Below are 117,663 nucleotides of genomic sequence, written 5' to 3'. Positions count from 1 at the left end.
GAAGGACATTATATGATTATAAAGGGGGCAGGGGGAGCACTTGGGTGGCTCAGTTGGTTAAGTGTCCAAGTCTTGATTTTGGCTCAGGTCATGACCTCACAGTTCATGAGATAGAGCCCCATGTTGGGCTCTGTGCTGACACCATGGAGCCTGCTTGGGATTCTCTTTCCTTCTCTCTCTATCCTTCCCCCACTCACTCTCTCTCTCAAAATAATGAAATATTTTATTTTTTAAACATTTTTAAAAATTAAAAAATAAAAGGGTGGGTAAATCTTGCAAGAGGACACACAATTCTAAATATTTATACATCTAATAACAGCTTCAAAACATATGAAACAGAAACTGATAGAATAGATATGAAAGGTGGCATCTGGGTGGCTCAGTCAGTTAAGTGTCCGACTTTGGCTCAGGTCATGAACTCGCGGTTGGTGAGTTGTGGGGCTCTGTGTTGACAGCTCAGAGCCTGGAGCCTGCTTCGGATTCTTTGCCTCCCTCTCTCTTTGTTCCTTCTCTGCGCTCTCTCTCTCTCTCTTTCTCTCTCTCTCTCTCTCTCTCAAAAATAAAGATTTAAAAATTTTTTAAAAAAGAAATGAAAAATAAACAAATACACTCTTAGAGATTTCAACATATCTTTCAATAATTGATAGTAAAAGTAGACAGAAAATCAGTAAGGATATAGAAAACTTAACACTGTCTACCAACTTGACCTAATTGAAATTTATAAAACACTCCAATGAACAACAGAATATACATTCTTTTCACATGGCTAGGGAACGTTTACCAAAATAGACCATATTCTGGGCCACAAAACAATTCACAACACATTTAAAAGTATTAGAATTATAAAACTGTGTGTTCTCTGAACCCAATGAAATTAAATTAGATTTTACTAGATTAGATTAAATTATATCAATAAAACAAAGATTTCTAGAAAATGCCTAAATATTTGGAACCTGAGAAACAAACTTTTAAATAACACAGGGGTCAAGGAAGAAATCAAAAGAAATTATAAAGCATCTGAAACTGAATGAATATGAAAACAGCAAAAATTGTGGGATGGAGATAAAGCCATGGTTAGAAGAAATTTTATGGCAGTAAATACTTATATTAGAAAACATTAAGGATCTTGAAACAGTGACCTCAAATTTCACCTTGAGAAGCTAGAAGACAAAGGACAAATTAAACCTAAAGTAAGCAAACTTAAACCTAAAGTAAAGACAGAAATCAAACACTGAAAATTAAAAACAACAACAACAACGAAAAGCCGGTTCTTTGAGAATGTCAGTAAAATAGATAAACCTCTAGAAAGATTGACCAGGACCCAACTAACCAATATTAGGATTGAGAGAAAGAACAGAAGTTATAGATCCTATAGATACCACAATTAAAGACGTTATAAGAAAACAAAGACCAATACCGCTCATAAACTTAGATGCAAAAATTCTTGGGGTGCCGGGGTGGCTCAGTTGGTTAAGCGTCCAACTCTTGATTTTGGCTCAGGTCATGATCCCATAGTTCATTAGTTCAAGCCCCAAGTTGGGCTCTGCACTGACAGTACAGAACCTGCTTGGGGTTCTCTCTCTCCCTCTCTCTGCCCCTCCCCTGCTCACTTTCTCTCTCTGTCTCAGAAAACAAACTTAAAAAATTCAAAAATTCTCAGCAAAATTTTAGCTAATTGAATCTATATGTATAAGAGCTACTTCATCATGACCAAATGAGGTTTATCTGAGGAATGCAAAGTAGGTTGAACAATCAACATCACTATAATTCACCATATTAACAAAAGAATAAAGGAAGAACACACCATCATCTCATTAGACATAGAGAAAGCAGTTGAAAAAATGCAACATCTTAGCATAAAATCTCTTAGCAAAGTAGGAATAAAAGGAATCTTCCTTAATCAGAAGAAAGGTAACTACAAAAGACCTACAGCTAAATCACATTTAATGATGACAGAGTGAATTGAATGCTTTCCCCCTAATATCGGGAACAAGGCAAGGCTATCCACTTTTACCATTTCCATTCAATATTATACTGAAGATTCTAGCCAAGCCAGTAAGTCAAGAAAAAAAAAATGCATCTAAACTGGAAAACCTTAAGGAGAGGAAAACATTAACCTCTCATTAGTCATGGATGATAAGTTGTCAAAACATAAAATCTTCCAGAATGCATAAACAAGCAACGACTAATAAGTGAGTTCCACAAGGTTGCAGGAAGTCAATATACAGGAATCAACTGTATTTTTACACATTAGCCACGAACAACTGGAAATTAAATTTTTTAAAGCATCAAAAACATGAAATACTTCAGGATAATTGGGTTAAAAATGTCCAAGTCTTATACATTGAAAACTACAAAAACATTACTAAGAGAAATTAAAGAAGAATTAAATAGAAAGATATACTCTACTCATGGATTGGAAGACTCAATATTAGTAAGATGCCATTCCTCCACAAATTGATAAATAGATTCAACAAATACCAACCAAAATCCTAGGAGACTTTCTTGTAAAAATTGACAAGCTGATTCTAAAATTCATAACTGGTATGGAAAGAACCTAGAATAATAAGCAAAACAACTTTGAAAAATAATGACAAAGTTAAAAGACATACTACCTGGTTTTAAGATTTATTATAAAGGTACAGTAATCAAGACAGTAGTATTGCCAGGATAGAGACACGACCAATAGAACAGAATAGAGGGTCCAGAATAGAAGGTACAGGTTGCATATATGGTCACCTGATTTTTGACCAAAGTGACAAGGATATTTTCAACAAATGATGCTGTCAAAATTGGATAACCTTATGCAAAAAAAAATAAAGTTTGACTCATTTTATGTCATATATAAAAATAAACTAACAATCAACCTTAGACCTAAAGGTGTTAAAATATTTCTTGAAACTCTTATGTAGCAGTTAAACTTAATCTGATATAGAGGGATTCCATCATGTAAAAAAGATGTGAAGAATTATATTCCTTTCCTAAAGATTTGGAATTTAAAATAACCAATTAAAAACTGATAAATTCAACAATAAACAAATCTCTTTAATTTTGTTTAATCCAGTAACACACAAATGTATTTGATCATGGAACTCTTTATTTGCACATTAGTAATATTCTATGAAACACACTTTGGAAATCATGATTTTGTTCAACACTTTTGCTTTACTTGTGAGGAATCTGCTACCCAGAGACAGCAACTCACTTGACCAAGACCACTTGTCTCCAGGCATAAATTATCTGCTCTTTGCATTATGCAACAGATTATCATTTTCACTAGGTATGGGATATGTCTTGAAGGTTTCAAAAACAAGTACTGCTTCTGTTTCTGTGCTTGCACTACTCCAAGGGCTGTTCCTATTATATAGCACTTGTCATCATATAGTACAGTAATCTGTCTTCCCCATTAGACTGAGCACTCCCTCTGCCCAGAGAATGTGGACTGATCATTTTTGTTTTGCCCAGGTGGTTCCAGTGAGTAGAATATAGTGGAATCTCAGTAAATGTTCCATGAATGAAAGGACTTGGGATGGTTAAAGGACTTCCATGTGAATAGCCCAAAAACAAGAGTACAGACATCCAAGAGAAGAGTAGAGGACTCCAAGTTGGACAAAAAGATACTGAGGAAAAGTGACATATGGGAGAGAGGCAGGACTGGAGAAGTATTAGGAACAGTATTCGAACAACAAGGAATCAAGAAAGTGGACCCAATGAGAAGTAGTGGTATCACCAATGGAGAGAAGGTATTTGGCTCAGGACAATTAGTAGATTATTGCATCATCTCTAAATACTTATCTATTCTATCTAGATGCCAAGAAAATGCTCTGCTCCATGCAAAAAAAAAGAAAAGAAAAGAAAAGAAAAATAGCACATTATGACATAACCACATTAAAATACTTATTTCAGGGGCTCTTGCCTGACTCAGTCAGTAGAGCATGCAACTCTTAATCTCAGGGTTGTGAATTCAAGCCCCACTTTGGGGTGGAGCCTACTTTAAAAAAAAATAGTTATTTCAGGGCGCCTGGGTGGCTCAGTCAGTTAAGTGCCCACCTTCGGCTCAGGTCACGATCTCACGGTTTATGAGTTTGAGCCCCGTGTCAGGCTCTGTGCTGCCAGCTCAGAGCCTGGAGCCTGCTTCAGATTCTGTGTCTCCCTCTCTATCTGCTCCTCCCCTGTTCCCACTCTGTTTCTCTATCTCTGTCAAAAATAAACACTAAAAAATTATTTCAGTTGGATAGCACTGAACATCTATCATAAGTATCAGTTCAATGTGTAGAGCGAAATCATTTCAAGCTGGTTATTCTCAAAATAAAAATAGTAGAATATATGAAAACACAATTACATCGCAAAAAGAACTAACATTGATCATGACAAGCTCTTGGTATACATAAACTCATTTAGGTCTCTCAACTACGTTGTGAGGTAAACATCTCCCCAATGGTTTCAAAAAGATTTGAGGAACTAAAGCATCTTCTAAGAACCTGCATTCTGTCATCAAAATCTGGGTTGCCCAAATTTTTCCAATAATTTCCAAAACCAAAGTTGTTTTAATGTGGTGAACTTCTCCAATGCCCCAATTTTTTTTAATGTTTATTTATTTTTGAGAGATAAAGTGCAAGCAGGGGAGGAGCAGAGAGAGAGGGAGGCAGAGGATCTGAAGCGGGCTCTGTGCTGACAGCAGAGAGCCCGATGCAGGGCTTGAACTCATGAACCTTGAGATCATGACCTGAGCTAAAATCGGACACTTAACTGAGCCACCCAGACGCCCCTCCAGTGACCCCAATTTTATAAAAAGAGTTTGATTTCCCTGACTTACATAATTTCTTGTTGAACAGCTAAAAACGATAACACGTGCATCATCTTATTCAGGGCAAACTGTAGGATTTCAAAACAGCTGCCTCTCTAAGGAGCATCCAAGACTTCTTAAGAGTTACTAATATGGGTTCTGTATCAAAATCAATTTGTAACTTTTCATTGGAAGAGAAGAAAAAGAGGAATGAATGTTTATAGAGTGCTTAAGAAATTCCAGATATTGTGCTAAACACTTTAAAAAGTTTCCTGTATATAATTCTCATACCCTCCTTATGAGATCAAATGGACCTTGCTTCCGGAATGCTTATAAAAAACTGTGAGTTTTAAAAGTTAGAAAAACAAAGGACAGGGGCATCTGGGTGGCTCAGTCCGTTAAGCCTCCAACTCTTGGTTTCAGCTCAAGTCACGATCATATATGGCTTTGATGGTTCGAGCCCCACATTGGGAGATGCTCTAGCAGTGCGGAGCCTGCTTGAGATTCTCTCTCTCTCCCTCTCTCTCTGCCCTCCCCCCACTCATGATGTCTCTGTCTCTCTCAAAATAAATAAACTTTAAAACAAGAAAAACAAAGTACACAAATAGGATAAAAATTTAATAATGGAAATTAGTCGTAAATATGCAGAAAGTAAACTTAAAGACAGCACTACTACAAAAATAAAATCTAACTTTACTTTTTATTTATTTTTATTTTTTTAATGTTTATTTTACTCTTGAGTGAGAGAGAGACAGAACACGAACAGGGGAGGGGCAGAGAGAGAGGGAGACACAGAATCTGAAGCAGGCTCCAGGCTCTGAGATGTCAGCACAAACTCATAAACCGTGAGATTGTGACCTGAGGCGAAGTCAGACGCTTAACCAACTGAGCCACCAGGAACCCCATAAAATCTAATTTTAAATCTAAATTTCTACTTATTTGTCTCACTTATTTCCTTAACATTTTAAATAACAGTCCACAAATATAAGGCAAATATATTAAGTGATACTATTACCTAACAACACTTGGAAATATTAGTTATGTTCTATTCTAGAAAACCACTTACATGAGAGATTCTAAGATTAAGTTTGAATTGTAAAGTTTTGCTTATGATCTCCACTTTGGAAAAAAAGTAAATCTCATTACATTTACATTTACATGGATGCAGTCAAAATCGTGTCCAATAACTCTGCCGCAGGAAAGATTCATTATAACACAGTTCTATAGAGCAGGTATTGGTCCTGCCTCCTACCCAGCAGTCAACAACAAAATCCAACCCATTAAAAGTAAGGGCAGGCCCTCTGGTTTCAGCTGATATATTTTTTGTTATTAGTTATTACCTCCCTCCCCCATAAAATTCCAAAGCAGTCTTAAAATAAAAGTGCCCCGCTCAAATGGCTGGAAATTCTACCTCTGTACTGGCTTTCCTATAACTGACACCTTTCAGGTTATCATCAACTATATTAATATGATCTTGGGAGGGGAATGGAAAGGGATGTTGAAAAAAATATTTTTTTCATAGAAGACCCCTTCCCTAAATTCCTAATAAATATCAGGATCAGAGGGTGACATATGATTATACTGTTATCCTTTTAAGTGGTTAAATCGAATGACCCCTCTGGCATTCACATTTTAAATCTGCAAGGGTAGACATTACATCATTTAGATGTCAAACTTGGGGAAGCTGGACTCCAGGCCCCCGAACTACTACTACCCAAAGTAGATGGAGTTCACGCTACCTAGTCTCCACATCGCCTTTTTTGTTTCTTTGTTTTTCTCCTTTTGTAAACTCCAAGATGCCGCGGAAAATTCTCCTGCGGCACTGAAGTCGAGCCGATCCCTATTAGCGGCCGTGCGAGGCTGCTGGGATTCATCTTTGGCCACTTCTGGGAGGTCCTAAAGCTGAGAAGAGGGGCTCCGTGGGAGACACACCAAAGCCCAAAGTGGAGAGTGGGGAGATGGGGCAGGGCATCAGGAAGAGTTTGAAAGTTTGGGGCGCTGGGCTGGTTTCCAATGTCCCCCATTTGTTACCAAAACAGTGTGAGCAGGAGGGGGAAGAGCCCGGGACTGGGCGGCGAGGAAGGACGAGAAGGGACCGGCTTGCCAGGCAAGGACAGAATTGACAAGTTGCAGGGAACACGCCTTCAGCAGCGCTGAATTCGAGCTGCGGCCGTTAAGTCCCCAACCCAGTCTGGGGTCGGAAAGCTCCCCACCGCAGGTCCAAGGAGCGTTGTTAAAAAGGAAACGGAGACACTGACCCCTAATGTCACTCTCGCCGGGCTTCCTCCCGGTTTTGACGCCCGGTCCGCGAGTGACCAGCCCTGGACCTGCTGAGCCCACGAAGCTCGCTACGCGCCAAAGCCACGTGCTCTCCCACTTGCCCCAGAACCCCGGCACCCGCCCCAGCCGAGCGCGCCGCCCGCGGGCTCGTGACCGTGAGTCGCCGCCCCACTCAGCTGGTCCTCGTGGAGCGGACAGCGAGTTTGGCACCCTGCAGAGGAGCGCGGGCCAGGGGCGCCCCTCTCCCAGCCTGAAATTGCCTGCCGCCTTGTGGCCGCATCCAGTCATCAGGACTAAAATTCGCTTTGGCTAGGAGAGCGCCCAGGCTTACTTTGCCCCAGGGGGCTCTGGGTCCCAGCGGGGATGGGGACCCCCTCGCGGGACGAAATGGCCGCCCCCCGCCCGGGAATTGAACTGGTGGGTCTCCTCGGGCGGGCAATTGTTCCCTGGGGTGGTCTCAGCCCTGGGGCTTGGCCTCAGCTCCAGCTCTGGCGCCCGCTGCGCCTGGAAAAGCCGCTAGTTAACCCCTTAGTCACCTGCGGAGGAAGTAGGTGTGGGTGAGCGAACGCGGAAGAGCTGGCGGGAATCAGGAGCGACCGCGGACCGGCTGGAGGACAAAGCCCTCAATGGGGGGAGGCGGGGTGGGCGGGAGAGGCGCACAGGCCCCCCTGGGGAGCGCAGCGCGGCGGGCGCCCGCACGTCCTGCTTCCCGCTCTTCTCACTCCTTCCTCCGCCCTGAAGCGGAGCCACAAGGAGAAGCAGCTGCGGACGCATCTGGATCCATTGCGGATCCATCCACGGCTGGCTGCCGTCCCCCAGCGAGCCGCGCTGCATGCTGGCGACTGACGCCGGGCGAGGCTGCGCTGCTCTCGGCGCTGAAGATGCGCGCGTGGGGGAAGGGAGGCCAGGCCCCGTCGGCCCTCTCTTCGGAGTAACGTTTTGGTTGTTCAGATTCGGTGCGGAGCCCAATGCAGAATATAGGGCAAAACCTCCCTCGAATTCTACAAAGCAGTGTGGGCTTCATGTTTCCAAACACTATAGTCACTCAACCCCTCCCCCTTCATGTTCACAATCATTTCCTCCCACCCGAATCCTGTTCGGGGCCACGGAATTGGGCAGTGGAGCCAGTCCTTGGAAATGGATCAGGACAATGCTTTTCGTTTTACAGAGGAGAACCAGACAGGTTTTGTCACATAGCCACTATCTGGCACAAGTTTTGAACTTGGCTTGAGGAAGAAGCCTCAAAGGTGTAGAAAGAAAATATTACTAAATCTCTATTACGTTCAATTCAGGGCTTCCTGAATTCCATCAGGGTTGGAGCTGTCAGGCCTCTTTCTACAACATATACCTAATGCAATACACACTTCAAAAATTGGGGCTGGAATCATATCTATCACTCACTTGACATTGTAACAGAAATAATTTTTATGCTGCAATACAGTCTTTTCATGTGTCATTTTTAATGATTTTTAATGACACATTTTTTATTCCCACCAGTGGATTTCCTATAATAGCTCTGTCCACTTGGGAAAAAGGGAACAATGTGATATAAAAATTAATAACAAAATGGGGCACCTGGGTGGCTCAGTCGGTTAAGCATCTGCCTCTTGATTTCAGCTCAGGTCGTGATCTCGTGGTTCATGAGTTCGAGACCTGCATCAGGCTCTGTGCTGACAGCCCAGAGTCTGGAGCCTGCTTTAGATTCTGGGTCTCCCTCGCCCTCTGCTCCTCCCCCACTGCACTGTGTTTCTCTCTCTCTCTCTCTCTCTCTCTCTCTCTCTCTCTCTCAAAAATAATTAAACATTAAAATAAATTTTAATCATATAATATGTGAGTTTTTGTGTCTGGCTTCTCTCAATTAGCATTATGTTTTAGTTTTTTTTTTTTTTAAGTTTATTTACGTAAGTAATCTCTACAGCCAACGTGGGGCTCTATCTCATGACTGAGAGAGCAAGAGTCACATGCTCCTCAGACTGGGCCAGCTAGGTGCCCCAGTTAGCATTATGTTTAAAAGGCCCATCAATGGGGGCGCCTGGGTGGCTCAGTCGGTTGAACATCCCGCTCTTGATTTTGGCTCAGGTCACGATCTCACTGTTCATGAGATAGAGCCCTGCACTGGGCCTACAGTGTGGAGCCGGCTTGAGATCCACTCTCTCCCTTTCTCTCTCTGTCCCTACCCCACCCCACCTTTCCCTCAAAATAAATAAATAAACATTTAAATTTTTTTAAAAAAATAAAGGTCCATCAATGTTGTAGCATGCATCATTCCTTTTTAGGGCTGAATAATGTTCCATTTATGATTATGCCATATTTTGTTTATCCTTTCACCCACTGACGGACTTTTGGTTTGTTTCCACCTTTTGGCTAATATGAATATTGCTGCTGTAAACATTCCTGTACAAATTTTTGTGTGAACATGTTTTCATTTCTCTTGGGAATATACCTAGAACTACTAGATCACATAGTAATTCTATGTTTAACTATTTGAGGAACTGCCAAACTGTTTTCCACAGCAGCTGCAACATTTTACGTTCCCACCAGGAATGTATGAGAATCTCTACCTCCGTATATCCTCACCAAGATGTTTATTATCCACTTTTTTTTTACGCACCCTAGTGTGTACTAAGTGGTATCACAGTGTGGTTTTGAATTACATTTCCTTACAGACATCTCTTCATGTGTTTGTTGGCCTTTTGTAACATATCTTTGGAGAAAATTTTATTCAAGTCCTTTGCCAATTTTTCACTGGGTTGCTTGTCTTTCTGTTGTTGAATTGTGAAATTCACTTACATATTATGGATGTTAAAACTTTATCAGAAATATGATTCGCAAATATTTTCTACAATTTTCCAAGTCACCTTTTCACATTCTTTTTTTTATGTTTATTTATTTATTTTGACAAAGAGAGAGAGACAGAGTGTGTGCATGCACGTGCAAGCAGGGGATGAGCAAAAAGAGAGGGAGAGAGAGAATCCCAAGCAGGCTCTGTGCTGATAGGGCTCAATCCCACGAACCTGGAGATCATGACTTGAGCCAAAATCCAGAGTCAGACGTTTAACCAACTGAGCCACCCAGACCCCTGTCTTTTCACATTCTTGATAATGTACTTAGAGGCACAACAGTTTTTGATTTTCATGAAATCCAACTTATTTATTCTTTGGTTGCTTGTGCTTTTGGTGTCAATCGAAGAAACCATTACCAAACCCTTATATAATGCTTGTAAGAATGTAAAATGGTGCAGCCACTGTGGAAGACATTTTGGCCATACCTTACAAAGTTAAACATAGACTTAATATATGATCTAGCAATTCCATTCCTAGGTATATACCCAAGAGAATTAAAAATATGTGTTCATAAAAAAACTTATACACCAAAGGTCCTAACAGTATTATATATAATAGTAAAAAATGGAAACACCAAAATATTCATCAATTGACAAATACATAAACAAAATACTTTATATCCATACTGTGGCATACCATACTGTGGCATACTATACAGCCATAAGAGAGAATAAAGTACTGATATGTGCTGAACCACGGATGAACCTTAAAACATATGTTAAGTGAAGAAGCCAGGCACAAAAGCCACATTTCGTATGGTTAAATTTTATGAAATGTCAAACATAAGCAAATATAGAGAGCTAGCAAGTAGATTGAGGGTTTATTAGTGTTAAGGGGTGTTAGTGTTAATATGGCAATACTCCCCCAGGGTGCCTGGGTGACTCAGTCGGTTGAGCATCAGATTCTTGATTTTGGCTCAGGTCATGATCCTAGGGTTGTGGAATCGAGCCCTGTGTCAGGGTTCAAGCTAAGTGTGGAGCCTGCTTAAGATTTTCTCTCTCGGGGCGCCTGGGTGGCTCAGTCGGTTAAGTGTCCGACTTCAGCTCAGGTCATGATCTCATAGTCCGTGAGTTCAAGCCCCGCGTCGGGCTCTGTGCTGACAGCTCAGAGCCTGGAGCCTGCTTCGGACTCTGTGTCTCCCCCTCTCTCTGACCCTCCCCCGTTCATGCTCTGTCTCTCTCTGTCTCAAAAATAAAAAACATTAAAAAAAAAAAGATTTTCTCTCTCTCTCTCTCACTCTCTCTCTCCCTCCCTCTATCTTCCCCTCTCCCCCACTCATGCTGTCTCTCTAAAAAAATTGGCAATACTCCCCAAAATTGTACCTCCAGATTGAATGTAAGACTAGTCAAAACATCACCTCCTTTCTTTTTTATTTTTGCAGAAATGGATGAGCTGGTCATAAAATTCATATGAAATTGAAAAGGATCCCAAATATCCAAAACAAATTTGAAAAAGAAGAACAATGTAGGATTAGTCCCATTTCTCCATTTCAAAACATACTACAAAGCTACAGTAATCAAAAGAGTGTGGTTCTAACGTAAGGATAGAAGTATAGAGGGGCACCTGGGTGGCTCAGTCGGTTAAGCATCTGACTTCGGCTCAGGTCATGATCTCGCGGTTTGAGTTTGAGCCCCGCATCAGGCTCTGTGCTGACAGCTCTGAGCCTGGAGCTTGCTTTGGATTCTGTGTCTCCCTTTCTCTCTGCCCTTCCCCCACTTGTGCTCTGTCTCTCAAAAATAAATAAACATTTTTTTAATTAAAAAAAAAGAAATGTAGACAAGTGGAGGAGAATGAGAGCCCTGAAGTAAGCCCATACAACTATGGCCAATTGATTTTGACAAGGATGCCACAACCATTTAATGAGGAAAATTAGTCTTTTCAATGAATGCTTCTGGGACAAGTGATATCCACATACAAAAGAATGATTTTGTACCATGTTTCATACCCTATTACAAAAATTAAAATGGGTCAAAGACCTAAAACTATGATATTCTTAGAGTGAACTATATGTATAAATCTTGACTTTGGATTATCCAACTTTCTTAAATATGACACCAAAAACACAATTAAAAAAGGAAAAAAATAGATAAAGTGCACTTCATCAGAATTAAAAATGTTTGTGCCTCAAAGGAAACTAAGTGAGAAGGCAACCCACAGAATTGGAGAAAATATTTGCAAATCATATATCTCATACAGGTCTAGTTCAGAGTACAGAAATAACTTTCCAAACTCAACAACAAAAAGATAAACAATCAAGTTAAAAATTGGGCAAAGGACTTGAACAGACATTTCTCCCAAATGGCTAACAAACACATGAAAAGATGTTCAACATCATTCCAACGCAAATAAAAATTACAATGAGGGACGCTTGGGTGGCTCAGTCAGTTAAGCATCTGACTTCAGCTCAGTTCATGATCTCATGGTTCGTGGGTTTGAGCCCTACATTGGGCTCTTGGAGCCTGGAGCCTGGAGCCTGCTTTGAAGTCTGTGTCTCCCTCTCTCTCTGCCCCTCCCCCACTCACTCACACACGCTCTCTCTCTCAAAAAAAGAAAAACTACAGTGAGATACCATTTCAGACACACCATTATAAGTATTAAAAAAAAGAGAAAGTAACAAATGTTGGTGAGAATATAGAGGAATTGGAACCCTTGTGTATTGCTGGTGGGAAAGTAAAATGGTGCATCCCATAGAAAACAATTTGGCAGTTCCTCAAAAGTTAGACATATAATTATTGTCTCAGTCTGTGTGGGTGGCTTAAACAACAGATAATTATTTTTCATAGTTCTTGAGTCTGGGAAGCCCAAGATCAAGGTGCTGGCCAATTCTATTCCTAGTAAGAGCCCTCTTCCTGGCTTACACATGGCTGCCTTCCTGCTGTATCTTCGCATAGCTCTATTTCTCTCCTGTCTCTTCTTTTTTTTTTATAATAATACCCACTTTTTTTTAAGTTTATTTATCTTGCAGGAGGAGGAGCAGAGAATGAGAGACAGAGAGAGAGAGAGAGAGAGAGAGAGAGAGAATCCCAAGCAGGCTCCACACTCTTAGCACAGAAATTGACACAGGGGCTCGATCTCACAAACCATGAGATCATGACATGAGCTGAAATCAATAGTAGGATGCTTAACCAACTGAGACACACAGGCGCCTCTCTCTCCTGTCTCGTCTTATAAGGATACCAATCACATCATGAGGATATACACTTATCACCTCATCTAAACATAATTACCTCTCAAAGGCCCCAACTTCTAATACCATCACATTGGGGGTTAGGACTTCCACATATGAATTTAAGGGGGACACACAAACATTTAGTCCATAACAATACCATATGACCTATCAATTCCACTTCTGGATATACACACAAAAGAATTGATAGCAGGGACTCAAACAGGTATTTGTACACCCATGTTCATAACAGCATTATTCACAATAGCTAAAAGGTGGAAGTAACCCTAGTGTCCATTGACAGATAAATAGATAAACAAAATGTGGTATATGTGTATAATGAAATATTATTTAGCTTTAAAAAGGAATGATTTGTGACACATGCCACAACATGGATGAAACTTGATAACATTATGCCAAGTGAAAGAAGCCAGACACAAAGGAGACATTATATTATTCCATTTATATTAAATGTTCAGAATAGGCAAATCTAAAGAGAGAGCAAGTAGATTAGTTGTTTATTATGGTAAAGGTTTTGCAGGCTAGGGAAACGATTGCTAAAGACTATGAGATTTTTGTTGAGGTGACAAAAATATGTTAATAATAATTGGCTGTGGTGATGTTGCACATATCTATGACTATACTATACTAAAAATTATTGAATTGTACAGTTTAAATGGGTGAATTGTATATTCACAAATTATATGTCAATAAAGCTGTTTTTTAATATTTTATTTTTTATCCTAAATATTCTCCCTTTCTTTTTTCTTTTTTCTTTTTATGAATATAATTTATTGTCAAATTGGCTTACATACAACACCCAGTGCTCATCCCAACAAGTGCCCTCCTCAATGCCCATCACCCATTTTTCCCTCTCCCCCACCCCCCATCCACCCTCAGTTTGTTCTTTGTATTTAAGAGTCTCTTATGGTTTGCCTCCCTCCCTCTCTGTTTGTAACTACTTTTTCCTCTTCCCTTCCCCCATGGCCTTCTGTTAAATTTCTCGAGGTCCACATATGAGTGAAAACATATGATATCTGTCCTTCTCTGACTGACTTATTTCACTCAGCATAATACCTTCCAGTTCTATCCACGTACCTGCAAATGGCAGATTTCATTCTTTCTCATTTCCAAGTAGATGTGGTTTATATATACAATGGAATAAAGATTTTATTTTGAAATAATCTCTACACCCAATGTGGAGCTTGAACTCACAACCCTGAGGTCAAACGTCACACACTCCACCAACTGAGCAATCCAGGTGCCCCTGGGTTTTTTTAAATTGTATTACTATATACTTACATGGAACAATTGAAAGCAAATAAGAAAATAATTGCATTTAAAATAGAGTCAATACTGATTTAAAAAATACTTAGGAATATTATTAACTAAAGAAGTAAAAGACTTATAAACTGAAAACTACAAAATATTGTCAAAATAAACTAAAGAAGACATAGAGAATGGGAAAGTCATTCCAGTTTCATGGACTAAAGTACATAATATCGTTAAGATAGCAAATTCCCCAAATTGATTTAAAGATTGAATGAAAAGCCTATCAAAACCTGCATTTTTGGGGCCCCTGGGTGGTTCAGTCAGTTAAGCATCTGACTTTGGCTCACGTCATGATCTCACAGTACGTGAGTTTAAGCCCCGCATCAGGCTCTGCGCTGACAGCTCGGAGCCTGGAGCCTGCTTCAGATTCTGTGTCTCCCTCTCTCTCTCTACCCCGCCCCCGCTCGCACTCTGTCCGTGTCTCTCAAAAAACGAATAAAATGTTTAAAAAAAATTTTTTTAAACCTGCCTCTTTTTTGCAGTTATGGACAAATAAATCCTAGAATTCATATGGAATTGAAAAGTACCCTGAAGAACAAACATCATATTGAAAACATAGAGGAGTGAAATAAAATGAAAGTACAGAAGTAACCTCACACATCTATAATCAATTGATTTTCAATGAGGATGCCACAACCTTTCAATGAGAAAACAATAATCTTTTCAACCAATTGAAAAGATTAGATTGGAGAATTGGATATCCACATGCAAAAGGATTTTGTCCCCTACCTCATACCATAATCCAAAATTATCTCAAAAGAGATCAAGACCTAAATGTAGGAGTTGAAAATCTAAAATTCTTGCAAGGAAACATAGGTGCAGATCCTTGCGTTCCTGGATTAGGCCATTTGTTCCCACTCCTAATTCTATACCTAATGAACTGAAAACATATGTTCATACAATAACTTGTCCATGAATGTTCATAGCAGCCTTACATTTTTAAACTTTTAATTTATACTCTGCTTTTTAGGGTGATGAAAATGTTCTGACATTAGATTGGTGATAATTGCACAATATTTTGAATATACTAAAAACACTGAATCGCACACTTTAAAATGTACATTTTAATTTTAATTTTTATAATTCAATTTTAATTTTATGGTATGTGAACTACAACTCAATTAAAACTATGCTTTCTATAAATGAACAATATAGAAACAAATTAAAAAATTATATTTCACTTCTAATCCCGCCAAACAGCTAATAAGAACTTTTTGGTATGTTTCTTTCTCTTCTAGTCTGTGTGTGTGTGTGTGTGTGTGTGTGTGTGTACATATATAACATATATTTCAAAATTAAAAGTGAGATCATATTCAAATATAATTTTACAATCTAATTATATTTTATAAAAAATTCATACCCTTGGGGCGCCTGTCTGGCTCAGTCGGTGGAGCACGGGACTCTTGATCTCAGGGTCGTGAGTTGGAGCCCCACATTGGGTGTAGAGATTACTTATATAAATAAAACTTAAACTTTAAAAAAAATTACGTTTTATTTTTACTTAAAACTTTTAAATAAAAAAAACTAAGCTTATTTATTTATTTTGAGAGAGAGAGAGAGAGATCGCACGCATAAGCAGGGGAGGTCCAGAGAGAAGGAGAGACAGAATCCCAAGCAGGCTCCGCACCATCAGCACAGAGCCCAATGCGGGCTCGAACTCACGAATCGTGAGATCATGACTTGAGCCAAGATCAAGAGTCAGATGTTTAACTGACTGCACCACCCGGGCACCCCAATAAATAAAACTTAAAAAAATTCATTTCCTTACAATATGAATAGAACAGTATAATTAACCCCCATGAATCTACTACCTGGATCAACAAATATTAAACTCATGGCCAATTTTCCTTCATCCTCACTTCCTGAGTAATTCAAAGCAAATCCCAGACAGCAATTCATATTATCCATAAATATTTCAGCATACATATATAAAAGGTAAGGATACTTCTTTTTTTTTTAATTCTTTTAAAGTTTATTCATTTTTTTTTAAATAGTGTTGTTGAAGTTTTTTTTTTATTTTTTTTAACGTTTTATTTATTTTTGAGACAGAGACAGAGCATGAACGGGGGAGGGGCAGAGAGAGAGAGAGGGAGACACAGAATCCGAAGCAGGCTCCAGGCTCTGAGCCATCAGCCCAGAGCCCGACGCGGGGCTCGAACTCACAGACCGCGAGATCGTGACCTGAGCCGAAGTCGGACGCCCAACCGACTGAGCCACCCAGGCGCCCCAAAAGTTTATTCATTTTTGAGAGAGAGAGAGAGAGAGAGAGAGAGAGAGAGAGAGAATGTGAGCAGGGGAGGGGAAGAGAGAGAGAGAGAGGGAGACACAGAATCTGAAGGAGGCTCCAGATTCTGAGCTGTCAGCCCAGAGCCTGACGTGGGGCTTGAATTCACAAACCCGTGAGATCATGACCTGAGCTGAAGTCGGACACTTAACCTACTGAGCTACCCAGGCACCCCAAAGGTAAGGATACTTCTTAAAACGGTAACAAGAATGTCAATATTATAATTTTATAATTATTTTATTTTATTTATTTGAGAGAGAGAGAGACAATGAGGCGGGGGGAAGCGGCAGAGAGAGAGGAAGACAGAGGATCTGAAGGAGGTTTCATGACCTGAGATGAAATCAAGAGTCAGACACTTAGCCACCCAAGGACCCCTGGATTGTCTGTTCTGTACAGTTTTCCATAGTCTGGGTTTTTGCACTGTGTCATTTGGTGTGGTTTTTATCCTCCATATTTTCTGTGAACTATTATTTAGATTTAGAGGCTTAATAGACTTTAGTGTGATTTTTCTTTTTAAAAAAATTTTTTAACATTCATTCATTTTTGAGAGACAAAGTGCAAACAGAGGAGGAGCAGAGAAAGAGGGAGACACGGAATCTGAAGCAGGCTCCAGGCTCTGAGCTGTCAGCACAGAGCACGACACGGGGCTTGAATTCAGAAAGGCAAGATCATGACCTGAGCCAAAGTCGGACACTTAACCGACTGAGCCACCAAGGTGCCTAGTGTGATTTTTCACAAGAATACTTCATATGTGGTGCTGTATACATGCCATCAGGAGGCAAATAATGTCTGCTTGTCTGTTCTGGGGGAAGTTAACAGCCACTCAAGATCCTGTCCTAGCTGTAATTTTTCATTAAAGATAATAAAATTATGACATTCTATCATTTCTTCTCCATTTATTAACTGTAATACTTCTGTTAAAAAATATCCCCTTATTAACTCCATGGATACCCTTAGGTACCATACGGAAATGAAAGGCGAGATAAAATACTTCATTCTTTTTTATTTTCCAGTTTTTAAAATTATGAGTTGGTTCCCTAGCATTGTTTTTAGAGTATCAGTCAGATCTAATGCATTGAAATAGATTTGATATGTTTCAATCCATTAGAGTTATTCTTCTCATTGCTACTCTAATTGTCCCCTCTTTGAGCAGCAGGAGGATCTTCAAGGTGGTTCCTGAGTCCTTTTTAGCATGAGCCAGCATGAGCCAGCCATACTTCTGATATGACAACATGTTCCAGGATCATCTTGTAATTTTCTGCTCCAATCCTAAAGTCAGCTATATCTCCAAGAATGCCTGGACAAGATTGCTTTTAATGCCTGCAAGTTATGGATGTGCTATTATTTATTTAACCAATCCACTATTTGCAGGGAAAGAGCTTTAGATAGTTTCTAACTGTTCTGCATTATGAATTAAACACTGAGCTATTTTATAGAAATAGTATACATAAGATGACTGACGGCATGCTTATATTTTTCTTTATTATTTAATATTTAATGAAAGCCTAGTCAGTTGACTCATTTATGGCCTGACTCATAAACTAGTGTGCATCATTAACCTATTAAAAACACCTGCCTCTAGAGCAGGGCTTGCAAACAATGAATTAAAATGTGGCAGCAAAAAAAAATTAATTAAAAAAATAAAAAGTGGTACCAAACATGAAATAAAATCTCTGGAGGGAAAACTATATATATTTAGTCCCTAATACTCATTAGCCCTTAACGATACTCTGCTTCCTGGAACTATAATCCCTCTGACAGTTCCTAGACATTTCATCACCAGCCAGGAAGATAAGACTTGGTGGGAATAAGTTAACTGAAAGGTTTTTATTGTTAAGCTTCATTGGAGGTGGCTCACTTCTTGTGCACCTCTCCAAGAAGTTTTTATCTAGAAAACTACTCACTTACTCCTAAGAATTATACATGGAAAGTCACTGGCTCCCAACCACCCAAAATTCCCTATTTGTTTGCTTGGCAATTTTTGTATTGGCTGAAATGTTAGAGTGAATTAAGCCATCTCATACTTTATACACACACACACACACACACGCACACACACACACACACACCAAGGCAATTGGTATATATTTTGGAGTACTAAAAGTTTTCTTCAATTTTTGAACATGATGCCTCTAATTCCTATTGATACATTATAGAATTTCTCTTTTTCTCAGACAGAATGTTTGAAACCTATTTTTCTAAGACTCCCAGACATGGGCAACAATCTTTAGGAAGAAAACAAAAGCATTCTCCAGAGATGCCAGTACATACTTTCACATTTTTTAATTTATTGCGTATTTTCTTTTCTTTAAATTTTTTTAAATGTTTATTTATTTTTGAGAGTGAGAGAGAGTGCAAGCAGAGGAAGGGGCAGAGAGAGAGGGAGACACAGAATCCGAAGCAGGCTCCAGGCTTTGAGCTGTCAGCATAGAGCCCACCGCAGGGCTTGAACCCACAAACCATGAGGATTAACTGACTGAGCAACTCAGCTTCCCCTACTGTGTATTTTCTTTACTTACTTTAAGACTCATTTCATCTGTATTTTGAAAGAAATGTAAGTCAGGTTCTATGAGATAAAGGTGCTTTCGGTCAAATTTCATTAAGTAAAAGCAGTTGCAACTCATAGTGTACTTTGGCGTGGGGAAGACTTCATTCTATGGGATAGTTAATAGGAGAAGCCACTCTTCCTTCAAATTATAGAGACCCCAGATATGGAATGCTTACAACAGAACCCACTGTTCTTGAGACTGGGTGGAGTGTACATGTCCTGCTGTCATGCCGTCTATAACCTTGCCAAAACAAACAAACAAAAAAACTGGTTTGCATGCATTCGTATAGGCTATGTCAATTTTTATGTTTGTTCATTTTGTTAATTGTGGGGAAAGGGGTATATGGTTAAGTAGAGTCGTCAGATAAAATACAGGCCATACTTACACTAACAATTATTTCTTGTTTATCTTGAAATTCAAATTTAACTGGGAATCTTGTATTTTTATTAGCTAAATCTGACAAACCTACTTATGAGTAGACAGTAATAGTGATTGATCTTTGGAAATTAAAAAGGACTACATATTGTATAATGCAGAGGGGCACTTCTAAAGTTTAATGTACATACATAATTATCTGGCGTGCTTGTTAAAAACCAGATTCTGATTCTGCAGATCTGGAGGCGGGCCAGAGGTTCTGCATTTCTTTTGTTTCTTAATGTTCATTTATTTATCTTTGAGAGAGACAGAGAGCAAGCAGGGGAGGGGCAGAGGGACAGAGATCATTACAGATCCTGCAGACACCAAAATGATAAAAAAGGAATATTACAAACAATTCTACACACATGTATTTTAGAATTTAGATGAAGTAGACCAATTGCTTGAAAATCACAAACTAATAAAGCTCACTAAAGACAAAAGAGATACTTTGAATGCTCCTTCTTATAACTATTAAATGATAATTAATTCATAATTTAAAACCTTCTTAAAAAGAAATCTCCAGGCTCATAGTTTTACTGAATAATTATACCAAATATTTAAATAGAAATAACACAATTCTACCCAACCTCTTACGAAAATAGAATAAGAGGTAATACAGTGCAAAAAAAAAAAAAAAAAAAAAACCAAAACAACAACTTCAGATCAATATCTGCCATGAACTTACACACGAAAGTCCTCAGCAAAATACCAGTTAACAGGATCTAGCAGTTTATTAAAAGAATTATACACCATGACCATGCAGGATTGATTGCAGGTACGAAAAGCTGGTTCAACATTTAAAAATCACTCAAAGCGGAGCAGATTCTAGCTGAGTGGCGGCGGGAGCGCAGCTCACTGCACCCCCCCCCCCACCCCCCCATCCCGGTCTCGGCCAGGCCCCAAAGGCAAGGAAAAAGAGGCTGTCACAGAGGCTCCGCCCGAGCCAGGCTTACCTGCGGTTTCGGGAACCGCCGGCTCCAAGATGGTGTGAGGGGGGCTTCTCGTGTTCCAAGAACTGCCTGTGCGGCGCTCAAGCTGCTGTACACAGGTCAGCTTTTAGAAAAGTTGGTCGGAACAATACAGCAAGTGCTCGAAATGAAATCCAGAGAAATTTAGACTGATGTGGGTTTCGAACCTTTAACCCAAATGACACCTGTCTGGCTAGCTGTGTGAAAAGCAGTCACCCATGCTCACCATATGCTCCAATAATAGGAAAATATGAAAAAAAAAATAAAAGGAAAATATGCCGGGGAGGTTTTGAGATTTGTTGGTGGCATTGACCTCTTCTTCAGCTTTACAGAGATTCTGGGTGTTTGGCTGACCTACAGATACAGGAACCAGAAAGATCCTTGTGCTAATCCTAGTTCATTCCTTTGATGAAAAAACAAGGCACATCTTTCATATTCTGATCTTTTTCACTTTCTCTAACTTAAATTTCTGCTAATTTGTCTGTTTAAGAAAGCAGTGTCTGAAAAGTCACATTATTGACAGTGGAATTATATATTTTTACTCTTATGTTTCTCTAAATGTTTTCTTTTTTCCATTGCTTAAAAAAAAAATCAGAAACTTGTGGTCTCCTCTGAATCTCAGTGGTACCTGTAATCTGTATTCTCGGTGTCTGTCACTGTCCACTGTGGCCTTTCTTAGCATTTTTACCTGCAGAAAAACTTTTTATGGCACTATTGTGCTGATCATATTGTAAATATAAATATACGTCTCACTGGAATAATTGTTTGTAGTACTGTCCTGTGTAGATAGTTCCTACTGGAAAAAAGAGTTGAAGTTTATTAAAGCCAGAAAGTATCAGATTTTATTATGTTAAATTCAGTAAGGGAAATCCAAATTCTCAATTTTTTTGTCTTTTTAGGAAAGCTGTATTGTGAAAATTGTTAACATAAAAGTGATAATTTAGTTCCAGTAGTCTTTTCTGATTAAACTAATGTAGCCTAGAAATAGCTATGTCTTTAGGAAAGTGTGGTTTCGTTTTTGATTTTTATAGTTAAGTACAAAGGAGAAATGAATGGTCTCATGAATGTTCTGATGTGTAACATTTGCCTTCAGCCTTCGAGATGGAATGAACTTGAGAAATTTAGAAAGTATCACTATATAATATTCATATTTTTTTATAATAATTTGAAGTCCAAAAAACTGCATTTTTAAAAAACTTACTATTAATGCATTGGCCCACATAGCAAAGAGATACTTGATTATCTTACAAACTGTTAAATACCTTTTTCATGAATTTTCCCAGTATTGTAATCCAAGCATATCTGAATGTGAGCTCCCATAATTTGAAATTGAAATAGTATTGTGGTTCTGTATATTATGTTAAAAAATTAAAGAATGGAAACCTTAAAAAAAGAAAAAAAAAGAAAAATCATTCAACACAACAAACCATATCAACAGCTTAAAGAAGAAAAATCCTCTGATTGTATCAATTGATACTGAAAAGTATTTGTCAAAATCCAAACTCCATTCAGAATAAAATCTCCCAGTAAACTAGAAATAGAGGGGAACATCCTTAACTTGATAATGTACATATATAAAACCCTACAGCTAACATTACACTCAACAATGATTGAGCATCAGACTTAACTATAGAAACTGAATGTTTTGCCCAGGGAAGTACAATTCATCCATGTGGCCCCAGGAGTGGAGCTGCGGTCCAGTCCACTCACCTCCCTCTGGCCCAGCCTCTGGTCAGTGGAGCAGCCAGAGAGAGAAATTTGTCCTTCTGCAGCAGGGGTCCAAGGCTCTGAGGCCTCAGTGCCCTTGTCTGCTCTTCTGGCCAGTTGAGTGGCAGGAGATTAGCCTAGGGCTAATGCAGAATCTCTTCACTCTGGATAGAGCAGCCTCCACCCACAGCCTTGCTCCCCTTCGTCCTGGGCATTCTTTCTTCCACACCCACACCATTTCTCCTTTGAGCCTTCTCCAGGTCGGGACCCTGTCTTCTAAACACCTTGATATTTCTCTCTACAGTGAAAATGAATGATGAGTGAGCAAAGAATGTGTTCGTGAGAATAGTAATTAGCATTTCTGTCAATGTTTATACCAAACGTTCCACTGCCATCCAGGCTTTCTTAACAGACTACATGTAAAGTGATGCAATGGAGACTTCTCAGTGAGGAGGAGTAAAGAATGCATCCCTTCTGATTCTTCAGTGACTCAGTGATGAACCCTTTCAACATTCTTGAGTGTTCTCTATTAAGAGAATCTTGAACTGGTGAATTTCTCACTTGGTGTTCAGCTGTGGTCCAATCAGAGCATTTGATATATCTTTTACTCATTACATCTGAGGGGGGAAAACAGCACCACTCCCTCCTGCACACATTTTCAGACTTATGGGCATTTTCAGACAATTGATACGTTTGAAAGAGGAAAATACTATATTGTACCTTGTTTTCTCACTTGCATTACATCCTCCTGAGACTGTGGCTTGACCTGTAGCCTGTGGTGTTCCTGAATACGAATGGCATGGGTAATTAGCAAGCGACTAAGAAAGAACAAAGAAAGTGATATCAAACAAGTATATGCAGGGACATCGGAACAATGGCTTCAGAGCCTGAGGACTTAGTGGATCACTCTAGCTCTGCACACAACTCCATGTACCTTCACTTCTTCTTGGTAAATTAAATTAAATTAAATTAAATTAAACTGTTCTTACCTTCCCTATATCATAAGTATGTTACAAAAATAAACTTAGATAATTGAGGTGAAAATACTGAAGGTTTTGTTTGAGGAGGGAAGTAGTGGGTGAAAGGAGCTCTCTGAATGGAACATTCAGTAGAAGAAAGCCATTTGACCTTCAGTTTAGAAACCATTCATTTAATTAAATTCAATGCACATCTTTTGAGCACTAACTCTGTATATGTGGCATTCTGGGTCGTGTGCTATGTGGTCTTCATAGAAGTTATGACCCAGGGGAGCAATGCTAACTCCTATGTACTCTGACCTTCTCTTATACCTGTGCCAGTTCCCAGCCCTGAGTCCGGTCCATTTTCACCTCTTTCTGTTTGTGCTCAAAGGCAGCACAGCATTCTAGATACAGGCCAAAACAATGATGTTGAAGTTGGGGCCCCCCACTTGAGCCTAAGTTGTGGGTTGAGATTTAGACATGTCTGATTACCCCAGTGACTGAGGAGCCTCCTGGGAGAGAACGTGTCCTCAAGGAAGAAGAAACCAGACACAATAAGCTTCAGCCAAAAACAAATACTAGGTCATCAGAAGGGAGAGATTCTCTGAGCCCAGTTCTGTGTCTCCTGGCCCTTGTCCAAGTCCAAAGGGCGGTGGGGTGGGATAGAGTGAAGGGAAGAAGAGGGAGTGGGGCTATAGATAAAAGCTGAAATATCTGTTTCAAACTTTTCAAATCCCAAATTTTGTATGTATCACACATGCTCTTATTTCTTATTTTACTCTGAAAGGATGAAGGCATCAATACAAGTGCAAGCAATAGAGTACCTGATTGGAGGTGACTTTTTAAAAATAAGAAATGTGTTACCTCATAAAATAAGTTTGGAGGAAGATGATTCCAAGGTTGATTAATTGAATAGCTCAAGTACATCATCAAAGGCCCAAGTGGATTTCTTTCTGCTCTGCCATCTCCAGCATGACTGTAATATTTCCAGTCATCTGTCAGGGCTATACCATGGCTTCAGCATTCTTTGGCATCAGATGCAAATAGAGGCACCCAGCAAAGAGGGATGATGCCTCCCAGACCTGTGATTCATTCCCTACACCCTCCCTCTAAACAAAGGAAGGAAAAATCTTTCAGGAGGCCTCTAGCCGAATTTCCCTTGGGTCTCATTAGGCAAAACTGTGTCATGTACCCATCTTAAACTGACTCCTTATAAAGACAATGAGACTAATCATAATCCACTCCTCATACTGAGAAGAGAAATCACCTTTCCAGAACATGCAACAGAGTAGGCTCCAACAACAATCATATTTTTCCAGAAATAAGGATAGGTGGCTATGGCTTAGGCCTCAATGAGTTCCTTCACCTTCCTTCTCCACCATTTCAAAGGTTTGTACATAGTCCTATCTACTGTAAAATGTTTCTATATCTATCCCTCTTCATCACCTCTAAATTGTCCTGTCTTTACCTAGATTCTGTACTATCTCCATCTGAGAAGTAATACCCCTCCACTTAAAGACCTGGCCCTCTGTGTAGTTGGTGTATCCTCGACATTGCTCTTGTCCTAGACCCTCACTCTATTCCTGAACCACACCTATAGGCTGCTCCACCTGGCACTCCATAACTGAGAATCAGAAGAGATCTGAAGCCCTTTTCTTTGTCCCAGGAGAATGCAGATTTAAAGATTAGAGAACACTTTTAAACCCTATGAGATGGGGCAGGAGTGGTGGTGGAGAGGCAAAGACCAAGAACATGCTTTATTGTGTCCTACCAGAATTCTATACCCAAAGATTCTCTGTCCCACTCTGGTATGTAGGACTGCCATGTGGCATCCACAGCCACTTGACTGGGGTCTTTTGGGGGCCACTTCCATTCCCCACCAGCCACAATCCCTTGGAAATTGAGTTTCACTCTAATTTTCTAATTTATCCTGGAGGAAATCCGAGAATGACTGAGAATGACTTGGTTTGAACTCAAAACTTGTTCCCTTTTCTTACACGCCATTGAGGCATTTATTCATTCAACAAATATTAAACTCTGTTCCAAGAACAATATGCTAGGGAGACATTGGTGAATGAATCAGGGTTCCCAACCTTCATGGATCTTACATTCTGGTGAGAAAAACTATTTTTCCCACAAGACTTGGCTTGAAATTCATGTCTCTCTGACAGGGACCAGAATGGAAACAGAAGCTGGCAGCAATGTTGAGTTATTAACTCTATACAGTACAACCCATGTTCTAATCCTTCACACACAACTACTATTATTAGTATAAAGTATTTTGATCTTTATACAACTCTTATCACATTTTCCACTGAGGGCATTATTTCAGTCAGTCACTGTTTCCAATGAGATAAACACTGTAGGATATACTTGTGGTACAATATGCCTTATTAACAGTACGTTTGTCATCTGAGTGGAATAGGCCAAGGATACAGATTACAGCAAACATGGAGCCAGTATCTGATCCAAATTTATGTTCCATCATCGTTGTTACCCTTTCTCTGCTCATAGTCAGGAATTGATCTGACTATTCAACAGAATAGCTTATAGATGTATTTTCAGGAGATAAAATATTTACTGTTACCTACCCTCCTTTGGTTCTACTTACTGGGGAATATATAGTAAAATAGAATTTTATTTTCTATTTTAATGTTTCAAAATTCACCCCAGTTAATCATTCCCATATTTTCTCAGAAAAAAACAATTTTTTCACAAAAAGTGCTACATTGTATGGACATACAATACTGCTTTTTTATATGCCTTATAAATGCCCTCTATTCATTTGAGGAAGTCTTTAATTGTTTCTAATTTTCTAAAAATTTTTACCAGGAATAAATATTGGATTTTGTCATATGCGCTCTGAATCTATTGGAATGATTGTATGGGTATTCTCCTTTATCCTGCTATTATAGTGAGTTACATTGATTGATTTTTGGATGTTAAATTAACATTTAATTATCCCAGAGGACAAATCCTCCTTAGTCTGGAAGCATAATTCTTTTTATATGCTGTTTATTTTATTTGGTAATGTTTTGATAAGGAAATTTGCCTCTATATTTATGAAGGATATTGATCTGCAATTTTTTAAAATGTTTGTTTATTTTTGAGGGAAAGAGAGAGACAGAGCGTGCAAGCGGGGAAGGTCCCCTACTATTATTATATCGCTACTATTATTGTATTATTAGCAATGAGATTCTTTATGTTCGTTATTAATTGATTTATATATTTGGGTGTCTCAAGTTGGGAGCATAAATATTGACAATTGTTAGATATTCTTGATGGATAAATCCCTCTACCAAACATTTAAAGAAAAATTGATACCAATGTTTCACAAATGCTTCCAGAAAATAGGGTGAGATGCTTCGCAATGCATTCTATGAGGTCAGTGTTACCCTAATACCATGACTAGAGAGAGACATTACAAAAAAAGAAGAAAAAGAAATGAAAATTGTAGACCATTATCCCTATGGATATAGACTCAAAAAAATCCCCCAAATTTCCCACTTTCCAAAAGTGGGAACAACCCAAATATCCATCACCTGAATAATGGATAAACAAAAATATGGTATAATCTATATAATGGAATATTATACAGCCATAAAAAGGAATGAACTACTGATACATGCTACCACATAGATGAACCTACCTCAAAAACATCATGATAGGTGAAAGAAGACAGACAAAAAAGCTATATATTGTGTGATTTTATTTATATGCAATGTCCAGAATAGGCAAATCTGTACAGACACAAAGGTGATTAAAGGTTTCCAGCGTATGTGGGTAGAAGGGAATTGGGAGTGGCTATTAACAAGTATGAGGTTTCTTTTTTGGGAAGAAGTAAATGTTCTGAAATAAGATAGTGATGGTTACACAGTATTGTGAATGTATTAGAAGCCACTTTATTTTTATTTTTTTAATTTTTTTTTATATTTATTTACTTTTGAGACAGAGAGAGACAGAGCATGAAGCGGGGAGGGTCAGAGAGAGGGGGGACACAGAATCTGAGACAGGCTCCAGGCTCCGAGCTGTCAGCACAGAGCCCAACGCGGGGCTCGAACTCACGGACTGCGAGATCATGACCTGAGCCGAAGTCAGACGCCCAACCGACTGAGCCACCCAGGTGCCCCTGGAAGCCACTTTAAAACAGTGAGTTTTTTTATGCAAGTACCTCAATTTTAAAAATTGCCCCCCCCAAAGGCTATATAGGAGTAAATCCTCATTTAATGGCAGTCCTGGGGGAAAAAAAAAAAAAACACCAGTGGCCAGTTCATCAAAAGTACTAACAGAATGGTTTTCTAGAAGCTCGGGGAGGGGTTTTAAGCAGAGTCAATCATTCACATAATTTCCCATGTGTTAAGTACATTCTCACCAGGCATCCTTTGTATTATAGTTGGGCTTCTTGAGTACATTTCCTTTTGAGAGAAAATTTGCCAGCCAGGTTTCTGGTCTTCTTGGTTGTTATATTTTTCACGAAAACAGAATAACTTGCATTGGAATTTTGATTTGGTTTATAAATGTTTTCTGATCATCCCATTGAGGAGAAATTGACCCTCCCCTCTACTAATTTTAGTTTGGATGTGGAGGCTCATGACACTTTATACACTAGGAGAATTAGAAAGAAATTTTATTACTCAAGGAAACTCCTGGAGAGCAGGAGGGCCAAACAGGCCTGGGGTGGCTTGAGAGAGGCAGAGAGAGTGCACTGGACCTTTATAGTGTCTAAGGGATGGAACTGGGGAAAAGCTTCCCCTCATGGGCTGTAGACTTATAAGTTTTAAATTTCACACCTGTGCCAAAGGATATGGCAGGCAAGCTGCAGTTAGTTGCCAGGTTTTTTTTTTTTTTTAATGTTTATTTATTTATTTTGAGAGAGAAGGGGAGGAAGGGAGAAGGGAAGAGAGAGAGAGAGAGGGAGGGAGAGATTCCCAAGCAGGCTCCACACTGTCAGAGCCTGATGCGGGGCTCAATCCCACTAACCATGAGATCGTGACCTGAGCTGAAACCAAGAGTCAGACACTTAACTGACTGAACCACCCAGGCGCCCCTAGTTGCCAGTTTTAAATGTTCCATCAACACCAAAGGAAGAGGCTGGCTGGAGAGTTGCAAGTTTTAAATTCCCCACCAGCACCAAGGGCAGGGGTGCCAGGGCTGTAAATTTGCTAGTTTAAATTTCCCACTAACAACAAATGAGAAGGCACTGGGCTTTTCTATCAGCCTCTCTAGAAGTGGGGAGCAATCTCTGAATGCCTCAAGATTTTGGAACTTAACTTTCCATATTTGTTACTTTATTCTGTCCTTTTCTGTAAAGCTTATTTTCAGTACTAATAGCAAAGGACAGTATAGATGAGAAAGAAGAAACTAACTTAAATAGAAGAATTGGTAGGATTCAGTGACTGACTGAACTTATGTATGTGTTAAGGAACTAGTGAAACAAGATTCTAAGTCTGGGTAACTCTTGAGAACAGTACCACTAGTGCCACAGACTTTCTGAAATTCTATTGGGAGAGGAAACTTTCTTAACTGTTCAGAACACACATATTTAGAAAATGTTCAAGCAGTATCTTGGAAAATGTTTTTCTTGTAAATGTATATTTTTCTTAACATTTTAATAACTATTATAGATATCTATATGACAGGAATAACAAAGAGTTGAAAGCAAAGTTATATGGTTTAAAACAAACTTACTGGCAAAATTAACCAATAATTTAAATAATCTAACTTTTATTCCTTTTATGCATCTGGTTTATGTCTTTGCCTCTAAGGCACAGTATTTTTTTTTTTTATTGGTGTTCCTAACTCTTATACACAAGGAACACATTTTCAGGGTGTGCAGTCCAAATTTCAAGAATGCAACTCAGGATGAAGAGTAGATTCCCTGAGGACGCTGGCATCAGCCTAGGACCCTCACCCCGTCCCTCTGCCTTCGAGAATGTGTAAGTCCGTGCACATGTCCGTGCCGCCCTCCCCGATCGGTTAGAAAAGAAACCCGGATGTGCATGGGCGGGGAGGAGCTGGCGTCTACCCATGAGGCAGTGCGCGTAGTTATACATTTCTGCCTTGGTCTGAGGCGCTCATTCCGCGCTGGGAGTCGTCGCGGCTGCCGCTGTTTCGGCGGCGGCCGCCTAGTGTTTTCGCGCTCCTCCCTTTCCTCCTCCTCTTTCTCCTCCTCCTTCCAGTCCCAGTCAGGGCGACCTGCACTGCTCGCGGTAAGTGTCCCCCGCCCCCGCCTGCTTAGGCAGCGGCTCTGCCACACGGCTGTGGCCGCATTTCTCCGAGGGTGGCCGCATTGCTCTGAGGGTGGCGGCAGCGGCCCGGCTCTGAGGAGAACAGGTTGAGGGTCCGGTTGCCGGCGTGTGTTGCTGGGATCGCCCAGGGAGCGGGGGAGGGGACGAATTTGGCGGCGCGGTGGCGGGTGGGCCACCATCTTGCCGCCAGCCCTGGCGGGGGAGGGATCGCGGAAAGGTAGCTGCTCGGCGGCCAGCCGGGTTCGGAGGCCCGCTCACGCCATGGCCGGCTGGCCGGGCCGCCGCCGCTGCTGCCTCCTCACCGCCCAGGGCCTGTGCGTCTGTCAGCGCTCAGCCTGGTTTTCGCTTTTCTTTCTGGTGGCAACTCCCTTTGGTCTTTTGTATATTTGATACAAATGTTTGGCGAAACCACAGAAGGTTCCGAACTTTCTGGCTTCAGGGCCCCTCGGGCTCCTCCTTTCAGCCCTTATTCCCCCCATCCAGGTTACCGTTCATTCAGTGCTGATACCCTTGTTCTTGCCAAAGGAACTGTGCTCCTCGTCATAGAAATCGTGCTCCATTCAGTTATTGTCTAGAAGAGCCCTAAGGAGAAACGTGGAGTTAGGTACCTAGTTTTTAACAGTACAGTTTGTACCTTTTGCTGAGATGAAAACAAATGTTTCATTTTGCGGTCTTATCCTTCTCTAGACACAGAGGGAATACCTCTTAACTTCTCTCAAGTTTTAATGCTTTTTAAAAGGAGAAATCAGAGAAGAAAATGTCAAGTGAACCAGCTTCTGCAAGAACGGGGGATGTTCATCCAGGGGATTCTCTTTGTTTGCAAAGATTTTTTAGTTTTTTAAAAAAAATCTGTGAACTTAAAATTTGCTTTTATTGTCTTCAGATTTGAACTGTGAACTTAAATATCTTTTAGTGTCATTAGACATAAAATGTAAACCAAGAAATAGAGTTTCAAACTAGCATAGTCTTCTAGCATTTGTGAGATGCCCTGTTTGGGGGGTTACTGTAAAAACTCAAGCTGTCTCCTTAAGCAGAAACTTTACTGAGCTTATGAGGGAACTGGCTTGCTTATAAAATTAAGTTAGGGCTGTGTGCCCTTGGTGCTTTAACATCTGTACAAGTTCTGCTATCATTGCATCTTGCATTTGTATATTTCATTGACAGTCCTTTTAAGATGAGCTGTGGAGTGTTGGTAGAACTGTTTAGAAAGTGAGAAAATAGCCTCGAGGAGAGGACTTTCCCTGAGGTCACTTTGGATAGGAGGTGATAGAACCTAGGTCTTCTGACTCCTCCAATGCTCAATTCACTATAACATGCCCCACTTTTCATGGGAATGAGGTGGTCAAGGAGAATAAGCAAGGACATTCACTTAAAAAAATATAGGAGACATTTTTCAATTCCCCTTTCCTTTATATTTTCATTTTAAGACTTCGTATCGTTTCAACTTTGTAGTATTTAAATAATAAATAATATCATTGTTTCCAAGCATATTGAAAAGTTGAAAAACAGCTCATTCTTCCAATAACCCATTTTTCCATCAGAAAAAGTTCTGATGTTGAAGGGCTCCAAATTTCAGCTTCCCTGTTCAACCCATTTTCCTCACTTAAGTTTTCTGGTCCAATGTGATTTCTTCAGCCCAGTGTTTTACTACCCAGCACCAGCATTTTAAATAGAAAAGCAGAGTAAGCAGAAAGAGTATATAATTCTGTACCCCTGCTTCTCTCCAATTTGTTTTCTTTATTCAAGAGGACATTTAGAACCATACCAAAGAATTTTTTGTTATATTAATTGGACAGGAAAATTACTTAAATGAAAAACAATTGTTATAAATAGAAAGTAATCCATAGTTTTAGTGACCAGATATAGGAACTTATATTGAGAAAACCTGTTTTGTTATTCCAAAAGTAACTTTTCAAAGAACAGAAATATTTCTGATACATTCAGTAATTAATATAGCCCTGAATATTTTTTTCTGTACTCCTGCTTCAGAGAGGGACTTAAAAATGTTTGGTTTTCAGTCAGGTTTTAAATAATGACTCAGGGAGATGTGGTTTACTCATTTGTATCAAAAATGTGTTTTTGATTCATTCTCTGCAAAGCAGTTTTCTTTTAAGGAGTGGTTTTATTAACCCTCAGTATGTCAAGAAAAATAGTCATCACTGTGTATCATCTGGATAAAATGGACCATTTTAATTTTATTTTTTATAAGTTTTCTTTTTAGTGCTTATATGCATCAACTTGTAGTATGACTTTCAGTACAGAAGGAAAAGTTTAGTAAAATAATGTGAAGTACTCTACAATAATTTTTCACGTGCTTTATTTAGTCTTCCCAATAGTGCTGCAAGGAAGGTATTACTGTTTTTTATTTTACAGGTAGAATAACTAAGCTCAGAGAGGTTGATTAAAAATCCTATAGGTTTGGGGTGCCTGGGTGGCTCAGTTGGTTAAGTGTCCAACTTCAGCTCAGGTCATGATCTCGTGGTTTGTGGGTTCGAGCCCTGCGTGGGGCTCTGTGCTGACAGCTCAGAGCCTGGGGCCTGCTTTGGATTCTGTGTCTCCCTCTCTCTCTGTCCCTCCCATGCTCATGCTCTGTCTCTGTCTGTCTCTCAATAATAAATAAACATTAAAAAAATCCTATAGGTTTGGTGATCATAAAGTGGTAGATTCAAAATTCCCAGTTATTCAACCCCTATTTCAAGTTTTTTCATCATTGTACTCTACTTTTTTTCTTGATATTTTCCCTAGTAGATAAGTTTTACTTCTATAAAATGTGCATTAATTAATAAGCATACTTCCTGAGGTTACTTTAGTAATTAGTGATTATAGAATATTTTATGAAGCTTATATAAAATATTTATTATATAATTTGGCTTTGAAAAGCCAATTATTAGTCTTTTTCTAGGTTATGCCTTTTACATATGCACTACAATAAAAACACATTCTTATAGGTAAAATATTTACCCTGAGTATGATATACAAATTACTTTGCAGAAAGTAAATTTTATTATTGTGTCCCATCCCAAAAACTAACATAAAAGAAAATGTTTTAAAATATAAGCAATCTTTGCAAAGTATTATGTGAATGAACTTTAATCTTAGTGTCAACTAGGTGTTTTCTACAAATAGCTGAAATATGAAAATCAACAGAAAAATTGAAAACCTAAATAAAATTAGGGAGAAAATAGTAAAGTTATTAAAGAAATGTCTTCTCAAAATGTGCCTGGACTAAATGGGTTCAGACTTTCAAAAAATAATTCCCATAATATGAAAATTTCTTAAATAAAAAAAAAGGTGAGCCTGTGTTTTTCTTCTAAATAATATGTGATTTGTTCCCCAAACCTGGTTTGAGAGTTTGAATTGTTTAGATGCCAATGAAATTGTCTAAGGAACTAAGGTATAATCCAGTGTTTCTTGCATGTGAGTACTGGACCAATTAATTTCTATTATAAGAAAAGGTTTTCACAGACCTCTTCCTACTAAAAATGTTTAAAATATCTCTGGAGCTCTTACACGATCATAAAATAGTCCTATAAAACTATAAAATCAATACTATTTGAGTCAACTTTAATACATTGAATGGATAATACATTTTGATGAAACAGAGTCACTGCCTGCTTATTATTGAGTTTTTCATACCTATCTTAAACAATAGCAAGATTTTTCTATTTGAATCTTTTCAATACCATCATTTCTGTAGCTAACTATACTGTCACTTGCCCTTCATTTGGTGCAAATTCGTCACTTAGATATTTTCTTCCTATGTTCTTGAGTTTGTTACTAGCCAGCAGCATTAAAAGTGGTAGTACTTGATGAACATGCTGTAGTAAAGACAGACAAAAACATGAGTATTAATATGCTCCAACAATTCCACTTCTGGGTGTTTATCTGAAGGAAATGAAAACGATAACTCAAAATGATATTTACATCCCCATGTTCACTGCAGCTTTATTTACAATAGCCAAGACATAGAAACAACCTAAGTGTCAATCCATTGGGTGAATGGATAAAGAAAATATGGTATATAAATATAAAATGGACTATTAAAAAGGAAAGAAATCCTACCATTTGTGACGGGGATGGACCTTGAGGGTTTTAATCTAAGTGAAAAATCAGAGGAAGACAAATACTATATGATCTCACTTATATGTGGAATTTTAAAACAAAGGAACTTATAGAGAGCAGATTGGTGGTTGGGGGTGTGGGATGGGCAAATTGGATGAAGATGGCCAAAAAATCTTGGGGATGTAACGTATAGTATTGTGACTACAGTAATAAGACTGTATTGTATATTTGAAAGTTTTTAGATAGACAGCAGAACAAAAATTTATTTTATTTTATTTTTTTAATGTTCATTTATTTTTGAGAGAGAGAGAGACAAGCACTAGCGGGGGATGGGCAGAGAGAGAGGGAGACACAGAATCCATAGCAGGCTCCAGGCTCTGAGCTGTCAGCACAGAGCTGGACATGGGGCTTGAACTCATGAACCACAAGATCATGACCTGAGCTGAAGTCGAATGCCTAACCAACGGAACGACCCAGGTGCCCCAGAACAATATATTGTTTTAGGGCTCTCTTGCACCATTTTCTATATATCTATTTTCCCCAGAGGTCTATTAGTTTGAAAAATATTGGGGTATAAGCCATTGGTAAATGTATTATTACTGTTGAATGCAAGTACCAGAAACCTGGCTCAAAGTAGATTAAACCATAAGTGAACAATTATTCCCTTTTTTAACTGAAAAGGCTTAATAATTTACTTCAAGCATGGCTAGCTTCAGGTGTTTAAATGGTGTCATCAGAACTTGAATATCTCCCTACCCTACCCTCTTTCTCTACCGCCATAATCTTAAGGCTTTGCTATTTTTTTTCTTGGTTTCTTTCTTAGACATTCTTTCTCCACACAGTGACTCCATTCCTCCCAGGCTTATATCCTTCCAGCTTATTATTTTCTTAACAGCTTTATTGAGATAAAATTAATATAACATACACTTCACCCATCTGAAGTGTATAATTCCGTGGTTTTAGTATATTTACAGTGTCATGTAACCATCACTACAATCAAGTTAGAACATTTTCATCACCCCTGAAAGAAAACCCATGTCCATTGGGAGTCACTCCCCATTTCCCTCCAATCCTTCCAGCCCTAAGCTGTACTTTCTCTCCTTATGAATTTGCCATTTCTGGACATTTCATATAATGAAGTCATACAATACGTGGTCTTTTTGCTGTCTTCTTTCACTTCATATGTTCCCAAGGTTCATCCATATCATAGTATGTGTCAGTGTTTAATTTCTTTTATGACTGAATATTATTCCATTGTATAGGTATATCACATTTTATTTATTGATTGGGCATATGGGTTGTTTCTACTTTTGGGCTATTATAAATAATGCCGCTACACACGTTCCCATGTATAAGTTTTTGCATGGGCATATGCTTTAAATTCTCTCTCACTTGGAGTGGAATTGCTGTGTCATATGGTAACTATTTTTAACTTTGTGAGTGACTGCCAAGTATTTTCCATAGTGTCTGCACCATTTCATATTCCCACCAGCAGTGTATGAGGGTTCCAATTTCTCCATATCCTTGCCAACACTTGTTATTATCTGTCTTTTTGATTACAGCCATCCTACTAGGCGTGAAGTGCACATAACATACAGTTTACCATTTTAACTATTTAATCTATTAATTTTTTTTTGAAAATATCATAGACTTGAACTCTTAAAAGTGAGTCTTAAATATGTAGAAGCTGAAACCATAAAATATCTAAATAGTAAGTAGTGATACAGGCAGTCTCCAAAAACGATCGTATTCCAAGAGGTCTTTCATTAGTTACTTGGAATTCGCTTTTGCCCCATAGGAACAGTGTATTATGGGCATAGTAACTCTGAGTCAATAGCTGAAGTGGAGACTTCTGTTCTGCCTGTTTTGGTGCCAGTTCTGAGTTGCAGAACGTAGAGACCCTCTGGAGTTGCTATTATGGGAGCTCTAAGATCCTCATTGCATGTTTTGCTGGGTATTTCATTTCTCTAACAGATTATTTAATCTCCCACAGAATTCCCCACCAAAACTCTGATGAGAATTTTTTGTGGTGATAGTTTTGGAAGGCTTGATTACCTTACTGTATAGCACAACTTTAGATGAAGTTATGATTCTAATGGCATCTGGGGATTTTTGACTTTTTTGAGTGTTTATGAATGTACCAATTGAAGCTCCTTGGTGACGGTTATGGGCCTCAAAATTCATCTTTGTAGATATAGGCGGTGTATATGACTTGTTTATATAAACTACTTGTACATTTAGTACTAATTTTAGGGTATTTGTGCCAATAGACATTTTATTTGAGCATTTAATAAAAGTGTTATACATGAGTCTCCATAGGCTATGTGGTTATGACTCTTAAAAAAAAAATCCGTATTCCTGGTAGCCGTAGGTCTTTAATGCTGAGCAAGAATTGACATGGATTTATCTATGGGATATATGCATTACCTTAATTCTAGTTTAGGGAGAAATGGTAACTATTCAAGTAATTGAGTTAAAGAGATTTCGGTAGTCAAACTTCAACAAGGGAAATTTACTTAAGTTCAGAATTCACTTGAGATCTTTGTGATAGTAATTCAAACATTTATACCAATAACAACTTCTGGAGTGAAAGTGGGTTTTTTTTCCCTTTGGTCTAATGCAGTGTAAATAATTTGGAATTGGAAAAAGCAGGAAAGTTTGCTTTTGCCAGTCTGAAAATAAAGACGCATGTGAAGATTCAGCTCTGTTCATCCTAATACTTTAGGTATCTGATGACTATTTTTTAACTTTTTTTGTTTTATAACTGAAATAGTTTTTTACAGCATTTATTTTGTCTGCAAAAAAAAAGTGTGTGTGTGTGAATTCAGAACACAAATACCTGCTTTAAAGAAAACAATTCAAAAAATTTTTGATAATGTTTACTATAACAGCTTTTTTTAAAAGCTCAAAGAACTGTAGATATATTAAATTGTAATCTTCTGAAGGCAAGGACTATGCCTTATTCATCTTAACTTTTTCCCGAGAATTGAGCACATCATTTTGAACACAGAAGGCAATGAGTAATTAATTATTTTTAATGAGTTAATCTATGATGAAGTATATACAACTAATTCTTTGTTTCTTGTAATTAGTGTGAATAAGAAATAAAAATATATAAACTAAACATTTTTTAATGTGTTTTGTAATAATTACATTTATTTCTGAAATATGAAGAATAAGTAATGGTTAAGGATTGTCACTTAGCATTTCAAAATTCGGATTTACTAAAGCATGTATATTACATGTATTAACTAAAATATGTATTTACTAAAACGTGTTAGTCATATTTACAAAAAGGTATCTTTCAAAATTTATTTGCAACTTAACAATCGTCAGATTTCTTCAAGTAATAAATGCTTAATACATTCAGCATTTTATTTACTAAATTTGCATTCATTCAGGAATGAGCGAATCATGGAAAGTGAGTAGCATATGTATATCAAACATAATAAACTCAAAAGGTAAATTTTTCGTAGAACAAGATTAAATGTGTGTACATTTAACAAATCCACCCTAATAGTAGTTATCCTTATTTTTTTATAGGGCAGAATACTAAGACCTAACTTGCTATCTTGTCTGGAGTCATATGGTGAGTTTGCTGGAGATCAAGATTAGACCCAAAAATTTCTGAATCCCAAGTCTCATGTTTCAATATTTGGTGTTAAAGTAACTCATAAAATTGATTGATGTCATGTGTTGGTGTCTTAGGTGACTCTGCAACTTGATGGATGACGACAACCCTTTTCCATCAAAAAGTAAGTATTGCTGTTGCAAGTGATACCAATGTGCATGGCTTTTATACTGATAACTTTGTTTTATAATAAAAGATGAGAGAAGCAGTGATAGGCACGTTTTTAAAAAAAAATACCAAAACACTTAAATTGATTAAAGTAATACATGTGCATAGTAAAAAAGAACAATATACAATAAGAATGTCAGTAAAGTAGAAATGAAGTGTGTCTTCTTCATCTCCAGAAATAATTACTATTACTGGTTTGGTATACATTATCACAAACTTTTTTCTATGCATAGACAAAAAAATAAATTATTTCTAAATAAGATCATACTATTTATGCTATTATGTGGCTTTAAATTTTTTTTACTTGGGGCGCCTGGGTAGCTCTGTTGGTTGAGTGTCTGACTCTTGATTTCAGCTCAGGTCATGATCCCAGGGTCGTGGGATCAAGCCCCATGTCAGGGTCCGTGCTGAGCATTGATCCTGCTTAAGATTCTCTCTCCTTCTGCCCCTCTTCCCCACTCGCACTCACACTCTCTCTCTCTTTTTCTCTAAAATTAAAAATAATAATTTTTTTTTACTTTTTTACTCTACAATCTATCTTGAATATATTGACAATGGTAGTACCCAGTTAAAAAGAATGAGGAAGATCTATGTGTTAGACATAGTATCAAGACCATGGTATCAACATAGATATAAATGATTTTTTAATTATCTGCATACATGAGTGTCCCTCATTTTTTTTTAATTTGGCATTGCCTGACTGCCTAGTTTCTTAGCTTGTTGATTATCATGTTAAGTGTCAGTGCTTATTCAGTAGACTTCTGTGTATAGGAGGAAATACAAAGGAAGAAGAAAATATGTTTTTCATTCTCACTTTGGATCTTACTTTGGAGTTAGATGCATACAGTTAAGAAATCCACATTAAGGGGGCACCTGGGTGGCTCAGTTGGTTAAGTGTCCAACTCTTGGTTTTGGCTCAGGTCATGATCTCACAGTTCGTGGGTTTGAGCCCCACATCAGGCTCTGTGCTGACAGTGCAGGGCCTACTTGGGATTCTCTCTCTCCTTATCTCTGCCCCTCCCCTGCTCACTCTTTCCCTTTCTCTCAAAATAAATACACATTATTTTTTTTATTTTTTTAGATAAAGAAATATTAAGAAATAGTGAGCAGTTTGAGATCATATATAGTAAGTCTGGAACTGCATGGCATAGAATGTCAATGTAGTAAAAGGTGGAAGAAAAACAGGTCTACTGGTTTACTAAGGAGGTTGTAACTGAACCAGGAGTTGGGAATTAAGGTACTGTTGAGTATCTGCTTGAGGTTAGGTTAGGTACTTTATATGGCATTTTCCTCAATCTACATTACCATTTCCATTAGGTAGATATTGTACACATATTAGAGGTAAGAAAACAGATTGAAGTAATTTCTCCAGAGTCACATCATTAGAAATGGTGCAGTGAAGATTTGAACTATTAAATTTTATGTGAGGTCTATGCTCCTACTATACTCAACGTGGACAGTATAAGGTAAGGAGGGAGGATATTTTAGGTAGAAGAAAATACAAATGAGAGGTCCAGGAGACACAATGAAGATGGTGTTTTCAAGTATTCAGGATATGTAAATGATAAACTATGAATTACTCTTTATTTGACTTAGAGCATTCTGTATATATGTTTTTAAAGTAAAGTTAGAAAAGACAGTTTGTAAAATTGGTTACATTTGGAAGGGTGGGAAGGTTTTTGTTTTGTTTTGTTTTATAGTAAGTAACTCACCAAACATTAAACATTATGCAAGAAATAATTTTGGCATACCTATATAGATGAGCAAAATAAGTTTAAATAATTTTAAAAGAATAGTGCCAATTGATTTTTTAAGGTGTTTCTTTTGTATGCCATCCCCACATCATTGTTTTCACACACTAATTTTGAGTCAAAATTAGAAATGACATTTAATCTAGCAAAATTATGTTTAGAAATTATTGCATTTAAAAGATAAAGATATCATTGTCTTAAAAAAACCAGATGATCATTGTCTAAGCCAGATCCTGGAGTTATTGTTTTGTTACTTTTTAGTTGTCCCCCCATCGGCAGGCATCTCACTCCACGTATCTAGTACCACTTGTATCCATCCTCCTTGCTATTATATTAAATTAGGTGCTTCCTCAATACTTTTTTAAAACCATAACAATACATGCATAGTTTTAAGAAACAAATAATCTGAAAGTTATAAATTGCATAACCACAGTTTTTGAAGGGTAAGAATGAGAGGTGTGTGTGTGATCTGGATGTATGTATTCCCTATTTTTTCAGGCATTCCCTTTCAATAGGTTAGCTTTTTTCTCATAATTATTTCCATATTTCTAAATTTTTAACACATATGTGTACTGCTGTCTCTTCAATCAATTTTTTTGCCATTATCTAATAATTTTTTTTATCTAACATGAGGATTTTAGTTTTCTTACACTTAGCCCTCCCTCCAAGCATCTTTCACTGCAGTTATAGCTCAAATTTTGGTTAAATCATTAAATGTTTTTATTACGATGACCATAATATTGTTCACTGATGAACATAGTACTATGGTATTAATATGCTATGCATACATTGCCTTTTTCTCTTTTTTATATACTCAGAAATTCAAATATTTCATTTTTAAAAATTTGCTAAAAGTTATATTGTTTATTATAGTTGACTAAATTTGCTAAATTTCATTAAAGTCTATAGCCAAGTCTTCTCACACCCTTCTGTAGCTTCTTAATTCAATTTTCTATATGGTAAAACTCATCAGGTAATCTAACACTTTGTGTGTGTGTGTGTGTGTGTGTGTGTGTATGTGTGTGTGTGTGTGTGTGTGTGTGGTCTCCTGGAGACATTCCTCCTGGGAGTAATGTTCTCTTGTTTTACTCTGGCTGGTTGTTATCTAGACCCATTGAACAGCTATTATCCTGGGACTTTCCTTTGTCTTGGTATTGTGCTGAATGCTACAATTTCTGCATTCTGTATCTTCCTCCTTCCTAAGTCCCATATTTTGGTGGATTCTTCCTAAGAAAGGAAGAGTGAATAGGGGGTAATTTTCTGTGATCTTGGTGATCTTTATTTTTGATGAAAGAATATGTACCTCATGCTTGATGAAAATCTTGGCAGGGCACAGAATTCTAAATTGAAAATTATTTTTACTAATACTCCTGAGAACATTATTCTAACTTTCTTTCTGATTATAGGATAGTTTCTATGTCTAGCATTCACAAATCACGTGATATATTCCTATAGTGTAGATTTTTTTCTTTTCAATCTGGACATTTATGTCCTTTAGAACTAAGAATTTCTTTTGTATTTTTCCTTTGATTATATCCCCTCTCCTTTTTTTCTATTAATTTTTTTGAAACTTCTATTAGGTGACATTGATTAGTATATATATATTTTTTATCTTTTAAGTCCACTTATGGGACATTTATTCAACTTTGGCATTTGGGTTTGGGGGCTTTTCTTTTACTGAATTTTGTCTGTCTTTTTAATATTTTTGTTTTCTGCATGTTATTTTTTATAATCTTATTTCTCTGAAAATGCTAATTACATTCTAATAACACTTTTTTGAATTCTGTACTACCTCTTTTTTTTTTTTAAGATCTTTTAACCTGCAGGGCGCCTGGGTGGCTCAGTAGATTAAGTGTCCGATTTCAGCTAAGATCATGATCTCACGGTTCATTAGTTCGAGGCCCACATGAGGCTCTCTGCTGTCAGCGTGAAGCCTGTTTCAGACCCTCTGTCCCGCTCTCTCTCTCTCTCAAAAAGATTTTAAAACATCTTTTAATCTGTTTCATTGTTTTGGTTTTTCACGTTGGAGGTTTAGTCCTATTTCTGGTGTTCATTGGCGTGTCCATATTTAACAATGAGGCACTAAAATGTTTCCTTGGAACTCTGAGTGCTTGGTCAGCACTTGTAGGCTGGTGGTACTAACAGTATGTTCTTTGGTTAGTTTCTCCAGGTGAGAAATGTCTAATCTTTCCTGGGATGGAATAAACCTCACCTTAAGTCCCCTGTTTTCATTCTAGCACCTCATTGCTGCTTTGCTGTGTGCCTAGTGTTTCTGAAGCTGGTTCGGTTTTTCTGGTAAAAATCTAACCTATTGCCTCTTGTTTTTAGTTTATCTCCGTTTTGTTAATGTAAAAGTTTATGGGTTTTTTTTTTCAGATATAGTTAGGTAGTTAATAGGTATAATCATATTTTATTAATAAAACTGAAACTCATTTTCATTGGATTTGACTATTTAAGTTTTTATTTAAATTCTAGTTAGTTAACATACAGTGTAATATTAGTTTCTGGTATACAACTTAGTGATTCAATACTTGAATACAACATCTAGTGCTCATCACAAGTGCCTTCCTTAATTCCCATTACTTATTTCACCCATGTCCCCACCCACTTTCCCTCTGGTAGCTGTTTGTTTTCTATAGTTGAGAATCTGTTTCTTGGTTTGCGTCTCTCTCATTTTTCCCCTATGTTCATTGGTTTTGTTTCTGAAATTCCACATCTAATTGAATCATATGGCATTTGTGTTTCTCTGACTTATTTTGTTTAGCATAATACTCTCTAGCTCCATCCATGCCATTGAAAATGGCAAGATTTCATTCATTTAATAGCTGAGTAATATTCCATTGTATCTATATATACCACCTCTTTTTTATCCATTCATCAGTCGATGGACATTTGGGCTGTTTCCCATAATTTGGTTATTGTAGAAAATGCTGCTATAAGTATAGGGGTGTATGTATCCCTTTGAATTAGTATTTTTGTATTCTTTGAATAAATACCTAGTAATGCAATTGCTGGCTCATCGGGTAGTTCTGTTTCCAACTTTCCGAGGAACCTCCATACTGTTTTCCAGAGTGGCTGCACCAGTTTGCATTCCCACCAGCAGTGCAAGAAGGTTCCCGTTTCTCCACATCCTCATCAACACCTATTGTTTCTTGTTGATTTTAGCCATTCTGACAAGTGTGATATCCCTTTGTAGTTTTCATTTGTATTTCCCTGATGATGAGGGATGTTGAGCATTTTTTCATGTGTCTGTTAGCCATCTGTAGATCTTCTTTGGAAAAATGTGTATTCATGTCTTCTGCCCATTTTTTAATTGGATTGTTTTTTGGGTGTCGAGTCTGATAAGTTCTTTATAGATTTCTGATACTAACCCTTTATCAGTTATGTCGTTTGCAAATATCTTCTCTCATTCCATAGGTTGCCTCTTAGTTTTGTTGTTTCCTTCACACTACAGAAGCTTTTATTTTGGTGAAGTCCCAATAGTTTATTTTTGCTTTTGTGTCCCTTGCCTCAGGAGACATACCTAGTAAGAAGTCGCGACAGCTGATGTCAGAGAGGTTACTGCCTGTGTTCTCCTCTAGGATATTGATGGTTTCCTGTCTTACATTTAGGTCTTTAATCCATTTTGAATTTGTTTCTGTGTATGGTGTAAGAAAGTGGTCCAATTTCATTCCTTTGCATATTGCTGTCCAGTTTTCTCAACACCACTTGTTGAAGAGACTCTCTTTCATTGGATATTCTTCCCTGGATTTGATTACTGAAACTTTGATGTTTCAAGTTTTTCTTGGATTTGATTATTCTTTTTTAAAATATTTATTTATTTTTGAGAGAGAGAGAGAGAGAGAGAGAGAGAGACAGAGGATCCAAACTAGGCTCTGTGCTGTCAGCACAGTGCCTGATGCGGGGCTTGAACTCACAAACCTGAGCCAAAGTCTGACACTTAACCCACTGAGCCATCCAGGCACCCCTTGTATTTGATTATTCTTAACATTTATTGGCCACTACTGATGACTAATGTTACCTGTTACTTAGCCAGCTAGCTTAATTTTATTACTATAAATCTTAGAGATTGAACTGAGTTTCTTTTGCTATCGTGTACTGACTGCAAATATCAATTCAGTAACTAATATTAGGATTACTAAAGTAGATCCTAAATATCATGCTATGCATTGCAAAAAAGTTACTCAAAAATATGTTTCTCTCCTTTTGACATTTAGATAATTCAAAAATGGCAGAACTCTTTATGGAATGTGAAGAAGAAGAGCTAGAACCATGGCAGAAGAAAGTAGAAGAAATTCTGGATGAAGACGATGATGAGCTGATCTTTGTTGGAGAGATATCAAGTTCAAAACCAGCCATTTCAAGTAAGCATTTATTTCAGTGAAGTAAAGTTTTATAGAAGATGCTATTTCTATTAGAAAAACCTGTGGGCTGTCTTATCTGTCCTTGTTATTCTGTAAGGAGTTGGAGCACACAGGTCAGTAAGAATTGGTAAGAATCAGAGGGAGGATGTGGCTGAGGACTTGAGTAAGGAGGAGAGAGGTTAAAATATCATTTGAAAAAAATGAAATGTTAACTAAGTTAACTAAAGGTTAAGATTACCTAACAGCATTGTAAGCCTTCTGAAGTTGGAAATCGTAAGTTTTAGTGGAGCTGAGTAGCCTATTCACCGGTTTTCTTTTTCTCCCTTAAGCCCAAATACACCTAGAAAAGAAAGCGTTTGGAATGTTTTGCTTGAAATATCAGAATACTGGGTGGCTGGGTGGCTCAGTCGGTTAAGCATCCAACTTCAGCTCAGGTCATGACTCATGGTTCATGAGTTTGAGCCTCGCATCGAGCTTTCTGCTGTCAGCACAGAGCCCTCTTTGGCCTCTGTCCCCTCTCTGCCCCTTTTCTACTCGTGCACTTTGTCTCTCAAAAATAAGTAAAACATTAAAAAATAAGGGAGCATGAGTGGCTCAGCTGGTTAAGCATCTGACTTTGGTTCAGGTCATGATCTCCTGGCTTGTGAGTTCAAGCTCCGCGATGGACTCTGTGCTGACAGCTCAGAGCCTGGAGCCTGCCATGGATTCTGTGTTTTTTGTCTCTCTCTGCCCCTCCCTGGCTCATGCTGTCTGTCTGTCTCTGTCTGTCTGTCTGTCTCTCTCTTTCAAAATAAATAAATAAATAACATTTAATAAAATATCAGAATGTTAAATACGTTTGTGTTAGTCTCTGGGATGCTCACATACAGGCAACTGCCTTATCACAGTGTCATCTTGATTCACAGCTACAAAATGAACAGGCACTGCATGATTCTCCAGTCTCTTGTTTGTGTACCAACATGGGCTATAGTTTTTGGCCACACATATCTTCCAGCAACTCTTGATTATATTCATGAAGGAAGGAGGGTCTGGTCTTTAGCCACTGTGCTTGGACAATGCAGGCAGTTAGCTTACTTAATTATCATGGCTTTCTAGTAGAACATGTCCAGTAATTTTGTGGATTGTTAGGTTTCAGTTAGAGTAATTAGTCTTGACGCTGTGATAATGTTATAGTGAAGTTTTTGATCACACTTGTTAAAATGTCCAATCAACAATGTGTAAAGTGCAGAGGAGCAACATAGAGAATTTCAAGGGAGAAAGAGGAAATAGATTCTTTTCCTTTATATTTACTTTTTTCAAGCCAGGAGAATTTTGCAAAGAATATAGCCAGCATACCAGTGTTCTCTTATTTACCATGGCAGTACATTATATTGTGGTTAAGACATGAGTTTTTAAGTTTTTTGAAAGCCCAGTTCTTGCTTTTCTTGACTCCAAACTTGGTATAGCACTTCTATTCAGTTTTATCAGAGATAGAATAATTTAATTTAATTCTCAATATAATTTCCTGTAGCAAATTGAGAAGTGCCAAGTGGAAAGCCACTTCAGTTATAAACTGAAGTAAGTATGTTGGCATGTTGGTTGCTGACAGTGGAACAGAATATTATAATTATTTCCTAGTTGCTGTGATTATTTTTATCCTGAACTATTACGATATTTCAAATTATTCAAATAATTCTATTGAAATCATGGTAGTTCAAGTCGGATTTATATCAATTGTAGATAACTTAACAGTACTCAACTAAAATAGTATGTATTAGTTTTAAGTAATTCTATCTAGAATAATGTGTATTAGTTTTAAGTAATTCTATCAAAAAGAAAGTTGACCTCAGTGAAATTTCTCTTCTAAATGAACTCAGAATTTAAATGAATTTATTGATGTTTAATTTTTGAGCCAAAAAATATTTTTGGCATATGGACCATGAGCTAAATATTGATATAGAACCATCATAAAGTTAGGGGTGGTGGTAAAAAGTTGTGTTTGATAGATTACAGTCACCAGAAAGTACTGTAGGATTGACTCTTTAATGGTTTGAGTAAATACCTACCTTAATTTATGAATGAAAACAGTATCAAGTTGTTTGAGCAGATTTTTCTTCCAGAAGACTTCTGTGGTGCCTAGTCTTAGAGAACTGAATTTCCATTTTCTTAAAAAAACCCTACTTTTGTGTGACCCCTTACTTTACAGAATTATTCTATGAAATCTAGCTCTTTTCCCCTAGGAGAGGGAAAAGGAAATATTTTGAAGTTTTATGTGATTTTTAAAATGTTTTGTACCTTTTCCTGATTAGCAATTTTAAGCAAATGTCTGTTCTTCCAAAATTGTATTTGATTCCTCAATAACCTAGAAGTTATGGGTTTGCATGGGTATAGGAGTGAACAATCTTTAAAAAAATTTTTTTTACCTTTTATTTATTTTTGAGAGAGAGAGAGAGAGAGCAAGTAGGGAAGAGGTAGAGAGAGAGGGAGACACAGAATCCGAAGCAGGCTCCAGGCTCTGTGCTGTCAGCACAGAGCCCAATGCAGGGCTCGAACCCACAAACCGTGAGATCATGACCTGAGCCGAAGTCAGACACTTAACCCACTGAGCCACCCGGGTGCCCCAGGAGTGAACAATCTTAAACTGATTGAGAGGGTCATGTCAGGCTCAGATTGACTTTTGGTATAATAGTAGGTTTAAGACACTCTGGTAAATTCTAGGTTAAGTTTAGTCCGTGGTCTTCAGTAGTGTCCCCTTCAGAACTCTAGAGCAGTGGCACAGATAATCTAATCAGCTTGCCCATAATGAAACTTTCAGGCTTTGGGGTATATACTTAAATTATTAGTTGTATATGGCTATATTGGGAAATTTTTTTCTATTACCTTAATATATATTTAATTCTACTTGTAGATATTTTGAACAGAGGTAACCCCGGCTCATCTTCAAAGGGAATAAAGAATGAGACACTCACTCAAGGTATGGTATTATTGTACTGATTTTAATTCTAAAATGAAATATTTTGATAAAATTGGTTGTGTGGAACAATATTCAATATACTGTGTAATTTTAAAATGCAGGTGTTACTGATACATTCAAGCCTACGAGTCAACACTACAAAGATCCAACATCAAATCCAGTGGCTGCCTTGCCTAGATTTCATCCTGAATCTAAATCTTCACAAAGCTCTGTTATTGTTCAGAACGTGTCTAAACCTGTAAGTGTTTCTGAAACTACACAATTAGCTCAGGGACACATTGGATAGTATAATATCCAGTTAGAATTGTGGACTATCACAGCTAGTCACCATTCCATTAGAAGCATAATTGCAATCAGAGAATGTCAATATCTTTATGATAGCTCAATCAGTACCCAAAGTAATAACTGTAGGAACTAGCCAACTTGTCAATATCAGGTAATATGCTTAAATAGGTAGAATATTGAAAACTATGCTATCTAAAGGTGAGTAAAAAAGATCAGTAATGATTGTTGCATACTGGCAAAATTCTTAAGACAGTAAATTGAACCAAGTATTCTTATTTGGGAAGATTGTTCTGAGGTCATTGTTCCTGTTTATTCTGAAAACATACTTTCATGGCTTAGCTTTTATTTTTTTAAAGTTTATTTATGTTGAGAGAGAGCGCATGTGTAAGCAGGGAAGGGAGAGGGAGAATCCCAAGCAGGCTCCACACTCAGCGGAGAGCCTGACATGGGGCTCAATCTCAAGACCACGAGCTGATATCAAGAGTTGGATGCTTAACGGACTGAACCACCCAGGTGCCCCTTTGTGGCTTAGCTTTTAAAACTTCTAACAGATATAATAGTTAATGGTAATATTTAATATTTGTTATTATGGGTCCTTATTCTAAATGCTGTATGTAAATTAATTTCATTTAATTCTTATGATTTCTCTATGAAGTAGGCATGATTATTATCCCATGTTATACTTGAGGAAACTGAGACTCAGGCTAAATAATTCACTCAAGGCCATATAGATGGTAAATAGATTATGGATATGGGATTTCAATCCAGGTTAACCCAGAGGTGTTTTGGTTTTGTTTCTTGTATTTTGGGTTTTTTTTAAAGCTTAAAAAATTTTTTTCATGTTTATTTATTTTGAGAGAGTGTGAGAGAGAGAGAGAGAGAGAGAGAGAGAGAGAATCCCAAGCAGGTTCTGTGCCATCAGCACAGGGCCTAATGCGGTGCTCAATCCCATGAACCATGAGATCATGACCTGAGCTGACATCGAGAGTCGGATGCTTAGCCTACTCAGCCACCCGGGATCCCCTAGCCCAGAGGTTTTAAAATATGCACGTACACACATCCATCCATACATTTAGCATTGCTATACATAGAAACATTGCTTTAGAGCGGTGTTATAGTCCGCATACCATTGGCATTCCCCGAGACCCTTTCAGGGGTTTGTGAAGTTAAAACTGTTGTGATAATTACACTGAGACCTTTCCTCTTTTCACTGTCAGCATTTGTACTGATGATGCAAAAGCAATGGGGGATAAAACTGTTGGTGCCTTACTATGAGTCAAGGCAGTGGCACCAATTGGGTGCTAGTAGTTTTTGTATTAGTGACCACCAAACACTCACAGAAAAATTTCACTTTCACTTAAGAATAACCTTGAAGATGTAATAAATTACTAATTTTATTTTTTTAATTAAAAAAATTTTTTTAACGTTTATTTATTTTTTTGAGACAGAGAGAGACAGAGCATGAATGGGGGAGGGTCAGAGAGAGAGGGAGACACAGAATCTGAAGCAGGCTCCAGGCCCTGAGCTGTCAGCACAGAGCCCAACGCGGGGCTCGAACTCACAGACTGTGAGATCACGACCTGAGCCAGAGTTGGACGCTCAACCGACTGAGCCACCCAGGTGCCCCTTAAATTACTAATTTTATTAACTCTCAGTCCTTGAATACAGTTCTTTTGAAATACTGTGTGTGATGAAATAGGTAGTATGCATAAATGATTTCTGTATCTACAGTATAAAGGTTTTCTTGAGGAAAACCACTTGAATTGTAAGTTGAACTAGCTGCTTTTTTTTTTTAATCCAAAGACATTTTTGTTTGAAAGGATGATCGGCAAAGCACCATGTATTAATTATTGCTGCATAACAATAGGATCACAAACTTAGCAGTTTAAAGCAATATGCAGTTATTATCTCATGGTTTCTGTTAGGAGTCAAGGCATGGCTTTACTGGGTCCTCTGCTTCAAGGTCTCACAAGGCTGCAGTTAAGGTGTCAGCCAGAGCTACCATACCATTTAATATTGCTTCCAAACTCACATGGTCATTGGCAGTATCTAGTTCTTTGTGGGTCATCAGACTGAAGGCATCTGTTTCTTGCTGCTGTTGGCCAGAGACTGCACTCAGTTCCTTGTTATGTAAGCCTTCCTAACATGATTGGTTGCTACCTCAAAGACAGCAAGGGAAAGTGAGTCCTTAGCAAGACGAGCTATATACCATAGTCATGTACATTCTATCACATTTGCCATACTCTGTTGGTTAGAAACAATCACAGGCCCAACCCACACTCAAGGGGAGATAACACAGGGTGTAAATATTAGGAGGGAGTCATGGGGCCACCTTTAGAATCGCCCACACAGTTTTTCAGTCCTCAAAAATGTACAAAGTGTGCCTGTCACAGAAAAACAAAAACAAAAACAAAAAAAAACCTGATAGTACTCTTGCCAATGATAAGATTTGAGCTTTCAAGCAAAAATTAGATTTTTGTGGGGGCATCTGGCTGACTCAGTGGAGCATCTGACTCTTGATTTCAGAGTTGTGAGTTCAAGACCCATGTTGGGGACTTTAAATAAAACTTCTTTAAAAAATAGATTTTGGGGGCACCTGAGTGGCTCGGTTGGTTAAGGGTCCGACTCTTGATTTCGGCTCAGGTCATGATCTCACAGTTAGTGAGATTGAGCCCCGTGTTGGGCTTCGTGCTGACAGCGCAGGGTCTGCTTGGGATTTTCTCTCTCCCTCTTTCTCTCTCTCCCTCTTTCTCTGCCCCTCCCCTGCTTGTGTGCACACATACACACTCTCTCTCTTAAAAAATTAAATTTTAAAAGATAGATTTTTGGAAAACTTGTATCTGCATTCTGAAACAATTATCAATAATAATATGAGTTCTGGAGTAGTAGTTCAAAAAACCTGAATTGAAAATGAGAGAGACATGGGGCGCCTGGCTGGCTTAGTCAGAGTAGTTAATTTTAGCCCCACAGGGGTATAGAGCTTACTTAAATCAAGCTGTATAAGAAAAACAAAGAAAAGAAAATGAGGGGCTTGAGTGCTAATTCTAGCTAGAGCATTGTCACAACCTCAGTGGCCCTCATTTTCTTCATTTCTAAAATAAGAATATTTACCCAAACTACTGGCTCTCAAACTTGGATCCTCTAAGCATCCACAGGATGTTTTTCTTTTTAATTAAAACAAATTTTTAAATTTACAGCCAAATTAGGTAGCATATAGTGCAACAATGATTTCAGGAGTAGATTTCTTAATGCCCCTTACCCATTTAGCCCATACCCCCTCCCACCAACCCCTCTAGTAACCCTCTGTTTGTTCTCCATATTTAAGAGTCTCTTATGTTTTGTCCCCCTCCCTGTTTTAATATTATTTTTGCTTCCCTTCCCTTATGTTCATCTGTTCTGTGTCTTAAAGTCCTCATATGAGTGAAGTCATGGTATTTGTCTTTCTCTGACTAATTTCACTTAGCATAATACCGTCTAGTTCCATCCACATAGTTGCAAATGGTAAGATTTCATTCTTTTTGATTGCCGAGTAACACTCCATTGTATATATATACCACATCTTTTTTATCACAGGCTGTTTTTAATAAAAAGTTAGTAGGTGTTCTTGATAATGGTAGGCTGCCAAAAATGTAAAAATTATTTTAGCTGGAATCAGACTAATTCAGTGGTTTCTCATGCTATCATAAGCTGTTTGGCATTTAGGGGGAAAAAAGCAAAAAGGAATATAATCATTTACATGGAGATAGATGAAAATCATTCCTACCTTTGACCTAGGGAAAAAGAATAATGGAGTGGGTGGTATCTTTCATATTAAAAAAATTAGAAACTAGAGTTTACTCAGACTCAGAATTTTTTGTTTTTGTGGGTATGGTTGTTTAATCAAAGTTCCTCAGTTTCCCAATCCTAGGGAGCTTTTAGAAAACAGTTTTTTTTTTTTTGTCATTTGATCTGGGGTGAGGCCTGGGCATGATAGATTTTTTTTTTTAACTCTCCAGATGATTCTAATGTGAGCCAGGATGGAGAATGACAGATATATATTTTCAAATCAATTGAGAATCCTATGTAAGGGAATTTTCTCTGAAAACGTTAAGCTTCATTCTTCTCTTACCACAACAGCTCTTTAGGGCAGTCTAGAAGATAATTTTGTGTGTGTGTGTGTGTGCGCGTTTCATAAAAGTTTATGAAACAAAATAATTATAACTTTTTACAGGATTTTACAAAGAATTTATCACAAGTTGAATCGGATGATTCTTCAGATTTACTGTTTGACTTGACCCAGGATACAATTCCACTGTCCCAGGAGGGATCAACAATTTATATAGAAGGTTTGGCTTAGCACATTTTATGAATATAATAAAAAGAAACTTAGTGAATGTACATGTGGATTGAATTTCTATTTTGAAACCCATACCTTCATGTTAAGTTTTTCATATACCATAAGATAGAAGCTAATAATCCCTGACTGCCTTTCTTGTGTGATTTCTTGTGTATAAATTTGAATTTAATAGTAGAATATTGTATTTCTTTCTATTAAGTTAGCTAACATGTATTTTTTTAGCTCATTCTCACTTGGAACCAGCCATGGCCTGAAAAATCTTAATATAGTTTCTGTGAGTCAAGAAAGTCCCCTGATGTCCTAATACTATCATTTTTTAAAAAAAGTATTAATCATTTGGAAGGCCATTAGTATGAGAAAAAGCACATGGTTATAGTTGATTTTTTAAATAGGCTAGTGTCTTTCTTTCCAAATAAATCATGTTGATGTGATAGTTAAATATGATTATAGAGTATTATTATAAAAAGGCAGTCTTTAAAAAAATGGTTATTTGCACATAGTAAGTACCTAGTAAATATCCATTGAAGGAATAATGAAAATTTTCAATTGAAGTATTACAGTTCTTTGTGTACCATAACAAAGTTCTTCATTAACCTGAAATAAATTAGTATGCCATGAATTTTACTTAGTTAAAAATTCCCTTATAATCATAGCCATTTCTATTTGTATATTAGTAAATTTGTTATATTTCACTAAATGGACAGAGGTATGTAAAGATTTTTTAATATTTAAATTGTTTACTAACAAATTCATGCACATTTACCAAACCAAAATAGAAAAAACATCTATAGTAATATGTGTGCAAAAATATTTTTCCCATTTTGATAATACTTGGTTTATTTACCAATCTAGGGTCACTTATCTAAGTTAGTAAAATAACCAAGAACCAAAATAAATGAGAAGGTAAAATAGTTGTCTGAAGTCTGATTTTATAAAGCACATGGTCTTTATTCATAGAAAATGTCTGAAATCTTGAAGCTTCTAGGGGGTAACAACAGTGACACCTAATCCTCTTGTGAATTGTTGTACTATAGGGAGTGGAACTTTGCCTTGATGGTAAATGGGGTTATAGTTGATTAGCAAAGTATAGGTTTGAGCCTGTATTCTAAAGGTTTTTGTGGCCTTTATCATGTCACATCTTTAGGTTTCAGATTTCTCATTTTATTGAAATAGATACTTTTATTTTTGTCAGATAATACATTCATTCTCCAGACCTGACGTCAGCCATTTGGAGATATAATTTTAATTCTTGCTCTACTTATCTCAGAGCTTTTTTGAGGCTCAAATGAGATAAGTGAGAAATGATAAATGCATTAAAGCTTTAAAGGACTTGACAGTAAACAGTTGTTAGAATGATAATTGCGAATGATAATATGTATTATGTGTTCAGAAGCCTGATTAATGGACTCCTGTCTAGAATAATCATAGAAAGTCCTTGGAGAAGGTTGGATTTGAACTTGATTTTGGAAGAATGAGAATAGGATTTTTATTGGCACTGTTGAAGATAGTGAATGGCACAAGCCAAAGACAGTAGAAATAAACAGGTTAAGGGGCTAGAATTTAAAACTATTGAGCTCAGAGTGATTTTATTTAACTTGGGAATTTACTCATGCTTTAAAAAATTATATATGAAACAGTCTATATTTATTGTACAGCCTGCTAGATAATCAGTTGCCAAAATAACAGCAATCATTGGTTGTTCAAGTAACCTAAGTATCTGAGAAGAATGTTGGTGATTACACAGAAATTGATCCCAAGTGCCTGCAGTATAGCTGTCAGTAAGCATGTGCTTGAAGATGGGAAAAATCATTTCTGTGTTATCTTAAAGAATGAAACACATATTTGACAGTGGAGCCCACTAATACAATACTCTCATTTTCTGTTATTTGTCTGTTCTACTGCTTCTATTACTGTACAGTTGGGAGCATTAAAATAGGATGTGCAGTTTTAGAATCTTTATCACAAAGTACAGTTGTGTGTTATTTTCTACAGGACTTTTGCTGGGTCTGGTTATAGCCTAAATAGCCCCACTTCTCTTGAAAATACCCTGAATTACATGATTCTTTAGCCTTTAAGGTGATGGTTTTCAAACTCAAAACTGTCTTTAGTAATGAAATCTCCTCTCAAACAAAATTTTATGTAAGTCTAATTTTTTTAAAAAGGTAAAAGGAGAGTTTTTCTATCTGATTTGCCTACTATATTCCCTAAGACAAAACCATTAACCTCAGGGGAATACAGTTTGAAAGCCATCATACTTTTTTAAGTTTTTCATATGAATGTGTGAGGTATTATCATTCAGGATTAGTTGTTTGTACTTTGTTCATGGGTTTAAATTACTTGTTTATTCCCTATCAGGTTGTTAATAAGTAGAAAAAGAACTTTTTATGAGTATCTTAAAGGTTTTCTCTAAATTTTTAAAATAAAAGTTGTTTTTGTTTACAAGCCCAAAGGTGTTTAAGCATCTGAAGGTAAATCTGTTTATGGGAACTGAGCTTAGAATGTTCCCTGTGCTTCAACTTTTTTTTTTTTGCTGAAGATTTTTTTGGTCTGCCTTCTTTTATGTTACCTATTTATATATATTTCTTTATGTGGAAGTATTTTTAGAATTTTCTTGCATAAAAAGTTTATTTCATAAATTGTTCAAATGTATGTAGTTCATAATAACTATTTGTACAATTTCTATCTTGATCATATAAGTTTTGATCATTCTGTATTGTCATTTGTATGCTATAATTCATTTATATTATCTTTAATTTAGCTTCAAAGTATTTTTACTTAAATTTAAATGTAAAGCCATTTTAGTAGCATTTGTAAGCAATGGTCTATATTAAAGTATTTACAAATATTTTCCCCACTATTTAAATCATTGTAGGTATAGATGAAACTCTGCCTATAATAAAACGTTCTTCTACTTCTAAAGTAAACAGTGTTAATCCAAAAAAGCCAAAGACCAGTGAAAGTGGTTCTGACATAAGTCCTTGTGCTTCGTTGTCCTTAACTAACTCTCCTTCGGTGGCATCTTCCCATGTTATGATATCAAAAGGTAAATATGAATCTAGCATGTGAAATAGAAATTATATTACTTATACATAAATTTTAGACATTCTAATGAATTTTTAAACTTTTATTACTGGTTGTTTCACGTTTAAAAAAGAATTTGAGTCACGAAAGTCCTTAATCTGTTTTAGGTACAAATACCTCATCACCTCACTATAAAACTGGAGCGCCTTTTCTAAGATCTTGTCCGAGGTGCAATGTAAAGTTTAATCTTTTGGATCCCTTGAAATATCACATGAAGGTAAAATTTTTTCAAAATTTGAATTTTAAAAATACTGGCAAGTTTCTGAAAACATTAAGGATCGGTCCATTGTAAATGCTCGTTTGTCCGGGTATTTAGATAAGGAATCTTCTCATTGATATTTTCATATAACTTAAGTAAAAATTGATATTCATGATCATTGTCTTTATACAAGATTTAAGAATCTTTCCCAATCATGAAATTTTAAATTTAGCTTATGTGTACTATAGTATATGTATATTGTATTTTACAGGGGGCATTAGAGGATACCAAGTAATCCTTCATTAATTTTATTAGATGTGATAATAGCTTTATCAGCCATAAAATTATCAATAAAAATATCCATTTTCTGGAGCTGGATGATGAAGTAAGGTGAAATTGACAGTGTTTGGGAATTGCTTTAAAACTAAGGATGCTAGACCAAAGCTTTAGATGTTGCTTTTCCTAAGAGATGTGATTGTCATTGATCTCTCTCTGAGGCTTTAGAATATATGAATACATTAAACACAGTGTGTAGTACTTTAAGAAATAGAATAGTCCCGAGTGAGGAGGAGATCTTCCCTACCTCTGACCCCTTTATTATTTTTTTAATGTTTATTTTTGAGAGAGAGAGAGAGAGCTGGGGAGGGGCAGAGAGTGAGATAGAGGATCTGAAGCAGGCTCTGCAGTTTCAACGCAGAGCTGGATGTGGGTGGGACTTGAAATCATGAACCGTGAGATCATGACCTGAGCTGAAGTCGGATGCTTAACCGACTGAGCCATCCAGGCACCCCTCTCCAATCTTTTTAAAGTATTATATCTAGAAGACTGTAAAAAGTCCAGTGTTTCTTTTAGCGACAGCCCTCAGAATGTTTGCAGGTATTGAAGCTTTCCCAGGTGAATCATTTATTTCTCAGATCTTAACATTTCTTTCTCTTCATTTCTGGCATTTTTTTTAATTTAAAAGTTTTTTAAGATTTATTTGTTTTTGAGAGAGTGCAAACGGGAAAGAGATGGGGACAGAAGATCTGAAGTGGGCTCTGTGCTGACAGCAGCGAGCTCAATGCAGGGCTCGAACTCACGAGCTGTGAGATCATGACCTAAGCCAAAGTTGGATGCACAACTGACTGAGCAACCCAGGTGCCCCTCGTTTCTAGCATTTTACCACTTGCAGGACAAATGTCTATGGCAAATCTCATTTGCAAAACCATTTGCCCCTACCCATGAAATGGTTCATGGGTGGAGGAATCCTCTCCTGCTCCTGGATGGCCTCCAATCGAATTGCTTTATTCAATCCCATTGCTTTATTCAATCCCAAATGGTTCCCAGATAAGTTAGTCCCATGCACCACAGCTACCAAGTCACGCAGGGGCTGCAGCCTTTGTCTGATAAGGCCCGCCAGGCCCTGGGCCGAGGCACCCTTAGCCAGCACTCACACACGGTGCTTGAATCTCTGTACATACTATATTTTAACTTCTAATGAAAATAATGTATTGATCAGAATATTTTATTGACTAGGTCATGCCATTCTTCAAACCTCTTGTAAAGCAGACATTTTGTTAGGTGCTTAATCTTTCATGGTACTTAAAAATTCTTTTCTTTAACGTTATTTTTTTTTTGTCTGGTGATATACGTGTGTCACGTTACTCAATGAAAATCTTAGTCTTGGCATTTTAGTGTTTATTCATCAGGCAGAAACTAATGGTAGAACATTTCATAAGTAATGCATGTTACTAGTTGTTACAGGTTAATTCTAGCTTTATGTTGGTGTAGGAAGCTCTTGAAATTAGGTTTTAGATATTTCTTTTTAAAAAAAATGTTCATTTATTTTGAGAGGGAGAAAGAGAGAGTGGAGGAGGGGCAGAGAGACGGGGTAGGGGTGGGGAGAAAGAATCCCAAGTAGGCTCTATGCCCAATGTGAAGCCCGTCCCAGGGCTTAATCTCATGACCATGAGACCATGACCTGAGCTGAAATCAAGAGTCAGATGCTTAACTGACTGAGCCACCTGTATTGCAGTGTTCTGTGTTGTCTGTGGAAAGATAGTCTGTAGTCTTGTATGCCCAATATAAATGGCAGGCAGGGGGAAAAGAGGCAAGAAAAAAGGCCATGTAGATTATATTTAGGAAAGACGGGATGAGAAGAGTGCAAGGCAAAGAAGCAACTTAGGAAAAGTTCTTGCTGTTTCAAAGACTGGCAAATTTTTCACTGAAATTCAACATTTTATAAAAAATGTAGAAAGAAGTGTCCTAAAATTCCAAGTACAATCTTTTTTTTAAAATTTTTTAACGTTTATTTATTTTTGAGAGACAGAGAGTAGGGGAGGGGCAGAGAGAGAGGGAGACACAGAATCTGAAACAGGTTCTAGGCTCTGAGCTGTCAGCAGAGCCCAGTGCAGGGCTTGAACTCATGAACCATGAGTCATGACCTGAGCCGAAGTCAGATGCTCAACCTACTGAGCCACCCAGGTGCCACTCCAAGTGCAATCTTTATTCTTGGGCAAAACTGTATTTGAATATTGAATATTTGAATATTGGAAATATGGTTATTTCCACCTCCCTGAGTGTGATTCCCGTTAACTGAACTTTGGGTTTTGGTTTTATATAAGAATTAGCTTTTACCAGCATTTTCAGTTTTCCTATCTATGTAATATAGAGATATACTTGATGTTTCTACGTTTTACATTATAGATGGAAAGTGAAAAAAAGGGCTGACTTTTTTAGTTATCCTTGGTTTATTTAATTGGGGGTGGGTGGGTAATATAGTCACATGATTCAAAAAGTGTAAGAAGGTAGATATTCATCATCCCTTACCATCAAGGAAATGCAAATTAGAACTAGAGTGAGATATAACCTCACACCTGCCAGAATGGCTAAAGTCAGCAACAGGTGTTGGCAAGGATGTGGAGAAAAGGGAACTCTCTTGCACTGTTGGTAGGAATGAAAACTGATGCAGCCTCTGTGGTAAATAGTATGGAGGTTCCTCAGAAAGTTAAAAATAGAACTACCCTATGATCCAGCAATCACACTACTGGGTATTTACCCAAAGAATACAAAAATACTAATTCAGAGAGGCACATGCACCTCTATGTTTATAACAGTATTATTTACAGTAGCCAAGATATGGAAGCAGCCCAAGTGTCTATTAATAGATGAATGGGTAAAGAAGATGTGGTATATATACGCAATGGAATATTATTCAGTCATAAAAAATTAAATCTTGCCATTTGCAGTGACATGGATGGAGCTAGAGAGTATAATGCTAAGCAAAATAAGTCAGAGAAAGACAAATTCCATATAGTTTCACTTATATGTGGTATTTAAAAAACAAAACAAATGAGCAAAGGGAAAAAAAGAGAGAGGCAAACCAAGAAACAGACTCTTAATTATAGAGAACAAACTGATACCTACCAGAGGTGAGGATGGGTGAAATAGGTGATGGAGATTAAGGAATGCACTTGTTGTGAGGAGTACCAGGTGTTGTATGTAAGTGTTGAATCACTGTATTTTACCCTGAAACTAATATAACACTGTATGTTAACTAACTTGGATTAAAATAAAAACTTAAATAAAAAAGAATGTATACAGTGAAGAATCCCATCCTGTCTCCTATTTGCCTGGTTCCCAGTATGAGTTGCAAACGAAATAATTTTTTTAATGTTTTTTTACTTTTGAGGGGTGGGAGGAGCAGAGAGAGAGAGAGAGAGAGGGAGGGAGGGAGACCAACAATCCGAAGCAGATCTGAGCTGAGAGCCCGGAGTCCCATGAGGAGCTCAAACTCAGAACCTTGAGATTATGACCTGAGCCCAAGTCGGACGCTTAACCAACTGAGCCACCCAGGAGCCCCAAAATATTTTTTTATTAATTTTTTTATATACTCTTTGACATTCTTTCTGAATGTATAGGCACACGTGAATGTTCTTATTTTTCATATATTTTATACACAAATCATAGCATATTACATATATTTCTTCACTTGAAGAAAGTGGCACACATGTTCTCTAAAATGTAGCTTTTATTCATTGTAGTATTGTTTGTGATTAAAACTATGTGAGGGTTTTACATTTTAGCTTTACATTTTTATATTTCAGTTAAATTTTTATAATACTACAATAAGGATTTCCGTTTTGAAAAAAAATGTGAATTTTAGATTATTTGTGGATAATCTTTTGCTGTTATTATACATATGTAGATTGGAATACCACAAAGATAATATTTTCTTCCAAAGGAAGTATTTTAGAGTGTAAATGAAACATCCTATTTATCTAAGGCACATTACTAAGCTTTAAAGTATTATTTCATTTAATCCATAGAAAATTCTTCAGGCTCGATCTTTTTCTCCTTGTTTTATAGCCAATTAATTGGTATAGCTGGGATTCAAACCTCAGTCTCTTTGATGGCAAAGTCCAGGTTCCCACACTTTTCTCTCTGTTTTGAAAATTGTATGGGCTCTTTTCTTGGATGTTACATAGAAACTTGAAAATAAGGGTTGTTATTTGTTTTTAAGAGTATGGAATTTGATAGTTATCAGTCAGTTCTAACATACAAATACGTTATTTAGGTTCCTGTATCTTCATTTATATTCATCTACCTGCTCTGTCATTTTTTTAAGTTTCAAATTAACACTATTTTCTTTGATGTCTTCCAATTCTGTTTTAAGGCTGCTGCTATTTAGGATATAGATGGATCTATCTCTTTTAACTTCATTGTGAATGTATCCTATATCATTTTTATAAAGTGTTCCCTTTTTGGCCTGGATTCTATTTTGTTTGACATTTATATTCTTTATCTTTTTATTTTCACCCCTTCCAAATCACTTTGTTTTTGGTACGTTTCTTGCTTCCACAGAGTTGTTTTTTCTTTTGTGATCCTGTGTGAAATTTCTTTTTTCAGTAGTTGAATTAAACCCACCCATTTGTATTGACAGGATAGATTTAATTGATCTGGTAGGTTTAATTGGTCTTGATTCTGTCACAATTTTTTTGTTGTGTTTTATTTTTCTAAGCTTTTCATTTTGTGGTTGCATTGTGAGTATGTAGTTTGAGTTTTTAGAAAAGTTTATATTTTTGATCTCTAGTTATTCTTAAAGAATTCTTCTAGATAAACTCCACAACTGCAAATTGTGTATAATAAATGAATTAGTTTTATCTAATTGAAAATTAAAAGTTTATGTATGTAAGTATTCCACATTAGGGTCAGTTTATATGAGGTCTTGGGTTTTGTTTTTTTTTTTAAGTTTATTTATTTATTTTGAGGGACGCCTGGGTGGCTCAGTTGGTTGAGTGTCCAACTTCTGCTCAGGTCATGATCTTACAGTTTGTAAGTTCCATCCCCACATCAGGCTCTGTGCTGACAGCTCAGAGCCCGGAGCCTGCTTCAGATTCTGTGTCTCCCTCTCTCTCTGCCCCTCCCCCGCTCACACTCTCTTTCTCTCAAAAATAAATTAAACATTAAAAATTTTTTTTAACTTTATTTACTTATTTTTGAGAGAGAGAGAGACAGAGAGAGAAAGAGCATGCACACTAGTAGGGGAGGGGCAGAGAGAGAATCCCAAGCAGGCAGTGTGGAGCCCGTTGTGGAGCTCAAACCCACAAACTGTGAGATCATGACCTGACTCGAAATCAAGGGTCAGACACTTAACCCACTGAGCCACCCAGGCACTTCTAAGCTATATCATGACAAATATGAAATGAATGACTTTAGGCCAAGGATCAAATTATTATTAAATATTTATATCTGAAAATTTTACTTACAAGGAAAATGGTATTAGATATATAGCTATCCCTGGTCTTAAGGTTTTTAATTTGTTTTTGAAATTATTAAGATATGAGTGTTTATTGTTTGAATTTTTTAGATTATATGAAGAAAGAAGCAAACATTTTGGTGACTCTCTCTCCAGATATATTGCCAAGCATATTTTTACCTAAGCTGGCCCTAGTTATAAACACAGAATCATTTTATGGCACCTAACTTTTTAGAGAGATGTAAATAAAACATACATATATTTTTTTCTCTTTCAGCGTTGTTGTCCAGACATGGTGAATAAATTCTTGGAAATGATTAAAGCAGAACTTATAAATACTGAAAATAAAAATAAGACTGGTGCAGAAAAAGGAAAATTAATTATGTTAGTTAGTGACTTTTACTATGGAAGACACGAGGGAGCTGTCGATGATGAACAGAAGACTTACACAACTTTTAAATGCTTCAGTTGCTTGAAAGTTCTTAAAAATAATATTAGGTATGTAAATATTTGTTACTGTTTCTGTTTGAAAATTGGTATGCTACTGATGTAAATATCGTATCTTTATTTTCCTGTGCTATCCTAGATAAGCAATTTTAACACTTTCTACTAAGAATAAAGGCAGATTATTGTGTCGAAAATCTTTTGTTTTTTATTATATTTCAGGTGTTTGACACTTAGATCCACTTTGTTGTATTTTTTTAATAAAGCTTAAGAAAGGAAAAAATTTGTTTTAACTTAGAGAAAAATCACATTTGTCTGTATTTATCATTGAACTAGGAATTTTCAATGAGATATTTTTATTATTTAGCTACTTTTGAATCTACTTTTCCTATCACAAGAACTACTTCATCCAGTTTGACCTCCTCCATATTAGTCTTATTTAATGCTCTAGTTTTCAATTCATATGTATCATTTTTACCACATTTACCTTGCAGAGAAAGTGATATTTTAAAAATATTTTTTTAATTTTTTTTTATTTTTGAGAGAGAGAGTGCACAAGAGGGGAAGGTGCAGAGAGAGGGGGGGACAGAGGTTCCAAAATGGGCTCCACACTGACAGCAGAGAGCCCGATGCAAGCCCAGACTCACGATCTGTGAGACCATGACCTGAGCTGAAGTCAGACACTCAACCGCCCCTAGAAAGTGATATTTTTTGATGATCTTTTTTTTTTTATTTAAAAAAAATTTTTTTAACGTTTATTTATTTTTGAGACAGAGAGAGACAGAGCATGAACAGGGGAGGGTCAGAGAGAGGGAGACACAGAATCCGAAACAGGCTCCAGGCTCTGAGCTGTCAGCACAGAGCCCAACGAGGGGCTCGAACTCACGGACCTCGAAATCATGACCTGAGCCGAAGTCGGCCGCTTAACCGGCTGAGCCACTCAGGCGCTCCTGATGATCTTCTTTAGAGAAGTTCCAGTTTATGAAACTTGTCTGCTTTTATTTTATAATTTAACATATTTTAAAAGTAGAGATATAATTCTCGATTTTGAAGATTTATACGTGTATGGTTTAAATTTTAGGAACTTACACTTTGCAGTCTTTGAGTAATATGGCATATTACTGTCATCCTAAGTAAGATAGTAATGAACAAAGTAACAAGCAAGACACACTGACTGGTATTTTTCATTGGGTATGTAGTCAGACATTGTTTTTTTCAACATTTTATTATAAAACTTTTCAAATACTCAGCAAAGTTGAAAGTATTTTACAGTGAACATCTGTATACTTACCACCTTGATTCTACCATTAGCATTTTACCTCACTTGTGTTGCCATGTACCTATTCATCCATAGGCTCCATTTGATGTTTGTTTTTTTTTTGGTTTTTTGTTTTTGTTTTTGTTTTTTTTTACTTTTCAGAGTAAATTGCAGGCATCAGTGCACTTCCTTTAGATGTGATACTGATATGTATATATGTGTATATTGTCACACACACACGTATTTGTAAACTTTTAAAAATATTTACCCTTGATAGCTATGCTTTGTAATTAGCATTCTTAAGTATCCTGCAGGTCATTTCTAAGCCTAGTATTTATTTTATTTTCTGATGAATTCTTGGGTCCAAAATGAAGTACCTGGAAAATCCCTGAAATGCACTGTAATATAAACCTAAAACAATTATGAATGCTACATTTGTGGCAGTGCTTTCTATTCAAAGACCTTTCACATATATGATTCATATGAGTTTTTACATTTTTTTACCTCCTTTTATTAAGCCCTAACAGCCATCAATAGCTAATGGCCAGTAGCTTAACAGAAGAGAATTGTGCTTTGAGATGTAACACTGAAACAATGTTATGATGAGAATTCTGTGACTTCCTTCCATATCTTTACCATTTTTGCAATAAAATACATCAGAAAATAATAGTAAATTTGGTCAAATGCATAGGAAAGCGGTTCACTGTTTAAGTATTTAACTTATTATAGTGAAATGTTAGGCATGTGATACTGGAAGTTCTTTCAGCAATAGCCTTTTGGTTTTTCCTTTAAGATTGGCCTGTTTAATATTAAACATGAAATTTCCTTTTTTGTTTCATTTCAAAAGACTGGTTATAGATTTCTAGATTATCAGAATATCTAGAAATTTTAAGCTAACCATATTTTATAACACTTAGAAATCTTGTAAGATTTTTGTCATATTGTTTAGTAAATAAAACCTGAACAGTTAACCAAAGATGTTGTAGATGTTAAATAACATTTTACCTTAACAGTAAATCTAGGATGGCAAATTGATGGTTTTAGAGGGTGATAGAAGTGAATAGGTCAAGATTTCTACTCTCTGCCCTGTCAAGATATTGTAGGATTTTTTTTCTACATTAAGTGTTACCAAAACCAGTTAGGGCTATTTTATTCTGAGAATGGCTTTGTGAGGTGGTTACTTTTTTCCACATCTCCATCTCCTGGCTTGAGAAATGTGCACTGCAGATGGGGGCAGTGGAATAATTGAGAGATAGCTAGTTAACAGATCACTTTATGCAGGTAGATTGTATTACTTAAAAGTTATAAGCTGAAAGTTTAATGGCTCATGACCTTTATATGTAAATATTTAGGCAAAACTTGGATTTTTAAAAATAGATTTTAATAAAGATAATGTTAAAATTAAAGAAGGGGGAAGGGGGGCTGCTGGCTGGCTCAGTTGCCAGAGTATGTGATTCTTGATCTCAGGGTCGTGAGTTCAAGCCTCACATTGGGCATAGAGCCTACTTAAAAAAAGGAGGAAAAAATATGTCAAGGTGTACTGTAAGCAGGACGTGTCAGAAGATAAATGTTAAAACCTCCATATTATGATTGCTATCTAGGCTGATGACATCATCACTTCAAGATTGTATCCTTTGGGGACTCATAATGAGTAACTGTTAATATTTGGCTCTGTATTAAAATTGTTAACGTGATTGAATAGCTTTACTTTGAAATTCAGTAAAAAGTTTCAGTGAGCCTTCTGAAATAGATCTGCCTTTTTATATTGTACTCTCTGCCATCGAAGGTCATAGTTTCCTTCTCATAAGAAACCTATTAGGGAACCTGACATAGCAGAATGTAAAAAATGAACTGCGCTACAGGGGGCATGGCCTGCGGGTCAAAATGAAGTGTTTGTGCTAATAGTAAACCACTATCATGAAATAAAACAAGATGTTCTTGTAATTACGAAAAGCTCTTGTAATTATAGGTATTAAAATTGCTACTACATGCATTTACAAACCAAAACACAAATAAAAATACTAATTTGTCTTTTAAGCAGCTGAAACCTATTGTATGTCTTTAAGACCTTTAAAAGACTTCTCTCTGGCTCCGTAGCCGCTTTTGGTGATAGGGTTTTCTCTCTTTATGTATTTAATGTATTTAAAATGGAAATAGTATTTCATGTATGGAAAAGAAGCCTGTTGTTTTTCTTTGCAAACTTTTTAAAATCTGAATGAACGATGAAGGCTTGTAGCAAAGTAGTGGTATTTCATATGAACTACATTAATGGATGATTCTCAAAGATGCAGAGAGAAATGTTTACTGGGCCACCTAATGAAAGTGATTATTTAAAGTGCACACTTTTCTAGAAGACTTTAAGGCTTTGCAGATACTACTTTGAGTAATATAACTATATTTTTAACATTTAAGTTCAAATACTTATCTGTGAGTTTTTTCCTTGGTTATAAATCTGAATATTTGCATCTATTGACAATCATTTATAGGTTTATGAACCACATGAAACACCATCTGGAACTTGAGAAGCAGAACAGCGAGAGCTGGGAAAACCATACTACCTGCCAGCACTGCTACCGTCAGTATCCCACACCGTTCCAGTTGCAGTGTCACATCGAGAGCACACACACTCCGCATGAGTTTTCTAGTAAGTCACCATTTTGCTGAAGTCGTGAACATCCATGACTTTGGTTATCTAAGCTCTGAGGACTCCTTACGATTTCTGATGAGAAACGTAAGAAAAAGAAATAGACTTTGGATTGTGGGCACAGTTGAAAATCAAGTTTTAACGTGTATAAACTCTTCGCTAGAATTGCTTTCTAAAACTGAAGTCTTGTAAATAGAAACTTCCTTTGCATAATTCGTGCATCGTACATAGGGGGCTAATGTTAGAAAATTCGGATGCCCCAGTTTGCAATTATGGAATCAATGGCCTTGATTTACACCCTAATAAGAAAAGTAACTGCAATGATAGTTAAAAATCATGGAGTCTGGAGTTAGCTAGGATTTAAATTCCAGTTCTGCATCTTAATATAGCTGTTAAGACCTCCGGCAAGTTACTTAATCTTTCTGTGCCTCAGGTCCCTCATCTGGAAAATGGGGATAAAAATCGCAGTACCTCTCTCAGTGACGGCATATAAGTAAAGTCCATAGAACAGTGTTACAGAGTTAACAACTCTAGAACCGTTGGAACCACCATCACTATTACTATTACTGTTATTATTGCCATTGTTATGGGTATACAAAATGCATCTTTTATTTCTATACATCCTTAAAATGGTGTAATTGTTTTCTCCACTTTCAGCTATTTGCAAAATCTGTGAATTATCATTTGAAACCGAACATGCTCTTTTGCAACATATGAAGGACACTCATAAACCCGGTGAAATGCCATATATTTGCCAGGTACACATTTTATCATGTACTTAGGTTTTTGTTTTACTTTCACGTGCCACAAAATCATATTCTGTTGCTCTTATTAACTGTTTGAATAAAACGAGTTACTAAAATTGAAGACACTCTTCAATAATGGAAACTCCATTGATGTAACTCATATACATGGGCAATGGTGGCTTGGACTTTGTAGGCCATAGTTTACTGACTCCTGGACTAGACAAACAAAACACCCTGCTGCAGAAAGACACGTATGGATTTTCTTACCATGTAGAGAAGAATATAGATATGACAGAGAAATAAGAAATGCTATTAGTTATGGGGAACTCAACTAAATGCTTTGAGACCAGTATTTTTCCAGAATTTGAAATGGTTCCCAATCAGATAGCAAGATAAATTGCCTCTGTCATAGCCTGGGTGCCATTTAAAACCCAAAGAAGAGAATACTCTATTTTATATAGCAGGAAAAACTTTCTAGGACAAGAGGTGTCAAAATTTGGAAATTCAAACAAGATAGGGGGGCAGTAGGTCTGAAAAAAAAGAAGAAAATCTGGTTATATTTAGGAATATATCCCCAAACTTTGAAAGATAATTTTTGTTTCAAAGATTATACTTATTATTTTCAGTAATAGAATTCTTGGTTGTATACGCAGCAGAGCTGAATTAGCGTTTCATAATATTCCTCTAAATAAATGACTCATCATTACTACTTTGATGTAATTGCATGTCCGTTATAAACTTTCAAGTTAAATTAAACCTTCTTTATATTTCTAGGTTTGCCAGTTTAGATCTTCAACATTTTCTGATGTAGAGAATCATTTTAGAGCATCCCATGAAAACACTAAGAACTTGCTGTGTCCATTTTGCCTCAAAGTTAGTAAAATGGCAACTCCCTACATGAATCATTACATGAAGCATCAGGTGAGATTTAGCAGTTATTTGTTCATTTTGTCTTAGTAAAAAGGCGTGTGCGTGTATATATGTATGTATGTGCACATATACGTATGCATATGTGTATATACGTATATGCATATATGTATACACACACACACACACACCTTAGAGCATTGGTTAGATTTGTTCTAAAAGGAAAGTTAAGTGGTTCCAAATGACATGATTAATTTACAATTTATGCTGAATTACTTGTGAAATTTCCACTCCTTATCTCTGTCCACTTCCTATTGGTGGTGAGGCTCTTGAATAGAGAGAGTTCTGAGGTAGAAATGGGAGGCCTAGAGCAGAGGGGAAGAGGGAAGATGAGGGAAATATTGAAGTTGAATATTTCAGGGGTCTACAAGTGGTGAAAACAGGAATGATTTTAAAGGTAGTGAATCAAGAGCAGGGAAAAGGGTATTTTTGAACTGAGAAAGATAAGCTTGAGGACTCCATTTTTTTTTTCTCCTTCTCCAAACTTCATTTCTACTTTCTAGCTCAGTTTTTATTATGAAAAGACATGTGGTTGTCTTAGCAACCTAGAATGGTCTTTTGTAGCAGCCAGTGACAAAGGAAATAGCAATGACACTTGTTTCTAGATATGTGAACTCTTCCAGAGGACTATATTTAGGTTAGAACTTGTTTCCTAGATGACTTTTGCCAGTTTAGCTTTGTCATTTCTGGGATACCAGTGTTAGTGCTGGCACCTTTCCCTTGAATTCTCAGTTTATTCTTGCTGGGTCTTTTCCTGACACAATTAGACCATCCTTTATTTAGGCCGAAAACTTTGATGAGACAGTAAACCTATTTTTTTTTAATGTTTATTGATTTATTTTTGAGAGTGGGGGGAGGGGCAGAGAGAGGGAATGAGAATCCCAAGCAGGCTTTGTCAGCTGTCAGCACAGAACCCAGTGCGGGTCCTGAACTCATGAACTACAAGATCATGACCTGAGCCGAAATTAAGAGTCAGACACTTAACTCGACTAAGCCACCCAGGCACCTTTAAACAGTAAGTCTATTCTTGAGTGTTTGAAAGAGCAGTGGTACCTTTGCCAAAATTAGAAGTCAACAAGTTTACCAAATGCAATTATGTGATCGAGTTTTGTCTCCTCACTCATAAGCTCATTACATTGTCTTATTGTTGATTGCATTGTCATGGCCGGTTTACTCAGCACTGGTTTTCTCAGCATTGTCTACTCAGTATTGTTTTCAGTTCCACTCATTAAATGACCATGAAATCAACTTGTACTTGTTAATTGAAAAAAAGTATAAAAAGTAGAATACCCAAATATATTCAGGATCACCTGTGTCATGACTGGGATGGTTCCAACATGCTGGGTATGCCATCTCACCCTTAAGAACCTGTGGCAAAATCTTTCTTTTTTAAAAAAAATTTACATTTTTTAAATTTATTTTTGACAGAGACAGAGACAGAGCACAAGTGGGGGAGGGGCAGAGAGAGAGGGAGACACAGAATCCAAAGCAGGCTCCAGGCTCTGAGCCCGATGTGGGGCTCGAACTCACAAACTGTGAGATCATGACCTGAGCTGAAGTCAGACGCTTCACCGACTAAGCCACCCAGGTGCCCCCCGGCAAAATCTTTCTGTTCTAGAGTTTCCCAGGAGTGTTCCATCAGCTGTTAATAGATGTTCCACTCTAAAATTGCTCCTGGAAAAAGAAGTTCCATAATTGGCTGGATTTAAAAAATTAACAATTTTTTGTTTATGTTTAAAAATAGAGCTTTTAATATGCTAGAAAACCTTATAAATCCCCAAGGAAGGGATATTGTCTATATTGTTCCCAAAATTTATTTAATCCTTTATTTGCGCAATGCCTACTAACATTTCTTGAGGAATAGTTTGGAAAACACTGGTCTTGGTGCTTTATTTCATGTTTTGACCTTTGATTTTGAAAGGAAGAATGAGATGTAAAACAGTAGCTCTAACTATTTCATTATGAAGCTTTTAACATAATTCTTCCTACCATGCTTTACTAATCTCCAGAGTGAGGTACAGATGCAGAGGAAGTAAGAATGTCCTTAGAAAGGTAAAGAGATGGATGGGCCTGCCATGTGGACTACGTCTCTTAAGTGGTTTACCTGGTCTATAGTCACTCTTCATACCCTAAATTGTATGCCTTATCTTGCCATGTATATAGGAAAGAGTTGACCCAGCAGGTCTGCGTTGTTCAAATCATGTACATTTTCAGAAGGGTCTGTTTGCATATTGGCATAATTAGCCCTTGGCTAACTCCAGGAAATTGAGCCTTTGTTATTAATTGATGAGTGTTTTACATGCCTAGGACCTTGAGCCACATTGTGCCAGCTTTTCTAGATCATTTGTACAAAGATATGATTATGGTGAACACCTGCTTTTCTTCTGGGAGCCTGAAGATTTGGTGACTGAACCCTTTAAAAAAAATAAACCTGGCTTCTGGTGACTGAACCCTGTAAAAAGAACAAACCTAGCTTCTTAGACTCAAGAGAGCTTTCCTCGTAAAAAGCACTTCATACGTATTGCTGCAGTTAGTTGCCGGGGGATTGATTAAACGTGTCCTATGCAGCTTGTTGGGAGAGTGCACTTGGAAACTGGTGCCAATATCCTCCAAACTCCACCCAATGCATTTTTCTTCCTTTATTAATCCTGTTCTGTATCCTTTCACTGTAATAATTGTGTCTATGAGTATAACAATTTCTAAATCCTGTAAGTTCTTCTGCATCATCAAGCCTGGGAGTAGTCTTAAGGACTTGGTGCCCAATATTTGTGAGTTTGGAGTACCTAAGAGGTAGCCAGTGAGCAGTCAACAGAGGAAAGAGTCTAATAATAGGATCATCAAGAGTTTTTCAAAGTACTTTCAGTTTATGCAGTTGTCCACAAAAGACTCAAAAACCATAGCTGAGCAGAATTATAAACTTGTAATTGAGCTAACATTAGTGTGATTTTAGATAATAGGAATTATTGAATCTGTGGCTCATTTTATTCTTTTTGAAGACTTTGGTTGTAACCTTTTCCTAAAAAGAATATATTAGTATGTCTTAAGTGATTTTAAGAGCTATCGATATGGTTTGTACAACTTTTAAGAAAGGATGAAGGATTTCATATGTTAGATATTCTTATTAAATCTTTATAGAAATAACAAGTAGCTAATATATACTAATCACTTGTTGTATGGCAGTCACAGTGTTTTTACTTGCATTCTTTTCTTCAATCCTCACAAACATCCTACAAAGCAGGTATGGTCATTTTCATTTCATAAATGAGGAAATAAAGCTTTATAGACAGTAAGTTACTTTGCCCAGTGCCACATTCCCTAATAAATGGCAGAGCCAAAAATTGACTTAGAGCCCAAGGTTTTACCATAGAGTCATATCCTTTACCAACATTAGGTCTAAAAGCAGATATTACAGATAGTCAGAATTAGCCTTGAAAATTCCTCAAATCACCCAAACGATATAGTATGTTTGTCAGAAAGTTCAACGCAGACGGGTAATTCTCTATCCTTGGAATAGATCACCAATTTTTTGGTTGAACATCATATTATTTAAAACTGTACTGTATTATCCTTTTTTTTTTTTTTTTTAAGTAGGCTTCATGCCCAGCGCGGAGCCCAATGCGGGGCTTGAACTCACGACCCTGAGATCAAGACCTGAGCTGAGATCAAGAGTCAGACGGTTAACCGACTGAGCCACCCAGGCGTCCCTCTGTATTATTCTCCTTACCACATCTCAAGCATATATGCATAAGAGAGATATGCAAGACTCGAGTCCAACTAAGGGAATAGTAGATTAATGTCTCCCATCCCAGGGCTCTGGGCAAATGCTCATTGAATGGCATGGCAGACATTTTGAACTAGTTAAATTGTGCCTGCTTCTCATGTGCATGCTCCTTCAGTCTCTTGCTGTCTTCCTCGTTATTTATTTAACAAATACTTATTGAGTGCTTAATATATGCCAGGGACTGTTTAACAGAAGTGAACAAAACAGTTTGTGCTCTCTGGAATTTGCATGGTAGTGGAGAAAGAGTATGTGTATTATGTCTGAATGTAAATGTATGCCAGCTGGTGATAAGTACCATGGGAAGAAAACATGTGAGGTTAGGGAGTGCCAGGGCTTAGGAGGTGAAGGAAGCCATTTCTGTTTTTATATGGGATGGTCAAAGAGGGCCTCTCCAAAGGACATAAGAGAGTTAGCTATGTGGATATCTGAGAGAGGATATTTCAAGGAGAGGGAATAGTAAGTAGGCAGAGAGGTGAGCACCTATCTAGATGTCCAAGGAACAGCAAGGGGCCCGTGTGGCTGGAGCATGGCAAACAAGTGGGAGGGAGAGTAGGTTGAAATGAGACTGTAGCAACAGAATGCAGAGGCGTAGAGTCTTGTGAGCCAGAGTTAGGATTTGGATGTGGTGTGGAAAACCATTGGAAGCTTTAAGCATGTGAGAGATCACTCTGGCAGCTATAGAGAGAATAGACTGTTAGGAGGAAAGGGTGGGAACAAGGAGAAGGTAGGAGGCTATTGGAAAAGTCCAGGTGAGTGGCTTGGACTGACATGGTAGCTGAACAGGTGATAAAAAGTGGAAAGATTGTTTTTGAAGGTAGAGCTGACAGGTTTTATTAATGGGTTGGTGGATGTGGGGTGTGAAAGAAAGGCATGAATTAAGTGTAACTGAGTTCTTTTGTCCTGAGCCACTGCAAGAATGGTGTTCCCATACACTGAGATATTGCGAAGACTAGAGAAGGAACAGATTTTTTTTTTTTTTGCAGGGTGGATGGGGGAAAATCTAGAGTTCAGTTTTGTTTATGTTGATTTGAAATGACTGTTAAATATCAAGTAGTGATGTCAAGTAGGCAGTTGGATGGATGCTGTTTAAAATCATGAAACTGGATGAGGTATATGCACAGGTAGAGAAAAGATTTCTAGGAATTGTACTCTGGGGAATTTTCTACCTGTCCTGTAACCTTGCTATCTGTTTCTTGACTGGGATCTTTTTCCCTCTTTCCTTCTTTCTCTTGAACACATGTTAGGTGAATCTGTTTACATTGCCTATACCTAGGATATGATCCAATGCACCATACTTCTAAAATTGTCTTAAAAATGAAACTAAAATAGTAATACAAACATTCTATTTATATATTGCTTTGAAGTTTTTTCAGAACTTTTATTTATCAAATGCCTGCTGTACACCAGTAACCACTAGCTACTTACACATGTTAACTCATTTGCTTTTCCTAAATAATTATGCTTTACATGAAACTAGTGATGGGCCTGTGAAGATACAGCTTTGGAGAAAACATTCTTTTGCATTTGTATGTTGTTCTAAATTTACCTATAAATATAGAATATATTTTTTAATTAATGAAAACATATACATAAAGATTGCAATTGATAATGTGTAATAGAAAGAACATCAACTAGCTATGAGCAAATGACTTAGATCTCTCTTGGGTCCTATTTCCCATTGATAAAAAAATAATAGGCCTAAGTTTGAGAAGGGATGTAGTCAAGGGGTTCTCTGACAGTAGATTGGGATCAGTTGTTCTCATTTGTGCTTCTGTAGCCATACTGGCCAGTATCACAGCCACTAGCCATCTGTGCCTACTTAAATTAAGTAAAATTAAGTAAAATTGAAAAATCAGTTCCTGTGTTGAACTTTTTACAGTTCAGGTGGTCAGTAACAACATGTGGCTGGTGAATACCATATTGGACAGTGCAACTATGTAATGTTATCAGACACTGTAGAAAGTTCTGCTGGACAACACTGCTTTATACAATCATTTCTGTAACAGAACTTTTGGAGGGGATGTCTGGTTAAATTTGTTTTGGTTTTAGGAAGTTCAAATCTTTTAAAATGTTTACTTATTTTGAGAGACAGAGAGAGAAAACATGAGTGGGGGAGGGGCACAGAGAGAGGGAGACAGAATCTCAAACAGGCACCTCCACACTGTCAGCACAGAACCTGATGCAGGCTTGATCTCACAAACCACGAGATCATGACCTGAGCTGAAATCAAGAGTTGGACCCTTAACTGACTGAGTCACCCAGGTGCTCATAGAAAGCTCAATTGTTTTTGTGAAACAAATAGAAATGTAAAAAATTGGGACGCCTGAGGGGTTCAACTGGTTAAGTGTCTGACTCTTGATTTCGGCTCAGGTCTTGATCTCGAGGTTCGTGAGATCAAACCCCACATCGGGCTCTGCACTGACAGCACGGAGCCTGCTTGGGATTCCCTGACCACCCCGCCCCCATCCCCACCTTCTGTCTCTCAAAAAAATAAATAACATTAAAAAAAGAAATTTTAAAAATTAAAAATAACTTCACCTTTTCTAGGATAAAAATATAGTATAACTCATTTTCACTGTATCGTGTGCTTGAATGGTTTATACTTAAATTTATAATTAAAAAAGCTTTCACACTACAAAGGTATAGGACTTGTCACATTTGAACCTAACTGATAATAGCTTTTGTTTTGATTGCCTATATGGCAATAAATACTTATTTTAAAGATTTCATTTTTAAGTAATCTCTACACCCAGTGTGGGGCTCAAACTTTTAAACCCTGAAATCAAGAGTTGCCATGTGTTACCAACTGAGCAGCCAGGTGCCCCACAAATACTTTTGAAATACAAATACTAATGCAAGCAGTGTTCTTGAAAAAAAATGAAAGAATATTCTGGCATTGTTTATGATGGGATATAGTAAAATACTGGTTTATAAAAATTATTTAGCTATTATAATTAAGAGCAATTTCAGATTCCAGGATTTGTGGTGATAGAAGTTATTATTTCTCATAGTATTTTTAATGTTTCTTATAAACAGAAAAAAGGAGTTCATCGTTGTACCAAGTGCAGACTACAGTTTTTGACCTGCAAAGAGAAACTGGATCACAAGACCCAGCATCGGACATTTATAAAGCCTAAAGAGCTAGAAGGATTGCCTCCTGGTACAAAAGTGAGTTTTAGATATGTTTTATTTTAACATTTTGTGTGATAGTAGAAGTAAATTCCTGCCTGGTTTTGTTTTAAATGTCTATTTATTTATTTTTAGAGAGAGAGCACAAGCAGGGGAGAGGGGCAGAGAGAGGGGGAGAGAAAGAGAATCCCAAGCAGGCTCCAAGCAGCATGGAGCCCAACACGGGGCTTGATCTCACAACCACGAGATCACGACATGAGCCGATATTGAGTCAGTGACTGAGCCACCTGGGCACCCCAGATTTTATTTTCAAGTAATCTCTATACCCAATGTGGGGCTCGAACTTACAACCCTGAGATCAAGAGTCACACTGAGCCAACCAGGTGCCCCCTGCCTGGGTTTATCTATTGACTATAATATTAAAAATTAACTTCTGCTTGTCATTAAGATATAAGTTTAGGTTTTACCATTGTTTTGCTTAGAAAGAAACCTATCCTTTTTTTTTTTTTTTTTTTTTTTTTTTTTTACTTAATTGACATGTGCTATGTTGGAGCGTATTCCTATGTAGTGAGTGCAACTAGATTAACCATAGGCTGTGTCTGTGAGTTGTTTCAATATTTTATAGGCTGTTTCTGAGTTCTTCCAGTTGGCAGCATATATGTCTGCTTTAGCTGCTAGACTGTAAGGTTAGGAATCCTCTTTAATTTATCTTTGTGTCCCCAGCATCTGTCATAGTGCCTTGAATGCCATACTTTGTTGAAGTTGGTATTACTGAATCTACTCTCAGAAAAGCATCGCTCCTCAATAGCATTGCTGTCTTAAGTGAGCAAACACACATATCTGACTACAAAACTTCCTTTTCCCTATTTGTCTTATGTACACCTGTTTTCTCTGACTTCTTATGTAAGTAAAGTCACCTCTTGATTATTTGCTCTGGTAGAAGGATACATAATCCAAAGTGAAATAATTCCCAAACATTTATATTGGCTTTGAGTGCTTACCTTTGAATGTAAGTATGTCCACTATTTGAATTAATTAAAAAATGTAAAGCAGTGCTCTGAAGATCTAGAGTGAAAGAAGCTATCCAGTATCCTTGCCTGTAATCCATTCATTCCATGCTGGGACTAGACATGCAGAAGACTAGTATAAGCAGTACAGTCCTTTCCCATATCTTCTCTTATTAATAATTAATAATAATAACAAGTGTATAATGATATCGTCATCATCATCATCATAGTAATAGGTGTCTTGTAACACTTTAGAATTAAGCTTTCTGTGTGATTTTTCATACATTCTATTATTTAATAACAATTTAGTGAGGTAGACAAGACAGGTATTATTTCCATTTTATAAATGAGGAGGCTTAAAGAGGATAAATTACTTACTCAAGGTCAAATGGCTAGCAAGAGGTAGTATTGAGATTTAACCTGGGTCTTTTGACCTCTAATTCAGTGCTTTTTGTATGATACCAGGTCACATGTATTTCAAAGGACTTCCTCATTGGCTGGTCCTCAAGTACATGGGAGTAGTATAGTCAAGTGATTAAAGAGAATGTTAATAGGCAACTGTGTTTTCCATTATTAATCAGTGGGTATAACCGAACATCACCTTTTTTGAATACTAAATGATAAATGTTATGTTAGTTCCCTTTAGGGAAATTCTGAATATTTTCAAACTCTTCATTCTGTATAATTAATTGATGTAACCTCCACAATAACCTTTGGAATTATAAATCCTGACCAATGAACCTCCAGATAGAGCAGGTCACATTTACTGGAGATCTGTTTTATAGTTACCAAAGAGTAATGCAGGGCTTTCCAAGGTTATTATTTCTGGTTTTGAGATTTAAATTTTGACTTCTGTGTTTGTGAAAGCTACTTAGTTGTATCAGAGAATAAAATAGACATGGAATGTGCTTTTTTTGATATTCATATAATTTGCACTAACTCCTAATTATCCGTTAATATCTGTTAACATAGAAACGCTATCAATACAAAACTGCAATTTACAACAGTAAATAAATAATGAGGTAAATGTCATTTAATTGGTATGACCATTTAGAATAAATGGGATACTTAACTGATTGTAGTTTATATTTACCATTTTCAAAATAATGATATTTAAATTTTGAACTGCAGTGATTTTTTGGTAAAACAGCTTTATTGAGATATAATTCAGTGGTTTTTAGCATATTCACAGAGTTGTGCAAACATCACTACGACCCATTTTTGAACATTTTTGTCACCCCCCAAAAAAACCCTATAGCTGTTAGGAGTCACTCCCTATTTCCCCTCCACCAGCCCTAGGCAAACTTTACTTTCTGTTCCTATGGATTTTCCTATTCTGGACATTTCATAAAAATGGAATCATATAGGGGCCCCTGGGTGGCTCAGTCAGTTTTAAGCATCCGACCTTGGCTCAGGTCATGATCTCATCATGATTTGTGGGTTCAAGCCTTGCCTCGGGCTCTGTGCTGACAGCTCAGACCCTTGAGCCTGCTTCGGATTCTGTGTCTCCCTCTCTCTCTGCCCCTCCCCTACTCGTGCTCTCGCTCTCAAAAATAAACATGGAAACAAAAATTTTTAATGGAATCCTACAATATGTGGTCTTTTATGATTGGCTTCCTTCACTTAGCATAACATTTGTGAGATCCATCAATATTAAAGCTTGTATCAGTAATTTATTCTTTTTTATTTGATTTATCCATTCATTATTTGATGAGCATTTGGGTTGTTTGCACTTTTTGGCTGTTGTAAATAATGCTCTTATGAAAGCTCATGTACAAGTTTTTGTGTGGACTTACTTTTTCATTTCTCTTAGGTGGAATTGCTTAGGAGTGGACCACTAAGGAGTGGAATTGCTGGGTTATATGAGAACTCTCTTTTTTTTAAGTTTTTATTTTCATATTTTTGAGGGAGAGAGAATCCCCAGGCAGGCTCCATGCTGTCAGTGTGGGGCCAAATGTGGGGCTTGAACCCACAAACCATGAAATCATGACCTGAGCTGAAATCGAGTCAGACACTTAACCAGCTGAGCCACCCAGGCGCCTCATATGATAACTCTTAAGTTTAACATTTTGAAGAACTACCAACTGTTTTCCAAAGCCACTGTACCCTTGTACATTCCTACCAGAAATATATGAGCTGAGCATTGCAGTTTCTCTACATCTTGTTAATACTTATTATTAATCTGTCTGTTTTTTACTGTAGCCATTTTAGTTGGTCTAAAGTGATACCTCACTGGAGTTTTGATTTGCATTTTCTTGATGACTAATGATTGTTGAGTATGTTTTCAAGTGTTTATTGGCCGTTTGTATATCTTTAAAGAAATGCTTGTTCATTCAGATCATTTGCCCATTTTTAAATTCAGTTATTTGTCTTTTTGCTGAGTTGTAAGCGTTCTTTATATATTGTGTACACAAGTCCTTTATTAGAAATATGATTTGCAAATATTTTCTCTGATTCTGTGGGGTGTCTTGTCACTTTCTTAACAGTGTCCTTTGAAGCACAAAAGTTTAAAATTTTTATGAAGTCCAGTTAATGTTTTTCTTTGGTTGCTTATGCTTTTGTTGTCATATTTGAAAAGTCATTATCTAACCCCAAATCATGGAGATTTACTCCTATGCTTTTTTCTAAGAGTTTTCCAGTTTTAGCTCTTACAATTTGATTCTTGATACATTTTGAGTTAATTTTTGCATCTAGTATGAGATAAGGATCCAAATTCGTTCTTTGCATCTATTTATCCTGTTGTTCCGACACCATTTGTTTGATGACTATTGTTTCCTCCACTAAGTTGTTTTGGTACCCTTTTCAAAAACCAATTGACCATAATGTCAAGGTATGAAGTAATCTTTTTAATATTAATGTGATGATTAATTTTCTAAAATATGTATATATTGTCTTCATTATTATAGGTTACTATTCGAGCCTCAGTTGGACCTCTTCATTCAAAACCAGTAACTACATCTCCCAGTAGCAGTGTTCCAAGCACTTCTTCTTTTCAAATCTCACCTCCAAGGTCTAAAAGTACAACTGCTAAAAATATAAAATCTACTACAAGTAAATCCAAGACAAGTAAGCCTCATGCAGCTGTATCCAGTGCAAGTAAACCTCATGCCAAAAGGCAAGGTAGAGTTGCATCTAAATATAAGACCAAAAAAACCTCTTGTAAACAAAAGAAACAACGCAACAGAAAGAATAAAATCAGCATAGCTTTGAAGAACTTAAGGTAATATCTTTTATTCCTGATATGTAATATTTATTGAATATTAAATATTAAAGGTTTATTTTAATATAATTTACCATATCACAGAGCTCCCTTGTACACTGACATGATGATCATTTGTCTGGCCTAAAGGCCTAGAAGATAATAAAAAGGTACTTTTTACAACTGCGGAGCAGAACTAGAATTAGCGTTCATTGTACAGTTGTCATCATTTACACTAGTCTTCTGTTTTGTGCTTATATCTTGTCATAATTTAATTGATTAATGCAGTCGTTTTATTCCAGGGAACATTAACTGGTGTTTGATTTTTGACACTTATTCTAGCTTATTGTTTCCAATCAAATTTTCAAATTATGTCTCTTTTTAAAGATGCTAATTTAAACATCTTAGCTTCAATTAATAAAATGTTAAGGCTTTACCTTATTATTTTTGTTTCATGAGAAATTTTCATTATTTTTTTTCTGTCTCCATAAGGTGCCGTCGGGGAATTCACAAGTGCATTGAGTGTCATTCCAAAATAAAAGATTTTGCAAGCCACTTTTCAATATATATCCACTGTAATTTTTGCAAATACAACACTAACTGTAACAAAGCCTTTATAAATCATATGGTGAGGTAAGTTAAACATGTACACCACCAATCAAAATTGCTATTTGACAATTTTGTTTTTTAAAAATAAGGTTGTTTTTTTAGAAGCCAGTTTGTCACTTAAGGGGCTAAAAGGATCTAGCAAGAGGGAACATCTAGGATATTACTTAATATTATTTTCCAATGTAATACCTCATGAAATTAAGGGGACCAAAGTTTTAAGAGCAGTTAGACCAATGAAATTAGAATAGGTTTGTTAGGAAATTTGTTTTTCTAAGTCTTTTAAGAAGTGGTATTTTCAAACATAAAATTTTTAATGTTTTTAAAATATTTGTCAAATAAATACATGTAACCACAAGAGTGTTAGCCTCTTCAAAGGAGTCACTTTGAGAGACTCCAGGTTTGTCAAAGATGCTAAGAACAATATTGGCACTCTCATGAATGGACTCTCTTCCTCCCTTCTCCCTCCCTTCTGCCCCTTCCCTTTCATCCATCTTTCTGTCCATCAGCCTTTCAAGCCATTTATCTTTGTATTCATTCAATGAAATGTGAAGTGAGAGACTATAGGTATATTTTAGTCATGATGCTACTGTTAGAATTCCTTTTCAGACAAAAGTTCAGTTTGAGCACCTACCATGTACTCTGTGCTAGAGAAAAACTACAGAGACCACACTACTTCACTACTTTCATTTGAACCTCATTAGTAGTAGCTTACTTTATTCTTTCAGGAAGGATTTTTTTAAAATATGTAAGAATTGTTCAGATATAAATATGCTAAGTTGATTATTCAAACTGATGTCGTTCCATGTATTTTCAGTCAGAAATAAAGTGGTTTTCTTGCAGATCATAACAAGACCTCTGTTACCTGTTACCCCCCCTTCCTTACCACTGTCCCAATGTACTTCATCATATACAATATTTATTCATTTTGAGTTCTCATTACCTGATGATTTTGAGTCTTGACCCTTCTTTCCAGTGCAGCAGCACCAAACTTGATATCAACCTCACCCTTAAGGTCATCTGTTTTGAATGTTGCTTGCTTTTTGTCTTAGAATCTTTTATATCTTCAGTCATGTTTAACCTTACTATGCTTGGATCTCTTACCCTTTTTGATCTTTCTTTCTGCTGCTTTCCAAACTACCAAACTGTGTTTGATTTAATTATCTCTGAATCCATGATTTTTTTTAAAAAAATGTTTATTTTTGAGAGAGAGCGAGAGAGTGCAAGCAGGGGAGGGAGGGGGGGTGGGGGACGTTTCAGGGTATCCGAAGCAGGCCCTGAGCTGACAGCAGAGAGCCCAATGCAGGACTCGAGCCCGGGAACCACAAGATCATGACCTGAGCTGAAGTCTAACACTTAACCAACTGAGCCACTCGGGCAACCCTCTGAATTCATCATGATTTTTAACTTTAATTTGGTTGTGTGTTTTTAAAAAGACCTCTTTATTTTTTTCTGCAGCACCTGTTTAAATCCTTTTCAATACCCTCAAGGTTTTATTTTAGTCTCTTAGTTGTTAGTCTCTTTCCTAGTAACTACCCAGAGGTCATCTTCTCGTTTTTCCCAAGATTAACTTTTTTCTATCGCAAGTTTTTCCCCCTTTATCCAGGTATCTCAGAAAAAGACATTTCTCACTTTTCGAAAGCTAATCCTGCTTTCATTTGCATTCATCTCTTCCATTTGCTCCACAACCTTACTCCTTTATTTTGTGCCTTCATTTCATCTCTTTCTCTCTACCACATTCCTTCTGCCTGCTAATATTTTCAGGTATTTTTCTAGAATGAAGGAGATTTGCGTTTTCTTTGTGTATTTTCTTGTCTTCCTTTTATTGTCAACATTTTCAAGAGTTTCTTTACTATCTTATTTGCTTTTTCTTTACCCTTTGTAATTTGAGTATCGCCCCCACCTATCAGTTAAAGCTTCCCCTTTAAAGGTTATCAGTCATATCCTAATCATTAAACGTACTCATTATTTTTTATTCTTACTTTTCCATGACTTCTTTAGAATATTTGATACTTTTCATCACTCACTTTTGAAAATCTTCTTGTCAACTTAAACTGTTACCATCACTTTTTTTCTTCCCTTTTGGCTACTTCTCTATTTCATTACCTTTTCTTTTTTTTGTCTCAGACTATTTTTTAGTTTTTAAGTTTTTAATTTTAGTTCCAGTATAGTTAACATACAGTGTTATATTAGTTTCAGGTGTACAAGATGATGATTCAGCAATTCCATATATTACTGGGTCCTCATCATGACAAGTGCACTCCTTAATCCACATCACCTATTTCACCCATCCCTCCTACCTCCCCTCTGGTAACCATCAATTTGTTCTCTGCAGCTAAGCATCTGTTTCTTGGTTTCTCTCTCTCTCTCTCTCTCTCTCTCTCTCTCTCTCTGCTGATTTGTTTTGTTTCTTAAATTACACATACGAGTGAGATTATCTGGTATCTATCTTTTCTGATTGACTTATTTCGCTTAGCATAATACTCTCTAGCTCTACCACATTGTTGTGAATGGCAAGATTTCATACTTTTTTGTGGCTGAATAATATTCCATTTGTGTGTGTGTGTGTGTGTGTGTGTGTGTACATATATATACCACATCTTCTCTATCTGTTCATCTGTTAATGGATACTTGGGCTGCTTCCATAATTTGGCTATTTTAAATAATGCTACAATAAACATAGGGATGCATGTATGTATCCCTTTGAGTTTTTGCATTTGGGAGGGGTAGAAAACCAGTAGTGTGGTTACTGGATTCAAGGGTAATTCTGTTTTTAACTTTTTGAGGGAACTCCATACTGTTTTCCACAGTGGCTGCATCAGTTTGCATTCCCACCAACAGTGCATGAGGGTTCCTTTTCCTGCACATCCTTGCCAACACCTGTTGTTTCTTGTGTTTTTGATCTTAGCCATTTTGACAGGTGTAAGGTGATATCTCATTGTGGTTTTGATGTGTATTTCCCTGATGATGAGTGATGTTGAGCATCTTTTCATGTGTCTGTTGGCCATCTGGATATCTTCTTTGGAGAAATGTCTATGTCTTCTGCCCATTTTTAATTAGATTGTTTGGTTTTTTTGGTGTGACTTGTATCAGTTCCTTATATATTTTAGATGCTAACCCTTTATTGGATATGTCATTTGCAAATATCTTCTTCCATCCAGTAGGTTACCTTTATTTCATTACCTTTTCTTTTTTTCAATCCTTCTTGCCTCTTTTCTTTCCCTTTCTTGGTACCTTAATCACTCTCAGAATGTTATTTTACTTTTCTACTGTAAATCCTCCAATTTCAGTGCTGAGTTTTCCTAAGATCCATCTCTTCATCAGCTTGACAGATATTTTTATCTTTGACCCACTGGCATCTATGAAGAACAAAAATAAGTCAAACATTATTGTCTGTCTAGGATCCAAACTACTATCACCCCCAATACTCTTTAAGCTCAGTTTGTCTCAGGGTATCATTTGCAGAAATGTGGAGCATCAGCAAAATATAATACACTTTAAGTTTCTGAAGCCTGTGGTGCTCTCTTGATCTGCCACCATTCATAATGACTTCCTGAATGTCTACCTGCTGCAGTTTGCCACTCTGCCTCCTATCTACTGCAGGGGTTTCCATTCCTTGGTTGCCCTAAACCAGGCCCCAGCCAGTCTCTCTCAGTGTACTGCTGGGAGGAATGCTGGTGTTTTCATTAATTGAAGTATAATTAACATAAATTAGTTTCAGGCGTACAATATAATGATTCTACAGTTCTATATATTGCTCAGTGCTCGTCAAGATAAGTGTGCTCTTAATCCACTTTATTTTGCCCATTCCCCTCCCCCCTCCTCTCTATCAACCACCAGTTTATTCTCTGTATTTAAGAGTTTAGGGGTTTTTTTTTGACTCTTTTTTTGTTTCTTTGTTTCTTAATTTGCACATATCAGTGAAATCATAATGGTATATTTCTTTCTCTGACTTACTCTGCTTAGGATTATACCCTCTAGGTCTGTCCATATTGTTGCGAATGACAAGATTTCATTCTCTTTTATGGCTCAGTAATGTTCCATTTTATAGAGATAGATAGACACACCACATCTTTATCCATTCATCTGTCAGTGGACATGAGTTGCTTCCATATCTTGGCTATTATAAATATAATGGTGCAGTAAACATAGGGTTCGTTTTCTTGGCATAAATACTCAGTAATGGAATTACTGGATTATATGGTAATTCTATTTTTGTTTTTTTGAGGAACCTTCATACTTTTTTCCACAGTGGCTGCACCAGTTTGCATTCCCACCAACAGTACATGAGGGTTCCTTTTTCTCCACATCCTTGCCAACACTTATTTCTCATGGTTTTTATTTTAGCCATTCTGACAGATGTTAATGTGATATCTCACTGAGGTTTTAATTTACATTTCCCCAGGCGTGCCTGGTTGGCTTAGATTGATTCCAGGGTCTTGAGTTCAAGCCCCATATTGGGCATAGAGCTTTCTAAAAAAATTAATTTGCATTTCCTTGATGATTAGTGATATTAAGCATCTTTTCATGTTATCGGTCATCTGCATGTCTTCTTTGGAAAAATGTCTCTGGACTATCTTGTTGTAGTCCCAGTAGTTTAATTTTGCTTTGGTCTCCCTTACCTGAGGAGACATACCTAGAAAAATGTTTCTACAGTCAAAGAAATTACTGCCTATGTTTTCTTCTAGGATTTTTATTGTTTCAGGTGTCACATTTAGGTCTTTAATCCATTTGGAGTTTATTTTTGTGTGTGGTGTAGAAAAGTGGTCCGGTTTCATTTCTTTGCATGTGGCTGTGCAGCTTTCCCAGCACCATTCATCAAAGATACTGTCTTTGTCAGTATCTTGCATCCTTTGTCATAGATTAATTGACCATGTAAGTGTGGGTTGATTTCTGCGTTCTCTATTCTGTTCCATTGATCTATGTGTCTGTTTTTGTGCCAGTACTATACTGTTTTGAACACTACAGCTTTGTAGTATATCTTGAAATCTAGAATTGTGATGCCTCCAGTTTTTTTTCTTCTTTTTCAAGATTGCTTTCGCTATTCGGGGCCTTTTGTGGTTCCATGCATATTTTAGGATTATTTTTTTCTAGTTCTGTGAAAAATGTTGTTGGTATTTTGAAAGAGATTAAGAATGCTGGTCTTTTATTCTGTGCCAAACACACAACTGCCCCAGTGGAGCTTTAATTCTACCCATAACTTATAGGAGATTAAATTGGAAAATATTTTTAGTGTTTCTTAAACCCATGGTCATTCCGTCCTCCTATCTCCCATTTTCCATAGGCTCCTTGGCTGTCTTGTAGGACCTCCCATATCAGTTCTATCCCCACATACTTCCAGTTGGCCTCAGGCTTCCTTTGTAACCTTCTCCTATTTTCCAGTGAGCCCCAACCCTACATTGCATTGTCATCACACACACACAGCACTTATTATTAGCCTCATATAGAACCAAAAGCTTCCACTTCTACTTTTCTAAGGGCCTTTGCATTTCCCCTAATTCAGTGATGCCTTGCTTCCTTTGTTGCCTCAGGTACCCTCCCCCTGACTGGTACACCCTGACCCAGTGTGGACTTTTGTCATAGATTTGAGCTCTGCATCCACAGAAGCCTCATTTTCTTAGAGGTTGAGTACCTTTATTCCCAGCCCATACTAACTCTATAACCACAAATCAGGCCCCCCAAATTAATTAATCTTCCCCAACATATAGTTTGTTTCGTATTCAATATCTAAAGTGTCTTTCCTTATTTGTTATTCCTTGGAATCCCCCTCTCCTTCCCTTTCAGTTTACCTTCTTTTGTGAGGAATCTGATCCCCACAGCCACTTAATAGGAATCATTCCTTCCTTTGAGTTCTGTACCATTCAGCTATTCTGCCTCGTATTAAATATGTGTCTGTCTTATCTACTTGAGAAACAGTTCTTTGCATTCATCATGGCACCTATTCTGCAGCTGTTTTCACAGGATTATAAGTAGCCAGAATCTTTCTTTTCCCATGCATAGGTGGTATGCTGGTGATAGTTACCTTGTGTCTCAGGATAATCATTGATCTGGTGTGTTGGCTGGTTTGGGTCTGTCAGTGCAAGCTAGGGCCAGTGTTTCTCAAACTGTAGCTTGCATAAGAATCACCTGAAAAACTTGAACTGATTTCTGGGCCTCACTGCCAACGATGAATTCAGTAGGTCTAGAGTGGGACCTGAGACTTTGTATTTCTGATGATTTCCCAGGGGGTATGGATGCTGCTGGTCCATGAACCACACTTTTGGATGCTATGGTATGCTAGTCCTTGTTAATCCTGCCTGGTTTTCTAATACAGGAAAGCTTTCCTTCTCAGTTTAGAAGGGGATATAAAAGCTATTACCATTTGTTGCAAAATTTGGTTAGTGTTTTTTTTTTTGTTCTGTGCATAGAGCTCTGTTTTCTTTAATTCGCTTTCCCTAAAGGCTCTCCTAATAATTGCAAAAGATTCTTTAAATGTTTCATTTTACTGATGGCAAGTAATGTAATTTATCCCAAGTAGCATTTACCTTGAGGATCATTCAGATTCTCTCCCCTTGCTAATAAGTATAAGATAAGAAAGTGATAATTATTATTCATAACAATTTATATTATAGCAAAATACATTATTAGCAAATACCTTTTAAATTGTTTTCAACTCTTAGGGCACCTGGGTGGCTCAGTCGGTTGAGCGTCTGACTCTTGGTTTTGGCTTCGCTCATGATTTCATGGTTTGTGGGTTTGAGCCCCACATCAGGCTCCACGCTGACAGTGCAGAGTCTGCTTGGAATTCTCTCTCTACAAATGAATAAATAAATAGTTTTCAACTCTTAATAGTTGAAAAAATTTAATTTTATGCTCTTTGCATTTTTAACTTTGAGGGTTTTTTAAATAATGGTGAGGGTACTGATCATTTAAGAATATTCTCAGGAAGGGGCACCTGGGTGGCTCAGTCAGTTGAGCATCCAGCTGTTGATTTCAGCTCTGGTCATGATCCCAAGGTTGTAGGATCGAGCCTCGCATTAGGTTCTGTGCTAAGCATTGAGCCTCCTTGAGAATATCTCTCTTCTTCTGCCCCTCTCTCCTGCTCACATGCATGCACGCACTCTCTCTCAATATAATTAATTAATTAATTAACATTAAAAAAGAAAATACAAAATAAAAGTCTTGAATTAGGGACACCTATGTAGCTCAGTCAGTTAAGCATCTGACTCTTGGTTTCGGCTTGGGCCATGATCTCACGGTTCGTAGGTTCAAGCCCCGCATCAGACTCTGCACTGCCAGCGCTGAGCCTGCTTAGGATTCTCTCTCCCTCTCTCTCTGCCCCTCCCTCGCTTGTACACGGTCTCTCTCTCTCTCAAAATAAATAAATAAACATTTTTTTAATCTTGAATTAAACAGATGAATAATAGAATTTTAATAATTTAGCTCATGATCTTTTATTCAAAGCTAAGAAACTAAACATGTACTTGAAATATGTTCATAAAATTAATATGAATTACTGTATAATAACATCTCATCTGTCTGTTCTTTTTCCAGCTCTCATAGCAACCATCCAAGTAAACGGTTTTATATTTTTAAGAAGCATTCTGGAATTCTCAGGTAACTAGTTGATCTTTTTCCATTTTCTCTATTGAAAAATTCTAGTAACTTTTTTAACCTGATTCTTGAGTACCTTGTTTGGAAAATGAAGTGATTACTACCAGACGTAATACAGTTCTCTTCATTATAGCATAGAGCAAAGCAGAAATAGCCTATATTCTCTGGCTAAACTTTGTTTCAGTGGTGTTAGGCAATAAGGCGAAACTTTCATGGATTTACATTATAAAATAAAAAATATTTGAAGATCAAAAAGAGGTTTAAGATAATCTAGTAAATTGACTAACACATTTTGATTTTGAGCAATATATAGCCTTCATAATTCTTGGGATTTTTTTTTTCATTTGTAAATAAAGTACACAACCTGTTTACTCTACAAAAGGAATTGCTGATGAACATTTCGAAAGGCACTGATAATTAACCCTAATTATACCACACACGCTTAGCTCAGAATCCACTATGCATCATTTTTCCACATTCTTCTGCTTTCTTTTTACTTCATCTTCTTTTGTTTATTTTGTTCATGTTGTCATTGCTATTTGAAATATCAGTGCCAAGATTTTGGTAGCATCAAGATGTCTTATGGCTAAGACGTAGACTTAAATTTAGCCAGTACTTGTTTTGATGCTTTGGATTAATGGAAAAGCGGAGGGGGAGATGATACATCTCAGGACCTTTGTATTCATTATTCCTTCTGCCTTGTTCACTCTTCCCCAGATATCTGCATGGCCAGCTCCTTCCTTTAAATCTCTAGTCTAGTGAGTGAGACTTTCTTTGACCACTCCATTTAAAATAGCATCCTTTCCCCTAGGCCCCATCCCCACCACTACCTATCTCCATTTATTTTATTTTTCTTCACTTTTTGCTTTCCACCATATTGTATACTTCACTCTTTTGTTTATTGTCTGTGTCTTCTCACTAGAATGTGTGTGGTTTGGATATTTGTCTATGCCATATGTTTACTGAGCATTGAATAGTGCCTGACACATGGTAGGCATTCTGTAAATATTTGAGTAAATTAATGTACATGTTGAAAATGACATATGTGGATGATGTTGGACCAACAGTTCATAGGCAGAGGAAAGTTTGATTCTATTTTAAAAATATATTCATGCTATTTTAAAAGTATTACTAAATTTAAGGAAATAGAATTTTTAAGAATGAAAAAGGACTTGTTAATTCTAAAGATGAGCGTTTGTTTTATTTTTACATCGTTATCAAGCTCAGTTGTGTGGTTGATTCTTAAATTGATTCTATGACTTTAAAGATCTGAGGCTTTTTTTCTCAATTTGGATGGGCCTCAGATTTAAATATAAAATTGATTAGTTTCTGTGTATGAGACTTAGCATATTTGTAATTCTATAGAACAATAAATTTTGTAATTTTGTTAAAAAATGCAATGTTCATTTTTTTAATTTATTGTGTACCTATTATGTATAACACATCGTAGCAGTTCCCATAAAGATGACAGTGATGAAGAAGGCTTGTCCAACCTTCAAGGAATGTACAATATATGTTAAGGTGTGAATATAAGTAAAAGGTTTGCAGGGGTGCGTGGGTGGCTCAATTGAGCATCTGACTTCAGCTCAGGTCATGATCTCGCAGTTCGCAATTGCAGGAGGCACATGGACTGTTTAAGATTATTATGGTAGTTAACATTGACTTAATAAGAATCTGGGCTAAGGTGGTGAAGTGGTATTACACTGTTTAAGAACATGGGCTCTGAAATCAAAGGGCTCACTTTCAAATCTAATTTTGGCCTTGATAGGTTTTTAAACCTGACCCTGTCCTCTATAAAAAAGTAATAATTATAACACCTACGTCTTTGGTTTGTTATAGCATTCAGATAAGATGATATATCTAAAACCCTCAGCATGGCACAGAGTTAAGTGCTCAATAAATTGTTAATAATGTAAAATATTTGAAATATTGACTATTTTAAGAAAAAAGAGAGAGAGAATTTTGAGCCATTGTGTTGGGAGCATGACATCATAAGAGAGATTGGTTAGGAGGAATGGTTTTGGGGGCTGGGGAGGAAAGCACAATTTCAGTGTATGAAGATCATTTTTGATGTTCCAGCGTGACACCCAGGTATAAATATATAGCAGGCTGTTAAGACTAGAACCACAGGGGAGCAGTCAGTCTAAGGTATGCTACTGGTTTTTATTCCTTGACACGTCGAAGTACTTAAATTTAAAGCATCCAGTGAACTATAAAACTATGTTTACGCTCGTTAATTGGTAATAACAATAATTAAATTATATGATTTACTTTTAAAGCCTTCCCATTTCTTTTCTAATTTTATCACCTCTAAAATAAGATACTAGATTATAGGCTCCAGAGGTTGCCCTCTTTTGTTCACTCTTGTGTCCGTAACATCTAGCAGTAGAGTGTGTGGAAAGAAGGTCCTCAGAAATGGGCCAAAGCACGGAAAGAGTGTGACTTGCACAAGCTACACAAATTGTTAGTGGAGCCACGATTAGGCTTTAGGTCTCTTGACTCTTGTCCTTTAGCAACCGGTATGAGAGGAAGTGGTTTATAAAGCAGTAAATGTTAGCATAACTTAAATGTGGCTATGTCATTTTCTGGGTACCATTTCAGATAAATCAGGCTTAGGAGAACAAAATTGGCAATTGATGGTCATAACACATAAAAAGCATATCAAGAGTTATTACATGGAAAAATAATTATTGAACGTGCCTCTGGACTTGGATAAAAGATGAAAACCTTTGCTTTCCTTTTTTCTTCATAGGGGCATTACTCTAGTGTGCCTTAAATGTGACTTCCTAACTGATTCTTCTGGCTTAGATCGTATGGCTAAACACCTAAGTCAGCGTAAAACTCATACTTGCCAAGTTGTAATAGAGAATGGTATGTATTTATAATTGTGTTACTTTGAATTTCTGATATTTATTCCAGTACTTTTGATCAGCCACAATATGGGCTCTTACGTACTAAACTGATAGTGTCACTCATCACCTATACTACTGTAAATGTAAACCTCTTCTTCTAATTTCAGTTCCTGAAAGTACCTCAACTTCTGAATCCTCGTCTGAGTAAGTTCAATTTCCATTTCGTGCATTTTTCTTTGATGGATTTTAGCACTGTTGCATTTTTAAATGTACCATTAATAGAAATGAAAAATATTAAAGTATTTTGTTTTTGTTTTTGTTTTTAAAGCGCTTGTTGAAATAGATTCCTGCTCTATGGAGCTCGTGCAACCTGGTGCAAGACAAGTTGGAATTTCCTAAGTTCAAAGTTCTGAAGTGTTTTCTTACACAAAGGCAGTTTCCTAAGTTCAAACTTCTGAAGTGTTTTCTCACACGAAGGCGGTTAAGCAGTTCATGACACTAGTTCTGATTCAGTTCTTTTCAGCTTTCAGATGGCACTAGATTCTTATTCCACCTTATCTTTGTGTCAGGTTAACATATCTTAACATAAGCTTTTTTCTCCAGTTGGCTCTCTCCAAAAATAGCTTTTGTTGCCATGGTCGTTTTTGCTTTGCTTAAAATAGTTTGTGTTTTTCTCTGCTGTACTTGCCTTCAGAATATTGCATTCCAAATGATATGGCTATTCATTTTCTTTGTCTGTTTTGTCTGGTTTCTTAGTTAATTTCTTATAAGTCTTACATTTTTAGGTCATATAGCTGTCTTTTTCCTCTTTCCTTGTCTGTCATTGTTCTATTTTTCATATTTTTCAGATGCAGAAGCAACACAGAAATTTCAAAAAATGTCCAGGATACTCCTGGTCAGTGTCCCCCTTCGATGGACACAACTGATGCCTGTTCTCTCTTTCCAAGGAATGTGAATTATTTGACTGTGAGACCTCCTCTAGATTGTGGCCTTAAGAAATCAGATCTTGGGGAGAGTCCCTTCCTTCATGACTGGCCTCCCATAAGGCTGATGCTAATTTGGCCAGAGATGACCTCAAGGCCCACCAAATTGAGCACAACTTCCCACTGGGGGCTTTGGTTCTTGATCTTACGCTTATGGGTTCATTCTGACCAAGAAAGGCCCATCAAATCAATGCTTCAACGTCCAAGTTGGAGTTTAATCATTTTGGCTGCTGCCCTTTAATCTTCGTCTAGTATGCATGCAGTCCAAGGAATATAAAAACTGGTTGTGTAGGGAACCAAGGTTACTTTCATGTTCTTGGAAAATAAGTTTCTAAAATTACAGTTCCAAAGTTATAGTTATTTGTACTGTCATTTAAAGTTTTATCCAGTATTAATCCTAGGAGTTTTCAGCAATACTAATATTCAATTTTTTTAAGTTTAATTTTGTCTTGATTTTATGTTGTTCTTCACCAAATTTATTGATGTGTGTTTTGTTATGTCCACTTTTATCTCTTTTCTTTAAAATTTTTGTTTTGTGTTTGTTTTGTTTTGTTAAGAACTCCAAGAAATTCTTTAGAATTCTCTACAAATTTCACGTAGCTACCTATTGATAGCTTCTAGATTTGGTAGTTGTTCAGACCACTAGACAGGATTACATCTTCTGTCTGTCTTGGGACTATCATTAACATTATCTTAGTGATTAGGAGCTCAAAGACATAAAGAATTGGCAAAAAACACTTCCTACAGCCCTTAAAACAAATTTTAAAGTTATGTTTCTGTACATCTAATACATAATATCTTCTTAGCCATTAATGTAATTCCTTTGGATAAAGATAATATATTCAGAAAATATTGGGACCAAAAAAATGCACTTGTTTCTTGCCCATATATATATAGATGTATATTTTTTTTAATTTGGTGTTTGTTTATTTTGGTTACATTGAATATAGATTTGCTGAACAGTTTTGATGTTATTACTTATTTTTTTAATAAAATTTGTATTGGTAAAGTGCCTCAGGAATTATTTTCTCATAAATAACTTCATATAAAAGCTGTAGATTTTACCGTGTGACTAGGAGCATTGCTTTGCTTCTTACATGGAAGCCTGATTCCTTGGCCTACAGACTGAGAGCTTCACCAAATGCATCTTGCAGTTTTTCCCCCAGCACAGTTAAAAGTTCACTATTTATACTTTACTAATTTCTTGGACTTTGGAGGCTGACAAAGCCCCTTTGTGATCTTAATAACTATTAAGGTGGTCAGGCTTTGAAGTTGTTTGACTCCATCATGAGTGGTTTTTTTCATCCTAACATCAGAATTTCTTGTACTTTTTACTTGCACCTTGAAACTGTCTTAGTCCCTTTGGGCTGCCATAACAGTATCATAGACTAGTAACATGAGCAACAGAGATGTATTTCTCATAGTTCTGGAGGCTGGAAAGTCCATGATCAAGGCACAGGCAGATTGAGTATCTGGCGAGGGCCCACTTCCTGGTGCATAGAAGGTCGTGTTATTGCTGTATCCTCCTGGCAGAAGTGGGGAGAAAGTTCTGTGGTGTCTAATTTATAGGGGCATTGGGGCGCCTGGGTGGCTCAGTCGGTGAGGCGTCCAGCTCTTGAGTTTGGCTCAGGTCATGATCTCATGGTTCGTGAGGTCAAGCCCTGTGTTGGGCTCCATGCTGTCAGTGCTTGGGATTCTCTCTTTGCCTCTGTCTCTGTCCCTCCCCTCTGTGCAGCTGGCTTGCAGGTGCCCTTTCTCTCTTTCAAAGTAAATTAACATTTTAATTTATAAGGTTACTAATCCCATTCATGAGGGCTCCACCCTCATGATGCAGTCATCTCCCAAAGGCACACCTCCTAATGTCATCACATTCAAACATTCAGCTTATAGCAGAGACATATTGAAAGCCAATTTCAATGACCACCTGTTATGTAATCTATTTGTAATTCAGTCAAAAATGTGGAATCTATTAGTTTTAATTTTCCAGACATTTTTTTTATTTTAATGTTTATTTATTTATTTATTTATTTTGAGAGAGGGAACGTGAGCAGGGGAGGGGCAGAGAAAGGGGGAGAGAGAGAATCCCAAGCACGCTCTGCATTGCCAGTGCAGAGCCCAACAGGAGGCTCAAACTCATGAACCATGAGATCATGACCTGAGCCAAAATCAAGAGTCAGACGTTTAACCGACTGAGCCACCCAGGCACCCCCAGACTGATTTCTGCTGTAAATGATTTTCCAAAATCTCTAAAAGTGTGGTTTGTTAGTAGTGTTTCTACTACTACTTGTTTCTTAGTAGTAGACTTGACAATATTCGAGTCTTTATTTCCATATCTCTCCCTCTAGAATGTTTTTTCATTCACCATCTTTTTTTTTACTTTTCAAAAATTGTAATGAAAACATATAACTTTTTGCCATATTAACCATCTTCAAGTGAAAAATTAAGCACCAATTACACCAAGTTTTAAACTTTTACCCAGAAATAACTTCTTTGTGGTTTCAACATAGATTCTCTTTTTATATACAGATATTTTCTCTGGATCTGTTATAGTTCAAGAATATGATAAGCCAAAACACATTGTTGCTATAGCAATATTTTAGATAGGGGTACAGCTTTTTGTTCTTCCATAAGATTCTGTTTCTTACAGTTTGTATTAGGTTCATTTTCTCGAAGTATAATACTCTTAAAGTTCTGTATCCTGTAGCACCATTTTTTTTTGCTTTGTTTCAATAAAACATTTCAGTCACTACTAAGCTTCTTATTATAGGCAGTTAGTTGAGTGTTAATTGGTGCAAATGAGTATTAGCTCTACATTTTGATCCCATTGCCCTCAGGGTATTCTAAATAGTTCTTTCACTTGATTTAGAAATAGCCATCTCTCACATGTGTGCTTTTTAAAAGGTTACAGCTGAATAAAGGTGTGATTGGCTCAGTTTCAATCCATCACCATTATTAGAAAAATAACCTCCGAACTACAGAGACTTAGCTTCTTGTCCTTTTTTGTCACACTTTGCCAAAACATCTCTTTGGGCTTCACTTCCTTGTTCAGCAAGTACTTATTGAGCACTTACTATGTGCCTAACACTATTCTAGGTTCTGGAAAAACAGACTGAAATCTCTTCCCTGGTGGAGCTTATATTTCAGTGGCGGAAGACAAGACAATAAAAAATAAGAAATTTATATAGTATGTTAGATGATGATCAATGCAACGGAGCAAAATAAAGTGGGCAAGGAGGATGGTAAGTATGGGCTGGGGTTGGGAGGTTGCCATTTTAAATCTGGTGGTCAGGATAGGACTCTGTGGGAAGAGGACCTTGAGTAAGGACCTGAAGGAAGTGAGGAAGTAGGCCACTTGATTATCTATTGGAAGAGCGTTCCAGAGAGAGAATAGCAAATGCAAAAGCCCTGAAGAGAAAATTGAAACCCCTACACATTGCTGGTGGGAATGTAAAATGGTTCAGCAACTGTGGAAAACAGTTCAGCAGTGCCTCAAGAAATTAAAACGTGGAATTACCATATAACCCAGCAGTTCTGCTCCTAGGTATATCCCCAAAAGAATCAAAAAGCAGGGACTCAGATACTTGTACATGCATGTTCATAGCAGCATTCCTCCCAATGGCTAAAAGATGGAAACAGCTCAAGTGCCATCAATAGATGAAGGAATAAATAAATTGTGGTATATTCATACAATGGGATAATATTTAGCCATAAAAAAGGAATGAAGTACTGATTCATGCTACAATGTGGATGGACCTCAAAAACATGCTATCACAAGAGATCACATATTGTATAATTTCATTTATGTGCAATATCCAGAATAGATACATCCATAGAGATAGCAGATTGATGGTTGCCAGGGCCTGAGGGGGAAGTGGGAATGGGCAGTGACTACTAAATGGGTACACGGTTTACTTTGGGGTATGATGAAAATGTTTAGGAACGAAATATAGGTGGTTGTACAACATTGTAAATGAACTAAATGCCACTGAATTGTTCAAGATGGTTGAGTTCTTAAATTTTGATTTTAAATTATGTGAATCTCACCTCTACAAAAACAAACTTAAGTTTAGCAAATTAGGAATTTGAAGGAAACCTTTTTAACCTAACCTAATAAAAATCAGCTAACATAATGTGATGCAAGGTAGAAATAATGAGTCCTGAAGTAAGGTCATGCTTGGCTCATGGAACAGCAACAAGACCGATGGGGCTGCAGTGGAGGGGGTGTTGGACAGGAGAGCTTGTAGTAGGAGATGGGGCCTGTGAGATGATGTGGGCCATGTAGTATAGGGACTTCTAGGCAGTTGTAAGGATTTGGCTTTCACTCAGAGATAGGAAGCCATTAGTGGATTTTGAATGGAGAAGTCTTTTATACCTCAATGAAAAACAAAAATTCTGAGGTGCCTAGGTGGCTCTGTCGGTTAAGCAGCAGACTCTTGGTTTCAGTTCAGGTCATGATCTCAAGTTTTGTGAGTTTGAGCCCCACATCGGGCTCTGTGCTGACGGTGCAGAGCCTGCTTGGAATTCTCTCTCTCTCTCTCTCTCTCTCTCTCTCTCTCTCTCAGCCCCTCCTCCACACACACGCACAGGCTCTCTCTCAAAATAAATATACTTAAAGGGAGAGGTCCCTCAAAAAAATTGAAAAAAGAAAAACGTTCTTAATTACAGTCTTAACAGGATCACTAGTTGCTGTCTTGAAAATAAGCTGTAGGGGACCAAGGGCAGAATCAGGGAGGTCAGCTAGGAAGCTGTTTTAACAATCCAGATGGAAGATAGTAGAGGTTTAACTAGGATAGGTGAAAGTGTAGGTGATAAGTGGCTCAACTGGGCGACTATCTTGAAGGTTGAGCCAACAGAATTTGTTGGTGGTTTGGGTATGAGGTATGAGAGGAAAAGTGTTGTGGAGGACAGCACAGCCATTAGTCTAAGCAACTGGAAAGGTGATGTTGTTAACTGAGATGGAGAAGACTAAAGGAGGAGTAGATTTGGAAGGGAAGATGAGGACTTTGATTTGGGACATGTTTGAATTTGAGATGCCTATTAGATATGCTAGTGTGGATGTCATGGACATCCTGATGTGTGAGTTTGGGGTTTAGAGGAGAAGTCCAGGCTGTCAGTAACATTTAAATTTATTAAAGAGTTAAAGGCTATGAAATCACCAGGGGATAGACTAGGGATAGAGTAAGGACAGGGTTCACAGATTGAGCTCCAGGGCATTCCAACAACAAGAAGTTAGAGAGATGAGAGGGAATCAGCAGAGGAGAGAGTAAGGAGTTGCAGGTAATGTGAGAGGAACTCCAGGGTAGTGACTGTGTCCTTGATCTCAGAGGTCCTATTTGTACACCATGGGTACTAAATTGTTCTAGAGTTCTTGGATTCTATGATGCTATTTTGGTTATACCTAAACATCAGTTATAAATTGTTCTTAGAAGAAAGTGAATTCAGAATGCCACATACCACTATCCCCAATAGCAGAAACAGGCACTCTTTCAAAATTAATAGAATGAAATTCCCCAGTTAGTCCTAGGCATGGTTAACTCCCCACCATGGACTTTTGTAAAAATAACACTCTTCCACTTCTGCAAAAGAAAGTATCTATATTGGGGCACCTGTGTGGCTCAGATGGTTAAGCATCCGACTTCGGTTCAGGTCATGATCTCACAGTTCATGAGTTCAAGCCCCGTGTCAGGGGGCTCTGTGCTGACACTTAGAGCCTGGAGTCTGCTTCAGATTCTGTGTCTCCCTCTCTCTCTGCCCCTCCGCTGCTCACACTCTGTCTCTCTCTCTCTCTCTCTCAAAAATAAATAAACATTAAAAATTTTTTTAAAAAAGAAATCATCTAGATCTAGAGTGAATGTCCATAATTTATAAATGGTCTGCAACATAAAGGTGTCATGGTCAAATAAACTTAGGAAATACTGGGTTATACTTGCGTAGATTATTATTGGATTGTTCATGCTACATGTGTTTGGTTCTCTAAGAGAACTCAGCACTTATTTTGACCCTGGAATTTCTGCCCCCCCCCCATACTTAATAGCTTCTAAACATTAATCTCCACAAGATACAGTGGAGAATGCTGACCTAGATTAGTTATTAGTCAGATTTTCTGAACTGGAAAATAATAGTTGAATGAGGGTGTTGACTAAGATGAACTTCTAGACATTTCATTCATGTTCATGAATCATTTGTAAGGTGGAGTATGTAACAGGTTAGCAGTATCCATTTTCATAGTCTTAGAAATTATATCAGGAAAAAAATTTTATGTTCATTATGATGTATGTAAAATCTAAGAAATGAATAACTGGAACAGACCAGTAATTTGTGTTGGAGGGTATGGTCATCTTAAATTATTTCAAACTCAAGAAGCTTCAGGCTCTTATCGTAATAATGTCTAGCTTCTCTCTATAACTTGTTATGCTTAGCTTATCAGTCTACCCGCTTGCCTACTTTTCTTGCAACTGTTACTATTTTTAGCCTATTATTATCTATTAAGGGGTTTCTTTGTGAAGTTTACTTCCTGCTTACACAGCTTCAAGAGATCTTCCTTGATATGAGCTTTGATATCTGACCCCAGAGTAAACCCTCCCTGTACCATAAAGGGGCAGTGTGGGTGAGTGGCTAAGAGCCCAGGCTCTGCAGCAGACCGCCGAGGTTGGATGGAGTTCGTGGCCCTACCAATGTCCAAATGTGTGTGACTTTGAGCTCCCTGCCTCAGTTTCCTCATTTTTAAAATGCAGACACCAGTACCTACTCATAAGGCTGAGGGAATTAAATGACTTAACACTTATGTATACACACTTAGAACAGTGGTTGGCACACAGGAATGTAAGTCCCCATTGTTACTATTATTGTTAGTTTATTACCACCCTTCCTGATTTTATTTGTTTTCATTTTATTCAGATAGATCTTCAGCCTATTTTTCATTATGACCTTTCTACAATGATTTCTGATAAGCTTCTTTTCCTAACCCATTGTGTCTTTCTTGAGAGTCATTGTTGAAGCACATAGTACTGGGTGGGCATGCCATTAGATTTTTGGTGTCGCAAGCACACCAGACTTTTATTTTTATGGAAGTTATATGAGTGCTCCTAGGTTCATCTGAGTCATAACTGCCTTTTTAAATAATATTAAGGTATTTTCCCTAAATTATACTGCCTTACTCTTGACCACACCATGGTTTGCCTCACACTCAAACTCACACACCTCACTTCTCTGATTCTGAGATCCTTCTGCAGCCTCACCCCTGTCACTTTGTTATTCGACCACCTGAAAAGCTTGCTGTCATTAACAAACTCAGGCTAGTGTGTATCACTTCTGTTTTTAATCTCTCATGCTGAAACATGCGTGTTTATCCATACCACTGTAACGTATGGTGGTGTAAACAGAGCTAAGCCTTGAAATAAGACAGTCCTAGGTGTAAATCCTGGTTTTGTGTCTTAACCAGTTGTGGAGCCTCAAATAAACTACCTCAAACCTCAGTTTCTCATCAGTGAAAGGTATGTAATGACAATTTCCTCACAAATTTGCTATAAGGAGTGTGTGTGTGTGTGTGTGTGTGTGTGTGTGTGTGTGTGTGTAAGATTTGGCACTGTCTTTTAAAAATTTTTTTAGTGTTTATTTGTATTTGAGAGAAAGGGACAGTGTGCAAGGGGGGGGTGGTGCAGAGAGAGAGGGAGACACAGAATCTGAAGCAGGCTCCAGGCTCCAAGCTGTCAGCACAGAGCCCGATGTGGGACTCGAACGCACGAGCTGTGAGATCATGACTTGAGCTGAAGTTGGACGCTTAACCAACTGAGCCACCCAAGCGCCCCTGATCTGGCACTGTCTTGACAAAAAGTAGGCATTCAATAACTGCTGCTGCTTACACTACTACCCCTAATGTTAGTGCTATTCCTGCTGCTGCTTCTGCTGTTACTGCTTTCATTGCTGTTGCTGCTATTACCACTGCTGAGAGAAGACCCTGGAAGCTGCTCGTAAGTGGAATCTTCTCATTGGCAGTTTTAGTGGCAATCCATCAGGACTGTGGTTATCTGTAACTTTGTCTTATAGTGCCCAGGTCTTGTAATACATTCCTCCAAACTGCTGGGTGGGTGATGTGTTATCACAGTGCTTCAATTACGTGTGGTATAATTCTCTAACATTGAAAATGAGTGTAGTTCTGTCTAAAGGCTATGAAATGACACTGTCTTGTTGAAAACTAGTATAGAATCCAGTCTACTGTGGAGGAAAACATTTCTTTTGTGCTTAGAGAGTCCTTTCCTTACAGGAAACTTTTAAGTAATTGTTAACCAGGAATTCATTTCCAGGAATTTCAGCTACTTATCCAATACTATTAATTTTGTGGAAAAGTATAATTGTAAATACCAGCAGTAAAGTGGCACATTGGACTCGCTGCTGTCAACACAGAGCCCACTCTGGGTCCTCTGTCCCCCTCTCTGCCCCTTCCCCACTTGTGCTCTGTCAAATACAAACATTAAAAAAAAGAAGTACCCTTGTTTTCAGAGGTAAAGGATATTGTCACTCAATCTTGGAATTGCTGTTTGCCCCTTATCATCTTCTCCCTTCTCCAATTCTCCAATATATCTACCTGACTACACTCATTATAGAAGGAACATTTTAAGTTGTACAAGTTTCTTTTCTTGATAAAATGTTGACAATAGAATGAGGTAATTCTGTTTCGCAAACCTTTGGAGCCTCAGAGCATAAGAATTCTTGAGTGAATCAGTAAATATCTTAAGCTTAGAAAATTAGGCTAATCAGTTGTCTGATATTGATTGGATCAAATGTCCTAAAGACCACAGTGTGAAGTGATTTTCAAAGTTTATTTAGTTCTTTTGGTGACTTTCAAGTGGCTTTGTGGTCAAATTATCTCAGTTCTGAATAATTTAAAACCAGAATATATTCAATGCAGATTCATTTTCAAAACTGAATGATCAGGAAAAACCTGAATGTCTTCCATTTTCATTTGTTCCCTGTGCCCTTTGTATCAGGGAAATTGAATAAGTATAACATATGAATTTTTTCTATAAACTACATTTCACATATGTTATCTTAGTTAAACTTTCAAAAAAGTCTTGTAAAGATGATTTTCAATCCCATTTTACAGATAAACAAACTGAGTTCACTTGTCATTCTGAAAATCAAATGGTATCAGAAAGTACTGACTTGTTCCTGTTATGGAAACATCATCCTCCCTGCCCTGGTTTTAGTCAAATCTGAGCATTTTCATTAATGAAAACAAGCACAATTTCAAAGCTGACTTCTTTTTATTTTTTAATTTTGTAATGTTTATTTTTGAGAGAGTGCGCACAAGCAGGGAAGGGGTAGAGAAAAGGAGACAGAATCTGAAGCAGGCCCCGGGCTGTCAGTGCAAAGCCCAACGTGGGGCTCAAAGCCACGAACTATGCCATCATCACCTGAGCTGAAGTCGAATGCTCAACCGACTGAGCCACCCGAGCACCCCAGCGCTGACTTACAATCTGTAGACAAATAAGCAATCCTTGTTCAGAGGACTAAAACTGCATTGTCTTCATAGGGGGCTTAAAATACATGTGGACCTTGAAAAAAACCTGATGCATGATCACACTGTACATTGGAATGGAAAACTGGAAAGAATCTTAGAGGTCATTTCTTCCCATCTCAAATGGTGCAAAGAAGCTCTTCTAAAATACCCCTTTTGAAAACAGTTCCAGGGGCTCCTGGGTGGCTCAGTCGGTTAAGCGTCCGACTTCGTCTCAGGTCATGATCTCACAGTTTGTGAGTTCAAGCCCCACGTCGGGCTCTGTACTGACAGCTCAGAGCCTGGACCGTGCTTCGGATTCTGTGTCTCCCTCTCCCTTTGCGTCTCCCTCACTTGTGCTCTTTCTCTCTCTCTCAAAAATAAATAAAATGTAAACAAAAAAATTTTTTAATGTAAAAAAAAAAACAAAACAGTTCCAATTGTTAAAGCCAGCCCATTCCTAGACTTTCCATCTCCCATTCTGCCCTCCCTCCTAGGAGGACAGTTTGATCCCTGGCTGCCTACTCAGTCCCTGCCCCCAGGTTCTGGGCCTATACCTGAGCTAATAGCGATTTCACCAGCTCAAGACCCAGTGCCTAGCATCCACTCCCATTTCATCTATTACTTCGTGTAAGTGCAGCAGGGGTGGAGTCCTTAGTCTCAGGCCCAGGAGCGCATCTTTCTCTCAGGCTTACGAGAAGTAGAGAAGAATAAGAGAAGTTAGCATTGTGGCTCTAGCTGTGCAGTTAGACGGACCTGGGCTATACCCTGCTCTAACACTGGGCAGCATTGTGACCCTGAACAAGCTACTGTGATCATTCTGTGCCTCAGAGGTGGTTGTGAGGATTACACACGATAGTTCCTGTTAGGCACATAACAGAGTACTTAGTGCATCGTAAACAATGTCAGCTGCCACTAATAATTGTCGTTATTTCAGTCGGAGGTATAGAGTTTGGAAACTAGGCTAGGTCTGATATTCTTCCCATCTAATGATCTCCCTGGAAGGATAGGCGAGACCACAATAGCTGGGGTCCATCCTCTTTATGTGAAGCATTGAGAGTTCCACCTGGGATTGGTGGGTAAGGATCAGGTAGGCCAGATTTCTTACCTATGCTTTTACCTGGTACTTCCTCCAGTACTTTAAGATTAAATGCAAAGGGTCACATACTTAGTCACTAGGGAAGGGATTAAGTACCAACTGGAGAGCTCAGGTAGTGAGGTCTGTTTCCCAGTCTATTTCAAGACTGTGTCATGGTGTAGAAGAGCATCCTTGTGCCCTCAATGGTGTCTCTTAAGGCTCTCAGGCCTCCTTACCTACCCAGCTTCAAAACTTCTCTCCCTGGGCAGATGAGCTGCTTCTCAATGTCTCCTCTCCCTCCCTGCTGCCACGCTAGTAGTTCCTACCAGGGTTCACAGATTTCCCTTAGGAGAGTTGAACCCCAGTGATTTGGTAGAGGTAGCTTACTTAGAAGAGTAAGCTTAACATGAGCTCTCCCCTCTTAATGAATTTTAAGTGTTCTTAAACAAAAAAAAATCACACACAAAAAAAGCACAAAGAAACTTTTGGAGGTGATGGATATGTTTATTACCTTGATTATGGTAATGATTTTATGGGCATATGCCTATGTCCAAACTCATTAAGTTGTATAAATTAAATAAGCTCAGTTTTATATATATGAATTATACCTTCATAAAGCTTTTTTTTTTTAATTAGTAACCCTTCTAGTTTCAGGTGTCTAAGTGCCGAGACTGGGACCAGGATTAGCTCCTTCAGATGGGCTTCCAACCCAGGAAATGGTCAGTACCAGTCAGAAAAACTCCTACTGGTAAACACTTTCCAACCTTCATTCATTTTAACCAGCAGAGGGCACACAGCAGACATGCAATTTCTCTACTGAATTAATCTGTGTCTTGCATCCAGCATGGTCCTCACAGCATAGAGGTGTTTATACTCTGGATTAGTTCTTCAGTTGTCTCTCAGGGTTAAAAGGCACTTGCCTAGTAATTTCAGACAAACAGTGCAAGGACATTTGATATGACTTAAACACTTTCATTTATCCTAAGAAAAGACACTGAAAGGATCCACCTTACCAGGCTGGGTTCCGTGAAGCTCTGGCTTGGGAAAAGTAGTTTCTGATTTTAGAGTTCATCAGGAAGCCTGAGGATACCCACTTAACCACAGAGAGGGGGAGAGAGCCAGAGAGAGGAGGCCTGGAGGCACATGAGAATCAACTATAGACATTTTAAAAATACAAATTCCAGGGTGCCTGGGTGGCTCAGTCAGTTTAGCGTGCAACTCTTGATTTAGGCTCAGATCATGATCTCACAATTCATGGGTTCAAGCCCCATGTAGCATGGAGCCTACTTGGGATTCTCTCTCTCCCTCTCCGTCCCTGCCCCATGCTCTCTCTCTAAATAAATTAATTAAATAAAACTTTAAAGAAACAACAAATTCCTGAGCCCTGCTCCCAGATGTAGTAGATCAGAGTGGCGTTAGTGTCCTAGGAAATCTGTATTTTAACACGTTGCCGACAGTTTTCATGCAGTTGTCTACGATCCAGCATTTGGAAGCCTGTAATCTAGGGAAATTTCTGGGATCCTGTCTCAGTACTACTGCCCCACTGCCAGTCATTTAGGGTCGTGGACAAAACAAGATTTGAGGGCCCCCTGGGTGGCTCAGTCGGTTAAGCATCCAACTCCTGATTTTGGTTCAGGTCATGATCTTGCAGTTAATGAGCTCGAGCCCCATACCAGGCTCTGCACTGACAGTGTGGAGCCTGCTTGGGATTCTCTCTCTCTGCCCTTCCCCCCGCCCCCCCCCCCCCCGCCGGTCATGTTCAGTTGCTCTCTCACTCCCTCTCTCTCTCTCTCAAAATAAATAAATAAAACTTTAAAAATTAAAAAAAAAATATTTGAAACCAGTGGAGCCTGGGCCAGCCCTCCAGAGAGCAAGGCCTCTCCCAGTGGGGGGATGAGGGATGGTGAGTGGAGAAGAGCCTCTAGAAGTTAAGGCAGCAACGCTGTCCCCTCAGGGGTTACAAGAGAATAATCGTTGACCTCTTTCTGCATCTGCCATTGTTGCTAGAGAAGCTGAGCCGTGCTATCCAGGGAACTCTCGGCACACCTCCACGCCCTCCATCCCACCCCGTAGTCAGGGTGGTCTGAAGTCAGCTTCACGTGGGGGGTGGGCTTCTCCAGCTCTTCTGGGCTAGGTGTCCCTCCCGGGCACTGCTCTCGGTGATGTGCTCAGAGCAGGATCTGGTCCTGGGCTGTCTGACTGAAGGATCCTGCTGAGATAGTCCTCTGCCTCATGAACTTGGCCAGAGCCAGTCGTCAGGCTGAATGTGGGGGCCTGAGCAAATGCACAGATGCTGGGGGATGGGTAGTTCTGGTGGGCCCAGTGAAAAATCCTGTAGCCCTAAAGGCTGAGCAGCAGAGTCCACCTGGCTGCGTGGTTCCCAGCTTATTGTCTAGGGCAAGGACATCTTAGGGGGTCCTTTGTCCCAGAGCTGACACTTCTGTCAGCCACTTGGGCTTCTTGGAAGAATCTGGCCAGGGGCATCCCATTCAAGGAGGAATGTCCCAAGCTGGACACCTGATTATTGAACGGCCTGCTTGCCAAACCCCCATGGATCAGGGGGACCGGCTAGAGTGAACCTGAAATCCCTGCAAAGGTTCTGGAGCTTGGAACTAGCTGGAATGACAGTATAATATCATAGAAAGAGCCCAGACTTGAAGTGAGACAGATCTTGCCTCACCACTTACTATATTGGACAAGTCACTAAATCAGTACATCTATATTCATATACGTAAAATGGAAATTGTTATCCGCACCTCACGGGGAAGGAGCACTAAATGAGCTAGTGAAGGAATGTGGTGTGTTAGCACAGAGCCTGGCATATAATAGGCATTCAACTGTTGGTAGTTATTTCTCTGGGTCCTCTCTCTGTTACACAGGGGAAGACTCAAGGGTGTAGCTCTGAAAAGTGAAGACGATCTGTAGAGGAGACCTACTGGCTATCATGGATCATTCCAGAGACATAGTGAGACTGCATGAGAGGCCTGGAAGCACCTCACTTCACTTGATTCTCCCTGCTCCTCACCACCCTCAACAGCAACAAGGGTGTCATGATTCTCTGGCCTCCTTAGTCCCCTTCCTCTGGTGGCATTCTGGGATCAGCCCATTCCCAAATCCTTTTGCTCCTTCTGATGGAGGCTTGAGTGCCATTGTGCCACCCTGCTGATGCTAGCAGCAAGCTCTAGGGCTAGGAGACTGGGCGGAGCCTGGAGGTTCTCAGGATTCCCGGGGTCACAGTGGGAAGCCCCAGGACTTCTTGGCTGTTCCCAGGCACCTGAGGGAGAACAATGTCATTACTGCAGGAAAGGACAGGATCATGCAGGTGAGGCTCAGAGGACAGAGGCAGGTAGGATTGGTGAGCACCTTCTATTCAGAGCAAAATTACCAGAGCCTTGGCAGGACCAAAAGATGATAGTCTTGGGGAAGTTCAGAGTCTGATTTTTAAGATGGGAGGCAGCCAGTATGGAAATGACAGTCCTAAGGCCCACATTCAGGAGTCATCCAGGAAAGGTGTCTATTCCTCTCAGAAGAGCTAAGGAAAGTAGAGGCATTTCGCTCTTGCTGGTCAGCAAGCCTGCTGAATCTTACCAAAGGCTATTGAGTCTAGGTGATGATAAAACCTTCCACTCGCTTCCCACTGCACTTAAATAAAACTCCAACCCAACAGACCTGGCCTCACCTACTTCTCAACCTCATCGCCCACATGCTCTCCCTTGCTCCCACTAGCCTCCTTTCTGTTTCTCAAGCATACCAACCTCACTTCTGCCTCAGGGCCTTGGCATTTGCTGTTTCTTCAGCCTGGGGTTCTCGTTCTGACCTCATACCTGGTTGCTCCTCTCCATTCGGGTCTCAGCTCAAATGTTACCTCTTCAAAGATACCTGTTGTGATCACTGTATCTAATATGTTGCCCTCCCCCCACCTCCCTCACTTTCCATCCATTTACCCTGTTTTATGACCCTGAGAGTCCTTATTGCTCTCAAATTCTCTCATTATGTATCTCACTTCTTGAATAGTGTCTATCTCCTTTGTGAGAGCAGGATTTAAATTGTTCACCTGCATTATCCCCAGGGCTTAGCACAGTGGCTCATAGTAGATGGTCAGTAAATATTTGTTGAATGACTGAAAGGTGTCAGAGGCAATTCCGGTCTAGAAGAGGCAATCCTGATTAGAGGACTCAGAATGTTGTTATCTTGACCCTGTTACGGCAGAGAAGGACCTTGAACAAGACAGGCCAAGACCCAGACTGAAATGTAACCATCAGAATGGATAAGTGTACCTGCAGCGACTGAGAGATGGCCCAGCCCTGCAGCCAAGTCAAGAGCCAAAAGACACCACACAACAGCAGGTCGTGTCCTGGGTAAGGACTCAGCATCTGAAGTCTGAGACAAGGCTCAAGGCCCAAGTCAGTTGGGGAGAAGTATAGCAACAGGGGGTTCAGCAAGCAGTTCGCCAACAGACAACAGGCTCCTAGCCCCTTGGGTGAGATTCAGGGGCAGGGTGTTAGGTGGGGACAACTAGTAAAAAAAAAAAACAAAAACCTAGCCCTAACTGGGGTACTAGGCAGGCTTCAATGATGGATCAAGGCAGAAGTCAAGTAATGAAAACCAAACCGGTGACTGGGACTCAGCCTGAGGCCAGGTGGGGGTGGGATGGGGATGGGGTGGGGAGTTAGCCAGTTCTGGAGGAAGAGGGCTCTAAGGACAACTAGGCAGGACCAGATAGGCTATTTGTTTGGGTGGGAGGTGCTTCTGGTATGTATGATCTTTTGCTGGGGTGGGGGTGGGGAGGAGGATACGGGACAGACCTGGGTTCACCTACCAGAGGAAAGTGCTCAGGGGTTGTCTGCCTGGGACCCTCTCCCCATGGGCTTCTGACAAGAGAGCAGCCTTAAAGAGTACCCCTGAAACACCTGCTTCTGATTCTGTGTCTCCCTCGCTCTCTGCCCCTCCCCCACTCATGCTCTGTCTCTCTGTCTCAGAAATAAATAAACATTAAAAAAAAATTGGGGCTCCTGGGTGGCTCAGTCAGTTGAGTGACCGACTTCGGCTCAGGTCATGATCTCACAGTCCATAAGTTCAAGCCCCGCGTCGGGCTCTGTGCTGACAGCTCAGAGCCTGGAGCCTCCTTCTGATTCTGTGTCTCCCTCTCTCTCTGCCCCTTCCCCACTCATGCTCTGTCTCTCTCTGTCTCAGAAATAAACATTTAAAAAAAAGAGTACTCCTGAAATAAATCTTTTTGAGGCTGTTATAGCTATGCCTTTATAGCCACTCTTAATTACTTTAACAATTGGACAAGGGACTCTCACATCCATAGGACCAGACATTTAACAAATACCTACAGGATTCCTGCTGGAAAACCACAAAAACTCCCACTGCCTCAAAGAGCAACAAACTGTCCTACCTCTTTTTGTAGGCCTCCCTATCCTCAGCTCCCCCACTAGGGCTGCTCAGCTTTTGTCCTTTCATTCAACCCCCAAGGTCATTCCTGCCTCCCTACTTTGGCCACTCCCCCCCCCCGCCCCCCCCCCCCCCGCCACCAAACCAGATGGAACACTTTATTCAACATACAAAATAAGTTATTTTTCAGTGGCTCCTCCCTATCGTTGAGTACATAATGCTCTCAATTCCCATAGCACAGCCTCAAACTTGGTGATACTGTTTAATTTTTGTTCTCAAGTAGTTTCAGTATGGACATTGTTTCCACAACCAGATCAGAGCGTCTTTGGAAACAGGGGACAAATCCTCCCCTTGTTATGTTTCCTCCATAGCACCTAGCAAGGATCTGGGGGCATAACAGGTATTTGTTAGCTTGAGCCCTGCCCTCTTCAAGAAAGGGTAGGGGGAAAATACCACTCTGGCTGTCACAGACTGATTGGTAAAAAAAAAAAAAAAATGGGAGGCAGGATTTAACTATTTTGGAAGCAACTGGGCCCCTTGGGCAACCTATACTTTTTATTTTTAAACTTTGGGAAATGAGGAGAGAGCAGCCTACTCTCAACATCCAGGGAACCTAGGAAATATTTATAAGTTAGCATCTCCTTTCAAGACTTCTCTATCCTTCCACATATCTGGTCTATATCCCACCCTCTCTGGGTGTTTCTGCCCACTGATGACACTGAGTAACAGAATGAATTAGTCCTGAAGAAGTGACTCAAATGATTCAGGTGGCATAGAAGTCTAGTAGGGAGTGTGCCTTGGCAAAGCATTATCGTTCTAGTAGGGCGAGCTGCCTCTTCTACTCCTCACAATCAGAAATGTCTTCTTGGTGGAAAGCAAGACATCAAGGCGTGTGATAATCTATACAAATTTTATTTTAATATCAATTTGTATGGAAACAAGCAGATGTCAGCATTTTTGCAGGCACAGGAAAAAAAGGGAAAGAAAAAACTCCAGTAATAATTGATCTTGTATTTACACCATTTGGTTTCAACAAGGACAGGAAGCTTTGCTGTTAGCTTCCTGTGGGGACTCCAGTTTCTGCACCTTCCCCTGCTGCCTCTCAGCATCACGATAGAGCAGGGATTTCTGAGCCTTTAATCGGCAAGCCAGGCACATGAAAATTGACTCCACATTCTGGCTCTCTTTGGGGTCCTTGGCCGAAGTCTCAAACAAGAGCATGTTGTGGGCATCAGCAAATTTCAGGGCTAAGTTGGAGGGCACCTGGATCTGTTCCCTCAAGTCACACTTGTTGCCCACAAGCACTTTGGGGACTAGTGGGGGCACAGCATGCCCGTTGCATTCTTGGATCCACATTTTGAGGTTGGTGAAGGATGTCATCTTGGTGACGTCATAGACGAAGACCACTGCATGCACATTGCGGTAGTAATGCTCGACCATGCTTTTGCGGAAGCGTTCCTGACCTGCTGTGTCCCATACTTGAACCTGGAAGATACAAAAACCCATATCTGGAGTCAGAAAAGGAAACATGAATGGATAGGAGAAAATATGGTTCTGTGATCTTATAAAAATGAGGTGAAAAGCCCTGACACAGTAAGGGGTTCTTTGAAAGACTGGCAGAATGGACTTTTTGAAGTATACAAAGAAGTTTCTTTCCAGGTTTTAACATTTTTCTCAAAAATTTGAGTTGAAAATCTTGAGTCGAAAAATCTTAAGGCTTTTAGTTGAAAAACTGGGATGTAAATTGGTCACCTTTTCTGGAGGAGTATTTGGCAATATTATCAAGAACCTTGAAAATGTTCAAAACTCTTCAAGCCTATAATATCACTTCCAGAAATCCATACAAAGTAGCAGAGATGTGGTCAAATTTCTGTACAAAGATTTTTTTTTTAATTTTTTAAAAGTGTATTTATTTTGAGAGAGAGAGCATGCACACACACGAATGGAGTTGAGGCAGAGAGAGAGAGAGAGAGAAAGGGAGAATCTCAAGCAGGCTCTGCACTGTCAATGTGGAGACTGATATGGGGCTCAAACCCACAAACCGCGAGATCATGACCTGAGCTGAAATCAAGAGTTGGATGTTTAACTGACTGAGCCACCCAGGCTCCCCCTGTACAAGGATCTTAATAGCAGTGTTTATACTTTTTTAAAAACAGGAAACAACCTAAATGATCACTAAGAATAGCAAAAGTGTATGTACATATCTATACAGTGGGCTATTATACAGCCATTAAAAATAATGTTTTCAAAGAATAAATGGTGGACGAAATTCTCATAAAATATCAGGAAGTGAAAAAAGCAGTATACAAAATTTTTTATATGCTATGGCCTTAATATTTTTAATATTAAAAATAGACATATGCCAGGGTGCCTGGATGGCTCAGTCGGTCAAGGGTCCAAATCTTGATCTCGGTTCAGGTCATGATCTCATTGTTCATTAGTTCGAGCCCTGTGTCCGGCTCTGTGCTGACAGTGTGGAGCCTGTTTGGGATTCCCTCTCTCTCCCTTGCTCTCTGCCCCTCCCCCACTCATGTGCACACACGCATCCTCCCTCCCTCTCTCTGTCTCTCAAAATAAATAAACTTAAAAAAATAGACATATACCTAGGAGAAACTGGAAGTGTACACACCAGGAAATTAATGGTATTTATGTGCAGTGGGACTATAGGTGTTATTTATTTCCTTTTTTTTTTTTTTTGGTATATTCCAAATTTTCTAAACACTTTGTCTTGTATTTTTACCTGACTTTTAATTTTTTTTAATTTTTTTAGACAAATGATTTTTTAAATGTTTGTTTATTATTTTTAAAAGAGAGGGGGACAGGGGATCTGAAGCAGGCTCTGCACTGACAGTAGCGAGCCCAATGCCTGGGTCGAACTCACGAACTGTGAGATCATGACCTGAGCCAAAGTCAGACGCTCAACTGACTAAGCCATCCAGGTGCCCTTTACATGACTTTTTAAATAAAACAAAGTGTTAAAATCTCACCTTTTAGGGGCACCTGGGTGGCTCAGTCGGTTGAGCGTCCAACTTCAGCTTGGGTCATGATCTCATAGATCTTGAGTTCGAGCCCCACATCCAGCTTGCTGCTGTCAGCAGGGGCCCACTTCAGATCCTCTGTCCCCCTCTCTCTCTGCCCCTCCCCTGCTCTCTAGCTCCCTCTCTCTCTCAAAAAAAAAATCTCACCTTTTAGCTCCATTTATTCTAAGTTCACTTCTTTGATGTGAAAAAGGCAATTTAGCTCACTGGATTTTTCTTCTGCATCTCAGCTTTTGGGATAAAGGCCAAATTATGAAGGAAAAAATGCTGATTATCAGTAACACATACAAAGACACAATTCCCAAGGGATACTCTGGAGTAGAAGACACACAATCACCCCATCTATTTCCCTTTATACATCCAAAGTCTTGGACAAGAGAAATTTATTCTCAGAATGATGGCCCAAGGCCCTATGCAATTCTCAGTTATCAAAGAAAATTTGATTATGGTCACTAATTGACTACTATGGCTCTTAAAACCAAGTACAGCCTTTATTTGCAGTTAGCAGTCAATAAGTATAATCTGGTAAATATAATTGAATCTCTTTGCTGAGTGAAGATCTTACAGGGCCCCAGAGTCATCATCATTCTGAACATCAATTTTCATTGTCTAGGCTCTCCTTCATCTCCTCTATTGACATGACTGCCACGTTCCTTTGGCACAACTGTCAAATTCACTCCTTCTGTTTTGATTTTCATGTCCCTAGGCCAGACCCTCCTTTCCTCACTCCTGGACTACAGCAAAGTCTTTTGGATTCTTGATGTCTCCACTCCAGTGCTTCCTGCATGCTGCTTTCAAACTAGGCTTCCTAAATCCCTGCTTGTATCAGCGTGACACCCTCCTCTTTAGGAAATTATGACAGCCCTCTTCTGCATGTGGCCTCAAATGGAAAAGTTGTCTGACATCATTCGGCCCGGCCCAGCCTGGTTTCAAACTACTCAGTTATACCCGGTTCGTTCCCTCCTCTGTACCTTTGGTCCTGCTAGTCCGTCCTTCCCCAGCAGAACAGGTCGCCCCCTTGTTGCCCTCTCCAAATCTCACCCATCCTTCAAGGTTCGGCTCATGCCCACATTCTTCCTAAAACTCCATTCTTCTCCACCTTCTCTTCAATTCTCTGTTCTTCTAACTTTCTATTGTACTTTGAGTCTGTACCACACCATTTAGAATATATTATTTGTTGTCTACTTGTTTCATCAGTGCTCTTGACATTTCTCCAGCCAAACTTGTAAGCAGCCTTTTTCTGCATCAGATCACTTGTCACCATGGTCGTCGTCGTCATCATCATCATCATCATCATCAAAAGGCAGGATTGAGCCACCAAAACTACAGTCTGGCATCCTACGTATCTCCCAAGGCAATTTCAGAAAGAACAATCGACTTTGGTTACACAGAAAATGTAAGTCCTTGAACACTGATTTGCTTCTGAAAGCAGAGAGAGAAAAGATTTTCACTTTTCCACCTCTCCAGTGCTCTGAGCAGAAAGAAAGAGCAGGCCAGGAAAGGTATGGAGGTCAATGGGAAGAGAGCAGGTATAGCACAAGAATATCATTACCACTTGGCTCCTGATCCCCACCTCCACCCTCCACTAGTCCTAACTCTTGCCTCTGAGTAAGGCTGACTCCCTACCAGCCCTCAGGCATGTGGCAGATGCTTTAACACCATGAGCTCAGAACTCTAAAAATACCTGCCACCAGCAGGAACACGGGTGGGAGTGTGTGAGGTGTTTGGGGCTGAGTGGGTTGGCTGTTTGGCTTTTCTTTGCCTTCAGAATTGTATACACCATCCAAACTGCCAGAGCTGCAGGGAGGATCCTTCCTGCTGTAGACCTCCTTGCCTTTCCAGTGCCACGGGGAGCCTTGAAGCTTTTATTTGGAGGCTCAGAATTTAAAGTGTAGCACTGCTCCCATTGCAGCTTTTTATAAACCCCACTCTAAGTTCTTTGCACCCCCGTCAATGGCAAGCGGTGAGTCCGGAAGCAGGCTGCTCATAGCACAAAGTCAGAATGGATGGTGTGGCCTCAGAGCCATCACAAAGGGAGAGCGCAGCAGTCAGTTCACTGCACACAAATGACCTCGTTCTGTTTGGGAGTTTGGTGTCCCTGTTCTTAGCATCCTCACAAACCCCTGATCCCTGCCAGACAGCGAAAGCATCTCCTCCCGCTTTCCAGCTGGCACTCCTCTCATCCATTCTTCCCTTTCTGTGGGCACCGCATCCACACGGTAGCCAGGTGTGCTGGCTGCTTCCTAGCCACATACATGCTCCCCAGATCCTCTTTTCTCTCCCAGGGCTAGTGAGGGCATCGTGGAGTCAACCAACCTGGGTGCAGACCTCAACAGGATCATGTACTAATCAGGTGCTCTTAGGTGAGTTACTTACTCTGTCTTCAGTGTCCTCCCCTGGAAGCTAAAGATAACCTCAGCCATCTACGTGGGGATGCTGTGAGGATTAGCATTCCTCATGAGTACAGGACACAGCGCCTAATACGTACTCTCCCTTCCTCCCTGGCCCCAAACTTCCACCATCAAGTCTGGTCCAACAGCTAATTGAGCGGGTGCTATCAGAGATGCAGCAGCAGTAGGCATGGCATTGAGAGACCTGGGTTCCAGCTCCTCTACTTAGTAGCAGAGTAAATGACGAGGCAGATTAACACACGAGAAAGAGCTTTTGCAAAATAGAAGTACTCTGTAAGTGCTGGCTGTTGCCATTGTCTCAGAGGGCCCATCGGCTGTCCTGGTAGCACTGTTCCCTGGATGCACTGGTTCTCCTCCTGGAAAGCACAGAAAGCCTGGCTTCTTGATGATGGCATGGAGCCAAGGCCAAGGCAGTCAGTGGGGAGGGGGAAAGAAAGCAATGCCAGCAACGTGCCACAGGCGGCTGGGGGCAGGCCCAGAGTGACAGGGGTGTTGGAGGAGGCTCCAGGGGCACAGTGTGGAGAGCTGCCGAAGAGAAATCTAGGCTTTTAAACCATTATCCTGGAGCTGCCGCTGCCTGAGCAAGCTTCAGCAAGTCCCCCACCCCTGCACGTGCTCCTAGCTCACACGGGTATTTCTTTTCCCTCTGGAACATATCTGGCATCTTTCTATAGATGAGGAGTGAATGTCCTTTTGTTGGAGGCCGGCGGGGGAGGGTAGAAGTAGAAAAAGGGAGACAGATACATCTGTAACCTTTGGAGGATGCCCAAGTGGATGATGGGAAAAGTCGAAAACAAATCTTTTTTCATTTAGCTGGACTGTCCCATCTGCACCTAAGATACACACACAGTCACACACAAGGCTGACACAGAGAATGGCAAAGGAGGACAGAGACAAAGAGAAACTCACACACAGAAAGAGAGGCAGCAAGGCAGGCAGAGAAACACACACTGATGGATAATTAGCCATTAAGTGAACTGGCATAAGATGGAAGTTCAGAAGCCCTAAGGAAGACATGATGTCATTCTGACTGCAGGCAGCTTCTGAGGGAACACTGAGCTCAGCCTCTGTCCCCTCAGTAATATAACACAGGAAGGTGTCTGTCCAAGTGCTCAGCAGAGGAAGAGAGTCCACAGTCCTGGGTGACACCTACCCACAGACGCAGCTGACCTGCAGTTTGCCTGGTCGGGAGGGCTGGGGCAGAGGGGTACCAGCTGTTGGGGGAGCTAAACGAGACAGGAGCAGGGGTGCTTCCATGAGAATTTACAAAGAATGGCTCAAAAATTAGTTCTGAGCCTCTCCTCTCTTACCTCCCTCATCCCACCCCTCACACACTCCTATTTGGCACTTTCCAGTGCTTTTAGACTGAGGCAGGCTTAATATGATTTAGCTAAACCTGTAGGAGATGGACACATCATGTCATTAAGGAAAGCTCCACCCTTCCTTTAGGATCAAGAAGGCCTCCACACTTCCTAGGCTGATGTCATGAAGGGCCGTCAGCTTTCCCATATGACGCCCCTCTGTATCCCTGTCACAGGTAACTGCGTGGGTTGGGTGCACCATGGGACCAGCCCAAATTGCTAGGGAAGAGCACCCACAAGGGAATTGGGAAACCTGAGTGGAAGGCCTGTCCCTGTGTGATCTTGTCACTTTCCCTCTCCAAGCCTCGGTTTCCTATCTGTTAAATGAGCACATTGGATTAGAGATCTTTAAGGTCTCTTCCATCTCTGAACATTCTCGGGTTCTCACATCCAAAGGGAGACAGTCAAGATGCAAAAAGTAAAACCTAGGTACTCAGCTCAGTGTCTGGGGTGCAGTTGAAGGAGACATCTTGCAGGCTCCTAAGTTCCAGGGCTCTAACCCTGGACCCTTGGCCTAGAAGAGACCACAAGGCCAGCTGTCCAGCCTGCCATCTCCCGCTGAGCACACTCCCCACCTCCCCACCCCCCAGGCTAGAAATTGCCCCCTAGAGCAGAGAGTGGTGTTAAACAGCTTGGGCTTTGAATCCACATTGAAGTTCTGACCCTGTCACAGAGAACTCAGGATAGTGAGAGAGACAAGTGGTTGGGCTCAAGGCTCAAAGACTGAAGCTCAGATCCATGCGCCTCTGGGCAAGTTATTTAATCTCTCTAACTTTGGTCTCCTTATCTATTGAATAGGAATGATAATAATAGTCCAAATTGCATAGGGCTGCTGTGAAGATCAGATAAGATAGTGCCTGTAAAGCACCTAACCCAGGCTCTTGGTTTAGTCAAAATGTAGAAGTTGTTGTTGTTGTTGTTGTTGTTGTTGTTGTTGTTATTGCCTACTCATTGGAAGCTTTTCTTGATGTTCATGTGAACCAGGAAACACTGGATTATAAATGCTGTGATGGGGAGGGGGTGGGACACATTGATTGGAAACACCAAATGGGGCTTCGAAGCCCTAGAGATGGCCCTTGTAATTAAGAGAGTAGCCCTAAATTTGAGAACTCAGTCACCCCCCTGCAGGGGTTGATGTATGTGCTACCTTGGGACACAGGGAGGCTGCCCAGGAGAGGCCACACCCTACCCCTGGACTGAGAGAAGAGTTTGCAGAGACCTCTCTGCCATCCTCCTGTGAGGCTGGCATTTGTTGCCTGACGGCCTTCTATTGCTGGCTGTGGCCTGGGGCCACTTCAGCCTGTCACATTGGACTTCTCTCCCTCCCCCAAAGGGAGAAGCCTTTGGCAGTCACCTCCTAGCATGGATTTGGCATTTGCTCCTTGAAAAACTCCAGGCCAGCCAGAGTGTGGGGCAAAATCTCCTCCCATCTAGATCATGTGCTAGCTGCCTTGCTCTGGCATCTTCCCACAGACATGCTGGTCTCGCCTGCTGCCTTTGGCCCTGAAGTTGCAGCAGCTCTACAAGAGGCAGGGTCACTATCTCCCCACTCCCACACCCCACCCTGGGCTCCTTCGGAATCTGCACTCAGAGGGCTCCTCTATGAACAGTGTCACAAGGCTTTGCCCTCTCAAAAATATCATCTTCCCAAAAAAGCCTGTATTAAGCACTTATCGGCACATGGTGTTGTGCTGAGCTCTGTTTCTAGTGAGTCACACTGTCACAGGCTCTGCCCTCTGGGAAAAAGTCTGGAATCTTTGGCAAAGACTGTAAACTCCAGTTTAGCTAAGTACTTGGTTGTTAGGAAGGAAGGAGTCTTTTAAAAATGTCCCCAAGGCCATTGGGCAGTGACCCTCTTCTACTTGTTTTCACCTCCCTTTTCCCACTTCTGGCTTTCTCCTCTCCTCTCCTCCTGTTCTCTCTCCTTCCTCCTGCCCCAAACTCCCAAACACTTTCTTTCTCCTCCATCTGAATTTCAGGTGGACTTATTCTCCCTCTTTTAAATCCAGAGAATTCTTTGGCTCAATGTGACACTTGATTTTAAGCAAGCAATAACATTAAATTTTAAGGTCTTTGAGGGTTTAAGAACACATCCATAAGTATATTTCTACTTTAGATATAAAAAGGCATGTTTCAGGGCGCACCTGGGTGGCTCAGTTGGTTAAGCGCCTGACTTCAGCTCAGGCCATGATCTCATGGGTTCATGAGTTTGAGCCCCACATTGGTATCTGCTGACGGTATGGAGCCTGCTTGGGATTTTCTCTCTCTGCCCCTCCCCCACTTCTCTCTCTCTCTCTCTCTCTCTCTCTCTCTCTCCCTCCCTCCCTCCCTCTCTCTCTCTGTATCTCAAAATAAATAAACTTTAAAAAAAATAGGGGTGCCTGTGTGGCTCAGTTGGTTGAGCGTCCAACTTCGGCTCAAGTCATGATCTTGCGGTTTGTGGGTGGGTTTGAGCCCCACACCAGGCTCACTGGTGTCAGCACATAGCCCACTTCGGATCCTCTGTCCCGCTCTCTCTCTGTCCCTCCCTCTCCCTCTCTCTCAAAAATAAATACACATTTTTTTTAAAAATGAAAATAATAAAATAAAAAGCCATGTTTCAGAAATTCCAAAATCTTTTTTTTTAGTTTTTTTTTAATGTTTATTTATTTTTGAGAGAGAACTCAAGCAGGAGAGGGGCAAAGAGAGAGAGGGACACAGAATCTGAAGCAGGCTCCAGGCTCTGAGCTGTCAGCACAGAGCCTGACATGGGGCTCAAACCCACGAACTGCAAGATCATGACCTGAACCAAAGTCAGACACCCAACTGATTAAGCCACCCTGGCGCCCAGAAATTCCAGAATCTTACAACCTTACATTAAAGAAGTTAGACACACTAGAGAACGTCCTAACCAAGCAAACGTCAATATACGAGCCCTAGAAAAAGATACAGACAGCTACTTTGACTTTAAAAAGGAAATGTAGCAATTCCCCCCAAAATGCAAGGGACAAACAAGGTCTCTATTTCAAAACAGTGCCCCATCTTCCTGACCCTGGGGCTCAGTTGCTCTCCAGAGCTCTCCCTTACCAGTACCTAGCTGCCCATCTTCCTGACATCCAGTGCCTCGGCCCAGTTTCCGAAGCCATTTTAAAACACATTCATTTTAATAATCAAGGAATCTGGAGTTGTGCACAGTTTAGTGTTTCATCATTCTCCCCCGTTACTCAGCCCTTCTCTCCACATCACTCAGAAGAGGCACCTTGGGGTCATTTGGGCCCCTGACCAGCAAGAGGGAAATTGACCTCCACCCAACAGCCAGCGTCAGACCATAGGCTCAAGTAAAACCCAGCTGTGGATCCAGTAGAGTTGGTATTTAGTGCCCAGGGCCTTTTGAGGTGCATTCCTGCCCATAATCCTGCCCCCTCTGATCCCCTGACACATGAAGCTGCCCTTGCCATGTCCTCCCTCTGCACCTAGAAATGTATCTGTCCTGTCGAGTTTCTACCTTTTCTGAACCAGCGTGAGCACAAATGGTCAGATGAGAATATCTGTACTTAGCCAATTTGATAAATAAGCTAATGGCGGTGGGGGTGGGGAGGAGCAAGACACTTTCCTTGGCCCTCAGATAAGTTGCTCTGCATTTTTACAAGGGCCTGCTGAAGACAATACCAACAGAATGAGTAATGAGGTAGTCCATTCATTAGGTATCCCAGACAAATAAACAAGATACCATTTGAGAGGAGACTGTTCCAAAAGAACAAGTTTGTTATGAAGGGCTGGCGGGTGACCCTGCCTCAATTGCTTTAAAAGGGCTCATGGCTTTGTGCCGGAACCACCCCACTTCACCCCTGTTCCACCTCAGTCCTGATCCTAACCATAAACTGTAGTTTAAAATAAAGCGGTTTTCATTCACTGTGGATTTCCATGTTTTCCCCCTCTCTAATGCCTCTGGGCTTGGCCAAAGTGGGTTTTTGCAGCCCACCAGCACCCAAGAAGTAGAAGAGACCTCAGGATGTTCAAAGTGCTTTGGGATCCATCCCACAGACTGGGACCAAGAGATGCCTTAGCCTTATACCTCCCTCTGCCCACAGGTGCCACTGCTCACGGCTCAGGGTCAAGGATGGGATCAAACATGCTTTTCCTATGGCAGGTGGCAGGCATGGGCAAAGGGCAGGAGTGCAACCACTCCCACCAGCCCTAACAAAACGGGTGAGGTGGGGACCATGCCACTTAGAGAAACGAAAGGGAATGAGGAGGTGCCGAGGGTCTTCGGCTCGGCACGCGGCGACACGGCCACGCGCTGGACGTTTACAACCACTAGAGCGATGCCTCAGGCGAGGCCCCCTCCCAGGTCCCTCCCTTCCCGGACCTGACCGTCTGGATCACCTTGATCTTCTCGCCCTCGATTTCCACGGTCTTCTCCCTGAAGTCCACGCCAATGGTGGCCTCAGTCTTGTCCGGGAAGGTCCCCCCGCAGAAGCGGAAGGTCAGGCAGGTCTTGCCCACGTTGGAGTCCCCAATCACGATGATTTTGAAGATGCGAATCTGCACGTACTGGTCCAGCGAAGAGTCGAGCTCCAGGGACGCCAGGCCCGCGGCCGAGGTGGGCTGCAGGCTCCCATGGCCCAGGATGGGCTGCGCCATCTCCCCCGGACCGGACCGGGGCCCCAACCCCGCTCGAGGGCTCCACACAAAGAGAGCGGGCACGTTAGTGCGCTCGAGGCGAGCAAGCTTTGTGTGTGTGTGTGCGTGTCTGTAAGTGTATGTCCGCGCGTGTGTGCGTGCGCCGGCGGCGTGTGCGCGCGCGCGTGAAGGGGGTGCCTCTCACCCCAGGCCCCCCTCCTCCGCCAGCGCACCCTCCTTGCAGCTCCGAGGCACCGGCACAAAAGCCGGCGAGTGCGCGAGAGACGGAAGGGGCCGGCCGCGAGCCTCCTCCTCCTGCCCGTGCCCCGGACCGGACGCTCGCGCGGGCGGCCCCACGGCGCTCTCCAGGCGGCCGCCGCCTAGGCCCTCCCCTGCCTGGACCCCTGGGACACACCGGAGGGCGGAAGCCTGAGGAAAGGGAGGGGATGTGGAGAGCGGCGCACACCGACCGGGGAAGGTCTTCCGTTCTCCTCGCCCCCATTGATTTTATAGGTTGCGGGCTCCCCACCCCCGCGTTCTCAGAGCGCGCGGGGTCGGTGGGCAGGGGGCACAGCTGGGGAGGACAAAGACAGCTGCACCCTAAGGCTTCTCGGGAGCACTTCGGCCTCGGAGCAACAGTACCCGGAGGGGGGCGGGGAGGGGCAGAGACACCTCTTTCACCTCCTGAGCACGCCTCCTCGGCTCCCTCCCAAGCCTGGGGATAAAGAGATGCTCTGTCTTTTTGAGTAAGCAGGTGCACTCGCGCGCCCCGAGGAGCCGGGGAGGGTGCTGCCAAGACACGCCTTGGGTAGTGGGGGCCGGCGCAGCTGACAGGAGGGAGCCGGGGGCGCGGGGTGTGCGTGTGTAGGGGGAGTTACTGTTTCTGTCACCGACTTGCCAGATGTAGGGGGGGGGGTGGCGCGTGCCAGGCGCCAACCTCCCTTCATCACACCATGAGCACCCATCCTCTGAATGTTCAGGAGAGCGGCTTCCATTGGCTGTCGC

At 39.0% G+C, this 117,663-nt stretch overlaps 2 protein-coding genes across 8 annotated transcripts; one reads left to right on the top strand and one right to left on the bottom strand.

Moving 5' to 3' along the window:
* Window positions 1-29,370: 29,370 nt before the first annotated feature.
* Window positions 29,371-112,232, top strand: ZNF280C (zinc finger protein 280C). 7 transcript variants are annotated; one of them, XR_006213384.1, is made up of 25 exons: window positions 29,371-29,500; window positions 37,145-37,190; window positions 37,310-37,356; window positions 43,369-43,515; window positions 46,403-46,468; window positions 46,570-46,706; window positions 50,964-51,078; window positions 53,962-54,132; window positions 54,278-54,387; window positions 60,384-60,604; window positions 64,295-64,452; window positions 65,110-65,210; window positions 65,973-66,119; window positions 72,943-73,074; window positions 76,949-77,262; window positions 77,734-77,874; window positions 85,381-85,443; window positions 88,193-88,311; window positions 88,460-88,496; window positions 92,369-92,514; window positions 100,498-100,568; window positions 104,059-104,207; window positions 109,534-109,680; window positions 110,570-110,647; window positions 112,145-112,232. XR_006213384.1 is itself a non-coding variant. In XM_007085446.3 (20 exons), exons 3-20 carry the CDS (start codon window positions 37,326-37,328, stop codon window positions 88,628-88,630), a joined length of 2,220 nt encoding a protein of 739 aa, XP_007085508.3. In that variant the 5' UTR covers window positions 29,371-29,500; window positions 37,145-37,190; window positions 37,310-37,325; the 3' UTR covers window positions 88,631-89,144. The 7 variants fall into 7 exon arrangements, 1 of the variants encoding a protein (XP_007085508.3); XR_006213383.1 differs by having other exon boundaries at window positions 109,482-109,680; XR_006213386.1 differs by lacking the exon at window positions 29,371-29,500 and adding an exon at window positions 36,209-36,326 and having other exon boundaries at window positions 109,482-109,680.
* RAB33A (RAB33A, member RAS oncogene family) lies at window positions 106,132-117,417 on the bottom strand. Its single transcript, XM_007085445.3, has 2 exons — window positions 116,422-117,417; window positions 106,132-106,731 (listed from the first exon to the last, which is right to left on the bottom strand). Exons 1-2 carry the CDS (start codon window positions 116,677-116,679, stop codon window positions 106,276-106,278), a joined length of 714 nt encoding a protein of 237 aa, XP_007085507.1. The 5' UTR covers window positions 116,680-117,417; the 3' UTR covers window positions 106,132-106,275.
* Between the last annotated feature and the right edge of the window lie 246 nt (window positions 117,418-117,663).

Source organism: Panthera tigris, chromosome X (genome assembly GCF_018350195.1).
Source record: "Panthera tigris isolate Pti1 chromosome X, P.tigris_Pti1_mat1.1, whole genome shotgun sequence".
In the NCBI taxonomy this organism is placed as follows: Eukaryota; Metazoa; Chordata; class Mammalia; order Carnivora; family Felidae; genus Panthera; species Panthera tigris.
This window is presented reverse-complemented; position numbering and strand designations above follow the sequence as displayed.

Bases quoted from the DNA above. Each gene is read 5' to 3' on its own strand.
- ZNF280C (XM_007085446.3), top strand. From the start codon at position 37,326: ATGGATGACGACAACCCTTTTCCATCAAAAA. The intron at 46,707-50,963 runs GTAAGTGTTTCT...AACTTTTTACAG, and splicing joins TTCAGAACGTGTCTAAACCT to GATTTTACAAAGAATTTATC. The intron at 77,263-77,733 runs GTAATATCTTTT...TGTCTCCATAAG, and splicing joins ATAGCTTTGAAGAACTTAAG to GTGCCGTCGGGGAATTCACA.
- RAB33A (XM_007085445.3), bottom strand. From the start codon at position 116,679: ATGGCGCAGCCCATCCTGGGCCATGGGAGCCTGCAGCCCACCTCGGCC. The intron at 106,732-116,421 runs GTGATCCAGACG...TGTATCTTCCAG, and splicing joins TCGAGGGCGAGAAGATCAAG to GTTCAAGTATGGGACACAGC.